The sequence below is a fragment of the Vicia villosa genome, linkage group LG2, assembly GCF_029867415.1.
Source record: "Vicia villosa cultivar HV-30 ecotype Madison, WI linkage group LG2, Vvil1.0, whole genome shotgun sequence".
Taxonomy (NCBI): Eukaryota; Viridiplantae; Streptophyta; class Magnoliopsida; order Fabales; family Fabaceae; genus Vicia; species Vicia villosa.
This window is the reverse complement of record NC_081181.1, coordinates 123,170,509-123,286,292: the sequence shown is the minus strand read 5'-3', so window position 1 is coordinate 123,286,292 and position 115,784 is coordinate 123,170,509. Positions and strand designations below refer to the sequence as shown.

At 35.5% G+C, this 115,784-nt stretch overlaps 2 protein-coding genes, 1 long non-coding RNA gene, 8 other non-coding genes and 2 pseudogenes across 24 annotated transcripts; 6 read left to right on the top strand and 7 right to left on the bottom strand.

Moving 5' to 3' along the window:
* The first annotated feature begins 31,562 nt into the window (after nt 1-31,562).
* On the top strand, nt 31,563-36,200 carry LOC131646721 (uncharacterized). Of its 4 annotated transcripts, XR_009297610.1 has the most exons (6): nt 31,563-31,697; nt 31,797-31,897; nt 32,003-32,071; nt 32,404-32,482; nt 33,476-33,586; nt 34,230-36,200. It is a non-coding gene; the product is annotated as an uncharacterized LOC131646721 (long non-coding RNA). The 4 variants fall into 4 exon arrangements; XR_009297609.1 differs by lacking the exon at nt 33,476-33,586 and having other exon boundaries at nt 34,230-36,198; XR_009297608.1 differs by lacking the exons at nt 33,476-33,586; nt 34,230-36,200 and having other exon boundaries at nt 32,404-33,462.
* LOC131654241 (U5 spliceosomal RNA) lies at nt 32,968-33,083 on the top strand. The gene has a single exon (XR_009299286.1). It is a non-coding gene; the product is annotated as a U5 spliceosomal RNA (small nuclear RNA).
* LOC131654243 (U5 spliceosomal RNA) lies at nt 34,533-34,648 on the top strand. Its single transcript, XR_009299288.1, has one exon. It is a non-coding gene; the product is annotated as a U5 spliceosomal RNA (small nuclear RNA).
* LOC131654230 (U4 spliceosomal RNA) lies at nt 35,629-35,767 on the top strand (annotated as a pseudogene).
* Nucleotides 36,201-36,574: 374 nt separating the features above from the next.
* Nucleotides 36,575-36,735, top strand: LOC131654210 (U1 spliceosomal RNA). Its single transcript, XR_009299259.1, has one exon. It is a non-coding gene; the product is annotated as a U1 spliceosomal RNA (small nuclear RNA).
* Nucleotides 36,736-54,574: 17,839 nt separating this feature from the next.
* Nucleotides 54,575-54,735, bottom strand: LOC131654209 (U1 spliceosomal RNA). Its single transcript, XR_009299258.1, has one exon. It is a non-coding gene; the product is annotated as a U1 spliceosomal RNA (small nuclear RNA).
* Nucleotides 54,736-55,105: 370 nt separating this feature from the next.
* Nucleotides 55,106-59,747, bottom strand: LOC131646719 (uncharacterized). Of its 11 annotated transcripts, XR_009297606.1 has the most exons (6): nt 59,614-59,747; nt 59,414-59,514; nt 59,240-59,308; nt 58,828-58,906; nt 57,724-57,834; nt 55,114-57,080 (listed from the first exon to the last, which is right to left on the bottom strand). XR_009297606.1 is itself a non-coding variant. In XM_058916689.1 (5 exons), exons 1-4 carry the CDS (start codon nt 59,579-59,581, stop codon nt 57,867-57,869), a joined length of 483 nt encoding a protein of 160 aa, XP_058772672.1. In that variant the 5' UTR covers nt 59,582-59,605; the 3' UTR covers nt 55,106-57,562; nt 57,724-57,866. The 11 variants fall into 11 exon arrangements, 4 of the variants coding, with proteins under 4 accessions (XP_058772672.1, XP_058772673.1, XP_058772674.1 ...); XM_058916689.1 differs by lacking the exon at nt 59,614-59,747 and having other exon boundaries at nt 55,106-57,562; nt 57,724-58,033; nt 59,414-59,605; XR_009297603.1 differs by having other exon boundaries at nt 55,111-57,080; nt 57,724-59,141.
* Nucleotides 55,543-55,681, bottom strand: LOC131654229 (U4 spliceosomal RNA; annotated as a pseudogene).
* Nucleotides 56,662-56,777, bottom strand: LOC131654242 (U5 spliceosomal RNA). The gene has a single exon (XR_009299287.1). It is a non-coding gene; the product is annotated as a U5 spliceosomal RNA (small nuclear RNA).
* LOC131654240 (U5 spliceosomal RNA) lies at nt 58,227-58,342 on the bottom strand. The gene has a single exon (XR_009299285.1). It is a non-coding gene; the product is annotated as a U5 spliceosomal RNA (small nuclear RNA).
* A 43,629-nt stretch (nt 59,748-103,376) lies between the features above and the next one.
* On the bottom strand, nt 103,377-103,493 carry LOC131654237 (U5 spliceosomal RNA). Its single transcript, XR_009299282.1, has one exon. It is a non-coding gene; the product is annotated as a U5 spliceosomal RNA (small nuclear RNA).
* A 1,728-nt stretch (nt 103,494-105,221) lies between these two features.
* On the top strand, nt 105,222-105,443 carry LOC131654515 (small nucleolar RNA U3). Its single transcript, XR_009299539.1, has one exon. It is a non-coding gene; the product is annotated as a small nucleolar RNA U3 (small nucleolar RNA).
* A 2,466-nt stretch (nt 105,444-107,909) lies between these two features.
* On the bottom strand, nt 107,910-108,624 carry LOC131649916 (protein MAIN-LIKE 2-like). Its single transcript, XM_058919654.1, has 2 exons — nt 108,128-108,624; nt 107,910-108,033 (listed from the first exon to the last, which is right to left on the bottom strand). The coding sequence occupies exons 1-2, from the start codon at nt 108,622-108,624 to the stop codon at nt 107,910-107,912; spliced, it is 621 nt and encodes a 206-aa protein (XP_058775637.1).
* Nucleotides 108,625-115,784: the final 7,160 nt, after the last annotated feature.

Below are 115,784 nucleotides of genomic sequence, written 5' to 3'. Positions count from 1 at the left end.
ATTCCTTTGTATGAAATCTTGTGACCCAATACCACGCCTTCTCTAACCATGAAATGGCATTTCTCCCAATTCAGGACCAAATTTGCTTGTTGACATCTTTCCAACACAAAAGATAAACTGTACAGACACTTTTCAAAAGAGGATCCGAATACAGAGAAATCATCCATAAATACCTCCATGTGTTTTTCGAGCATGTCTACAAATATGGATGTCATGCATCTCTGAAATGTCGCGGGTGCGTTACACAATCCAAAAGGCATTCTCCTGTATGCAAAGAGCCCATACAGACATGTAAAAGCAGTCTTTTCTTGGTCTTTAGGTGCCACAGCAATTTGGTTGTACCCTGAATATCCATCCAGAAAATAGTAGAAGTCATGACTAGCTAACCTTTCCAACATTTGGTCGATAAAAAGGTAATGGAAAATGGTCTTTTCTGGTTGCGGTGTTCAGTCTTCTGTAGTCAATGCAAACCCTTCAACCTGTGACTGTTCGAGTGGGAATCAATTCATTCTTTTCATTCTTTACCACAGTTGTTCCCCCTTTCTTAGGTACTACATGAACAGGACTTACCCAAGAACTATCAGATATTGGGTAGATTAAACCAACATCTAAGAGTTTAACAACCTCTTTTCGAACAACTTCTTTCATTGTTGGGTTAAGTCTTCGTTGAGGTTGAACAACTGGTTTCTGATCATCTTCCATCAATATCCTGTGCATGCAAAGTGTTGGGTTGATTCCTTTCAAGTCCCCCATCGCCCAACCTATGGCACCCTTGTATTTTTTTAGTACTTTGAGTAGCTCTTCTTCTTGGATTTCTCTCAAACCTGAATTAATGATGGCTGGACATTTTTCTTCCTTGTCCAGAAAAATGTACTTGAGGTGTTCTGGTAATTGTTTCAGCTTGATGCCCCTTTTGATGTCTTGCTTTACTTCAGAAGATACCTCGGGTTTCAGTTCCTCCCACCTCTGTGGGCGAGAGTGCGTCAACGGAGGTTGCACTTGCAACAAGGCTATAATTTCAGATTCTTCGTCATCTATTCCTTCAGAAGTATCAGAAATAGATAAGCTCAAAACTCTTTCTAAGGATAATTCGGGTGTTGTGATTTGCATAGACTTAGCAAACACAGTGTCAAGCACTTCAATATCTTTAACTTCTCCTTCATCTTCTTCTTTAAATTTCATAGAATTTCTCACATCAATTTTCAGCTTTTCATCATAGACTTTGAGAGTCATAGTTCCTTCCTCAATATCTATCATACACCTCCCTGTTTCAAGAAAAGGTCTCCCTAAAATGAGTGGAATTTCTTCGTCTTCTGGCATTTCGAGCACTACGAAATCTACCGAGAAAACGAGTTTATCAATCTTAACTAGAACATCTGTGGCAATGCCATAGGGTCGCTTCATCGAATGATCCGCAAATTGGAGTGTCATACGAGTATCTTGCACTTCTCCCAATTCCAATTTTTTATAAATCGATAAGGGCATTAGACTTACACTTGCTCCCAAATCAATTAGTGCCTTCTTGAATGACCTGTCTCCAATAGTGCATGGAATAGTGACAGCACCTCTATCCTTCTTCTTCATAGGAATCTTAAGACCCTGCAAAATAGCACTACAAGTTTCAGTGAGTAAAATCGGTTCAGCTTCAATCGATCTTTTCTTTGATATGATGTCTTTCATAAATTTTGCATATATTGGCATTTGTTCTAAAGCTTCAGCAAAAGGTATGTTGATCTCGAGCTTTTTGAATAACTCTAGGAACTTCTCAAAGCTTTTTTCATTGAGATTCTTCTTCTTGGTTCTTGTTGGGAATGGAAGAATAATCTTTGGTTTCTGTTTCTCCTGTTGGCTTACTGGTTTCATCATAACTTCTTCTTCCGATTGTTTTTGTTCCTCTCTAATCTCTAAATCTACTTCAAGAATCCCCTCTTCTACCACCTGTTCTTCGACCTGCTTTTCACTAGCTTTCCCTTTTCTAGTCACCACTGCTTTTATGTGATTTTGATCACGTGGGTTCACCACAGTTCCACTAGGATGAGTACCTGGTGCTGGAGAACTAGCGGCTAATTGTTGAGCTATTTGTCCCATCTGGATCTCAAGATTTTTAATAGATGTTGTAGTGTTCTTTTGATTATTTCGGGTTTCCTCCTGGAATTGAATGTTATGAGCTGCCATCTTTTTGATTGCAATCTCCCAATCTGCTTTCTTTGGTGCTTGTTGTTGCTGTTGCTGGTACTGATTTTGATACTGTCCTGGCACTTGCTGTTCAGTATTCCCTTTCTGATCTCTCCATGCAAAGTTGGGGTGGTTCTTCCATCCCGGATTGTATGTGTTGGAGTAGGGATTATTTTGCTTTAAAAAATTTATATCTTCAATCTGTTGTGGAGTTGCAAAGCAGTGAACAATGTTGTGCGGTCAACTACAGATTTCACACATTTCATTTGATGCTTGCTGTACCTGAGCTACTTTCTGAGCACCAATGTTTAGTGCTTTCAACCTTTTTCAACTTCTGCAGCGACTATTTCTTCAATTTTCACTTGCTTGTTGGTTTCCAACTTCAAATCAATAATCCATGCTGGTTTGCTTGATACTCTGTCATACAACTCGAGATGCTCGTTCAAAGCGATGGCTTCAATTATCTTCTTCATACCAGTGGCTGTTGCAAAGTTGGATGAACCACCGACTGCTGAATCAAGGATCTGCCTTGTCTGAATTCTTAGTCCATTGACAAACATTTGCATCTGCTTAGTGTCGCGGGGAAAAATCGTATCTTTTTTTCGGGATGAGACACCTGATGCCTTCTTTGGGCTCGAGTGCTCATAAAAATGATTTTTCTTTTGTTCCGACCAAACTTTTTATTATTTCCAAAGTAGGAAAAGGAAAAAAGCTGCAATAACCTAAAAGTGGGGGGAGAGATCTTTGGGTAAGAGGGTTGGTTATACGAAGGGAAGGTATTAGCACCCAACGTATCTATAGTACTCTATAGGTTTCTTTGTTATGTTTTTCATTCCATGTTATTGAGAGGTTCTGTTGTGAAATAGGTGGGACCTAAGGTGTTTGTTTGATTATGCTCGCAAAGATCATCGCGATCCTCTGCATACATATCCCTTAGAGGGAATCAGAGCATCTGTAGCTCGGGGTCTACGGGTGCTAAGGTTTGAGTGGTTTGAGAGAGAAGTTTTGCTCGCCAAGGATACGACCTTGTGCCTACGTATTCTCAAAGGGATGTTGAGAAAGTCAGAGCAATCGTAGTTCCCACTTATGCTAGTGGAAGCAAAGGAAAAGAGACAAATGTCATCTCAATGTTCGATGTATCTAATCTATATCATCACATACATCTGTTTGATTTTGTTTGAAAATCTTTTCATTATAAGCCCTGGGCCATGCCACTTATGGTGCTTAGAATGATAAAGATGTTTTTTTAGCCAGCCTTGTGGCAAAAACTTTCAATGAAGTCAGCCTTGTGACAAAAAGTTTTGATTAATCAGCCAGCCTTGTGGCAAAAGTTTCAATGAAGTCAGCCTTGTGACAAAAACTTTGATTAATCAGCCAGTATGGTGGCAAAAAGGTTTGATTGATTAGCCAGCCTTGTGGCAAAAAAGTTAAGTTGATTGATTGATTGTGATGATATAGAAGAGATACTCCTATCATAGAGATGATAAATGTCTAATCTCCTAGGGTATTTGATTTGGATATTGGGGATGCTTATAAGAAGCCCGTGGGTCCTTGTACGAAGCCCAAGAGGAGGCTATCCGAGGGTCCTTGCATTGTAAGCCCAAGAGGAGGCTATGGGAGGGACTATCGAGGGTCCTTGCATTGTAAGCCCAAGAGGAGGCTATGGGAGGGACAAGTCGTTTGTACGAAGCCCAAGAGGAGGCATGGTATAGTTGGTTTGAGCTCTTAGAGCGATTTCACCGGGAAACCATACTCTATGTCCTAACCTAAACTAAGGGAGATTCTTTGCACGAAGCCCAATAGGAGGCTATGGGGAACCTAGTGTTGTACTAAGTTGAACAAGTATAACACAACAAACACATGAACAAGTATGAACAAACATGGACAAACATGAACAAGTATGAACAATTACATATATATGTCAAGGTGTGTGTATACAATGGAGTTTATGAAGGAAATATACCTGTAAGCATGATCCGTTTGTAAACACGGGGGCTCGGGACTTATACTCGGGGAGAGACCCACTGAGTTTAATCAAAAGCTATGTAAACAAGTATTTACAAAAGGGCTCGGGACTTATACCTACATGGAGGCCCATGGTATTTTTGGGAAGATTTAAAGGAAACCTTCATTTTTTGATTTGTTGTTCGAAGTTAAAAAAACAAATTGAACAAGATATATACAAAAAGGTGTGTGTACAATGAAATACCTAATTTCATGTACAGGAATGGGACTTATACCTATGTGGAGGCCCATGTTTTATAAAACATGGTTGATTGTTTTGTTAAAGAACGCGAGGTTTCATCGTTTTGAAAACAGTTTGAAAGTTTTTGTTTTGAAAGAAGTTTTCTGTTTAAAGAAAAACTGTACAAAGAAAGAGGAAAGGGACTTATACTCTCTAATATTCGAGAGGCCCATGTTTGAAAATCAATTGATCAATCCAAAAAGATTTAATCAATAGTTTCTTTTGAAAAGAAAACCAAAAAAGAAAAGGTTTATCGTTTTGAAAAACTGTGATCGTTTGTTTTGAAACGGTTTGAAATTTTGAAAGAAATCAAATTAACTAAGATAAACACAAAGATTATACTTAATTAACACCTAAATGATTAGGGTTTGATCACAAAATATTTACAAATGATTAAGTTTGAAAAATCAAATGAAAAACAATATTTAAAGTATTTAAAAACACTTAAAAATATGTCATTTTAAACTTAATTAAAAATGTATTAAATAAATATTTTTTTTGTGATTTTTTTTTTATATTCATAAAATACATATATAAAATAAGAAGTGTGTAAAAAATGAATAAAAAATGAGTTAATTTGATAGGTTAAAATAATTGATGAAGTTGTGAAGAAAAATAAGAAAAATAGTGTTAAAAATTAGGTTTTGTCTTCCAAAGGGCTTGAACCCACGCCCTTGTGTTTACCATTCAAAAACATTGCCAACTGGACCACGCGCGTGGTCTGTTTAACATTTGCAGCGAATCAATTATATTTTTGAATCAATTTCTAATTTCAGTTTCAAAAATCTGGCGCCAAGAACACAACCCTAACTTGAATTTGAAAATTCTGAAAACTGAATTGTTTGGATCAAGTGAATAGCCTATCTTGCTCGATTTTTCACAAGGAACATGATGGTGATCTTTAATTTCATTTATTTTTGTTCTAAGATGGTTAATTTTCGCATGAACATGAAGAACCCTAATATGACAAATCATTGTGAAATCGTGTATGATCATGATATGATGCAATTGATTGAGGGTTATTATTCAGTGATGGTGCAGAAACAAGATGGTAACTCAATTTTTCATTTATGATGCATGTATGATAGAGTTTGAAGTTCATGAGCACTTACCTTAAAAACGGCACAACTGAGAATCGAATTCTACAAATGAGGGGTTCCAGATGTTGTTTCTTGATCTGAACACCTTCAGTGGACCTTATGGAACATGTTTGAACGCTTGGAGTGGATTGAAAACCTCTTGATCAGTTTGTGGTACTCGATCTACAGTAGGGCTCAAGTGAGGATCAAACTTAGTGATTTTGGAGTTACAGGTCAGGGATGATGTTTGAGATAGTTCATATATGGTACATGGATGGTGTTTGGATGATTAACTTGGACTGAAATGAGCTAGAACGAAAATTAGCATGATAAGGCTCACTTTGTGCAAGTTTGGAGGTTGAAGAGTGATTCTGAGTTTTGGGTGTTTTTGGGGTATGTGGATGGGTCAAACACATCACATATGATGTTTAGAAGTTGTTAGAACCATCACTTTGGCCATAACTTCAAGGATTTGGAGGTTGAGTTTTCTACCTCTTTGAAAACTATGAAACTTGCAATTCAAGAAAGAAGAGAGAAAACCTATAATTGTGAGGTTTTGGTGTGATTTTGGAAGTGATTTGAACCTCTATTTATAGGCCAAGGATTCTGAACTCAAAGCCTTTGCAAGTTGATCCAAGAATGATGATTTGGCTTAAGAGATAAAATGGAATCTTTCACATTAAATGCAAATGGTTAAAAGTGACTAAACCATGGTTAAATCTCAAGCTTCTTATCCTCTTCCATTATGATCTTTAAATCAGAAAATATCTTTCAATTATTGCTTCTATGCATCATTACTTGGATTATAGGTCATGTAGTGTAAGAACTTTGTGAAAATGGCTTGAAATTTCATGCATAATGACCTCTAATGACAAAATTCAAAACCATGGCTACACTCCATATTTTTTCATGCTCTTGGACATTTTGGAAAGCTCATATTACACACTTCAAAACCCTAGTTGAAAGTTTCTTCAAGACCTTTAGGGAAATGGGTGAAAAAGATCCATGAACTTTGAAGAAAATGAGATTTTAAGTGAATTTTTCAAAAGATACCAACTTTGAAGCTCCATATCTCTTAAATGGTTGATCTTTTGAAAAATCATTTTATGTGACAAAGTTGTTTATTGGATCAAAATCTACAACTTTCATGTTGGAAGTTTTTTTCAGTTTGTAGGTGAAGTTTTGAGTTATTCCCTTCCAAAGTTTGGAAAAAACCATTGAAAAACACTTAGAAAATTTTCTAAGTATGAAAGTCAAACTTTTGACTTTTTGATTCTTGATTGATTTTCTTGATTTTCCTTGATCAAATGACTTCATATATCATATATTGATGATTTGAAACTTCAAAAGTCATGGTTGACCAAAATTCCCCAAAAGTCAATGGTGATCTTGTACAGTTGACTTTTTCAGACGAATCGCGTTTCTGGAGATTTCAAATGAATCAATCTATCCTCATCAAATGAGTGGTATGAATGGATCATATTGAGGTATTGGAGGACCTTGAGCCATTGTTTAAGTTGTGGCACCATGTTCTGATTAAAAAGTCAATGGTTCAGGTGAATTAGGTCAAAAACCCTAATTGTCGACCTGATGAAATTGATGACTGTGGATCTTGAATTGAGATACAATTTCCATTGGATATTGCCATAGGGATTATTTGAAGATGATTGAAACCTTTGATTGACTTCCTGGGGATTTTTAGGGTTTCCCAAATGTGATCCCTGATTTCAGTCCCTGAGAATTCAAAACCCTAATCTGATGATTTGAACTTGCACTGTTGATCAATCCTTGTGTAGGAGATGTTCTGAGCCAATGGATTAAGTCAAAATGATGCACTTGGGGTCTTGAGGTCATGTCCCAAGTCATTAGGTCAAATCTTGAGCAAAAGTCAGGAGTATGCTATATTCAGTCAAAACCCTAATCTGGTTGATTCAAAGTCTCTGAGCTTGTTGAAATGGATTTTTGAGGACCAAATATTGATTGTTGATGAAGATAGTTCCTTTGAGATGAAGTGAGAACAAAACTCTAATTGATTGTTACTTGTACTGATGAGTGATTTCTTGTTTAAATCCTGCTGAGTCACAAATAACAAACACAAGCTATGTAATTTGTTAGTGATGCAAATGATGTATATGCAATGATATGAGGTGGTATCTTAGGTCAAAAATTGGGGTATGACAGATGCCCCTATTTAAGTTTCTTCAACCTGAGATATGAAGATTGAAAATCTTCGTTTTGATAGGGTGGAAGAGACTTAAATATCAGAAGATGCGAATTTTGGACCTAAGATACCAAAATTGCGAATGATGCAAGGATATGTTTACCGAGGGGATATCAAGAACTGACTCCACTGGGGACAAGAGATCGGGAAGGATTCCTCAATCCGTTTTAGGAAGAGGATTCGTTTTTTTCGTTTTCGGGAAAGCAAGTGTATGCTTCACCGGGGAATGATAGCTTTGTAAGAAAAGCTTACCTATCGACATTATCGACTATCAGCATGGGGATAGACTTGTTTAATAATGCGAAGGTGAAAGGTATGAAACTATATTACCGACTATCAGCATGGTGATAGCCTTGACATGGTAAAAAGAGTTTCAAAGGTTTGGTTAATATTACCGACTATCAGCATGGTGACAGACATGTTTAAATAATATAACCAGAACAAAAGGTTACCAACTACCAGCCTCGTGATAGCGGTTTTGAAGACATGATCAATTACCAGCCGAGGGATAAAATGATTCTGGAGACTTTGTTAGGGAAATTACTGGTTATTCAGCCTTGTGAACAGTAATAAGGCCCTGATTGTCAAATGGTCTTCATGATTGATTTCCTTGAGAGGAAAAATCTTTTGGAAGAGACATAAGCTGCTCAGATGATGAGGTTATTGCTTATTGTCTGTTTTTTCACGACTCTATTTTGAGGAATCGGAATTTGAATCTCTGGTAAAGACAGGGTTCTATCCATGAATGAATTGGAAAGAAACAGTCAAACAAGACTTTGTACCCAATGAGGAATGAACTCAACTGGGGATTTTCTCCTTCGTTTTGAGAGGAGAAAACTAAAGCAACCTTCTTCCACGAGGAACGATCTCAGTGGGGAACTGGAGAAAGGATATGTTCTTTTCTGCTTATGGGTGACAACCTACTTGGAGAGATGACACGCCCATACTTGTATTTTTTTTGTTGAGGATAGATATACCCTAAACAAGTGATTTTAAAGCAAACATTGAAAAATGCAAGAATGCATAAATGATGCAAATGTGTATGAATGATGAATGTCATGAATGTAGCATGCATGCTGACAATACTGACAGACAAAGAAGTATGTACTGGAGAAGGACCAACGTCGCAATACAACCAGATACTTGGTTAATGTTCTTCAACACGGTGTAGACAACACAGTTGATGAATGGTACTGCATGCTTTCAACTTCTCTGGGGAAGATGAGCATCTTTTCTTATTGAGATGGAAGAACTTCTTCACTGGAGATGAAAGATCTTCTTCACTGGGGATAAAAATCCTTCTTCACTGGGGATAAAAGAGCTTTTCCTATCATAATCTTTGATTCATCCTATGGAGATAGCTGTTGATGTTCCTTCTGTTGTTCACAACTCAAAGGAAGATTTCGCTTTTATTTTGAAAAGGAAAGTAAAGTAAATTCATTTAAAACTTATTTTTTCTTCTTTTTTTTTCAAAAGTGAATAACATAATTAAAGCGTCATTTTGCAAGCTGAAAGAAATTAAAGATTGCAAACAAATGGGCACAAGGCTCAAATTTATTTAATAGGATGGTAACCAGCTAAAGACGTGATTCCATGGAGTATTTACAAAAGTTGGAAATGGTAATTATGCGAAAAAGGCTACATTGAAAGCAATAACCACTATTCCTCCTAACAACTTTGAGTTCCAACTGTGCTTGTCTCTTCAGATTGGCGATGATTTGATCGAAGATCCTTTGATGAAAAAAACTCTTCAGGTGACGAAGTATGGACTGATGCAGTTAATTTGTCATAAATCCTTAATTTTTGCCTAGATTGCCCTTTCAGGTTTTCAATCTACCAGGATGAATTTTTTTCTGTTTATTGTCTCTAATTTTTGCCTGGACCGCCCTTTCGGGTTTTCAGTCCACCGAGACGCTCCTTTTTGCCTAAGTCGCCCTTTGCGGGTTTTCAACTTACCGAGCTGTTCTTTTGTATTTTTTTAGACAAAGTATTTCTTGACTGCATCAGCATTCACAGGATGCAGGAGTTCATCACCATCCATGGTTGCAAGAGTCATGGCGCCGCCAAAAAATGTTCTTTTGACAACATACGGGCCTTCGTAATTAGGAGACCATTTGCCCCTAGAATCTGGTTGAAAAGACAAGATCTTTTTAAGCACGAGGTCGCCTTCTTGAAATTCACGAGGTCGAACCTTTTTGTTGAAGGCTTGTTTCATCCTTGCTTGGTATAACTGTCCATGGCATAGAGCAGTCATACGTTTTTCTTCGATTAAGTTCAACTGATCGTATCTGCTTTGACACCATTCAGCCTCTGATAACTTAGTCTCCATGAGGACTCTCATTGATGGGATTTCAACTTCTACGGGGAGCACAGCTTCCATGCCGTATACTAGAGAAAAGGGAGTTGCCCCTGTTGAAGTACGCACTGAAGTACGATACCCATGTAAAGCAAATGACATCATTTCGTGCCAGTATTTGTAAGTGACGACCATTTTCTGGACAATCTTCTTAATGTTCTTGTTAGCAGCTTCAACAGCGCCGTTCATTTTTGGTCTGTAAGGAGAAGAGTTATGATGCTCAATCTTGAATTCCTCACATAGTTCTTTCATCATTTTGTTATTCAAGTTTGAACCATTATCAGTAATGATCTTGCTGGGAACACCATATCGGCAAATGATGTTATTCTTGATAAACCTTACAACCACTTGTCTTGTAACGTTGGCGTACGATGTTGCTTCGACCCATTTGGTGAAGTAATCAATAGCCACCAAGATGAAACGATGACCGTTTGAAGCTTTTGGTTCGATCATTCCAATCATGTCGATACCCCACATGGAAAAAGGCCATGGAGATGAGAGAACGTTGAGTAGAGTCGGTGGCACATGGATCTTATCTGCGTAAATCTGGCACTTGTGACATCTCTTCACGTGTTTATAACAGTCAGATTCCATTGTCAACCAATAGTATCCTGCTCTTAAGATCTTTTTGGACATTGCATGCCCATTTGAATGAGTTCCAAAGGACCCTTCATGCACTTCATGCATTAACATGTCTGCTTCGTGTCTATCCACGCATCTGAGCAAAACCATGTTGAAGTTTCTTTTGTATAGCACATCTCCGTTCAGGAAGAAACTGCCAGAAAGCCTCCTTAGAGTTTTCTTATCTTTGTTTGATGCCCCAAGTGGGTACTCTTGAGTTTGAAGGAAGCGTTTGATGTCGTGAAACCACGGTTTATCATCGATGACTGCTTCAGTTGCAAACACATAGGCGGGCCTTTCAAGGCGCATAATTCTGATTGTAGGCATATCATTCCAATGATTGACTTTGAACATGGAAGATAGAGTAGCCAAGGCGTCTGCCATTCGATTCTGATCTCGAGGTATATGATGCAATTCAACCTTGTTGAAGAAAGTCAACAGACGTCTTGCATAATCTCTGTAAGGAATCAGACCAAGGTGGTAAGTTTCCCACTTGTCTTTGATTTGGTTGATCACGAGGGCTGAATCTCCATATATGTCTAGGATCTTGATCCTTAAGTCAATGGCTTCTTTGAGACCCATGATACAAGCTTCATATTCTGCGATGTTGTTGGTGCAATCAAATAGCAGTTTGGCGGAGAACGGGATATGAGTACCCTTGGGAGTGATGATGATTGCCCCAATTCCATTGCCAAAAGCGTTTACTGCTCCATCAAAAATTAGGCCCCATCTTGATCCAGGATCAGGACCTTCTTCAGGTAACGGTTCGTCACAATCTTTCATCTTTAAGTACATGACATCTTCGTCAGGAAAGTCAAACTTGAGAGATTGATATTCATTAATTGGTTGATGCGCCAAGTGATCGGCGAGAATGCTTCCTTTGACCGCTTTTTGAGCACGGTACTTGATGTCATACTCAGATAACAGCATTTGCCATCGGGCAATCCTTCCTGTTAAAGCAGGCTTTTCAAAGACGTACTTGATCGGATCCATTTTGGAGATTAACCAAGTAGTATTGTTGATCATGTACTGGCGGAGACGTTTTGAAGCCCAAGCCAAAGCACAACATGTTTTTTCGAGCATGGAGTAACGAGACTCACAATCTGTGAATTTCTTACTCAAGTAATAGATGGCATGCTCCTTCTTACCGGTTTCATCTTGTTGTCCAAGCATACAACCCATGGATTCTTCCAATACGGTAAGGTACATGATTAGTGGTCTTCCTTCAACTGGAGGAATCAATATTGGTGGTTCTAACAGGTATTCCTTGATACTGTCAAACGCTTTCTGGCAATCTTCAGTCCATACAACCCCTTGATCTTTGCGGAGAAGCTTGAAAATTGGCCCACAAGTAGCAGTCATTTGAGAAATAAATCTGGAGATATAGTTCAATCGTCCGAGAAATCCTCTTACTTGCTTTTCAGTTTTTGGTGCAAGCATCTCTTGAATAACTCTGACTTTGTCGGGATCTACTTCAATACCTCTTTGGCTGACAATGAAACCCAAGAGTTTTCCAGATCTAACCCCAAAAGTACATTTGTTAGGATTCAAGCGAAGCTGATATTTCCTTAGTCGTTGAAACAACTTCAAAAGGTATTCAATATGTTCTTCTTCTGTGCTGGACTTGGCTATCATGTCGTCCACATAAACTTCAATTTCTTTATGCATCATGTCATGAAAGAGAGTAGTCATTGCCCTTTGGTAAGTTGCGCCCGCATTCTTTAATCCAAACGGCATCACTTTGTAGCAAAAGGTACCCCATGGGGCGATGAAAGATGTCTTCTCCATGTCTTCAGGAGCCATCTTGATCTGATTATAACCGGAGAACCCGTCCATGAAGGAAAAGACGTTGAATTTAGCGGTGTTATCAACCAGCATGTCGATATGTGGTAATGGAAAGTCATCTTTTGGACTGGCCTTGTTCAAATCACGGTAGTCAACACACATTCTGACTTTGCCATCTTTCTTTGGAACTGGCACTATGTTGGCCAACCATTGAGGATACTCAGAGGTGACTAGAAAACCTGCGTCGAGTTGCTTTTGAACTTCTGTTTTGATCTTGTTAGCCATATCAGGGTGAGTCCTTCGCAATTTCTCCTTAACTGGCGGACATTCTGGCTTCAATGGCAAGAAATGCTGAACAATATTGGTATCCAACCCAGGCATGTCTTGGTAGGACCAGGCAAACACGTCAACATATTCTTTGAGAAGGTCTGTCAACTTACTCTTGATATCAGTATCAAGCAGCGATCCAATGGTCACTTCTTTTTTGTTTTCTTCAAAACCCAAGTTGATCTTTTCTAAAGGCTCTTTGTGAGGCAGAATGGCTCTTTCCTCGTGCTTAAGTAATCGAGAGATCTCGTCCGGAATCTCTTCTTCTTCCTCTTCTTCGACTTCGAACACAGGAAACTCAAAGTTGGGAGAGGGCATAGGGTTATTGCATTCAATGGGTTTATCAATAGTAAATCTGCACATATGATTTATATTTGTTTCAGAAAATTTATGAATGCAAGAGTGTATGCAGATTTTTTTTGAAAAAGTTTTTTTTTTGGTTTTTTAGGATTACCATTTCCATAAAAAAGCAAAAATAAAACACATAGTGTAGGGAATTCAAAATGACACTTTATTTATGATTCATTTTTGAAACAAAGCCCTAAACACAAACTCATTTGTCTTGGGCGGGACAAAGAGGGAAACTTTTAAAACAAAGCCCTATACACAAAGTTATTTGGGCGGAACATTTAAAAGCAAAGCCCTATAAAACACCTCTCTGCTTTGGGCAAGGCAGGAGGTCAAAATAACAGCGAGGTGATTACTTTGAGCGGCGAACAACATTCGGAACGTCGACAGCTTTCCAGTAGCAACGAACTCCTCTGTGTATTATGTATTCAGGAAAATTCTCCTCAGAATTATCTTCAGTATTGACATTGACCGCTGGTCGAGCAGGATTTGAAGGTCCTGGTTTGTCAACCTTGTTCTTTGTAGAGTTAAAACGGTCATCTTCTACTTCTTGAAGAGCATAAGATGAGTCACAATCTTCAGAATTTTCAGGATGTAATTCCCAGTCTTCAGGATGAAGAGACTCATTGTCAGAGACACTTTCTGAGTCAACTGTGGGGCCATCTTCCCCTTCATCTTCAAAAATGGCATTTACGTGATAATAACCATCTTCAGGATTATAAATCTTGGTAGATGCGTTGAAGCTGAAATCTTCAGTAATTTCAGGCTGCTGTGAAAATTGAGAGGGCTGATAAACCTCTTCTGGTTGACTACTATATTCAAAGGAATCTCCCCATCCAGTCGGTTGGATGTCTTCAATCGCAATCTTTGAACTTTTAGGTGCAGTATATTTCACCATATAATCATATTTTCCACTTGGTTGTCCCAAGGTGTCCCAAACCTCTGCAGGAATAGGCGGAATTTCTTTAGCACTTGTTTTCTCTGAAGGAGGATATGGTTCTTCCTGAGATATGTATCCCGAGTCATTGAGATAACATTTCCATTCTTCTTCAGTATCGGAGAGACCTTCTTCGATGCATTCTTCAATAAGGACATTAACCTCTTGAGGAATTGGGTTAAGGAACCCTCCACTATGGAACGTTTCTTTGATTGGACGAAGGGTTTCAACCTTCTTGGTGCAGTTTGAGAACGTTGGTGAACATCTGAGTCCTGCTCTAGTTTCATTCTTGGTCGGGATCACAACTTGCCCCCAGCCAGTGGTAGTTCCATCTTTCACTACTTTCACTGCCTCTTTGTATGAAGAGATTGATGCTTTCTTTTTGGAAGATTCTTCTTCTAAAGAGAGACCTTGGAACTGTGTTCCTTCCACATCATCAGCACCAATGAAAGAGAAATTGGATAAATGGCTCACCATCAAGGCTTGCTCTCCACTTATTGTTACCAATTTTCCATTTGTTACAAATTTCAACTTTTGATGGAGCGTAGAAGTTACTGCCCCTGCTTCATGGATCCATGGTCTTCCTAACAGACAGCTATAAGCAGCTTGAATGTCCATGACCTGGAAGGTGATTTGAAATGTATGTGGACCAATTGTCATGGGAAGGTTGACTTCGCCGATAACAGATTTTCGCGATCCATCAAATGCTTTGACTACTACACCACTGAACTTCATAGGCATTCCTTGGTAAGACAAGCGAGCAAGAGTCGTCTTTGGCATCACATTTAAGGAAGATCCGGTATCTACCAGCACATTGGGCAAAGAGTCTGACTGACAGTTCATAGAAATGTGCAGAGCAAGATTGTGATTTCTGCCCTCCTCGGGGAGTTCTTCATCACAGAAGCTTAAATTGTTGCAAGCTGTTATGTTGGCTATTATCCCATCAAAATGGTCAATAGTCACATCATGATCTACAAAAGCTTGATCCAATACTCTCATCAGGGCTTCCCTATGGGCTTCTGAATTCAACAGCAATGAAAGTATTGAGATCTTTGAAGGAGTCTGCATAAGCTGATCCACAATCTTGTATTCACTTCTTTTGATAAGCTTCAAAATTTCATCAAAGTCAGGATTGACATTGGTTCCACTGGATTGGCCAACATCAGTGCTTGTATTATTGACAGGAGTTTCCTCAGGATTCCCTACTGGTGTATTAACAGGATTTTGCCAGGTTGCGGGAGCAATAGGCTGCTTTGGAGGTAGTGGAGTGTACACGCGTCCACTTCTTGTTACGCGACTCACATCAGCGATGTTTACGACAGATGAAAGAGTAGGTAAAGGAACTTCTTGTCCATCCTTTATCATTGTTGCATTGTAGTTGTATGGAACTGCCTTGTCAGAGTCATAAGGAACAGGTCCAGGTAGACAAATGATCAAAGGAGCAACAGGAACCCTTGGTTTGTTGTAAGTAACTTCTATGCGCTCAGGCATGTTGAAATGAGGAACGATGACGTTAACTTTAGGCATTTCCGAGTTGATATCTGAGACTAAAAGCTCATGCGGATAACATCCTATCATGTTAACTTCATCTTCATTCCTATTTCTGTAGATCTGATAGTACCATTATCTAGCAAGACTTGCAAATCTCTTCTCACAATAGAACATCCATGAGGATCTACACAACATATGCTACAGGAACCGTAGTGATGCTGGCGAAAATTCTGCCCTCGACAGAGAGTAGCGTGCATTTGTACCAAATCTGCTCTTGAGAAGTTGATATTATAGACTCGATATTGGGCAGGACATCCATACACCATGTTTACAAAATGCCCTCCATGATTGGGCAGCGGATTTGCTTGCATATTTGGATTCAAATTTCTGAAAGAGAGAAAATTAGATCTAACCAACCTCTGAACTTCATATTTCAAAGCTATGCAATGCTCAAGATCATGGCCAGGTGCTCCTTGATGATAAGGGCACGAGACCTTAGCTTTGTACCACCATGGAAGTTTCTCAGGTACTGGGGGCGGTGCTTTAGTTTGAACGAGACCTCTTTCAATCAAAGCAGGGTACAACTCTGTGTAGGTCATTGGAATCGGATCAAACTGTGGAGCTCTTTGTACACGATTCTGATTATTGTTAAACTATTGAGCTTGCTGTCGAGGCTGTTGTTGTTGAAACTGCAGGGTAAATCCCAGATTCGGTGTTGTATTAACGGCTGGCGCAATGGCAGCAATCTGTCGTTGACGATTGACATTTCCTCTTGGCCTCCCTTGGGATACCATGTCAACACTTTGTTCCTTCTTCTTTGGGAAACCACTTCCAAACTTTTTGGTTCCGCTTGAAGATCCACCTTCTTTAGTTAGACGTCCGGTTCGGACTCCTTCTTCTAGACGTATCCCCATGTTTACCATTTCGGTGAAATCACTTGGAGCACTAGCAATCATGCGTTCATAATAAAACGGGCCAAGAGTATTCAAGAAGATCTTTGTCATCTCTTTCTCTTTTAACGGTGGATTAATCTGAGCAGCAGTTTCTCTCCATCGTTGGGCATACTCTTTGAAAGCTTCATGGTCTTTCTGAGCCATGGATCGGAGCTGATCTCTGTCTGGAGCCATATCCGAGTTGTATTTGTATTGTCGGACAAAGGCCTCGCCTAGGTCATTGAAAGTCCGAATATTGGTGCTATCCAAACCTGTGTACCACTTCAGTGCGGCACCAGTCAAACTGTCTTGAAAGTAATGGATAAGCAACTGATGATTATCTGCATAAGTAGACATCTTCCTAGCATACATCACAAGATGGCTTTGTGGACAAGAACTACCTTTGTACTTCTCAAAGTTAGGGACCTTGAATTTAGCTGGTATTTGTACACTGGGAACCAAACATAGTTCCTGGGCATTCTTTCCAAACAAATCTTTGCCACGAATAGCTGTGACTTCCAGCTGAATCTTGTTAAACTGCTCTTGGAGATCTCCCACAAGATTACGCTGATTTATGCTATCATCCTGATCATGATAAATCTCATTGCCACCATAAGGAACTGTGTGAACCGTAGGGGTCGGAACTGTCATAGTGGGTTGAGAAAGTGCCATAGTGATCTGGGAAAAAGTTACCCCTGAATGTGGAATAAATGCCGAACCCTGTGTAGCAGGCGCTTCAGTTGTGGCTGTTTAAACCCCAGAGAAATTATGGCGGAAACCTGCACCAAAGCTGAAAGGCGTGCCCAAACCTTCTGGCATGGAGAAAGATGGAATGCTGAATGCAACTGTAGAGACTGGAGTAGTGACTTCAGATGTTACTGTTGTTTGACTGTTGGGTGGCGGCGGCTGATTCTGTGCGGCCATTAAGGAGTCAACCAGAGTAGTGAGACTTTCCAATTTTTCCTGAAGGGTGGTCACTGTACCACGAAGCTCAATATTCTCTTGTTCGGAGTGTTCCATTACTCTTCTTCTGCTTGAACGAGTATTGTATCTGTGATCTGATTGCGAGCGCGGTCGAGAAACTTTGAGACGCGACAGCTTGACGATCTATTGGAGAAAGATCCAAAAGATGAGACTCTATACAACGGACTCGATATGCAGAATGATGTATGCAAAAAGAAATTTATGATTTTTTCCAAATATTTTAAAGATTATTTCCTTGCAAACATTTGAACACAAACTATTCTTTTATTGAAATAATGGGAAATGTTACAACATTGGAGCATAGCTCCTTACAGAAGCAAATGATAAATAAAAGCTAAACAATCCTAAGCATCTTCATCAGACGAAGAACCAAATGCGTTGTGCAGCTTAAGCTTCAGGATCTCTTTCCCATAGTGAGCTTTCAATTCGGCCTTTTCGGTCCTTAGCTTGTTAACAACAGTCTTCCAATCGTCAGGAGTTGGAGCGTTGCTTGTTGAACCTTCAAGATTTTTCTTGCTTTCTTTGATGTACCTCTTGATTGCAGCGTCTTTCTGACGAATCTTCTCATCTTTGCTCATGAGCCATCCATCTTGATAATAGAGAGTTTCTTCGTGATCTTTCACTCTTTTCTTCAACTTTCTATTTTCCACATCAGTTTTACGAAACTTATCTTCCCAAGCATCTTTCTCTAACGTCATCTTGGCTAAAGTGTCTTGGTATTCCTCCATAGTGGGAATGTTGGGCCGTTGAGATACTACTGGAAACATGGGTTTTTCATAAGCATAAGGCATTTGGAACTCCTTTGCTCTTTTCTTTACCCAACAGGTGTAGGCGTCCATGGCAATGCAATTTCTTGCCTCACCTTTTTCTTTCCATCGGACGTCGTACCAAGCTCTCACCATTCTTGCTTTCAACCTTTGAGGATTATCTCCTTCTCGGTAGAAGTAGCCTTCCACTGTGGGACCAATGGGCTTAGTTGAATTTGCATACCCGAGTTGTCGTCGGGCTAGGACCGGATTGTAGTTAATTCCTCCTTGTGTACCAATGAGGGGTACGTTGGCGAACTCTCCGCAACTATCAATGGTTTTTGTACCACAGCGAGCCAAGGTATACCAACGAATATCATTATTAGTAAGAGACATAAGTCTTCGAGGCCAACGTAAGCCTTCTCGGTTTTCCGTGAAGATAGGAGACTCAGGTAAGTGTGAAACAATCCATTTGAACAACAAAGGTGCACAACATACAATGATTCCACCGCCTTGGCGATTCCTATGATGGACAGAGAAATACATGTCACCAAGCAAAGTCGGAACAGGATTTCCAATCAGAAAGATCTTTATGGCATTGATATCAACAAAATCGTTAACGTTGGGAAACAGAACCAACCCATAGATGAGCAAGGCTAGTATAGCTTCAAAAGCTATCATGCTAGCTACCAGTTTCGATGAAATCAAAGGCTTTCTTTATTAGGAAGTGTGAAGTTAAACCCGGGAGGTTTCCTTTGGTAGTCCAATTACTCTCTACTTCAGACTTCTTCAAGTGGATACTTGCTGCAATGACATGTGACTTAGGAATGGCTTCCAAACCATTGAAGGGTATTTTGTCAGACACGGGAATACTCAAAAGATTGGCATATTCTTCCAAGGTCGGTACCAACTGGTAGTCTGGAAAGGTGTAACATCGGTAGACGGGATCATAGAACTGAACCAGAGTTTTGAGAAGTCCTTCATCAACATGAGTGTTCAAGATAGGCAAAAGCTTTCCATAACTTTTCCTAAAATCGGGAGGATCTTGTACAAAAGATGCCAACTCTCTAAGTTTTTCCACATCAGGCGCTTTGAAACCGTACTTTTTGGTATACCTTTTTACCCCTTCCATAACTTAATCCTATAATGTTTGCAAAGAAAATCCTCTAAATCTTTGGAAAAATCATGTTTTTATGGAAAAAGATGAGTTTTCTAATGAATGTATGAATGCATGGATGCATGGATGCCACATATTCAAACATTGTAAAGCAAACATGGTAACGCAAACATGGTAACGCAAACATGGTAACGCAAACATGGTACTACAAACATGGTAATACAAACATGGTACACATAGGTTCAAAGGTCCAGCGTCACGAGCATGAGGTCAGAGAACCAAACATGGGATAGTACTAGGGTTAATCACCTGCACAACATGTTCTACTGATACGTCAGAGTCTACATTTTTCTTTCGGATATTACCGGCTTGCACAATTGAACTTGTGAGCTAGCAATATTCTCAAGAAAAACTCGTCTGAGTGTGGCTCTCCGCATGACAACTAATCCAAGTCTTCACCTGAATAGTTTCTGCGCCACAAACTATAGTGATTTTGGAGTTAAAGGTCAGGGATGATGATTGGGATAGTTCATATATGGTACATGGATGGTGTTTGGATGATTAACTTGGACTGAAATGAGCTAGAACGAAAATTAGCATGATAAGGCTCACTTTGTGCAAGTTTGGAGGTTGAAGAGTGATTCTGAGTTTTGGGTGTTTTTGGGGTATGTGGATGGGTCAAACACATCACATATGATGTTTAGAAGTTGTTAGAACCATCACTTTGGCCATAACTTCAAGGATTTGGAGGTTGAGTTTTCTACCTCTTTGAAAACTATGAAACTTGCAATTCAAGAAAGAAGAGAGAAAACCTATAATTGTGAGGTTTTGGCGTGATTTTGGAAGTGATTTGAACCTCTATTTATAGGCCAAGGATTCTGAACTCAAAGCCTTTGCAAGTTGATCCAAGAATGATGATTTGGCTTAAGAGATAAAATGGAATCTTTCACATTAAATGCAAATGGTTAAAAGTGACTAAACCATGGTTAAATCTCAAGCTTCTTATCCTCTTTCATTCTGATCTTTAAATCAGAAAATATCTTTCAATTATTGCTTCTATGCATCATTACTTGGATTATAGGTCATGTAGTGTAAGAACTTTGTGAAAATGGCTTGAAATTTTCATGCATAATGACCTCTAATGACAAAATTCAAAATCATGGCTACACTCCATATTTTTTCATGCTCTTGGACATTTTGGAAAGCTCATATTACACACTTCAAAACCCTAGTTGAAAGTTTCTTCAAGACCTTTAGGGAAATGGGTGAAAAAGATCCATGAACTTTGAAGAAAATGAGATTTTAAGTGAATTTTTCAAAAGATACCAACTTTGAAGCTCCATATCTCTTAAATGGTTGATCTTTTGGAAAATCATTTTATGTGAAAAAGTTGTTTGTTGGATCAAAATCAACAACTTTCATGTTGGAAGTTTTTTTCAGTTTGTAGGTGAAATTTTGAGTTATTCCCTTCCAAAGTTTGGAAAAAAACCATTGAAAAACACTTAGAAAATTTTCTAAGTATGAAAGTCAAACTTTTGACTTTTTGATTCTTGATTGATTTTCTTGATTTTCCTTGATCAAATGACTTCATATATCATATATTGATGATTTGAAACTTCAAAAGTCATGGTTGACCAAAATTCCCCAAAAGTCAATGGTGATCTTGTACAGTTGACTTTTTCAGACGAATCGCGTTTCTGGAGATTTCAAATGAATCAAGCTATCCTCATCAAATGAGTGGTATGAATGGATCATATTGAGGTATTGGAGGACCTTGAGCCATTGTTTAAGTTGTGGCACCATGTTCTGATTAAAAAGTCAATGGTTAAGGTGAATTAGGTCAAAAACCCTAATTGTCGACCTGATGAAATTGATGACTGTGGATCTTGAATTGAGATACAATTTCCATTGGATATTGCCATAGGGATTATTTGAAGATGATTGAAACCTTTGATTGACTTCCTGGGGATTTTTAGGGTTTCCCAAATGTGATCCCTGATTTCAGTCCCTGAGAATTCAAAACCCTAATCTGATGATTTGAACTTGCATTGTTGATCAATCCTTGTGTAGGAGATGTTCTGAGCCAATGGATTAAGTCAAAATGATGCACTTGGGGTCTTGAGGTCATGTCCCAAGTCATTAGGTCAAATCCTGAGCAAAAGTCAGGAGTATGCTATCTTCAGTCAAAACCCTAATCTGGTTGATTCAAAGTCTCTGAGCTTGTTGAAATGGATTTTTGAGGACCAAATGTTGATTGTTGATGAAGATAGTTCCTTTGAGATGAAGGGAGAACAAAACTCTAATTGATTGTTACTTGTACTGATGAGTGATTTCTTGTTTAAATCATGCTGAGTCACAAATAACAAACACAAGCTATGTAATTTGTTAGTGATGCAAATGATGTATATGCAATGATATGAGGTGGTATCTTAGGTCAAAAATTGGGGTATGACACTTAGTCTCATCCATATTATGAGTAGGACACACCACTAGGATCCTTTTGAACCTCTTGTATGCATCCCCTAGTGATTCACCCTCTTTCTGCTTGAAATTCAGTATTTCGTATATTTTCCTCAATGATACGGATGCGGGGAAATATTCTTGCAAAAATGCTTTCTCCATTTCAGCCCATGTAGTTATACTTCCTGCAGGTAAGGAGTAGAATCATTCTTCAGCTTCATCTGCCAATGTAAATGGGAACATACGAAGGCGTTTTGCTTCTTCCGTATGTCCCTCTATCTTCAGCGTTGAGCTCATAGTCAGAAATCTTTGAAGGTGTTTGTTTGCATCTTCATTCATTCTCCCAGAAAAGGATCGTCTCTCCAGCTGATTGATTGTACTTGGATGCAGCTGAAATTGTGCTACATTCACCGGTTGGTTTACTATCGTTAGGCGATCGCCTGGATTGTTGTTTCCACCATAGTCACCAAGTAGTCTCTCCGGTGGTGGTGGATCTGCCATGGTCTCAGGAAGTGTTTCTATTTCTGAGTCTAAACCTTCTGAATGTATTGAGACTACTTCCTCTTCTAGTTTTTCCAGTCTCTCTTGCTTGATTTGTCTCAATCTAGCTCGAAGCGTTCTTTCTGGTTCTGCGTCAAAAGAAAAATCCGCTGAGGCCTTACCTCGCATAAACAAGTTAGACTTTAGTAAAAATGTGGTAATAAAATTTTGGTCGACGAGCAACAAAATTTCAAATGAATTTATAGTTAAACTCTGTATTCTGGCACTCCCGGGCAACGGCGCCAAAAACTTGATCGGAAAAATAGCAAGTGTATTATTTTCACCGATGTAGTTATAATGGGTTTTATCCCAAGTATCAATCTCGAGGAGTGCGTTGCAACACTGAGTTTGATAATAAATTCAATTGAACAAAAACAATAGGTTTGTTCAGATTATGAGAATAATTGCAAAAATAAACACTTGAAATAAATAACTTTACTTATGGAGAATTTAAATATGCTAGGGGAGGTGGTCGTTTGGCTTGCAATGAATGAATTCCAATGATTATCAAAGAATTGTTTTTAAGTTCTCAATTATCAACTTGTAATAGTTTTTCCTAAGTCCTTAGCAAAAACCCTTAAAACCTCTATGTTTTATTTCATTACCCGTGAAAATATAACACTGGTTCAAGCAATCCTAAAATCCAGTTATTGATGATATTTATACGTTGCCCTAGTCCTAGGTACATCCACTATAAACCAATTGTGCACAAACCCTAACTCTTATATTCCTATAATTGTTAGCCATAAATAATTCTCAGTTTGACCAAAAGAGAAAGCATAGAAACATTGCACAATTGAATTGAAAACGTAGAAATCAAACATAGATAATCAGAGATGTTTCGAATTCATTACAAAAGCCAAGAAGGACCACCCCCCTAGCATTGAGGGGTTTAACCTCTCATACTAATATTCAAGAATGACAAATTAAAGAGTTTAGACATTACAAAGATGAATGGGAATTTTGATCTTCAATGGTGTCCACCGTTGAATCTCTTCATTTCCAAACAACCCTTGAGTTCGTCGTCTTCTCCCTTCTCTGAATTCTATAGTATTTTTTCAAAAGTAGTTCTCCTTTTTCACAAACTTCCTTTAATAGTGTCAGCTCAATCCTTGTTTCTACGAAACGTCCGAAGTACCCTTAGTGATCAAGCCCGATACAAATAACGCATTGGATTTTTCCTCCCTCGCGCTCAAAAACACGTGCCGTGTTGTTTCACACGGGTGCCCGTGTTTCTTCTCTGTTTCATGCTAAAAAATCACTTTCCCTTTGCTTTTTGACACGAGCCGTGTTGATTCACACGGGTGCCCGTGTTAACTCACTGTTTTGCTCCCTTTTTGCGCTTTCCCTTAGCTTTTCAACAAGGCCGTGTGGAATAAAACGGGTGGCCGTGTTGACTTCTGACTCCTTCAAAAACTCCACTTTTTCAGCTTTTTCTCGTCCATTTATACCGGCCATTAGTTCCTTGAATCGCATGAATCAACCTGGACAGTAACACTACCAAACAAAGCATAAAAAAGTCTTTTTGACATAATTTTCAATTGATAAACAAAATGATACTCAACACATGAAAACAAACAAACTTTATTAAAAACACAAGAAAATTGTCTCACAGTGTTAACAAAGTAATTAATATCTGTGGGATAATGTACAAAAACTTATTAGAAATGGTGACCGATCAGCAGGCGCCTCTCATCCTTTTTCTTTTTTTTCTCGTGTTTTCTTTTCCTTTTCTTTCTTACATGAAGGGGACGCCTTTTACAATTGTGGCCCTCGCCACTCACAATTTTCTTTGTTAATTAATTCTCCAGTTCACTCAGAGTCTCGTCGGTTCCTAATTTTTTTTCAATCAATCAACCTTAGACAACACATAATCATAGGGATACATTAACTATAATATTCTACAATAATTTCCACGGCCAAATTCATCAATTGAATACTACCAAGGTATTAGAAAATTGTAACAGTAATCACACAAATTCCAAAATTAACAACCCACAACGTCGTAACAATTAGATACGGAACACAAAGATTCGGTACAAATCTGAAAAAGAAATCAAACACACGACATCAATTTTCACAACCCAATTCCTACATACTACTCATCATATAACCCCATTATAGAGTCAGAACCCCGCCCTTACCTTGGATAGGAGATCTCTCCACAATTCTATGACCGAACCTAACTTTCGCCGTTTTTCCTCTTTTTCTGCAACTTTGCAACTTCTACGTCCTCTTAGAGTCTCCAAAACCTTGTTCTCTCTTACTGATAAAACCTAAAACTCCCCGACTGCTACTTCTAATTTTCTTTTTATTCTAATTAACCATATAATTTTCTATTTCTCTTATTTTGCCTAACTTCACACCCCCACTTTGTCACACACAACTATAAAATAAGCCCAACACAATAATCTCATATAACACTAATACTTATATTAATATTCTTTCTAATATTAATAATACTAAATGACATTATTAGAAATCGACCGACTAATCAACTAAATAATCAACTTAGCAACACAACTCAACATATAACAACTTAATAACAAATATTCCGGGAATAATTTAATTAAATAATTAATAAATTACATGCGTTATAACTCTCCCCCACTTAGAATATTTTCGTCCTCGAAAATCCACTCGATACTACAACTATTAATGCAAATTTAGCATCAACTCTCACGAGTCGTACGCATACCAATTGCACCACCTCACACTTCAGTTGCGCAACTCTGATCATCCATCTTAAGTCACCGTCCTCCTTAAAATTTTCGTAAACTATCTGGTTTATAAGTTTCAATATAGTTCCATACTTCTTTAATATACACCATAAAATCGTTATTCACTTTGATATCCTCAATTTTTCACTTTGCGACGTTAACTCACATATAAACTCGCTACTCTGAATGGTTCAATACGTCCAAACTCTTTCCTAGTTACTTCTTCATTAAACTGGTGAGCGACTATCTTCACGACAAGTCTATGAGAATTTTATGGAGGACAAGTCTATACCATCCATTAAGATAGTCTATACCATCCAACACGATCTCGTCTACTATCAACACGAGACTAAGGGTGATCAGCTCTTTAATTTATCAATAGACACACGACAACCATAACGGAGTATAAACCATCGTTACCACATTATAATAATGTTCCTTTAGAACTAGTATTCAAATCACCTAAAGCACTATAATCCAATAATCTCCTTTGTGGTTTACAATTCCTTCCACAATTTTCCTCCCATTCGATATTGTCGATGAGGCACCAATGCTCAACATATTACATAATCTATTTCACACTCACTTAGCATCATGCAAAAGTTAACCACCTTCCAACTCAAGAATGATAATATACCAAGCACATTATAATTTGTCTCGTTCCAATTGAAGTTTTTATCCATGTAGAGGACTTCAACAACATTCATAAATCCCTAGTTTTTTTCTTAAATCTCACAACATTGATGATCCATATTTTTTCACATTGTATCTCCTTTTAATCGCAATCTTGGTAACACCATCTCCACATCCGGTTGGTGATAGTACCTCTCCAAATTCTTCTATTACACATGCCGCCACTTTGGCATCATAAACACGACTTTAATTCCTCTTAAAAGCATTTTTCCTTAAAAGGACATTGTCATTCTAATCATTGTTAATTGGCACCAGCTGCACCTTTATGCGCTTCTCCAATACTTTCACATCCTTTTTAATACCGAACATCTCTTTCTCTCAAAGCAAAGGCCTTCGATAGAACATAAAGTCCAGATGTTACACATGTTACTCCAGATGCATGTTGTTCCACATGTTACTCTAGATGCAGTTGATAGAACATAAAGTCCAGCATATACATTCTGCAATTCGAACACTCTATCTAACACGTTACTGTCTAATCTGTTTTACTAAAATTAATGTCAACCATACAAACAGAGAATTAACAAGCTTTGTATACCACTTCTCATACTCTCTTCGAAATTTGATAAGGACCAATGAAACACGGTATGAGCTTTCGAGACTTCAAAGCTCGACCAATACCAGTTAGCTGAGTAACTCACAAAAATACATGATCTTCCTCATGGAACTCAAGTGTTTTCCTCCTTTTGTCACGGTAGCTCTTCTGGCAACTATGCGAATCTTTCATCTTCTCTTAGATAATTTTGATATTCTCAGAGGTCTGCTAAACAATCTCAGGTCCAAGCACAACACTCTCACCTGATTCATACCAATACAAAGGATTCTACACCTCCTACCATACAATGGCTCAAACGGTGCCATTCCAATACTTGAATGGAAGCTATTGTTGTAGGTGAACTCAATCAACGATACGTAGCTATACCAAACACCTCATTGTTTTAACACACATGCCCTTAGCTAATTCTCCAGATAGTGGATAGTCTTCTCTTTTTGACCTTCTGTCTGCAGGTGATAAGTAAGCGAAACAACTTCACTCCCAACAACATCCCCTCAAACTTCTCGCCTTAGCGAATCAGAGAGTTGTGAGTAGAGCTGTCAAAATGGGCCGAAGCCCATGGGCCGGCCCATCGAGCCCGAAAAAAGTTAGGGCCTGTGCCTTATTTTTTGAGCCCATTTACTTCCGGGCCTTTTTTAGCCCGGCCCGAAAAAGCCCTAAAAAATATGGGCTAGCCCGTATGGGCTTTGGGTAGCCCGCCAGCCCGATTTTTTTAAAATATAATTATAAATTCTAACTCATAAAAAAGTTAAACAAAATAAAAAATTTAATTGGGCCAAATTCCCAGCCCAGGTTAATATTATCAGCCCACGGCCTATACTTACTATCACTTTCAATCAAACCTAATAACCTAATTCATTCGTGAGAATTGAGAACAGAGAGGAAGCGGCTGCTCTGCTGTCTGGTGGTGTCGTCTTCTTTCGTCAAGTGAGTTATTTTCAACACTGGCTGGTGTGCATGTATTTTGTTTCTTCAAGTTAATTTTATTATGCTTTAAGATTATAAATTGTGTAGACAGTGTCTGTGTGTGTTCTATATACAGTGATTTAAGATTAACAATTGTGTAGAGTTGTTGCTACTTATCATAAACATTTTTTTCTTTTTTCTTTTTTCGGTAAAATGTCACAAACACTTGTTTTATAAGCTTATTAAAGCCAAAGAAATTAATTAATAAACTATACATAATCAAAGTAGCATTCACGAACTGTATTATATTCTATCACATGGGAACACAAAGGTAAGATTGAGATTTGAGACAAATAAACATCATAATCAATCCTTAATTTGAACATTGAGTTAAATGACACTCTAATTTTTCCTTACATGATAATTATCTTTTAAGTACAAATCAATACAAGACTAAAAACAAATAGTAAACACAACTGGCTGGTGTATGTATTTTAGATTTTTTTTAAAATTTTTTTTTGTAAGACATCACCAACCTGATTGCATTTGTTTTTTATTTTTTAATTTTATCCTATTTGCAAATTTTTCCATGTTTTCTATTGGTTAATAACAACTTGAGTATTTGATATGGGGATTCTGAATGTTGTTATTGTGTTAATCTGAATGTTGTTAGAAATGTTTTTGTATTGATCTGAAACTGATGTTTGTTGTTGTTTTTGTGTTGATTTACATGTAGGGATTATAGTTTGTGTATACTATAATCATGGAAATTAATAGTGATAGTGAGGTTAATGTTAGACAAGTTAAGGCAACTCCACCCGTACCATTATTTTCTCCGTCTAATGTAATTGATCTTGATGACACTGAGATTAACCAAGAAGAGTCTTCCGAACCAACTACCAAAAAACAAAAGGCCGTTACGTCTGAAGTGTGGAAACATTTTTTAAAGGTTGGGATTGTGGATGGTAAAGAGAAATGTAAATGTAAGGGTTGTGGAAGATTCTTGAGTTGTGCTGCTACTAATGGAACTTCTCATTTGACTCGTCATGTTAACAGTTGTAGGCTTATTTCAAAATTTCATGATGTGGGTGATATGATACTTGATGCCGAAGGAAGATTGAGAAAGAAGAAGTTTGATCCTAAGGTTAATCGTGATATCTTGGTTGAAATGATAATCACACACAATCTACCTTTTAACTTTGTTGAGTATAGTGTTTTTAGAAAATATCAAAAATGGTTGAATGATGATTGTACCTTTGTTACTAGAAATACTGTTTCACGCGATGTTATGAAATGTTATGAGGAAGAGAAACAAAAGCTTAAGTTACAGTTGACTCAAATTAGGGGGAGAGTTTGTTTGACTTCTGATTGTTGGACTGCATGCACTAATGAGGGTTATATTTCTTTAACTGCTCATTATATTGATGGGAATTGGAAGTTGCAAAATAAGATTTTAGCATTTGCTCACATGACACCTCCACGTACCGGTCGAGAATTAGCCTTGAAGGTGTTGGAAATGTTAAGTGATTGGGGTATAGAGAAGAAAGTTTTTTCCATCACTTTGGACAATGCCTCTGCAAATGATAGCATGCAAAGATTCCTGAAAGAACACTTAGAATTATCAAATAGCTTGTTATTTAAGGGAAAGTTCTTTCATACTCGTTGTTGTGCGCATATTTTGAATCTCATTGTTCAAGATGGATTGAAGGTAGTTGGTGATGCATTGCATAAAATTAGACAAAGTGTAGCTTATGTAAAGGTAACCGAAAGTAGAACACTACAATTTCATGAATGTGTTAGTAATGTTGGTGAGATCGATACTACAATTGGATTAAGATCCGATTGTGTTACTAGATGTAACTCCACTTTTATAATGCTCAAGAGTGCGATCAATTATCGTCGTGCCTTTTATAGCTTGAGTTTGCGAGATTCAAATTTCAAGTGTTGTCCTTCAAGTGAAGAGTGGGCAAGATCCGAAATAATGTGTGATCTTTTGAAGCCATTCTACAACATTACTAACTTGATCTTCGGATCTTCTTATCCTACTTCTAATTTGTACTTTGGAGAAATATGGAAGATTGAGTGTCTTTTGAATTCCTATTTGATAAGTAAAGATTCTTTGATTCAAGACATGGCTAAAAAGATGAGGGAAAAATTTGACAAGTATTGGAGTGAGTATAATATTATCTTGGCTTTTGGTGCTATTCTTGATCCAACAAAAAAATTCAACTTTTTGAATTTTGCATATACAAAAATTGATGAGAACACTAGTGAACTCAAATGCAAAAAGATTAAGGGTGAGTTGTATGAGCTTTATGCAGAATATGTCAAACACGGGAATCCTCCTAATCCTAACTTTTCACAAGTGGTACCTACTTTTGGAGGAGTAAAGGATTCTTTGGCATCCTCATTGTATATTTGTGAAGTAAGTGTAAACTATTATTGTTATTTCTTTTGATTGGGTTAATTTTAAAATTTAAATTTTTATCAATTTTATATGTTTAATTTATAGGAATTTGAAGAGCATGAGAGTCAAGCAAGTAACAATACTGGAAAATCTGAACTTGATGCTTATTTAGATGAACAAAGGTTGCCTCCATCGGTTGGTTTTGATATCTTGGCTTATTGGAGAGAAAAGAGTCGTAGATGTCCCAATCTTGCAAGATTGGCTTGTGATATATTGAGCATTCCAATAACTACAGTGGCTTCCGAATCTGCTTTTAGTATTGGCTCTCGAGTTTTAAACAAGTATAGAAGTTCAATGAAAGAGGAATCTGTTCAAGCTCTCATGTGCACACGAAGTTGGTTACATGGTTTTGAAGGTAAACTTGTTAATTTTGCCTCTATATTATTAGGATATATATATATATATATATATATATATATATATATAGAGAGAGAGAGAGTGTTCTTTTGTTCGGATATATGTTAGGATATGTTAGGATATAAATAGAGAAATTAATGTTAGACATCTCTTTTTCATATGAACTGCCACACAATATTATTCAATTTACATTTTAGACACATTTTCAACCTTGAGGGACCACAAGCTTTTGTTTACATGTTTCAAGAATCTATATATATATATATATATATATATATATATATATATATATATATATATATATATATATATATATATATATATATATATAGCAATCTGTAATTCAATACTTCCGTCTAAATTAAACTAAAACGAATGTGTTACATTTAAGGTACATAAGGGGGCCCTTACCTTAAGTAACCAATATGGAGGACGTTGCTCCCTGTTATTGTTAATTTACTTCTATCATGCCATTGGACCAAATTGTTCATATGTAAATAGTGTTCTTGTGACAGTAACAGTAACACTAACTTTTGAGAGTAACACTAACAAACATGTATCATTAAAGGTCCTCCTACAATATATGTTCTTGTTGATTTTATTTAACAAATTCTTTTATTGTTTTGTAGAATTTGATAACGACATTAATGTTAATCAAGATGTTGGATTTGGAAGTGGACAAGCATCAAACACATTTGAGCATTTGAATGCCGTTGAAGAAAACTCAAGTGACATTGCGAGTCGAGTCAAAATTTGAACAAAGTTATTTTGTGTTATCATGAATATGTTGTGTTATCATGAATATTTTGTTATCTTGAATATTTGAAACTTAAAACTTGTTGTATTTTGGATATTGTTGTATTTTAGATATTGTTGTATTTTGGATATTGTTGTATTTTGGATATTGTTTGAATTAAGTTAATGTGTTGTTTTATATTTTAATTGTTAACCATATGAATTATTTAGAAATCCATATATATATATATATATATATATATATATATATATATATATATATATATATATATATATATATATATATATATATATATATATATATGTATGGGACATATTAGGTATTATTTTTTAAAAGAATTTTTTTTATTTAAATAGGCCCGTTTAGGGCCTGGGCCCGGGTAGTCCGCAGCCCAGTCAGAGCTGGGCCTGGGTAGTAAAATGAGAGCCCATTTAAATATGAATATTTTCGGCCCGGTCCTGAAAAGCCCGAGGCCCACATGGGCCGACCCGTTTAGAGCCGGGTAACCCATATTGACAGCTCTAGTTGTGAGGGCTATTAGTTTTCCTCTGCCCTCCTTATAAACTATATTTTTCTTGATAAAAGAAAAATAATACACGATTAAAAAGAATTTAATTAAGAAATTATACCAGTAAATAGAAAATAAATAACTCATAGTAAATTAATATGAATAATAAACCTATCAAATTTAAAAAGTTTATTAAATTAATCTCTCTTAGCTTCTTTCTTTCTTTCACACTCGCCTATACTAGTATTTTTTTTGGCGGAAAAACGTGTCACACTGTTAAAGCGGTATCACCACGAACTGAAGTAAAGCCCTTCACCAAACAAAGCGGCATCTCCCAAACTGAAAAAAAAGGAAGAAGAAAAAAAAAAGGTAAAAAAGCACTTAATCATTTCGTTTTTCTAATGAAATTTGTAGTGCATTATGTTTTTGACATGGAGCATGAATCTCTTTGCTATGTTTCTGAACAAGGAAACCGATCAAGTTATTTATGGAGAGGGAATGGACTTAGGGTCCCTTTTAACATGCACAGTTTTTACAAACAACGCTCTGGTCTTTGGGAAGAAAACAAAGTAAGCAATAGTTACTTTCTTATAAAATCAACTTTTTTTCTTCTGTTTGGTTTGCTAGGTTTGTGATAAAAATTTGTACTTGATGATTTGATGGGTTTTGTTAAGGTTTGTGAGATGGAAGCAAAGGACACTAACAGCAAGAATCTTTCATATTCTCCCTCGGAAGCAATCAAGGTAAGCACTACAATGCCACTCTTTTTTTTTTTGTGGGTCAGTGGGTGTGTTTTGTCATAAAAACTTGTACTTGATATTCTATGTTTGTTGCAAAAAGAGGTTTTTTTGGAGTCTGTCGTGGGACCATCTCTGTCGGGAGAACCAACCGACAACGACCATCTTCGGCTGAAGATGATGCCCACAACACGGAGATCATCCTGGCCATTAATCACACGCTTCATGATTCATCGCCCAGACTTATGTTTTTGTAATATAGAACAGATCATGTTCAAGTAATATCATTGTGTTTTATGTAAAAAAAATGGTTCTAATAAGTCTTGTAATCCTTCCAGATTTTGTTACCAATCAAAGCAGCTCTGGTGGTGTTACCGTTTCAACAAGCTAGGGCCCACTTTGAGCTTTTCATGGTTGGTAAGATTTTAAAGCTTCCCACAAAAGCTGTAACTTTTTATACTCTAAATGAAATCTGATGTTTGGCTCTAGTATATACCCTATATGCTTAAACAAAATATAGTGTTCTTTTGTTGCAAGTTGAGTTCTTATTCCATGTTGTTTCATCTTCTATATCCGCGTTGAAATTCAATTGTTGCTAGATTGGATTTTTAGTTATTAAATTTAGTGAAGCCAGCCAATGTCTTTGTGCTGATTGCTGTCATCACAACAATATATGTTTTGGGTCAAGATCAAACTAATCTGTCCCTGTTATTTTCATGTCAATGTTGGATCTTATAAAGGTGTTAGTTTAGCTTTGGGTCAGGATTTATGTAGTGTCAGCTTATCCTTCACGATTCTATCAGCGCTGTCTTTGTTCCAAAGACTTTCCAGTGACAGGCTTTAGATGTTTATTCATTGTAGAGGTCAAGTAAGTATGTAACTAAAGTTCCACATCGTTACGGAGCCGTGTGATGATGACATAGCGAACTATTCTTTCGCCTTTTACTAAAGAATACCGTGTCAGCGTCACATTTAGCGGTATACGCTAGTTTTTGGAAGAGTCCTCAATTTGAGGGCTCTGCAAATTTAGTTAAAATTTGTGTCTGAGATATGTTGTGTAGAAGTCTCTTTCTGAGGCAACATATGCTCTTCCTTTTTATGTGTTGGACTTGAGCATTGGTATTAATCCTTAGTATTTATCTACAGTAAGATTTTTAATTTGTTTCTTAGTTATCTACTTTAACTCAATTACTTCATGTAAGCCGCTGCAGTGGGAAATTACGTTCCAGTGGGAATTGAAAGCCGCTGCTGCAGTGGGAAATTACGGTCCAGTTGGAACTTACACTCTAATAAGAACTCATATGCAACTGATGTTATATTTAGTCACAGATTGGAAAACATATTAAACTCATCATTGCAAAATTTGCAAAAGATATGACATTAAACTCATCATTGCAAAATTTGCAAAAGATATGACAGGTGTTGCATTATCAAGCTCCCCTTATCAGAGAACATATAATAGCAAGAAGAATCTGTTGCCAATTTTGTTACCGGAACCAAGTTGAAACTAAACAATGGCAGGTATAAAACATCAATTAAGATAATAGAGTCAATGAGATGCACTTTCATTAAAGAATTCTGCCATGGCCTATTATATGTTGAAAACATGTCTTAAGTAGAGCATATGTGGTCGTCAGTAGCACCATTATATAAAATTCTTAAATCTAATTTTCCGTTTGCAGAACAATACGAAACAGATTGATACCTTGTGTGGAGGTCAGTGTACAAGCCTGACTCACACCGTGTGAGGCAACATTTGCTCTTTCTTTAATTGTGTTGAGCTTAAGGGTTGCTATTAATCCTCAGTATTCCTCTACAGTAATATTTTCAATTTGTTTCTACTTCAACACAATTACTTCATGTAGAATTACTTCCAAGTTTGTCACATTATGAACACATCTTGGAATTTTCTCTACTTCTCTCAAAGAGACCGACCTTTAATGTCATCTAAACTATTTTGCCTCTCATCTTTAATGCATGTTGTTAAAGAAACTATAAGTGAAATATGATGTTTGGCAGTAGCTCAGTTTGATATATGTTAAGCCTTGCTGTGCAATGAAGAGTACTATAGTTTTTCATTGGTGTTTTTGAATGAAATATGTTAAGGCTAACTGTTTACAGTGCATGCATAAGACTAAGGTAAATCCTCTTTTGTCATCTACAGGATTCTTTGGTATGCTATAGCCATGGTAGTTTTTGATCATGCAAATGGTGAGGTTTGTAAAGATTTACTTAAAACAAAAGATGGAACAGATCATTGGCTCATATATAGCTCTTGTTTTGAAAGGTGAATCTGCTATTTTTTGTGTTGAAATTCAATTGTGCTAGATTGTGATACTTTATTAGTATTTAAAGATAGGGGCCAAGTGAGTGGGTGTCAGGCTGAAGTCCCACATCTTCTACTTCATAAAAGAAACTATACTGCTTACATATAAATTGAAAGGACCTCTATCTCAGTCATTTACGGAGCCGTGTGATGATGACATAGCGAACTATTCTTTCGCCTTTTACTAAAGAATACCGTGTCAGCGTCACATTTAGCGGCATACGCTAGTTTTTGGAAGAGTCCTCAATTTGAGGGCTCTGCAAATTTAGTTAAAGTTTTTTGTATGTTTACTTAACATTGAAGGCCCTGCAAGTTAAAGTTTGGTCTTTATTTATTTTCTTAGTTTGAAGTTTGGTCTTTATTTATTTTCTTAGTTTGACTATTTATAACATATTGGAATTAGATTACGGATTAACTATTGATATAGAAATATGTGATTGGTTCATCTTCAAAAATGTATCCTTTCAAATCCTAAGTGTTTGATCTCCATGACCCAAGAAAGACTCTTCACCACCCACAAAAGGTTGATCAGGGATTAGTTAGTGGATTGAGAAAAGAAACAACGAAACTGCTTTGATATCTTGTGTAGAGGGCTGATTTAAGCTTTGCTATTAAAGTATTAATCCTTAATATTCCTCTACAATGAGATTTGTAATTTGTTTCTGAGTTATTTACTTCAACACAATTACTTCCAGTACTAATAGATTTATTTTTACAAACCACAATATTATGTAATTTAATAATGGAGTGTACATCACAAGGAGTTCAAGAAAGTATCAAATTACTGTAGTATCCTCTCAAATTTAAGACAGATATTTTGTTAAGCAAGGACATATGCTCCTATTTTGTGGTCTTTTTACCCTCCTCTAAATCCTGTATTGAATGACAAATTGCAAACATAACCAAACTCACACCATCTAATATCCCATATGAACCCACTTGTCATTTTGTGGCTGGATTAGAAGGAAGTAAATTTCATGAACTTTGGTACTGGGTTCGTGACTGGGCCATTTACTACTATAATGTTATTTTCTTGTCTTAGTTTTTGAACAAGTTAGATCTCTTTCTCTCAACTTTATTCTTTGTGGTTTAATATTTGCTTGTCTTAGTTGTTTAAGGAAAAGAAGGATGAGTAGATGGACTTTGCAGCAAAATTTCTAAGTCCCACACTGCTAATGAGAGAAATTAGATGAATTTGAAGTTATATATAAAAGGAAGTTTATTTCATATTTTAACTATCTTTGCGCTTGGGGCAATGACGCAGCTAGTGAGGTTCTAACCGAGGCGCGTCTATTGCTGGTTGAAAACTATTTCCAAACCCCCTAATAGGCTTGGGTTCAACTCAAGCCTTTGAGAATTTCTGGAAGGGGACTCCCTTAGGGGTAAAGTCCTGCAAATTTAGTTCAATTTATATTTAATCTAGGAAGATCTCTTGTATCATTAATTCTCTAGTATTCACAGTTTGCCCAAATTCTAATGTTTTATTATTACCTATCATTGATTCTCTAATTTTCACAATTTGCCCAAATTCTAATGTTTAATTATTACATAAGATATAACTTGGTACTGGTGTTTTATATTGTTACTTAACATTACAATAGTAAAATAGCCCAGGTGCCAAACCTTGAAACAAAAGTTAAGATTGTCAGTTTTTGAATCAAAATAAAGATCCACATGATATGTAAGGTTTGATCTTAGTTAAATAACTGTTCTAAAACATAGGAAGGTTTGATCTTAGTTAAATAACTGTTCTAAAACATAGGAAGGTTTGATCTTAGTTAAATAACTGTTCTAAAAACAGGAAGAGGAAAAATGAGGAGATCATGGAACAAAAGATTGCATACCGTCAATTATGAGATTCTATGACTACAATCAATATATTGCAATGTGATTTGGTGTATAACATGTTGATCCATTAAGTGAATATAGACTATAAATACAACTCCAACACTAAGTTTGGGGAACAAATAAGTCATAGTTTAGATTATTATTATTATTATTATTATTATTATTATTATTATTATCTTTCACAAAAAGAATGATGAGAGACACTTTAATGGTTCTTTTTCCTTTTCCTCTTAAGAATAAATTAGTGTTATGCTATCTGAGACCCACATCGGAAATGTCTGAATGAATAGTATGCAACATGAGGTATAAAATAGAAGTGTGTGACACAATGCAACATACTTACCTGGATGGGGTCAATGGGTGATCAAGAAGGCCCATGGCCTAGGCAAGTGACCTCCATTGCACTTAGGAGGGGTGCTAGCCTAAGGTCTACCCAAGTGGTGGAGCCTACATCATAATTTGTTGCTGTGGGGGCTTGCGTTCGCGCAGCCCCCTCCCAATTGAGTTTCAAAGTTAAGTTTTTGTTTTGAAATATAAGAATATGGTCTCATGGTCCTTTCAAGTATTTCTCTTTGTTATCTACATCGTTTTTTCAATCAACAAGTGGAGATTTCCAGACTTGCAATGGTAACTCTTTGGATATTCTATGTTGGTGTTGAGTTGCAAATTGGGGACTTTGAAATCGTGCAAAGTATGTCAAAGAAGACTACTTGATGAAAATTGTAAGTTATATAAATAAAAATGTCATCAAATTGATGAAAATTTTGAAGAAAAATTATGTGTTGCATCTATGCTTTTATAAAGCCTTGCTAGATAAGTGCAAGATTGATAGATGAGTGCAAGATACTTACTGTTAGGGAAAATATCCGTTGGAAGCTATTTTCCCAACCACTTATGTTTTGGTAAGAAAATTCCTATGCAATTTTATTTCTCTGCCTTTTGAAGAAAAATTATGTGTTGCATCTACGCTTTATAAAGCCCTGCTAGATAAGTGCAAGATTGATAGATGAGATACTTACTGTTAGGGAAAATATCCGTTGGAAGCTATTTTCCCTACCACTTATGTTTTGGTAAGAAAATTCCTATGCAATTTATCAATGGTAACATGTTCCATGGAAAGAAACTGAACATAGTGGTTTCAAAAGGAAAGTTTAGACCAAATAACATAACCTTAGCACATTTTCATATTCTCTTGAGAAATTAAACAACAAACTTATCATCATATTCTCTTGAGAAATTAAACAACAAACTTTTAAGGGTTAAATATGTCGAGAGTTCATTAAATATCCTATAGTTCAATTTTAGCCTAAAATAATTCTTTCAAATACTGGATCTTTTCCGTTCATAATTTTGATCTCTTCTATTAACTACCTCTAATAGGAGTTGACGTGGAGGGACAACGGACAGATTTTGACACTTAGGCGGATAAATAATGGGCCTTGTTGGATTTTACTTGAATAAATATTTATTTTCTTATCATTTTTCTTAAATGTCATCTTCTCCAAATCATGACATAATCTAAGTGTTCTTCCCCCAAATTTTCTGCAAAAGTGCGTGCATAATTCAAAATAGTCGAGCCAAATATTTGCTTCATCTCAACTCCTCACCTTAATAATTTGAGTCAAATGTGTTTCAATGTCTTCGCGAACGAAACCTTTGTCCATGTATACCCTTGACATATTTATCACTTGATTCATTAGAGTGATCAACATCCTCATCACATTTTTTCCTTTATTTTATTTCTTATCCTATCCATAAATGTTGTCTCACATGTAGATGGTATGATCTTAGTGAATATTTCAACTTCACAATTATTTTTTCCAACAAAAATCAAACTCTGAGTCCATCCATCCCCTTGATTAAACCATATGTTTCAAAATAGGATCGAAAATCAGGATCTTGTCTAATATATGCATACAATTTTCCACCCTTGTACCTTAACTTAAGTTCTTTTAGGAAACAACCTTAGGTGATGTTTACCCAGATTTTTGGTAAATAACGCTAGTCTCTTATTAAATGTTACAAACAAGATCAACCAGAGAATCTTAGAACTAGTTGTGCTATGTTTGGTTTAAATGTAATGTTAACTCGTATTTAATGCATAAAGGATAAAACTTGAAAAAGGTGTAATTGCACAGAATTCAAGGGAAAGTGACAGAAAATGATAAAAGACAATAAAAATGCAGAAAGCAGTAAGAATTTAAAGGGATTAAAAGAAAATCATTGCATAATAATGTAAAATGGTACGCATACGTACATTTCATAAAGTTACACTCGTTTCTCACTAATTTGCACAGAGATTGAGTATTCTTTTGTAAATGTAAAATGCGGACCCCTAATTCTATGAACAAAGCAGTTTATATAGATTTATAAATAATAACTACCCTAACGGTCGACTAATAATCAGCCAACACGTGTCTCGACCATGCAATCCCCGTCCATTGATCTTCCACGTGTCCCAGAGAAACAACCGTCTGATCTTATTCATTCGCTATCGACTCATGGCATCACATGTTTGAACTAAACCAAAACCTCTAAGTCTTTTCCTTCGACCTCTTTTATATAAATCGTTATTTCGACTTTTTGTCGAGCAACTTCGACGAAAATTCCTTTTCGACTATAATAAAACTCCACTTTCCTAAATCCTTTCTTTGGATACTTTTAAGGTGTGATAGTGATCCAAAAATTCTAGTCAAAATCTTTGAGGTAACAAATTTCCCCCTCAAAAGGCCAATTTCGACTATATTGAGGAGAATTTTAGCGTTTTGAATTCAACTAGATTTCGAATTTTATACTAACTCTTAAACGCCATAATTATATTACGATTCCCAAGGCAATCATCATTACCTATTCCCTAGGTTATTGGGCTCTTAACTGCCACCATTACTTATTTTCAGTTTCCAAAGCATTTGCCATCATTTGAACTTCACACGTTCTTTTTTGCCAACGCACTGAGCAGTAACTCTTGGTAAACCCATCCCTACTATAAAAGCAACTCTTCACTTTTATTCTCTTTTTCACTTTTGCGTTACATCAATCTTTGCTACAAAACCTTCTTCTTACTCGTTTTCTTCTTCAACATTCTCTTAAAACAAAACCCATTTCTCAAGTTCCTAAAACTCTCTGTCTATAACTATGGCTGCTTCACTGTGTATGACACCAGTGCTAACCCCCTATCTACCATTATCTCTCTTGAAGAGGAAGAACAAGGGTTACAATTTACTCCTCAACCTGCAACAGACGATGCCAAACTCACCATTTGGAAAAACCAAATGCTGATCCCTTTTTAAGCTTCTGATAAACTTCTGGCATTCTCAGGGCCATGTCCGGATCATCGTTCTCATCCTAAAAAGGTGCAAACGTTTTTTCCTTCTTTCTCAGCCACCAGGCCCATTACTTTTGAGAAGAACCGTCAACTAGACCTGAAGTTCATGGATCCTGCCATGAGGGTTTTCCGTTCGACTCCACCACCAGGTAACAAAGACTTTATGGCTTGGCTCGACAAGGTTCAAGCAAAGAAACAACAAAGTGGGAAGAATTGGGGATTTTAGACGCCATCCAACTGTCGAGGACTGCTCACAAAATCAATTCCAGCATGCTGTTTGCCTTCTTCTTCTTCTGGGAAGGTTCGACTAATACTTTCCATTTCCCTTGTGGAATGATGACTCCTACACTTTTCGACATAGCAACTACCCCAGGGCTTTCGCCTTTAGGGGAAGTATTCGACCCTACAATTCCGACGGAAATGGAATTCAACTTCAACAACACCACCATCACCAAATACATCATGGATCACCATGTTAAAAACTCCACTGAAGTTTCTGACGAAGAGCACATGGCCTTCTTGACCTACTGGCAGTCGCACTATCTATTTTTCCCTGGATCTCTCCAGATAGCCAAAGCTTACATCCCCATGTTCATGAAGGTCGAAAGATCTCCATAGGTAAGCTTTTATTAGCCTATATTTATCAAAACTTAGGCTTAGCTTCTTTAAGATTGAAATACCTCCATGAAACTCCAAAACAACTCTCCCTATCAGGCCCTTACTAGCTACTGCAACACTGGCTTAATGCCACTTTTGAGTCACACATTGGTTTCACCATATCACCAGCCATTATGGAAGTCATGCACGACCGACGCGTCGAAGGCATCAAGCTTGCTTTGCAGACTCCCCAATGTGAGTCTAATAAGACGAACTTTATGAGGTTCATTAAACTATTCTCAGAATGTAAGGCCTTCCTTTCGTCCATGGCTCCTTTCTCCAATAGGTGCTTTGGACCTAGTTGGTTTAGGGCCATCTTTCCAGGCAAAACCCCAACAACACATGCTCACCTGAATGTTATTTGGGTGGCATTTTTAACTCCAACTCTTTGGTCATACCGAATCAAATCCACTGGAAAATGTAACGGGTTCACCGGTTATCAACCTAACTTGGTGTCTCGACTATTTGGCCTCAGCCAAATGTTACCCAAAAGTTTATACACCCATGAAACTGACATTTGTTGGTCGAGAAGACTATTCACCTCTCGAAACCATGTCGATTGTTTAAAGTTCCATAATAAACAATTTCTGGAACTTCCCAAGTTCACTTTTCAAACCTCCTACTTGACAACCTAAGAATTTGAGGACTGGTGGAGTCAATACTACCAGCTATTTGATGTCCCCTTCTTCGTCAAGAAGCTGAATGCTGCCTTTGATATTGTGGAAGATCGACTAAGCATAAGTAAGTCCTTTATAATCTTGACCTTTCATTTATGCAAGGGACCTTTTTAACTTTCAGCATTTTCAGGTCTTGCAGGCGACGATCCAGCTGTCGAAGTCGAAGGTCCTGCGACTAGACAGGTACCGCTATCTTAGTGTATGATTGCCTTTAGCTTTTATCCTGAATTTAACTTAACTCATTTTTCTCAGGGTCGAAAGCGTCTGGGTAGCTCAAACACACCACCATCATCAAAAAACTAAAAACAAATACTGTGAGAAAGGTAATTCATTTTTGTTCATCCTATTCGACTCTTAAGAAAACTTTATATAATATCATGCATGTAACCTTGTTTCTTAGTTAATTGTGAGTGATGACTCTGAAGAAACTACTTCACCGAAAGATGACGAAGGTTAAATCTTTTCTCGACCTTCTGCTCCGACTCCATCAAAGAAGAAAAACAACTCACCAAAAAACAACCTTCTCCCAAGAATGTTGTGGATAAACACCCGGAAGCATCATCATCAAATACCCAAATTGAGGTAAAGTTTTATTCCTGCTTTATCTTTTCTCAACTTAAGTTATCTTTCTAATAAGGTGTCGAATTCTTACTTGCAGAAGCCCCTGATAATTTTGGATTCTATCGATGAGATCCCCAAAAATACAGAGGCAACTGTCGAACCAAACCCAAAAATTACTAATCTCCCTAGTCCACAGAGGACAGATGGTTTTGAGAGTGCTGCTGATTCGACCAATACCCCTCCTGGTCAACCTCAAAAATCCAACATTGTCACTCCTCCAACTCAAAAACATCCTGAGAAGACTCACATGACTTCCACCAATGACAAACAATCAGCTCCTTCTCTAGGTCATAAAGAAAATAATCCTCAACCTTTTGTCGAGACAAGCATTCCTATAATGGAACCCCAAATCAACTCAAATTCGTGATTGAAGATAACAACTCTAACAACTCTGTTGATCAATCAGAAATCCTGAATCTGAAGAAGACTAACCCTTCAGATGCCTTGTTACACTTGCAAAAGCTTAGGGAGACTTCTCTTATAGAGAAAACTTCTACGCTGTCGAGGACTCTAGAAGATGAGATTGAAGTTCCCATTGTGTCTCTAATTTGTCAACTTCGTGACCATCTCCATGAACCTGACTTCCTACTGGTCCTTGAAGAATCAGATTCTCTTGGCGGAGAAATACAGAAAATGCTTGACCAAATCATCAAGGTGTCACTTCCTGCACCAATCGCCTAATATTTCTTCGACTTCGAGGCCTATTTCGACCAACTTTGGCGAGATTTAATTATGAGAAGGAACATTGACCTTCAAACGAAGAAAAAAGTTCTTGAAATGAATAGAGAATGGGACTTCAGTGCTGCTTTTGCTAAAAAGGTCAAAGAACTTCAAGATAAAGTTCAACAGTTCTGTGACAAAGAGACAACGATCAAGCAAGATTTTTAACTATCAAGCCCAAATCGTCGAGCTTAACAAGAAATTAGCCGAACTTGAGAAAGAAAAGACTGCTCTGGCCCATATTGAAGGACTTATTTCCTCTGAAGCCATCATACAAGAGGCTTAAAAAGGAATCGATCATGGCGAAAGAGCCCTTGAGCTATAAGAAAATATTCAAGATCTCAAGACTGGGTTAGCTCGACTTGAGTCCAAGCTTTCTTTTGAAAAGCCTAAGTTGATTGACTTTAAGAATAGATTTCCAGCTTTTTAGAATGATAACTATCTTTTGATGTATCTGGTGTTTTAAACAACACCTTTTTGTACTTCCTGGCCTTCTGGCCATTAACTAATATTATTTTGCTTATGTTCTTGCTATGTCAATTTCCTGAAGTATAGGCTTGTATTTTTTCAAATACTTTCCATTTACTTTCAAAATTTGACGGTTTGAAGCTAACTCTTTGATCTCGTAAGCATTGTTTGTAAATATTCACAATATTCTAAATGGTCCCTCCCAATTTGGTGACCATTTTCCCAATGACTTATCTTTTTGATCCATAGGCAAAATTACTTTCCACACGTAATCATTTACTGCAAACACTTTTGCCTTTACCCTTTTGTTATAGGCTTTAGCCACTCCTTGTTTTTACCTGACTAATATATCAAGAGCTGTTAACCTCTCTTCATCTAAATCGTCTAATTCATCAATCATCATATTCCAATAATGGTCTGATGGAATATCAACTTGTTTTTGCTTGTCGATTGTAAATATATTTCCACGGGTAATACAACATCATGCCCATAAGTTAGACCAAAAGGCATAGTGTTTGTAGCTTCCTTTGGGGAAGTTCTACGTGCCCATAAAATTTGATCGAGAGTCTGATGCCAATTTTTGGGTTTTCTTCCGACATGATTCTTAATTAAATTTATAATGACTTTATTAGCAGCTTCGACTTGGCCATTAGCCTGAGCATAATATGGCATTGATGTCAATAACTTAAATTCGGTTTCAAATGCAAATTCTTGTATCTTTCGACCAGTAAAAACTGATCCCTGATCGGTCGTAATAGTCTCAGGTATCCATACTTGTAAATTCTTGCATCTTTCAACACGAGGGACATGTGCTATATTGGCATAGTCGAAATTTTATAACAACCTAGTTACCAAAGCATAATAAGTAATTAAATGTTCCTTAATACACTTATATTCTTTCTTAATTTGCCTTATTACTAATTCAGAATCACCTCTGATCTCAACTTGGATTGCCCCCAAATCTATTAAGGCCTTTAAACCAGTGATTAAAGCTTCATATTCGACTTTATTATTTGAACAAGACTTACTCCATCGACGCTTGAAAGTCGTTGGAATTCCTTGGGGAGAAATTATTAAAACTCCAACCCATGCGCCGTCTTTGTGGCTAGAACCATCAAAGTACAAACGTCAAGGACGTGTTTCGGCCATATTAAGTGGCACATTAACTATACCATGATCGATTATAAAATCAGCAACAATTTGTCCTTTCATAGCTTTCAAAGGGACATATGTCAAAGAAAACTCAGTCAATGCTTAGGCCCATTTCCCAATTCGACTATGCAAAATTGGTTTGGATAACATATGTTTGATGACATCATAATGAGACGAAACATACACATCAACTGGCTTTATATATTGCTTTAATTTAGTACGTGAAACATACAAACATAGACATAACTTTTCTATATCACTATATCTAGTCTCTGCATCAACTAAAACTTGACTAAGATAATATATGACTCTTTCAACACCACTATCATCTTCTTGGGATAGCATACTCCCTATTGTCAAGTCCGACGCAGGCACACAGCTATATACAACTTCATACATTTGTTTCTGCTGGGTGGTAATAGTATGGGACGCTTTACTAAGTAATCTTTGATTTGATCGAACGCCTGTTGATGTGCCTCCTCCCAACGGAATTCACTATTCTTATTGAGTTTGAGTAGTAGTGAGAATATCTTCGTCTTGCCACTTAGATTTGATATGAATCTCCTCAAGAAGTTGATTTTTCCTAATAAATATTGAAGCTACTTTTTTGTTGTTGGCGCTTTTAGCTCCAATATGGCTTTTTTATTTTGATTAATCTCGATTCCTTTTTTGTGTACCACGAAACCAAGAAAATCACCTGCATGAACACCAAAATCACACTTCAAAGGATTCATTTTTAAACCATATTTCCTCATCCTTTCAAAGGATTGTCGAAGATGGTCTAAATGACCATTTTCTGAGGAAGATTTCACAACTATATCGTCAATATAAACTTGCATGAAATTTTCAATAAAATCATGAAATAAAGAATTCATAGTTCTTTGATACGTAGCCCCCGCATTCTTAAGACCAAAGGACATAACTACCCATTCATAAGTACCTAGGGCTCCTGGGCATCTAAATTTTGCTTAGGCACATCCTCAAGGGGGTCTTGAGCTTGCATTCTCTGAACCAGGCTATTCGGATCCTTTTCAAATCCTAATGGTTCGTCTTCATAGATGCAGTCGAACCTTTCTTGTGAATCTTTTTTCTGGCTAAGTGAGCCACCTTCAATGTTTTTGACAACGACTTCTAAAGCCATCTCTTGCTCCAACTCGACCTCTAAAGCCGTTTTCAATTTATTTTCGGCCAAATAGGCCAAAATTCGAGCCAAATACGTTGGCTCAACAGTCATTACTGTCGACTACTGTCCACCCCGAGGGTGGATTTTCTTCATTTAATGGCTCATTTGGATCTTCTTTGTTCCATATGAAACCATAATTGGGGTCCAAATTTAAATACTTAGACACACTTTCGTCTGAAGAGTAGACCTCTTATGCTTTATAACAAGGAACTACATTGGCCAAATACTGGTCAAAATGCTTCTGACTGACTTTATTCACATCAGCTTTATAATAGCTTTGATCAGCCTCGACACTCCATGTATCCACTCTCGACCTGACAACAGTTTGAAGTTAGCCTGAGAAGCAATTACCATAAAGATTATTGGCCTAGTAGTCGAACCAACAGCCAAATCTACTTGTATCACTCCAAGTATACAACTAGTCTTTCCTTCATAATTAGAAAGGATCATAATGTGTGGCCTCAAATCCTTGTCAGATTTACCTAACTTATGAAGTAAAGAATATTCACCGCAGCCCCATCATCGACAAATACTTTATTTATTGGGACACCATCAACCTTAGCCCTTATGAATAATGGCTTAAGGTGATACATCATCCCATGGCCTGGCTTCTCAAACACAACTTTTTGTTCTTCAACCACACCATTTCCCATCACATAATAACAAACAGGCTTTTCATCCGCCACTTTATCTTGAACGCAATCATCACCATTTACTAAAACTTCCAAAATTATATCATATTCCACAGGAAGCACAGAAGCAATGCCACAGTCGATCTGCAACTCATCCGACTCAACATCGAAATTATCATCATCTAGTACCTCATCTGACCCGTGGGTATACTCAGGTTCTTTCTCAGCATTATTCCTTGGAGTTCATCAGGAACATTTTTCTTACCCAGAACAACAACTGTCGACAACCGCTCATTTGCCACCCTCGTCTGCTCCTCAGTCAACTTCCTATAATAGGGTTTTGGCTGATACCTATCAAACTTTCCCTGAACTGGAGTCAAGTTTTCTATCTTGGACTTTTGGTTCCTCTGATAACGTCTCCACTGTGTTCTTGACATAGGATTTTTTCTCTTATAATTTGGAGACACATAATCATGTCTTTTCGGCCTACTACCACTCTTAGAACCCTCAGCACTTGCACCAGAATCTTGTACTCTCCATTCTGGACGCTTTCCGTCGCGAAAGTTAACAGGTTTCAACCATTTTTCTTGAGGTACATCAGAAGGAGGACGAAAAGTCTTAAGTCTCTCAAACTTTTTCCTGTAAACTTCATTACGACGAGGATCAAACCTTATTTTCTTGGCAGCATCCACGTCATACACAACATCACACCTAGGGCAGAGACCTACTTGAGAGTTATTTTGGCGACACCTCTTCAGGAACTTCAACAAACTTTCACTAGGCCAGGGATAAATCAGACTCAACACTTTTCCACCAGTAGCAAAACTTTTTCCTCCGTCAAAACCCTCAGTAGCTTCGACCATAATCGGCTTCTCCGACCAACAATGGATCAACGTCCACCTGCATCGACGACTTTGGTTTGTCTCCAAATTGCAGCATGCCTTCATTTAAAGCCTTTTGCACCAAATTCCTGAAAAGTACACATTGAGATGTTTTATGACCCAAGAAATTATGAAATTTACAAAAATCCCCCTTTTTTTCTTTTGTTCCAAAGGAGGGTTTTTTAATTCTAGGGGCACTATTATTTGACCATCAGATACTAACAGGTCGAAAATTTCGTCACATTTAGTAATGTCGAATGTATATGTTTTGTTGACAAATTTTTCATTCTTATTATTTTCTACGGGATTTTTCCCGTTTGAAGGTTTGAGTAATTTACACACATAAGGAGGTCCAAGCTTTAATTCTGCCACATTAACCTCACTCTCGTCAATAATACTATCGACATCAGAGTCAGTTTCATCAGCTGCGATATACGCAACTTTTTCTTTTCTGTGATATTTATTTGCTCTTGCCTTCTCAGCTTTCAAACGCTCGACTTGGCAAACCCTATCCACTAGTTGTGCCATATCCCTAAGGTATTGTGTGTCTAACTTTTTCCTAATAGGATAATCTAGACCTTCAGCATCCATTTCAACTAAATCGTGCTCAGGGACTTGTATAAAAACATCGTGCTTTCAATAATCTAAAACGATTTAGATATTCGTCAATTGGCTCATCCACTTTTCGTCTTACACTCGACAGTTCTTTGAGGCTAATTTTCGACTGGCCCATGTAAAACTGCTCATGAAATAATTTTTCTAATTGATTTCAAGAATGTAAAGAATGTGGTGGCAGAGTGGTGAACCAAGTAAAGGCGTATTTTGTCACAGAACTTGGAAAATATTTCATTTTCAAGTTCTCATTATTGGATATATCGCCTGCTTCAGTTTGAAACCTAGCAACGTGTTCCACCGTCGACTCACCAATCTCACCTGCAAACTTAGTAAATTTTGGTACTTTCCAATCCCTAGGTAACTCAGTTTGTCGAACATATTCTGACAAAGGAGATGCAAAATTTGGCCTATGGAGTCCTATGTTAAGACCATTTTGGACCAAAATTTGTTCGATCACATTTGAGATATTATTATGCCCTAAATATTCATTTTGTTGGACATGTCTAAGTATTTGGTCTGCATCTTGATGACGCTGGACCACCCTAGGATTTGTTTGATCAATATGTTCCTCTTAGTCCATATGTGGGACTTGGCTCTGGTTTTCTGGTATCGGCCGATTTTCTGGTATTTCGACAATCCTTACATTCGACGTCTGTGGGGTAGGTCTAGGTGGAACTTGTGGGGTTCCAAATAAATCTGCTATTTTGGCCATCTGACCGGCCAATAATTCGTAACTTTGATTGGTATTATTTATCATGGGAGTAAAAATAGTCCCAATTTGCTGAGTTAAAGCATTTACCATATCATGATTACTTTCGTCCATTTGTTGCCTTATCGACAGCATGGACTTGTGTTCAACGAAGGCGACGCCTGAGGGAAGTATCCCGTCCCTTGTGGTAGACCCCCTGGATTGGACTAAGTCCCAATATACCTCAAAGATTTCGACTAGAATTTTTGGATCACTGTCACACCCTAAAAGTATCCAAAGAAAGGATTTAGGAAAGTGGAGTTTTATTATAGTCGAAAAGGGATTTTCGTCAATGCTGCTCAACAGAAAGTCGAAATAATGATTTATATAAAAGAGGTCGAAGGAATAGACTTAGAGGTTTTGGTTTAGTTCGAACATGTGATGCCATGAGTCGATAACGGATGGATAAGATCAGACGGTTGTTTCTCTGGGACACGTGGAAGATCAATGGACGGGGATTGCATGGTCGAGACACGTGTTGGTTGATTATTAGTCGATCGTTAGCATAGTTATTGTTTGTAAATCTATATAAACTGCTTTGTTCATAGAATTAGGGGTCCGCATTTTACGTTTACAAAAGAATACTCAATCTCTGTGCAAATTAGTGAGAAACGAGTGTAACTTTCTAAAATGTAAGTATGCGTACCAGTTTACATTATTATGCAATGATTTCCTTTTAATCCCTTTAAATTCTTACTGCTTTCTGCACTTTTTATTGCCTTTTATCATTTTCTGTCACTTTCCTTTCAATTATGTGTAATTACACCTTTTTCAAGTTTTATCCTTTATGCATTAAATACGAGTCAACATTACATTTAAACCAAACATAGCACAATTAGTTATGATATTCTCTAGTTGATCTCGTTCGTAACCTTTAATAAGAGACTAGCGTTGTTTACCAAAAATCTGGGTAAACAGCACCTAAGGTTGTTTCCTAAAAGAACTTAAGTTAAGGTACAAGGGTGGAAAATTGTATGCATATATTAGACAAGATATTGATTTTCGATCCTATTTTGAAACATATGGTTTAATCAAGGGGAAATCTCAGAGTTTGATGTCGAGGATGTGAAAATGTGATGCAAACACTAGTTTAAAAGAAGATTTAAAATCCTTTAGAGATGACGGAGATGCAACTGAATTATTTGTTTTTGTTGAAAAAATAATTGTGAAGTTGAAATATTCACTAAGCTCATACCATCTACAGATGAGACAACATTTATGGATAGGGTAAGAAAGAAAATAAAGGAAAAAAATGTGATGAGGATCTGATTCTTCAAGGACCAGTAGGAAGTCAGGTTCATGGAGATGGTCACGAAGTTGACAAATTAGAGACACAATGGGAACTTCAATCTCATCTTCTAGAGTCCTCGACAGCGTAGAAGTTTTCTCTATAAGATAAGTCTCCCTAAGCTTTTGCAAGTGTAACAAGGCATCTGAAGGGTTAGTCTTCTTCAGATTAAGGATTTCTGATTGATCAAGAGAGCTGTTAGAGTTGTTATCTTCAATCACGAATTTGAGTTGATTTGGGGTTCCACTATAGGAATGCTTGTCTCGACAAAAGGTTGAGGATTATTTTCTTTATGAACTAGAGAAGGAGCTGATTGTTTGTCATTGGTGGAAGTCATGTGAGTCTTCTCAGGATGTTTTTGAGTTGGAGGAGTGACAATGTTGGATTTTTGAGGTTGACCAGGAGGGGTATTGGTCGAATCAACAACACTCCCAAAAGCATCTGTCCTCTGTGGACTAGGGAGATTAGTAGTTTTTGGGTTTGGTTCGACAGTTGCCTCTGTATTTTTGGGGATCTCATCGATAGAATCCAAAATTATCAAGGGCTTCTGCAAGTAAGAATTCGACACCTTATTAGAAAGATAACTTAAGTTGAGAAAAGATAAAGCAGGAATAAAACTTTACCTCAATTTGGGTTTTTGATGATGATGCTTCCGGGTGTTTATCCACAACATTCTTGGGAGAAGGTTGTTTTTTGGTGAGTTGTTTTTCTTCTTTGATGGAGTCGGAGCAGAAGGTCGAGAAAAGATTTAACCTTCGTCATCTTTCGGTGAAGTAGTTTCTTCAGAGTCATCACTCACAATTAACTAAGAAACAAGGTTACATGCATGATATCATATAAAGTTTTCTTAAGAGTCGAATAGGATGAACAAAAATGAATTACCTTTCTCACAGTATTTGTTTTTAGTTTTTTGATGATGGTGGTGTGTTTGAGCTACCCAGACGCTTTCGACCCTGAGAAAAATGAGTTAAGTTAAATTCAGGATAAAAGCTAAAGGCAATCATACACTAAGATAGCGGTACCTGTCTAGTCACAGGACCTTCGACTTCGACAGCTGGATCGTCGCCTGCAAGACCTGAAAATGCTGAAAGTTAAAAAGGTCCCTTGCATAAATGAAAGGTCAAGATTATAAAGGACTTACTTATGCTTAGTCGATCTTCCACAACATCAAAGGCAGCGTTCAGCTTCTTGACGAAGAAGGGGACATCAAATAGCTGGTAGTATTGACTCCACCAGTCCTCAAATTCTTAGGTTGTCAAGTAGGAGGTTTGAAAAGTGAACTTGGGAAGTTCCAGAAATTGTTTATTATGGAACTTTAAACAATCGACATGGTTTCGAGAGGTGAATAGTCTTCTCGACCAACAAATGTCAGTTTCATGGGTGTATAAACTTTTGGGTAACATTTGGCTGAGGCCAAATAGTCGAGACACCAAGTTAGGTTGATAACCGGTGAACCCGTTACATTTTCCAGTGGATTTGATTCGGTATGACCAAAGAGTTGGAGTTAAAAATGCCACCCAAATAACATTAAGGTGAGCATGTGTTGTTGGGGTTTTGCCTGGAAAGATGGCCCTAAACCAACTAGGTCCAAAGCACATATTGGAGAAAGGAGCCATGGACGAAAGGAAGGCCTTACATTCTGAGAATAGTTTAATGAACCTCATAAAGTTCGTCTTATTAGACTCACATTGGGGAGTCTGCAAAGCAAGCTTGATGCCTTCGACGCGTCGGTCGTGCATGACTTCCATAATGGCTGGTGATATGGTGAAACCAATGTGTGACTCAAAAGTGGCATTAAGCCAGTGTTGCAGTAGCTAGTAAGGGCCTGATAGGGAGAGTTGTTTTGGAGTTTCATGGAGGTATTTCAGTCTTAAAGAAGCTAAGCCTAAGTTTTGATAAATATAGGCTAATAAAAGCTTACCTATGGAGATCTTTCGACCTTCATGAACATGGGGATGTAAGCTTTGGCTATCTGGAGAGATCCAGGGAAAAATAGATAGTGCGACTGCCAGTAGGTCAAGAAGGCCATGTGCTCTTCGTCAGAAACTTCAGTGGAGTTTTTAACATGGTGATCCATGATGTATTTGGTGATGGTGGTGTTGTTGAAGTTGAATTCCATTTCCGTCGGAATTGTAGGGTCGAATACTTCCCCTAAAGGCGAAAGCCCTGGGGTAGTTGCTATGTCGAAAAGTGTAGCAGTCATCATTCCACAAGGGAAATGGAAAGTATTAGTCGAACCTTCCCAGAAGAAGAAGGAGGCAAGCAGCATGCTGGAATTGATTTTGTGAGCAGTCCTCGACAGTTGGATGGCGTCTAAAATCCCCAATTCTTCCCACTTTGTTGTTTCTTTGCTTGAACCTTGTCGAGCCAAGCCATAAAGTCTTTGTTACCTGGTGGTGGAGTCGAACGGAAAACCCTCATGGAAGGATCCATGAACTTCAGGTCTAGTTGACGGTTCTTCTCAAAAGTAATGGGCCTGGTGGCTGAGAAAGAAGGAAAAAATGTTTGCACCTTTTTAGGATGAGAACGATGATCCGGACATGGCCCTGAGAATGCCAGAAGTTTATCAGAAGCTTAAAAAGGGATCAGCATTTGGTTTTTCCAAATGGTGAGTTTGGCATCGTCTGTTGCAGGTTGAGGAGTAAATTGTAACCCTTGTTCTTCCTCTTCAAGAGAGATAATGGTAGATAGGGGGTTAGCACTGGTGTCATACACAGTGAAGCAGCCATAGTTATAGACAGAGAGTTTTAGGAACTTGAGAAATGGGTTTTGTTTTAAGAGAATGTTGAAGAAGAAAACGAGTAAGAAGAAGGTTTTGTAGCAAAGATTGATGTAACGCAAAAGTGAAAAAGAGAATAAAAGTGAAGAGTTGCTTTTATAGTAGGGATGGGTTTACCAAGAGTTACTGCTCAGTGCGTTGGCAAAAAAGAACGTGTGAAGTTCAAATGATGGCAAATGCTTTGGAAACTGAAAATAAGTAATGGTGGCAGTTAAGAGCCCAATAACCTAGGGAATAGGTAATGATGATTGCCTTGGGAATCGTAATATAATTATGGCGTTTAAGAGTTAGTATAAAATTCGAAATCTAGTTGAATTCAAAACGCTAAAATTCTCCTCAATATAGTCGAAATTGGCCTTTTGAGGGGGAAATTTGTTACCTCAAAGATTTTGACTAGAATTTTTGGATCACTATCACACCTTAAAAGTATCCAAAGAAAGGATTTAGGAAAGTGGAGTTTTATTATAGTCGAAAAGGAATTTTCGTCGAAGTTGCTCGACAAAAAGTCGAAATAACGATTTATATAAAAGAGGTCGAAGGAAAAGACTTAGAGGTTTTGGTTTAGTTCAAACATGTGATGCCATGAGTCGATAGCGAATGAATAAGATCAGACGGTTGTTTCTCTGGGACACGTGGAAGATCAATGGACGGGGATTGCATGGTCGAGACACGTGTTGGCTGATTATTAGTCGACCGTTAGGGTAGTTATTATTTATAAATCTATATAAACTGCTTTGTTCATAGAATTAGGGGTCCGCATTTTACATTTACAAAAGAATACTCAATCTCTGTGCAAATTAGTGAGAAACGAGTGTAACTTTATGAAATGTACGTATGCGTACCATTTTACATTATTATGCAATGATTTTCTTTTAATCCCTTTAAATTCTTACTGCTTTCTGCATTTTTATTGTCTTTTATCATTTTCTGTCACTTTCCCTTGAATTCTGTGCAATTACACCTTTTTCAAGTTTTATCCTTTATGCATTAAATACGAGTTAACATTACATTTAAACCAAACATAGCACAACTAGTTCTAAGATTCTCTGGTTGATCTTGTTTGTAACATTTAATAAGAGACTAGCGTTATTTACCAAAAATCTGGGTAAACATCACCTAAGGTTGTTTCCTAAAAGAACTTAAGTTAAGGTACAAGGGTGGAAAATTGTATGCATATATTAGACAAGATCCTGATTTTCGATCCTATTTTGAAACATATGGTTTAATCAAGGGGATGGATGGACTCAGAGTTTGATTTTTGTTGGAAAAAATAATTGTGAAGTTGAAATATTCACTAAGATCATACCATCTACATGTGAGACAACATTTATGGATAGGATAAGAAATAAAATAAAGGAAAAAATGTGATGAGGATGTTGATCACTCTAATGAATCAAGTGATAAATATGTCAAGGGTATACATGGACAAAGGTTTCGTTCGCGAAGACATTGAAACACATTTGACTCAAATTATTAAGGTGAGGAGTTGAGATGAAGCAAATATTTGGCTCGACTATTTTGAATTATGCACGCACTTTTGCAGAAAATTTGGGGGAAGAACACTTAGATTATGTCATGATTTGGAGAAGATGACATTTAAGAAAAATGATAAGAAAATAAATATTTATTCAAGTAAAATCCAACAAGGCCCATTATTTATCCGCCTAAGTGTCAAAATCTGTCCGTTGTCCCTCCACGTCAACTCCTATTAGAGGTAGTTAATAGAAGAGATCAAAATTATGAACGGAAAAGATCCAGTATTTGAAAGAATTATTTTAGGCTAAAATTGAACTATAGGATATTTAATGAACTCTCGACATATTTAACCCTTAAAAGTTTGTTGTTTAATTTCTCAAGAGAATATGATGATAAGTTTGTTGTTTAATTTCTCAAGAGAATATGAAAATGTGCTAAGGTTATGTTATTTGGTCTAAACTTTCCTTTTGAAACCACTATGTTCAGTTTCTTTCCATGGAACATGTTACCATTGATAAATTGCATAGGAATTTTCTTACCAAAACATAAGTGGTAGGGAAAATAGCTTCCAACGGATATTTTCCCTAACAGTAAGTATCTCATCTATCAATCTTGCACTTATCTAGCAGGGCTTTATAAAGCGTAGATGCAACACATAATTTTTCTTCAAAAGGCAGAGAAATAAAATTGCATAGGAATTTTCTTACCAAAACATAAGTGGTTGGGAAAATAGCTTCCAACGGATATTTTCCCTAACAGTAAGTATCTTGCACTCATCTATCAATCTTGCACTTATCTAGCAAGGCTTTATAAAAGCATAGATGCAACACATAATTTTTCTTCAAAATTTTCATCAATTTGATGACATTTTTATTTATATAACTTACAATTTTCATCAAGTAGTCTTCTTTGACATACTTTGCACGATTTCAAAGTCCCCAATTTGCAACTCAACACCAACATAGAATATCCAAAGAGTTACCATTGCAAGTCTGGAAATCTCCACTTGTTGATTGAAAAAACGATGTAGATAACAAAGAGAAATACTTGAAAGGACCATGAGACCATATTCTTATATTTCAAAACAAAAACTTAACTTTGAAACTCAATTGGGAGGGGGCTGCGCGAACGCAAGCCCCCACAGCAACAAATTATGATGTAGGCTCCACCACTTGGGTAGACCTTAGGCTAGCACCCCTCCTAAGTGCAATGGAGGTCACTTGCCTAGGCCATGGGCCTTCTTGATCACCCATTGACCCCATCCAGGTAAGTATGTTGCATTGTGTCACACACTTCTATTTTATACCTCATGTTGCATACTATTCATTCAGACATTTCCGATGTGGGTCTCAGATAGCATAACACTAATTTATTCTTAAGAGGAAAAGGAAAAAGAACCATTAAAGTGTCTCTCATCATTCTTTTTGTGAAAGATAATAATAATAATAATAATAATAATAATAATAATAATAATCTAAACTATGACTTATTTGTTCCCCAAACTTAGTGTTGGAGTTGTATTTATAGTCTATATTCACTTAATGGATCAACATGTTATACACCAAATCACATTGCAATATATTGATTGTAGTCATAGAATCTCATAATTGACGGTATGCAATCTTTTGTTCCATGATCTCCTCATTTTTCCTCTTCCTGTTTTTAGAACAGTTATTTAACTAAGATCAAACCTTCCTATGTTTTAGAACAGTTATTTAACTAAGATCAAACCTTCCTATGTTTTAGAACAGTTATTTAACTAAGATCAAACCTTACATATCATGTGGATCTTTATTTTGATTCAAAAACTGACAATCTTAACTTTTGTTTCAAGGTTTGGCACCTGGGCTATTTTACTATTGTAATGTTAAGTAACAATATAAAACACCAGTACCAAGTTATATCTTATGTAATAATTAAACATTAGAATTTGGGCAAATTGTGAAAATTAGAGAATCAATGATAGGTAATAATAAAACATTAGAATTTGGGCAAACTGTGAATACTAGAGAATTAATGATACAAGAGATCTTCCTAGATTAAATATAAATTGAACTAAATTTGCAGGACTTTACCCCTAAGGGAGTCCCCTTCCAGAAATTCTCAAAGGCTTGAGTTGAACCCAAGCCTATTAGGGGGTTTGGAAATAGTTTTCAACCAGCAATAGACGCGCCTCGGTTAGAACCTCACTAGCTGCGTCATTGCCCCAAGCGCAAAGATAGTTAAAATATGAAATAAACTTCCTTTTATATATAACTTCAAATTCATCTAATTTCTCTCATTAGCAGTGTGGGACTTAGAAATTTTGCTGCAAAGTCCATCTACTCATCCTTCTTTTCCTTAAACAACTAAGACAAGCAAATATTAAACCACAAAGAATAAAGTTGAGAGAAAGAGATCTAACTTGTTCAAAAACTAAGACAAGAAAATAACATTATAGTAGTAAATGGCCCAGTCACGAACCCAGTACCAAAGTTCATGAAATTTACTTCCTTCTAATCCAGCCACAAAATGACAAGTGGGTTCATATGGGATATTAGATGGTGTGAGTTTGGTTATGTTTGCAATTTGTCATTCAATACAGGATTTAGAGGAGGGTAAAAAGACCACAAAATAGGAGCATATGTCCTTGCTTAACAAAATATCTGTCTTAAATTTGAGAGGATACTACAGTAATTTGATACTTTCTTGAACTCCTTGTGATGTACACTCCATTATTAAATTACATAATATTGTGGTTTGTAAAAATAAATCTATTAGTACTGGAAGTAATTGTGTTGAAGTAAATAACTCAGAAACAAATTACAAATCTCATTGTAGAGGAATATTAAGGATTAATACTTTAATAGCAAAGCTTAAATCAGCCCTCTACACAAGATATCAAAGCAGTTTCGTTGTTTCTTTTCTCAATCCACTAACTAATCCCTGATCAACCTTTTGTGGGTGGTGAAGAGTCTTTCTTGGGTCATGGAGATCAAACACTTAGGATTTGAAAGGATACATTTTTGAAGATGAACCAATCACATATTTCTATATCAATAGTTAATCCGTAATCTAATTCCAATATGTTATAAATAGTCAAACTAAGAAAATAAATAAAGACCAAACTTCAAACTAAGAAAATAAATAAAGACCAAACTTTAACTTGCAGGGCCTTCAATGTTAAGTAAACATACAAAAAACTTTAACTAAATTTGCAGAGCCCTCAAATTGAGGACTCTTCCAAAAACTAGCGTATGCCGCTAAATGTGACGCTGACACGGTATTCTTTAGTAAAAGGCGAAAGAATAGTTCGCTATGTCATCATCACACGGCTCCGTAAATGACTGAGATAGAGGTCCTTTCAATTTATATGTAAGCAGTATAGTTTCTTTTATGAAGTAGAAGATGTGGGACTTCAGCCTGACACCCACTCACTTGGCCCCTATCTTTAAATACTAATAAAGTATCACAATCTAGCACAATTGAATTTCAACACAAAAAATAGCAGATTCACCTTTCAAAACAAGAGCTATATATGAGCCAATGATCTGTTCCATCTTTTGTTTTAAGTAAATCTTTACAAACCTCACCATTTGCATGATCAAAAACTACCATGGCTATAGCATACCAAAGAATCCTGTAGATGACAAAAGAGGATTTACCTTAGTCTTATGCATGCACTGTAAACAGTTAGCCTTAACATATTTCATTCAAAAACACCAATGAAAAACTATAGTACTCTTCATTGCACAGCAAGGCTTAACATATATCAAACTGAGCTACTGCCAAACATCATATTTCACTTATAGTTTCTTTAACAACATGCATTAAAGATGAGAGGCAAAATAGTTTAGATGACATTAAAGGTCGGTCTCTTTGAGAGAAGTAGAGAAAATTCCAAGATGTGTTCATAATGTGACAAACTTGGAAGTAATTCTACATGAAGTAATTGTGTTGAAGTAGAAACAAATTGAAAATATTACTGTAGAGGAATACTGAGGATTAATAGCAACCCTTAAGCTCAACACAATTAAAGAAAGAGCAAATGTTGCCTCACACGGTGTGAGTCAGGCTTGTACACTGACCTCCACACAAGGTATCAATCTGTTTCGTATTGTTCTGCAAACGGAAAATTAGATTTAAGAATTTTATATAATGGTGCTACTGACGACCACATATGCTCTACTTAAGACATGTTTTCAACATATAATAGGCCATGGCAGAATTCTTTAATGAAAGTGCATCTCATTGACTCTATTATCTTAATTGATGTTTTATACCTGCCATTGTTTAGTTTCAACTTGGTTTCGGTAACAAAATTGGCAACAGATTCTTCTTGCTATTATATGTTCTCTGATAAGGGGAGCTTGATAATGCAACACCTGTCATATCTTTTGCAAATTTTGCAATGATGAGTTTAATGTCATATCTTTTGCAAATTTTGCAATGATGAGTTTAATATGTTTTCCAATCTGTGACTAAATATAACATCAGTTGCATATGAGTTCTTATTAGAGTGTAAGTTCCAACTGGACCGTAATTTCCCACTGCAGCAGCGGCTTTCAATTCCCACTGGAACGTAATTTCCCACTGCAGCGGCTTACATGAAGTAATTGAGTTAAAGTAGATAACTAAGAAACAAATTAAAAATCTTACTGTAGATAAATACTAAGGATTAATACCAATGCTCAAGTCCAACACATAAAAAGGAAGAGCATATGTTGCCTCAGAAAGAGACTTCTACACAACATATCTCAGACACAAATTTTAACTAAATTTGCAGAGCCCTCAAATTGAGGACTCTTCCAAAAACTAGCGTATACCGCTAAATGTGACGCTGACACGGTATTCTTTAGTAAAAGGCGAAAGAATAGTTCGCTATGTCATCATCACACGGCTCCGTAACGATGTGGAACTTTAGTTACATACTTACTTGACCTCTACAATGAATAAACATCTAAAGCCTGTCACTGGAAAGTCTTTGGAACAAAGACAGCGCTGATAGAATCGTGAAGGATAAGCTGACACTACATAAATCCTGACCCAAAGCTAAACTAACACCTTTATAAGATCCAACATTGACATGAAAATAACAGGGACAGATTAGTTTGATCTTGACCCAAAACATATATTGTTGTGATGACAGCAATCAGCACAAAGACATTGGCTGGCTTCACTAAATTTAATAACTAAAAATCCAATCTAGCAACAATTGAATTTCAACGCGGATATAGAAGATGAAACAACATGGAATAAGAACTCAACTTGCAACAAAAGAACACTATATTTTGTTTAAGCATATAGGGTATATACTAGAGCCAAACATCAGATTTCATTTAGAGTATAAAAAGTTACAGCTTTTGTGGGAAGCTTTAAAATCTTACCAACCATGAAAAGCTCAAAGTGGGCCCTAGCTTGTTGAAACGGTAACACCACCAGAGCTGCTTTGATTGGTAACAAAATCTGGAAGGATTACAAGACTTATTAGAACCATTTTTTTTACATAAAACACAATGATATTACTTGAACATGATCTGTTCTATATTACAAAAACATAAGTCTGGGCGATGAATCATGAAGCGTGTGATTAATGGCCAGGATGATCTCCGTGTTGTGGGCATCATCTTCAGCCGAAGATGGTCGTTGTCGGTTGGTTCTCCCGACAGAGATGGTCCCACGACAGACTCCAAAAAAACCTCTTTTTGCAACAAACATAGAATATCAAGTACAAGTTTTTATGACAAAACACACCCACTGACCCACAAAAAAAAAAAAGAGTGGCATTGTAGTGCTTACCTTGATTGCTTCCGAGGGAGAATATGAAAGATTCTTGCTGTTAGTGTCCTTTGCTTCCATCTCACAAACCTTAACAAAACCCATCAAATCATCAAGTACAAATTTTTATCACAAACCTAGCAAACCAAACAGAAGAAAAAAAGTTGATTTTATAAGAAAGTAACTATTGCTTACTTTGTTTGCTTCCCAAAGACCAGAGCGTTGTTTGTAAAAACTGTGCATGTTAAAAGGGACCCTAAGTCCATTCCCTCTCCATAAATAACTTGATCGGTTTTCTTGTTCAGAAACATAGCAAAGAGATTCATGCTCCATGTCAAAAACATAATGCACTACAAATTTCATTAGAAAAACGAAATGATTAAGTGCTTTTTTACCTTTTTTTTTTCTTCTTCCGGTTTTTGGGGCTTTTTTTTCAGTTTGGGAGATGCCGCTTTGTTTGGTGAAGGGCTTTACTTCAGTTCGTGGTGATACCGCTTTAACAGTGTGACACGTTTTTCCGCCAAAAAGAATACTAGTATAGGCGAGTGTGAAAGAAAGAAAGAAGCTAAGAGAGATTAATTTAATAAACTTTTTAAATTTGATAGGTTTATTATTCATATTAATTTACTATGAGTTATTTATTTTCTATTTACTGGTATAATTTCTTAATTAAATTCTTTTTAAACGTGTATTATTTTTCTTTTATCAAGAAAAATATAGTTTATAAGGAGGGCAGAGGAAAACTAATAGCCCTCACAACTAGAGCTGTCAATATGGGCTACCCGGCCCTAAACGGGCCGGTCCATGTGGGTTTCGGGCTTTTCAGGGCCGGGTCCAAAATACTCATATTTAAATGGGCTCTCATTTTACTACCCAGGTCCAGTCCTGGCTGGGCTGCGGGCTACCCGGGCCCAGGCCCTAAACGGGCCTATTTAAATAAAAAAAAATCTTTTAAAAAATAATACCTAATATGTCCCATATATATATATATATATGGATTTCTAAATAATTCATATAGGTTAACAATTAAAATATAAAACAACACATTAACTTAATTCAAACAATATCCAAAATACAACAATATCCAAAATACAACAATATCTAAAATACAACAATATCCAAAATACAACAAGTTTTAAGTTTCAAATATTCAAGATAACAAAATATTTATGATAACACAACATATTCATGATAACACAAAATAACTTTGTTCAAATTTTGACTCGACTCGCAATGTCACTTGAGTTTTCTTCAACGGCATTCAAATGCTCAAATGTGTTGGATGCTTGTCCACTTCCAAATCCAACATCTTGATTAACATTAATGTCGTTATCAAATTCTACAAAACAATAAAAGAATTTGTTAAATAAAATCAACAAGAACATATATTGTAGGAGGACCTTTAATGATACATGTTTGTTAGTGTTACTCTCAAAAGTTAGTGTTACTGTTACTGTCACAAGAACACTATTTACATATGAACAATTTGGTCCAATGGCATGATAGAAGTAAATTAACAATAACAGGGAGCAACGTCCTCCATATTGGTTACTTAAGGTAAGGGCCCCCTTATGTACCTTAAATGTAACACATTCGTTTTAGTTTAATTTAGACGGGAGTATTGAATGACAGATTGCTATATATATATATATATAGATTCTTGAAACATGTAAACAAAAGCTTGTGGTCCCTCAAGGCTGAAAATGTGTCTAAAATGTAAATTGAATAATATTGTGTGGCAGTTCATATGGAAAAGAGATGTCTAACATTAATTTCTCTATTTATATCCTAACATATCCTAACATATATCCGAACAAAAGAACACTATATATATATATATATATATATATATATATATATATATATATATATATATATATATATATATATATATATATATATATATATATATATATATATATATATCCTAACAATATAGAGGCAAAATTAACAAGTTTACCTTCAAAACCATGTAACCAACTTCGTGTGCACATGAGAGCTTGAACAGATTCCTCTTTCATTGAACTTCTATACTTGTTTAAAACTCGAGAGCCAATACTAAAAGCAGATTCGGAAGCCACTGTAGTTATTGGAATGTTCAATATATCACAAGTCATTCTTGCAAGATTGGGACATCTACGACTCTTTTCTCTCCAATAAGCCAAGATATCAAAACCAACCGATGGAGGCAACCTTTGTTCATCTAAATAAGCATCAAGTTCAGATTTTCCAGTATTGTTACTTGCTTGACTCTCATGCTCTTCAAATTCCTATAAATTAAACATATAAAATTAATAAAATTTTAAATTTTAAAATTAACCCAATCAAAAGAAATAACAATAATAGTTTACACTTACTTCACAAATATACAATGAGGATGCCAAAGAATCCTTTACTCCTCCAAAAGTAGGTACCACTTGTGAAAAGTTAGGATTAGGAGAATTCCCGTGTTTGACATATTCTGCATAAAGCTCATACAACTCACCCTTAATCTTTTTGCATTTGAGTTCACTAGTGTTCTCATCAATTTTTGTATATGCAAAATTCAAAAAGTTGAATTTTTTTGTTGGATCAAGAATAGCACCAAAAGCGAAGATAATATTATACTCACTCCAATACTTGTCAAACTTTTCCCTCATCTTTTTAGCCATGTCTTGAATCAAAGAATCTTTACTTATCAAATAGGAATTCAAAAGACACTCAATCTTCCATATTTCTCCAAAGTACAAATTAGAAGTAGGATAAGAAGATCCGAAGATCAAGTTAGTAATGTTGTAGAATGGCTTCAAAAGATCACACATTATTTCGGATCTTGCCCACTCTTCACTTGAAGGACAACACTTGAAATTTGAATCTCGCAAACTCAAGCTATAAAAGGCACGACGATAATTGATCGCACTCTTGAGCATTATAAAAGTGGAGTTCCATCTAGTAACACAATCGGATCTTAATCCAATTGTAGTATCGATCTCACCAACATTACTAACACATTCATGAAATTGTAGTGTTCTACTTTCGGTTACCTTTACATAAGCTACACTTTGTTTAATTTTATGCAATGCATCACCAAATACCTTCAATCCATCTTGAACAATGAGATTCAAAATATGCGCACAACAACGAATATGAAAGAAATTTCCCTTAAATAACAAGCTATTTGATAATTCTAAGTGTTCTTTCAAGAATCTTTGCATGCTATCATTTGCAGAGGCATTGTCCAAAGTGATGGAAAAAACTTTCTTCTCTATACCCCAATCACTTAACATTTCCAACACCTTCAAGGCTAATTCTTGACCGGTATGTGGAGGTGTCATGTGAGCAAATGCTAAAATCTTATTTTGCAACTTCCAATTCCCATCAATATAATGAGCAGTTAAAGAAATATAACCCTCATTAGTGCATGCAGTCCAACAATCAGAAGTCAAACAAACTCTCCCCCTAATTTGAGTCAACTGTAACTTAAGCTTTTGTTTCTCTTCCTCATAACATTTCATAACATCGCGTGAAACAGTATTTCTAGTAACAAAGGTACAATCATCATTCAACCATTTTTGATATTTTCTAAAAACACTATACTCAACAAAGTTAAAAGGTAGATTGTGTGTGATTATCATTTCAACCAAGATATCACGATTAACCTTAGGATCAAACTTCTTCTTTCTCAATCTTCCTTCGGCATCAAGTATCATATCACCCACATCATGAAATTTTGAAATAAGCCTACAACTGTTAACATGACGAGTCAAATGAGAAGTTCCATTAGTAGCAGCACAACTCAAGAATCTTCCACAACCCTTACATTTACATTTCTCTTTACCATCCACAATCCCAACCTTTAAAAAATGTTTCCACACTTCAGACGTAACGGCCTTTTGTTTTTTGGTAGTTGGTTCGGAAGACTCTTCTTGGTTAATCTCAGTGTCATCAAGATCAATTACATTAGACGGAGAAAATAATGGTACGGGTGGAGTTGCCTTAACTTGTCTAACATTAACCTCACTATCACTATTAATTTCCATGATTATAGTATACACAAACTATAATCCCTACATGTAAATCAACACAAAAACAACAACAAACATCAGTTTCAGCTCAATACAAAAACATTTCTAACAACATTCAGATTAACACAATAACAACATTCAGAATCCCCATATCAAATACTCAAGTTGTTATTAACCAATAGAAAACATGGCAAAATTTGCAAATAGGATAAAATTAAAAAATAAAAAACAAATTCAATCAGGTTGGTGATGTCTTACAAAAAAAAATTTAAAAAAAATCTAAAATACATACACCAGCCAGTTGTGTTTACTATTTGTTTTTAGTCTTGTATTGATTTGTACTTAAAAGATAATTATCATGTAAGGAAAAATTAGAGTGTCATTTAACTCAATGTTCAAATTAAGGATTGATTATGATGTTTATTTGTCTCAAATCTCAATCTTACCTTTGTGTTCCCATGTGATAGAATATAATACAGTCCGTGAATGCTACTTTGATTATGTATAGTTTATTAATTAATTTCTTTGGCTTTAATAAGCTTATAAAACAAGTGTTTGTGAAATTTTACCGAAAAAAGAAAAAAGAAAAAAATGTTTATGATAAGTAGCAACAACTCTACACAATTGTTAATCTTAAATCACTGTATATAGAACACACACAGACACTGTCTACACAATTTATAATCTTAAAGCATAATAAAATTAACTTGAAGAAACAAAATACATGCACACCAGCCAGTGTTGAAATTAACTCACTTGACGAAAGAAGACGACACCACCAGACAGCAGAGCAGCCGCTTCCTCTCTGTTCTCAATTCTCACGAATGAATTAGGTTATTAGGTTTGATTGAAAGTGATAGTAAGTATAGGCCGTGGGATGATAATATTAACCTGGGCTGGGAATTTGGCCCAATTAAATTTTTTATTTTGTTTAACTTTTTTATGAGTTAGAATTTATAATTATATTTTAAAAAAAATCGGGCTGGCGGGCTACCCAAAGCCCATACGGGCTAGCCCATATTTTTTAGGGCTTTTTCGGGCCAGGCTAAAAAAGGCCCGGAAGTAAATGGGCTCAAAAAATAAGGCCCAGGCCTAACTTTTTTCGGGCTCGATGGGCCGGCCCATGGGCTTCGGCCCATTTTGACAGCTCTACTCACAACTCTCTGATTCGCTAAGGCGAGAAGTTTGAGGGGATGTTGTTGGGAGTGAAGTTGTTTCGCTTACTTATCACCTGCAGACGGAAGGTCAAAAAGAGAAGACTATCCACTATCTGGAGAATTCGCTAAGGGCATGTGTGTTAAAACAATGAGGTGTTTGGTATAGCTACGTATCGTTGATTGAGTTCACCTACAACAATAGCTTCCATTCAAGTATTGGAATGGCACCGTTTGAGCCATTGTATGGTAGGAGGTGTAGAATCCTTTGTATTGGTATGAATCAGGTGAGAGTGTTGTGCTTGGACCTGAGATTGTTTAGCAGGCCTCTGAGAATATCAAAATTATCTAAGAGAAGATGAAAGATTCGCATAGTTGCCAGAAGAGCTACCGTGACAAAAGGAGGAAAGCACTTGAGTTCCATGAGGAAGATCATGTATTTTTGTGAGTTACTCAGCTAACTGGTATTGGTCGAGCTTTGAAGTCTCGAAAGCTCATACCGTGTTTCATTGGTCCTTATCAAATTTCGAATAGAGTATGAGAAGTGGTATACAAAGCTTGTTAATTCTCTGTTTGTATGGTTGACATTAATTTTAGTAAAACAGATTAGACAGTAACGTGTTAGATAGAGTGTTCGAACTGCAGAATGTATATGCTGGACTTTATGTTCTATCAACTGCATCTAGAGTAACATGTGGAACAACATGCATCTGGAGTAACATGTGTAACATCTGGACTTTATGTTCTATCGAAGGCCTTTGCTTTGAGAGAAAGAGATGTTCGGTATTAAAAAGGATGTGAAAGTATCGGAGAAGCGCATAAAGGTGCAGCTGGTGCCAATTAACAATGATTAGAATGACAATGTCCTTTTAAGGAAAAATGCTTTTAAGAGGAATTAAAGTCGTGTTTATGATGCCAAAGTGGCGGCATGTGTAATAGAAGAATTTGGAGAGGTACTATCACCAACCGGATGTGGAGATGGTGTTACCAAGATTGCGATTAAAAGGAGATACAAGAAAAAATATGGATCATCAATGTTGTGAGATTTAAGAAAAAAACTAGGGATTTATGAATGTTGTTGAAGTCCTCTACATGGATAAAAACTTCAATTGGAACGAGACGAATTATAATGTGCTTGGTATATTATCATTCTTGAGTTGGAAGGTGGTTAACTTTTGCATGATGCTAAGTGAGTGTGAAATAGATTATGTAATATGTTGAGCATTGGTGCCTCATCGACAATATCGAATGGGAGGAAAATTGTGGAAGGAATTGTAAACCACAAAGGAGATTATTGGATTATAGTGCTTTAGGTGATTTGAATACTAGTTCTAAAGGAACATTATTATAATGTGGTAACGATGGTTTATACTCCGTTATGGTTGTCGTGTGTCTATTGATAAATTAAAGAGTTGATCACCCTTAGTCTCGTGTTGATAGTAGACGAGATCGTGTTGGATGGTATAGACTATCTTAATGGATGGTATAGACTTATCCTCCATAAAATTCTCATAGACTTGTCGTGAAGATAGTCGCTCACCAGTTTAATGAAGAAGTAAGTAGGAAAGAGTTTGGACGTATTGAACCATTCAAAGTAGCGAGTTTATATGTGAGTTAACGTCGCAAAGTGAAAAATTGAGGATATCAAAGTGAATAACGATTTTATGGTGTATATTAAAGAAGTATGGAACTATATTGAAACTTGTAAACCAGGTAGCTTGGACCTGAGATTGTTCAGCAGACCTTTAAGAATATCAAAATGATCTAAGAGAAGATGAAAGATTTGCATAGTCGTCAGAAGAGCTAACGTGACAAAAGGAGGAAAGCACTTGAGTTCCAGGAGGAAGATTATGTATTTTTGTGAGTTACTCTGCTAACCCGCGTTGGTCAAACTTTGAAGTCTCGAAAGCTCACACCGTGTTTCATTGGTCCTTATCAGATTTCGAAGAGAGTATGAGAAATGGTATACAAAGCTGCCATACCACTGTTTCTTTCGAATCTTCACGATGTCTTTCGTGTGTCTTAATTGAGGAAGTACATCCCAAATCCGATTCATGTGGTTCAAATGGATGATGTGCAAGTTAGAGAGAACTTGATTGTTGAGTAATCTCCCTTAAGAGTATTGGATAGAAGTTGAAACACTTAGGAGGCAAGGAGATAATGTTGGTGAAGGTGGTGTGGGGAGGACCTGCTTATGGGAGCGTGATTTGGGAGCTAGAGAGTCAGGTAAGGGAGTTGTATCCGACTTTGTTTTCTTCAGGTAATTTTCGAAGGCAAAATTTTTGTAAGTGGGGGAGAGTTATAACACCCCTGTTTTTGTTAAATTATTTTACTTTGATTATTTATGATTTATTTGTGATTGTTGATGTTTTATTTAATTATTGGATAATATTAATTAAATAATAAGAATTGAAGGGTGTATGTTCTAGAGATAGAGGTGTAGAGAGTAAGTTAGAAGTAGTATAATGGATTAGAACTATCTATAATTTATTTAGAATTTTAAATAATTAAAATAATAATAATTTTAGTTGGTTTATTTAATTAAAATGAGAAACTAGAAGTAGTAGAAGAATAAGGGTAACAAAGAGATTATGAGAATAAGTTAGGGGTAGTAAGGGAATAACCTAAATAGGGAGATTATGCTTTTCTTATAAATAGAGGAGTTGGAGAAATTGAGAGAGTTTACAGTAATGTGAATTAGAAGTAGAAGAAAAGAAAGGAAGAGTGAAGAACAAAGTTTTGGTGAGAAAAAGGTAACCATATCCAAGGGCTTAAGACTTGCAATGCTGCTAGGAGAATCAGGTGAGGGGGAGAACTGCTTCTCTAATGGATATACGCATGACGGGTGGAATGAGGAGTCATTAACTTCAAATAGGAATGTTGAGTTTTGATTGAATTTATGAAATTGGTGTTTGTTATTTTGATGTATGTTATTTGTGATGATTATTTGGTTGAGCTTAGAAGTCTCGAAACTCATGATGTGTTTCATTGGTCCTTATCATTGGTATAATAACGATTACTCAGTCAATGAAGCATACTTATCAATCTTAAATAGTTTAGCTTTAGGTAATAACAAAAAGAAGGCATGTGCAACTAGTTGGAGTAAATTGTCACCTCTAAAAGTTTTGCTATTTGTGTGGAAGATTGTACAAAATAAAATTCTTACTAGAGATAATCTAATCAAAATAGGCATCTTGTTCGAATCTCAAAATTCATGTTCTTTTGGCTATAGGAAGGAAGAGAATGCCGTAAACATTTTCTTCGAATGCCTGATAGCCTCATCGATATGGAGTGAGATCCTAAGATGGGTAAATATTTCTACTGTCTTTGATAATGTTGTTTTGCAAAATCTATACCATTTGTGGTTTAATTATTAGTGGAAAGGCATTTACAGAGATGTTCAGCGTCATCTTCTTTGCATGTGCTTGGGCTCGATGGAGGAAATGAAACGAGAGAAAAATTTCAAAAATATTGAAGGAGAAAATTCAACAATCATTGAGATATCCAATGGCTATCTTGGTAGTGGATCAAGGGAAAGGTGACCGGATTTAGCTATGATCTCGATCTCTAGACAACAAATCCAAATGAGTGCTTGGGAATCACTAGATGATTGTTCGGGGGAAGCCGAGCAGTCCGTCATCTCAGTGGGAGTGGCCGGATGCTCATCTCAGAATATATGCGCTACTCAGTTCCATGCAATTGAGGCAGAATTTGCGTTTGAGTCTATCTTTAGTTTTTTGTTATCTGCGAGTCTGGAAAATTTTATTGCTACTTTGGCGCCCGTCAGGTTTTACTGGTGTTTTGGTGTTTTTCTTAATGGGTTGATGTTTTTCTGGATCAAGTGATTTTTTCTGGAATTTTTTGTGCCCGTGCTTAACAGGTTTTCCCATGTTGTTTAGGGTGTTTTCTAGCGGTTTGCGGTTTGTTTCCTGAGGGTCTATTTTGTAAACATGGATGGAATATATGCTTTTTTGGCCTTCCAATAAAAAATTAATTAGCCTATTACAATTTTGTCCTCCAAATTCTCACTTTCATTAACCATTTTGTATTCCTTACATCAACCATAAAAGAAATAGGTCACCTAGTTGAAAATAACAAAGTTATTTTAGAAGGATTTGATGATGAGGAACAACATTCTAATAATTCTCCTAAGAGGACTTATGTTACCAATTCTCAAGATGTATCATTGATAAGTGTTAAATTATAGTTATTTGTATTAGTATTTTGTGGCACTTCTTGACTTGATTCTCTGTATTAATCAGCTAAAATCAACTTTATTGTAAATGTTAGCTTTATAGTTTGAATCTTAGTGGCACATACAATGATACTCGCCAACATTTTAAAGATGTTACATACAGTCTTCTTTATTCCATTGTTGTCAAGGAACCATTACACCCTTGATGACATTTATAATGTCCACATCTTCATTAGACCTATAAGAAAAACCATATTCTCCTAGACCTATAAAAAACCATCATATCATTTGTTTTATCATCAACAAGATGATAAAAAAATCTAAAACTACATGACTTGAATGTAGTGAACCTTTTCAGGTGCAACGTTATTTTGTAAGAACAACCATAGTCACGAATCACACTTTTATACATTTTCTAGATGAAACACTTTGTATCTCTTTTGATGCATGGGTTATAATTTTTAGCCAGGTTTGCAGAACGTGATAAGTCATGATTTATGTTTGAATAATCATTCATTCAATGTCTGATTTGCTTACAACTAAAGCACTTTATTATTTTTCTGTTCTTAGATTTAGACCTATTTGTTGCTCCTGTAATGGTGGCTTTCCTTCACAGACGAACCTTCTGTATGAGTTACTTCCTTTATAGTCCATCTCCTTTGAAAATGAGACAAAAGTGTAATAGCAATTACATTAAGATCAATAGTGTATTTCCACTAGGTAAGAGTAGTCAACAAATGATCATAGTTGATAGTGAGCACATCAAAATTAATAGTGTCTTTCCTCTAAGTAAGAGTAGTCAATAAAGCCTTACCAAATCAATGATTAGTTCTTCAAGTTGTATAGTCATTGCTTTTCGAACAATTTTTTTGTTAACATCTTGAACCTAAATTGACTCTTTAAGTCATCACAAACCTTTATCGAAGTATTTAAATTCAAAATATGATACACCACCTCGTCTAAAACGCATAAATGTATCAATCTTGTGGAACTATATTTCATCTCTAACTAATCAATTTCGCCTCACGCAACGTCTTGTCTTATGTAACTAAAGTTTAAAAATCATTTAATCATTGTTTCAACCTTCAAAACAAACAATTATTGGGATGACCAACATTCTATTTCACTCCCTTTAAAATTGTGAGTGTTGGTTCATAAAAAAACAAATAACTTTTTATTTAAAAAAATTGATAATAGAAAATTTCAATTTAAAAAATATTAAAAAACAATACTATTGTTGATAATTTTGAGTTATAAGTACAAAGTATAAATAGACCTAAATGATACTTAAAAGAGCTTTAATAGTCTAAACTAATTTGAGTTTTTATAGTATGATTATATTCGGTTACTATAATTTGTTAAAATTATTGGTTTATGATGAGTAAAATTATAAGGAATAAAAGTGTAGTTATTTTTTTTTAACAACTTGTTATCCTTATACTATTTTCTTACATCAATACCTACACCGTATATATTGTTCATCATATTTATACGGTGAACAATGTTTTTTAATAAAATAATATTATTTTAAAAAAATATATTTAATTTTAAAAAATAATAATATTTAAATTAAAATTTATTTTATAATACAAATATAAGAATATAAGATTATGTCATTAACCAACTTCACAACTATATTAACCACAAAAATGTAAGTTATTAACCAATTATTTTACTTATAATTCATTAATCATTTTCACTACTTCTTTAATTAATAAAATACATACTATTAATCATATTTTGACACTAAATTATAAATATGTTAGTCAACATTTACACTCCATTAACTAACTTTATTTTACTATTTAATATTTTTTTTTATGTTTGAGAACTCATTAACCAAGTTATAAATTGTATTAATCAATTTTATAAATATGATTAACCAAATTTTGTACCCTGCATATTAATTTTTTATGTTAAAATATATATTAACCAAACTTCAAACAGAATTAACCAAGTTTTAATATTTCATTAATCAAAGTAGTTTTAGAAAAATATATACTAAAAGTAAAAAATTAAATAAATGAAAACATTGTTCACGTATTTGTGAACAGTGTTTAATGTGTAGGTGTAGGATTTAGTGTAAGAATAACTTTTTTTTTTAAAGAGTTGTTAGATAGGTTACAAACAAACTCTTGAATCTAAGGACTTAGACCGCACAACTCACTATTTAATGGTGCGCCCCACACGAACCAAAATTTACATAAAACCTAAAAATAAATGGTAAAACTCGGTCAGACAACAAGTTAAACGAGATGATTCGCTAACCTCGGTCCATATATCCATCTCTATAAGACTAGTCACATATAGTACTCTGACCACTTAACTTGCAAATGAATAAAGTTTATTAAAGAGATAATTTTTTCGAAATGAGAAAGAAAAAAAGTTTAGTAACTCGGAAGTAGGAATGACAACAAAACCCGTACTTGCGGGTATCCACTCGAACTCGCTCTGAAGTTGACGCGGAAAACTACCTTTGACTGAGTTTGAGTTCTGTCCGATTACAAAATATGGGGACAGGTTGGGTAATGGGGACACTAGTACCCGCCCCCGAACCCGCCCCGTTTATTTCATTTTGTATATTATTCTTTATTTTTGATAAATTAAAATATTAAATAAGTGGTCAATATTTTGATATTTTGATTTGTATTTATTATTTAACATATTCTAAATGTATGTATAAAATTGTTTTATTTTATTATTTATAATGTAATTTAATTTTGGAAAAGTAACTATTTTTATTTAAAAAATGAATTTTCACTAAATGGATGGTGGCGGACGGAGATACCCGAACCCAACCGAAATATTTGGGTCGAGTTTGAGTTTTAATTCTCCATTTCCGTTTGGGTTTAAGACGGGGCACGGAGATTATTTAGAGATTCGGATTTGAGTTTGGGGGAGAAAATAACCGTCCCCGACCCGCGTATTGTCATCCCAACTCGAAAGTACGTCGAACAGAGGAGGAAAAGATAATTCAAACGGGCGTTAATGTGTTAAGAAAACACATCGTGGATTGAAATTAAAATTTTCTACTAATAATAATTAAAGGTTTTCGTTTCTTGAAAAATTAATACACAAACAAAATTAAAAATTTCAAATAATAATGTTTAAAGTCAAAGCTATCGGCTAATTTAAAGGAAACAATTTCACCATCCACTTGCGAGGGACGTGTTTAAAGGCGGAATTTTACAGACTTAGTCTAATACAGAAATTATTTGCACCTAACATAATTCGAACCTGAAATTTTGAGAAAAATAAATTCTCCTGACATAAACCTTCACCACTAGATCAACCCTTGAAGTTAGATTAGTCACATTTTAAATATAATAACAAAACAAATAAGGGTGTCTTATTTTGTCGAGATTTAACCATGACAAATTTTTTATGAAATTTTGTTTAACCAAAATTTAACTATATCAAATTTTAAATTTTGTGCGGTAATGCGCCTCCGGCCACGTTGCTTTCTTCCAAATACAAACCTAGATACCTTGGAGCACACTCCAACTATCATAAAATATCTCCTACGTAGAACTTCGAACTTTTTTCTCTATTATGTGAAGTCTTTAGATAAGACTATACTCTTATAATTATAATGTTTCTCTATCAAATTTTCAGCCAAACTTCTTTTCTACTAATTCACGTATATCACATTCATACTAAATAAGCCACATTACTCTCGGAAAATTAACTCATTCAAAAATACATACCCTTACTTTACCATATATATATATATATATATATATATATATATATATATATATATATATATATATATATATATATATATATATATATATACATATATATATACATATATATATATACATACATATATATATATATATATATATATATATATATATATATATATATATATATATATATATATATATATATATATATATATAAACAAGAATACAATTTATACAAGAGAAAAAGAGATATACACGGACAGTGTAAAACATTTTACAATTTACATTGTCAACCAATCACAATCATGTATCTAGTTAAAACACAATTTTAATTTAAAAAAAATAATATAACATAGCAAGTGTAAATATTTTGATTGGTTGTAGGTGTAAAATTAGTTTACACTGTCAGCGCACTACCTTTTAACTCATTGGAGGTGTAGTAGTGAGTACATTTATATGTTTTGAAGAGATAATCTAATCAAAATAGGCATCTTGTTCGAATCTCAAAATTCATGTTCTTTTGGCTATAGGAAGGAAGAGAATGCCGTAAACATTTTCTTCGAATGCCTGATAGCCTCATCGATATGGAGTGAGATCCTAAGATGGGTAAATATTTCTACTGTCTTTGATAATGTTGTTTTGCAAAATCTATACCATTTGTGGTTTAATTATTAGTGGAAAGGCATTTACAGAGATGTTCAGCGTCATCTTCTTTGCATGTGCTTGGGCTCGGTGGAGGAAATGAAACGAGAGAAAAATTTCAAAAATATTGAAGGAGAAAATTCAACAATCATTGAGATATCCAATGGCTATCTTGGTAGTGGATCAAGGGAAAGGTGACCGGATTTAGCTATGATCTCGATCTCTAGACAACAAATCCAAATGAGTGCTTGGGAATCACTAGATGATTGTTCGGGGGAAGCCGAGCAGTCCGTCATCTCAGTGGGAGTGGCCGGATGCTCATCTCAGAATATATGCGCTACTCAGTTCCATGCAATTGAGGCAGAATTTGCGTTTGAGTCTATCTTTAGTTTTTTGTTATCTGCGAGTCTGGAAAATTTTATTGCTACTTTGGTGTCCGTCAGGTTTTACTGGTGTTTTGGTGTTTTTCTTAATGGGTTGATGTTTTTCTGGATCAAGTGATTTTTTCTGGAATTTTTTGTGCCCGTGCTTAACAGGTTTTCCCATGTTGCTTAGGGTGTTGTCTAGCGGTTTGCGGTTTGTTTCCTGAGGGTCTATTTTGTAAACATGGATGGAATATATGCTTTTTTGGCCTTCCAATAAAAAATTAATTAGCCTATTACAATTTTGTCCTCCAAATTCTCACTTTCATTAACCATTTTGTATTCCTTACATCAACCATAAAAGAAATAGGTCACCTAGTTGAAAATAACAAAGTTATTTTAGAAGGATTTGATGATGAGGAACAACATTCTAATAATTCTCCTAAGAGGACTTATGTTACCAATTCTCAAGATGTATCATTGATAAGTGTTAAATTATAGTTATTTGTATTAGTATTTTGTGGCACTTCTTGACTTGATTCTCTGTATTAATCAGCTAAAATCAACTTTATTGTAAATGTTAGCTTTATAGTTTGAATCTTAGTGGCACATACAATGATACTCGCCAACATTTTAAAGATGTTACATACAGTCTTCTTTATTCCATTGTTGTCAAGGAACCATTACACCCTTGATGACATTTATAATGTCCACATCTTCATTAGACCTATAAGAAAAACCATATTCTCCTAGACCTATAAAAAACCATCATATCATTTGTTTTATCATCAACAAGATGATAAAAAAATCTAAAACTACATGACTTGAATGTAGTGAACCTTTTCAGGTGCAACGTTATTTTGTAAGAACAACCATAGTCACGAATCACACTTTTATACATTTTCTAGATGAAACACTTTGTATCTCTTTTGATGCATGGGTTATAATTTTTAGCCAGGTTTGCAGAACGTGATAAGTCATGATTTATGTTTGAATAATCATTCATTCAATGTCTGATTTGCTTACAACTAAAGCACTTTATTATTTTTCTGTTCTTAGATTTAGACCTATTTGTTGCTCCTGTAATGGTGGCTTTCCTTCACAGACGAACCTTCTGTATGAGTTACTTCCTTTATAGTCCATCTCCTTTGAAAATGAGACAAAAGTGTAATAGCAATTACATTAAGATCAATAGTGTATTTCCACTAGGTAAGAGTAGTCAATAAATGATCATAGTTGATAGTGAGCACATCAAAATTAATAGTGTCTTTCCTCTAAGTAAGAGTAGTCAATAAAGCCTTACCAAATCAATGATTAGTTCTTCAAGTTGTATAGTCATTGCTTTTCGAACAATTTTTTTGTTAACATCTTGAACTTAAATTGACTCTTTAAGTCATCACAAACCTTTATCGAAGTATTTAAATTCAAAATATGATACACCACCTCGTCTAAAACGCATAAATGTATCAATCTTGTGGAACTATATTTCATCTCTAACTAATCAATTTCGCCTCACGCAACGTCTTGTCTTATGTAACTAAAGTTTAAAAATCATTTAATCATTGTTTCAACCTTCAAAACAAACAATTATTGGGATGACCAACATTCTATTTCACTCCCTTTAAAATTGTGAGTGTTGGTTCATAAAAAAACAAATAACTTTTTATTTAAAAAAATTGATAATAGAAAATTTCAATTTAAAAAATATTAAAAAACAATACTATTGTTGATAATTTTGAGTTATAAGTACAAAGTATAAATAGACCTAAATGATACTTAAAAGAGCTTTAATAGTCTAAACTAATTTGAGTTTTTATAGTATGATTATATTCGGTTACTATAATTTGTTAAAATTATTGGTTTATGATGAGTAAAATTATAAGGAATAAAAGTGTAGTTATTTTTTTTTAACAACTTGTTATCCTTATACTATTTTCTTACATCAATACCTACACCGTATATATTGTTCATCATATTTATACGGTGAACAATGTTTTTTAATAAAATAATATTATTTTAAAAAAATATATTTAATTTTAAAAAATAATAATATTTAAATTAAAATTTATTTTATAATACAAATATAAGAATATAAGATTATGTCATTAACCAACTTCACAACTATATTAACTACAAAAATTTAAGTTATTAACCAATTATTTTACTTATAATTCATTAATCATTTTCACTACTTCTTTAATTAATAAAATACATACTATTAATCATATTTTGACACTAAATTATAAATATGTTAGTCAACATTTACACTCCATTAACTAACTTTATTTTACTATTTAATATTTTTTTTTTATGTTTGAGAACTCATTAACCAAGTTATAAATTGTATTAATCAATTTTATAAGGGTTAAATATACAAACCCCCCTGTAATGTTAGCGAGATTTGATTTTAACCCCTGTTAAAATTTTTTTGTAAAACCTCCCTCGTAATATTTAGATTCCATCGTTATAGACCCTGAATCCAGCTGGTTTTTTATTTTTTATTTTAATAATTTTTATTAATTTTTGTAAAGCTACGTGGAATTCTTTAATTTTTTATTTTATCATTAACTTTTTTGTATTAATTTTTTATTATTATTATTTTTACGTTTTCTTAAATTATTTTTTAGAAATTATTTTTTTAAATTGACAAAATATTGGGCCTAAGCCCATTTACAATTCATTAACTGCATAGTTGTCCAATTACACTCACATTACTTTCAATTCACAAGACAATATGTTTCATTGGTATATAAACAGTCATTTTGGTTTTATTTCAAACGATGTGGGACTACACAATAACAAGCTTTACACAATATTTCCATTTTTTAATGTTAGCTTTGTGTTTGCTCAACTGGAAGTAGATTCTTCCAATGGTGTTTACCCTACAATTGGAAGTAGATCCTTGCTTGCATGGCCAACTAACTCCACCACCTCTGCAGTTAAATACTACAGGATAGCAGCAAAATAAACCGCAGTTGTTGCCCCGACTCTTCCGTGCGCCATTGTTCTTGACTTCAGAAGACGATGGATACGGCCAACAGAGAAGACATGCCCATTATCTTTTTGACAACGGAAGCTACGAGGAGTCAATGGAACATTTCCTAGCATCTCAAGTAGATATAAATCATGTGCTTTACTCTATACAACTTATTTCATTTATGTCATATTATTTGTTACTATCAAATTTTATTTTTCTGCAACACTTAAGTATATAGCCCTGCACCACTTGTGGAAAGAAGATATTTTCCTTCTCAGTATGAACAAGGTACGAAAAATAAAAGTGATCTTACCCATGTAAGTTTCCCAAGGATAAATGATTCCATTACCATCTTGATCAAAAAAAGCACAATGTTGTTGAAGAACAGACAGGTTGTGGTGCTTGTGGTTTGGTGTTCCATTTGGGTGGCTTGTATCAGGAGCTGTCAATGCTCTAGGCATGTCTGAGAGAAAGTCAGAAGCATGAAAAATAGATATAAATAGTTTGTGTTAGATATAAATAGTATGAATAAAAGAATTGAAACTTACATGGCTTTGGAAGAGTAGTTTCCAAATCGGTTCTAACCCTTCTCTCAGTAGTAACAGGTGCATTAGGAGCATCAGTTATCATTGATTCTCTCTCAATCTCCACAGCCGTTGTTTAAATTGCATGATTCTATTTTTAGGGCATGTTCTTTGGTGGAGGTGCAGTTATGGGAGGAGAACAAAACATTCCTATTTCAATGAACAGCATTAGCTCAGGTCTATATCTTCCCTCACAATGCATGTTTAACTAATCTAATCTCTTATATAATAAAATGTTAATTTTGTAATTTTATGAATTCTTTAGAGGCCGCGATGTTTGACGTGGAATATGCGAGGTGGATAGAGGAGCACCACCGTATAGTATGCGAACTATATACAGATTGACAGATAACTATATAATCTATATAGAATTGAATTATAACAACTCTAGGGCTTTTTGTCTTAAATTGTTTGGAAATGAAGGAAGCTTGTATTGAACTCAGTAGTTTATTTGGTTTTGAAAGGTTGATGCCATGCATGTTGATAGGGAGAATGGGAGAAAAATAGCCATACCATGCATGGATTATTCTTGCTGTTGATGCATGTTGAATGGGAGAAAAATAGCAGCATGCATGCATATATACTACCTGTTATAGTCGTAAGAAACCATCTATTTGTCTTTAAAATAATGCAGAAGTTTATGGTTCTTCAGCCAAAGTAGATATGATTTTATTAGAAAGTCCCACATCGAATTTTTACTAACAAGTGAAAGTGTTTATAAAGCTTTTTTAAACAACCCTTGATAAGTGTTAAGTTATTGGGCTGCTGGGTTAGATACATTGGACTTAAGGTCCTGATAAGTGCCAAAATGTACTAATTTTGTGTATGTAAATAGTGGCACTTATCGATACTTTTGTTAATACCGTTTGAATAATTCCCCGTTTTGTGTATAAATACGTATACTTTGTGAATAGTTGTATTTTCATATACTTTTATACCATTTGATAGTTTTTCCTTTGTTTTTATAGGTATTCATGCTTATTGGAGCCTTGAGGAATAAAGTGTCAAAGGCACGGCTTCGATTTCACAATTTTGGTGAAAGCCCGCTTAGCCACCATCAAGCGGACTTCCAAAGACTCAAAATAAGGATGACCAAAATCATCATTTTGGTTTCCATTCATTCATTATTGGATAGAGCATTGATTAAGCTTTCCAACGCTTTGAACCGGGCGCAATTCGGAGTTACGGTTCTCGAGTTATGGCGAAAACAAAATCTGATTTTTAGCAGACTCCGCTAAGCGGAGGGGGTCCGCTGAGCGGAGCTCCAGCGGAGCAAATCAGCGTCTGGATGCAATTTTGAGTCCGCTGAGCGGAGGGGGTCCGCTGAGCGGACCTGCTATGACAGCAGCTCGTTAAAAGGGGCCAAAATCGCATTTTTAGGTCATGGGTTGGTATTTTTGAGTCCCAACACCATCAACTTCATTCTTAGATCAAAATTAGCTTAGAAAACAACTTCGGAGGTTGCATAAGGATGATCGGGGGTGGATTGAGCGTCGAACGGAGCTGACAAACCGGGAGATTTTCGATTCATTTCTCTTCTTCTTTGTGTATTTCTCTTTGGTTGGGTTTGTTTGTATATTTACTTGAATCTTATGTATATTTACCGATTATAATGTTATATTTAACTTGCTTTACGAATCTGTGTTGATGTTATCCTGGATTTTTGCTCTATGCTGGGGATTTGGGGTGCTTTAGAGATAAACTTCTTGAATCCTTATCTAGGATGATAATCTGTTGGTTCTGAACTCTAGAGATAGATTTAGAGCTAGCATTCACTGTTTGTATCTGTTCTTAATGCTTTCTTGTTTGAGCGGCGCGCGAGAGATCGCCGACGCGAGAATACGGATGTTCTCGCGACTTCGCGTTAGAGATAACCTTAGTTGTGAGATGATCTCGTTTGTGCTCCAGAGATGGACGCTTATGTGAGAGATACGTGATGACATAGATGAGTATCGTAGGTTGAGTATAACGGGTTGGTAAGTGTATGTTTGTGAAGAGTGGATATATTTACATTCCTGATAAGTTCTTTCTCTTCTAAGAATGTGTTTATTCTTACCTGTCTATATATTTGTTTACTTTTTGCTCATTCAATCCCGAGCTCGAAACCGTAGAAACTGTTGAATGGCATCTCTCCATCTCTGAGGACGATAATTCCCGGATCAATATTTCCAAATCTTTCTTTTGTTGCTTGCCCTATACTGCATTCAACAAAATGGCGATGTTGCCGGGGATGGTTGTGGATTGCATCGCAATAGTTTTCGTGGTCTTGAGCTTTGTATATATCGTATATATTGTATAGTTTCACTTGTATATATATTTACTTGTACATGTTTACTTGTTTATGTTCACCATATAAGTTTACTTGTATATGTTACATATAAGTATACTTTTATTGGTTAATGTTGGTGAAACATGTTGATCTCGGATGAGCTCTTTAATAAAAATCTTCACTTTTCAACTTGTGCATCCAAAATTCACCAACTTTCTCTTTGTGTATGTTAATAGTTATATGTGTTTCATGTTTGTATATATATATGTGTTTGTTCATGTACATATTTGTATACTTGTGTTTTCCTTTATGTTCGTATAATCGTTGTATATATTTGTACCTGTAACGTTTGTTGAGTGTTTTGGTTAGGAAACTTTCTTTAGACTTGTGCGGTGAGACGTCACCATGGCATGACGAGATGAGGCTACTTTCCAAACACCGAAATAATAAAGGCGTCGAGCTAACGACGTAAAACAAGCGCTTGTTGGGAGGCACCCCAACGATTGTAGATTTTTGTCTATATGTCAGTATTTGAGGTATTTAGGTGAAGTGGATAGAGCTGGAACACCAGATTATGTTCTAATTTTTTTGGTTTTTTCTGTGTCCGCTAAGCGGAGCAGAGCTCGCTAAGCGAGCATAGCAGAATTTTATTTTTCTGATCTGTACCAGTGGGGCTCCCATTCCACTTGGTTCACTCATTTTTCCCACTTTCACCAAGGCTAATTAGTAGTGTATAATAGTTTTGTTTTTCTAATTCTTTTATTGGTTGTTTGTACTCGAATTTTATCGGTAATTCAAAGATTTTTGAGGTGATTTTCCAAAGCTTGAGTGTTTCAACTTGCGGATGTATGGTAGGACATTGTTTTTGAAGTTGTATCATTCAAGGTACTCATTTATCGCTTTCTATAGCATAACATGTTTAGGAAACTTTTCATTTGTACAATTACCATACAATTCATTCTTTTGCATTAATTGCTTATTGATTGAATCACTTTAGTTCCCAAACCATAAATGTGAGGAAGCTTTCCATTGTTCATATATGCTGGAGGCCATAATCTTTGTTTTAACTAGATTTTATTATGCTTAATCTTTTTTTTATGTTGATTTTATGAAAGCATGAAAAGGATCAAGGCATTTTGTTTCATTTTGAGCACAACTACCAAAACCAAATAGTCAATTCACCTTGTGAGTGTGTGATCATTTGTTACCCCTTTTGAGCCTTTTTGTCAATGTCCATGTTGTTTTTGCTAAATGCTTATCTTTGAGTGTTTAGTTCTCATTTTTGCATGGATGATTGATTCTTTATTTTCTTGAACCCTCAACCATGATTTTTGTTATGAATTTTTACCTTGCCTTAGAAAGTAGGGAGTATTCACATGATGGTGTGGTTGAATTCAAGTTGGGGAGAGAAATGGTTGCTACTTATTTGGTTGTTTCTATGAGGTTGAAAAGAAAGAAAAAAAAAGAAAAGAAAAAAATGTGAAAAGAAAAGAAAAGAAAAAAAAAGAGAAAAAGTTTTGAAAAAGAAAAAGAAAAGAGAAGTGAATAATTGTGCTAATAAGTATTGTGATTGGTTTGAGAAACTTGTGATTATGGAAGAAGTTTAATCGAGGTTTTGTTGTTTGAATCTTTGGTGGATTGATCACTCCCTTAGGTTTAGGCAAGTTTTTGTTTCGATTAGCCTTAGGACATATCCCTTGTTTGTTAACCAAGCCACATTACAACCTTGAAAAGTCCTTGTGATTCTTGCTTTTGTATCTTCAATGTGATTTTTGGATGAATGCATAATTTAATCTTTTGTTTGCAAGATTGTTGGATGAGTGTTAAAAGTCTTTCACCTTTGTGTGTTCTTCATCCATTGATGAAATTTTGCTAGGTGTGATTCAGGATGTGAGCATGTATTGTGTTAGAATGTTTTGTATGCTTTTTGTGCTTAAAATTCGTTTCATTTACATGTTGTCGTTGTAGGATAGTGGTAAGTATTTACTTTGTTTATACGTTTTTGTATTGAGCCATACATTTGTTTTTGGTTTTCAAAACTTGTTTATTCACAATTCTTTGGTTTATTACTTTCAATTCTTTGATTTATTTGACATTGTTTGAGGACAAACAAAGTTTCAAGTTGGGGAGAGTTTGATAAGTGCCAAAATGTACTAATTTTGTGTATGTAAATAGTGGCACTTATCGATACTTTTGTTAATACCGTTTGAATAATTCCCCGTTTTGTGTATAAATACGTATACTTTGTGAATAGTTGTATTTTCATATACTTTTATACCATTTGATAGTTTTTCCTTTGTTTTTATAGGTATTCATGCTTATTGGAGCCTTGAGGAATAAAGTGTCAAAGGCACGGCTTCGATTTCACAATTTTGGTGAAAGCCCGCTTAGCCACCATCAAGCGGACTTCCAAAGACTCAAAATAAGGATGACCAAAATCATCATTTTGGTTTCCATTCATTCATTATTGGATAGAGCATTGATTAAGCTTTCCAACGCTTCGAACCGGGCGCAATTCGGAGTTACGGTTCTCGAGTTATGGCGAAAACAAAATCTGATTTTTAGCAGACTCCGCTAAGCGGAGGGGGTCCGCTGAGCGGAGCTCCAGCGGAGCAAATCAGCGTCTGGATGCAATTTTGAGTCCGCTGAGCGGAGGGGGTCCGCTGAGCGGACCTGCTATGACAGCAGCTCGTTAAAAGGGGCCAAAATCGCATTTTTAGGTCATGGGTTGGTATTTTTGAGTCCCAACACCATCAACTTCATTCTTAGATCAAAATTAGCTTAGAAAACAACTTCGGAGGTTGCATAAGGATGATCGGGGGTGGATTGAGCGTCGAACGGAGCTGACAAACCGGGAGATTTTCGATTCATTTCTCTTCTTCTTTGTGTATTTCTCTTTGGTTGGGTTTGTTTGTATATTTACTTGAATCTTATGTATATTTACCGATTATAATGTTATATTTAACTTGCTTTACGAATCTGTGTTGATGTTATCCTGGATTTTTGCTCTATGCTGGGGATTTGGGGTGCTTTAGAGATAAACTTCTTGAATCCTTATCTAGGATGATAATCTGTTGGTTCTGAACTCTAGAGATAGATTTAGAGCTAGCATTCACTGTTTGTATCTGTTCTTAATGCTTTCTTGTTTGAGCGGCGCGCGAGAGATCGCCGACGCGAGAATACGGATGTTCTCGCGACTTCGCGTTAGAGATAACCTTAGTTGTGAGATGATCTCGTTTGTGCTCCAGAGATGGACGCTTATGTGAGAGATACGTGATGACATAGATGAGTATCGTAGGTTGAGTATAACGGGTTGGTAAGTGTATGTTTGTGAAGAGTGGATATATTTACATTCCTGATAAGTTCTTTCTCTTCTAAGAATGTGTTTATTCTTACCTGTCTATATATTTGTTTACTTTTTGCTCATTCAATCCCGAGCTCGAAACCGTAGAAACTGTTGAATGGCATCTCTCCATCTCTGAGGACGATAATTCCCGGATCAATATTTCCAAATCTTTCTTTTGTTGCTTGCCCTATACTGCATTCAACAGGTCCAATATAATATTTTGATACTTTAAAATAATAAAACACAAAAATATATTAATAATAATAAAAATAATATTTCTGAAAAAAAATTAATTGTAAGAAAATATAATATGTGATTAAAAAAATTAATTAAGAAAATAATAATAAAAAATTCCACATAGGCTTAAAAAAATTAATTAAAAATTTAATAATGCCACAGTGGACTGCCACGTAGGAAAAATGAAAGAATCTTTGATGCAATCTGGCAATCGGGGGCTTATTTGACAGAATCTGGCAATTACGAGGGGGATTTTAAAAAAAAAAATTTACAGGGGTTTAAACCGAATCTCGCTAATATTACAGGGGGGGTTTGTATATTTAACCCATTTTATAAATATGATTAACCAAATTTTGTACCGTGCATATTAATTTTTTATGTTAAAATATATATTAACCAAACTTCAAACAGAATTAACCAAGTTTTAATATTTCATTAATCAAAGTAGTTTTAGAAAAATATATACTAAAAGTAAAAAATTAAATAAATGAAAACATTGTTCACGTATTTGTGAACAGTGTTTAATGTGTAGGTGTAGGATTTAGTGTAAGAATAACATTTTTTTTAAAGAGTTGTTAGATAGGTTACAAACAAACTCTTGAATCTAAGGATTTAGACCGCACAACTCACTATTTAATGGTGCGCCCCACACGAACCAAAATTTACATAAAACCTAAAAATAAATGGTAAAACTCGGTCAGACAACAAGTTAAACGAGATGATTCGCTAACCTCGGTCCATATATCCATCTCTATAAGACTAGTCACATATAGTACTCTGACCACTTAACTTGCAAATGAATAAAGTTTATTAAAGAGATAATTTTTTCGAAATGAGAAAGAAAAAAAGTTTAGTAACTCGGAAGTAGGCATGACAACAAAACCCGTACTTGCGGGTATCCACGCGAACTCGCTCTGAAGTTGACGCGGAAAACTACCTTTGACTGAGTTTGAGTTCTGTCCGATTACAAAATATGGGGACAGGTTGGGTAATGGGGACACTAGTACCCGCCCCCGAACCCGCCCCGTTTATTTCATTTTGTATATTATTCTTTATTTTTGATAAATTAAAATATTAAATAAGTGGTCAATATTTTGATATTTTGATTTGTATTTATTATTTAACATATTCTAAATGTATGTATGAAATTGTTTTATTTTATTATTTATAATGTAATTTAATTTTGGAAAAGTAACTATTTTTATTTAAAAAATGAATTTTCACTAAATGGATGGTGGCGGACGGAGATACCCGAACCCAACCGAAATGTTTGGGTCGAGTTTGAGTTTTAATTCTCCATTTCCGTTTGGGTTTAGGACGGGGCACAGAGATTATTTAGAGATTCGGATTTGAGTTTGGGGGAGAAAATAACCGTCCCCGACCCGCGTATTGTCATCCCAACTCGAAAGTACGTCGAACAGAGGAGGAAAAGATAATTCAAACGGGCGTTAATGTGTTAAGAAAACACATCGTGGATTGAAATTAAAATTTTAAACTAATAATAATTAAAGGTTTTCGTTTCTTGAAAAATTAATACTCAAACAAAATTAAAAATTTCAAATAATAATGTTTAAAGTCAAAGCTATCGGCTAATTTAAAGGAAACGATTTCACCATCCACTTGCGAGGGACGTGTTTAAAGGCGGAATTTTACAGACTTAGTCTAATACAGAAATTATTTGCACCTAACATAATTCGAACCTGAAATTTTGAGAAAAATAAATTCTCCTGACATAAACCTTCACCACTAGATCAACCCTTGAAGTTAGATTAGTCACATTTTAAATATAATAACAAAACAAATAAGGGTGTCTTATTTTGTCGAGATTTAACCATGACAAATTTTTTATGAAATTTTGTTTAACCAAAATTTAACTATATCAAATTTTAAATTTTGTGCGGTAATGCGCCTCCGGCCACGTTGCTTTCTTCCAAATACAAACCTAGATACCTTGGAGCACACTCCAACTATCATAAAATATCTCCTACGTAGAACTTCGAACTTTTTTCTCTATTATGTGAAGTCTTTAGATAAGACTATACTCTTATAATTATAATGTTTCTCTATCAAATTTTCAGCCAAACTTCTTTTCTACTAATTCACGTATATCACATTCATACTAAATAAGCCACATTACTCTCGGAAAATTAACTCATTCAAAAATACATACCCTTACTTTACCATATATATATATATACATATATATATATATATATATATATATATATATATACATATATATATATATATATATATATACATATATATATATATATATATATATACATATATATATATATATATATATATATATATATATATATATATATATATATATATATATATATAAAACAAGAATACAATTTATACAAGAGAAAAAGAGATATACACGGACAGTGTAAAACATTTTACAATTTACACTGTCAACCAATCACAATCATGTATCTAGTTAAAACACAATTTTAATTTAAAAAAAATAATATAACATAGCAAGTGTAAATATTTTGATTGGTTGTAGGTGTAAAATTAGTTTACACTGTCAGCGCACTACCTTTTAACTCATTGGAGGTGTAGTAGTGAGTACATTTATATGTTTTGAAGAGATAATCTAATCAAAATAGGCATCTTGTTCGAATCTCAAAATTCATGTTCTTTTGGCTATAGGAAGGAAGAGAATGCCGTAAACATTTTCTTCGAATGCCTGATAGCCTCATCGATATGGAGTGAGATCCTAAGATGGGTAAATATTTCTACTGTCTTTGATAATGTTGTTTTGCAAAATCTATACCATTTGTGGTTTAATTATTAGTGGAAAGGCATTTACAGAGATGTTCAGCGTCATCTTCTTTGCATGTGCTTGGGCTCGGTGGAGGAAATGAAACGAGAGAAAAATTTCAAAAATATTGAAGGAGAAAATTCAACAATCATTGAGATATCCAATGGCTATCTTGGTAGTGGATCAAGGGAAAGGTGACCGGATTTAGCTATGATCTCGATCTCTAGACAACAAATCCAAATGAGTGCTTGGGAATCACTAGATGATTGTTCGGGGGAAGCCGAGCAGTCCGTCATCTCAGTGGGAGTGGCCGGATGCTCATCTCAGAATATATGCGCTACTCAGTTCCATGCAATTGAGGCAGAATTTGCGTTTGAGTCTATCTTTAGTTTTTTGTTATCTGCGAGTCTGGAAAATTTTATTGCTACTTTGGTGTCCGTCAGGTTTTACTGGTGTTTTGGTGTTTTTCTTAATGGGTTGATGTTTTTCTGGATCAAGTGATTTTTTCTGGAATTTTTTGTGCCCGTGCTTAACAGGTTTTCCCATGTTGCTTAGGGTGTTGTCTAGCGGTTTGCGGTTTGTTTCCTGAGGGTCTATTTTGTAAACATGGATGGAATATATGCTTTTTTTGCCTTCCAATAAAAAATTAATTAGCCTATTACAATTTTGTCCTCCAAATTCTCACTTTCATTAACCATTTTGTATTCCTTACATCAACCATAAAAGAAATAGGTCACCTAGTTGAAAATAACAAAGTTATTTTAGAAGGATTTGATGATGAGGAACAGCATTCTAATAATTCTCCTAAGAGGACTTATGTTACCAATTCTCAAGATGTATCATTGATAAGTGTTAAATTATAGTTATTTGTATTAGTATTTTGTGGCACTTCTTGACTTGATTCTCTGTATTAATCAGCTAAAATCAACTTTATTGTAAATGTTAGCTTTATAGTTTGAATCTTAGTGGCACATACAATGATACTCGCCAACATTTTAAAGATGTTACATACAGTCTTCTTTATTCCATTGTTGTCAAGGAACCATTACACCCTTGATGACATTTATAATGTCCACATCTTCATTAGACCTATAAGAAAAACCATATTCTCCTAGACCTATAAAAAACCATCATATCATTTGTTTTATCATCAACAAGATGATAAAAAAATCTAAAACTACATGACTTGAATGTAGTGAACCTTTTCAGGTGCAACGTTATTTTGTAAGAACAACCATAGTCTCGAATCACACTTTTATACATTTTCTAGATGAAACACTTTGTATCTCTTTTGATGCATGGGTTATAATTTTTAGCCAGGTTTGTAGAACGTGATTAGTCATGATTTATGTTTGAATAATCATTCATTCAATGTCTGATTTGCTTACAACTAAAGCACTTTATTATTTTTCTGTTCTTAGATTTAGACCTATTTGTTGCTCCTGTAATGGTGGCTTTCCTTCACAGACGAACCTTCTGTATGAGTTACTTCCTTTATAGTCCATTGATAAGTGCCAAAATGTACTTATTTTGTGTATGTAAATAGTGGCACTTATCGATACTTTTGTTAATACCGTTTGAATAATTCTCCGTTTTGTGTATAAATACGTATACTTTGTGAATAGTTGTATTTTCATATAATTTTATACCATTTGATAGTTTTTCCTTTGTTTTTATAGGTATTCATGCTTATTGGAGTCTTGAGGAATAAAGTGTCAAAGGCACGACTTCGATTTCGCAGTTTTGGTGCAAGCCCGCTTAGCCACCATCAAGCGGACTTCCATAGGCTCAAAATAAGGATGGCCAAAATCATCATTTTGGTTTCCATTCATTCATTATCGGATAGAGCATTGAATAAGCTTTCCAACGCTTCGAACCGGGCGCAATTCGGAGTTACGATTCTCAACTTATGGCGAAAACAAGATTTCACTTTTGCTGTCAGCCGCTAAGCGGGAGTACCTCCGCTGAGCGACCATGACAGATATCAGCTCGTTAAATAGGGGTAAAAATCACATTTTTAGGTTATGTTTTGGGGTAATTGTTCACAAATCATCAAACCTTCATTCTTAGGGTAGATTAGTTTAGAAAACAACTTCGGAGGTTGCATTTGGATGATCGGAGGTGGATTGAGCGTCGAACGGAGCTGACAAACCGAGAGATTTTCGGTTCATTTCTCTTCTTCTTTGTGTATTTCTCTTTGGTTGGGTTTTGTTTGTATATTTACTTGAATCTTATGTATATTTACCGATTATAATGTTATATTTAACTTGCTTTACAAATCTGTGTTGATGTTGTTCTGGATTTTTGCTCTGTGCTGGAGATTTGAGTTGCTTTAGAGATAAACTGCTTGGATCTTTATCTAGGATGATAATCTGTTGGTTCTGAACTCTAGAGATAGATTTAGAGCTAGCATTCACTGTTTGTATCTGTTCTTAATGCGTTCGTGTTTGAGCGGCGCGCGAGAGATCGCCGACGCGAGAATACGGATGTTCTCGTGACTTTGCGTTAGAGATAACCTTAGTTGTGAGATGATCTCGTTTGTGCTCCAGAGATGGAAGCTTATGTGAGAGATACGTGATGACATAGATGAGTATCGTAGGTTGAGTATAGCGGGTTGGTAAGTGTATGTTTGTGAAGAGTGAATATATTTACATTCCTGATAAGTTATTTCTCTTCTGAGAATGTGTTTATTCTTTTCCTGTCTATATCTTTGTTTATCTTTTGTTCATTCAAACCCGAGCTCGAAACCATAGAAACTATTGAATGGCATCTCTCCATCTCTGTGGACGATAATTCCCGGATCAATATTTCCAAATCTTTTGTTGCTTGCCGCTATACTACATTCAACAAAATGGCGCCGTTGCCGGGGATGGTTCTTTGAATTGCATCGCAATAGTTTCCGTGGTCTTGAGCTTTGTATATATCGTATATATTGTATAGTTTCACTTGTATATATATTTACTTGTACATGTTTACTTGTTTATGTTCACCATATAAGTTTACTTGTATATGTTACGTATAAGTATACTTTTACTGGTGAATGTTGGTGAAACATGTTGATCTCGAATGAGCTCTTTAATAACAAATCTTCATTTTTCAACTTGAAAATCCAACATTCACTAACTTTTCTCTTTTTGTATGATAATAATTGTATTTGTTCCATACTTGTACATATGTGTTTGTTTGTGTATATAGTTGTACACTTTCATTTTTATGTTCGTTTAATCATTGTACATATTGTACTCGTAATGTTTGTTGAGTGTTTTGGTTAGGAAACTTTCTTTAGGCTTGTGCTGTGAGATGTCACCATGGCATGACGGGAGGAAGCTACTTTCCAAACACCTAAACAATAAAGGCGTCGAGCTAACGATGTAAAACAAGCGCTTGTTGGGAGGCACCCCAACGGTTGTAAAGTTTGTTTATTTTTATGTTTAAGAGGTATTTAGGTGAAGTAGAAGAAAATTAGAACAGCTGTTGCTGTTATGATTTTTCTGGTTTTTCTGTCATCCGCTAAGCGAGCCTAGCTCCGCTAAGCGATGACGGTAAAATTTTGTATTCTTGCTTTGTACCAGTGGGGTTCCCATTCCACTTGGTTCACTCATTTTTCCCACTTTCACCAAGGCTAATTAGTAGTATATATTAGTTTTCTTTTTCTAATTCTTTCGTTGGTTGTTTGTACTCAAATTTTGTTCGGTAATTCGAAGATTTTTTAGGTGATTTTCCAAAGCTTGAGTGTTTCAACTTGCGAATGTATGGTAGGATATTGTTTTTGAAGTCGTATCATTCAAGGTACTCATTTATCGCTTTCTGTAGCATAGCATGTTTAGGAAACTTTTCATTTGTACAATTACCATACAATTCATTCTTTTGCATTACTTGCTTGTTGATTGAATCACTTTAGTTCCCAAACCATAAATGTGAGGAAGCTTTCCATTGTTCATATATGCTGGAGGCCACAATCTTTGTTTTAACTGGATTTTATTATGCTTAGTCTTTTGTTTATGTTGATTTTATGAAAGCATGAAAAGGATCAAGGCATTTTGTTTCATTTTGAGCACAACCACCATAACCAAATAGTCAATTCACCTTGTGAGTGTGTGATCATTTGTTAATCCTTTCGAGCCTTTTTGTCAATGTCCATGTTGTTTTTGCTAAATGCTTATCTTTGAGTGTTTAGTTCTCATTTTTGCATGCATGATTGATTCTTTGTTTTCTTGAACCCTCAACCATGATTTTTTGTATGAATTTTTACCTTGCCTTAGAAAGTGGGGAGTATTCACATGATGATGTGGTTGAATTCAAGTTGGGGAGAGAAATGGTTGCTACTTATTTGGTTGTTGCTATGAGGTTGAAGAAAGAGAAAGAAAAAAAAGTGAAAAGGAAAGAAAAGAAAAAGAAAGAAAAAAAATGTGAAAAAGTTTTGAAAAACAAAAAGAAAAGAGAAGAGAATAATTGTGCTAATAAGTATTGTGATTGGTTTGAGAAACTTGTGGTTAAGGAAGAAGTTTAATCGAGATTTTGTTGCTTAGAAATTTGTGGATTGATCACTCCCTTAGGTTTAGGCAAGTTTTTGTTTCGATTAGCCTTAGGACATATCCCTTGTTTGTTAACCAAGCCACATTACAACCTTGAAAAGCCCTTGTGATCTTGCTTTTGTATCTTCAATGTGATTTTTGGATGAATGCATAATCAAATCTTTTGTTTGCAAGATTGTTGGATGCGTGTTAAAAGTCCTTCACTTTTGTGTGTTCTTCATCTATTGATGAATTTTTGCTAGGTGTGATTCATGATGTGAGCATGTATTGTGTTAGAATGTTTTGTATGCTTTTTGTACTTAGGATTTGTTTCGTTTACATGTTGTCGTTGTAGGATAGTGGTAAGTATTTACTTTGTTTATACGTTTTTATATTAAACCATACATTTGTTTTTGGTTTTCAAAACTTGTTGATTCACAATTCTTTGGTTTATTACTTTCAATTCTTTGATTTATTGGACATTGTTTGAGGACAAACAAAGTTTCAAGTTGGGGAGAGTTTGATAAGTGCCAAAATGTACTTATTTTGTGTATGTAAATAGTGGCACTTATCGATACTTTTGTTAATACCGTTTGAATAATTCTCCGTTTTGTGTATAAATACGTATACTTTGTGAATAGTTGTATTTTCATATAATTTTATACCATTTGATAGTTTTTCCTTTGTTTTTATAGGTATTCATGCTTATTGGAGTCTTGAGGAATAAAGTGTCAAAGGCACGACTTCGATTTCGCAGTTTTGGTGCAAGCCCGCTTAGCCACCATCAAGCGGACTTCCATAGGCTCAAAATAAGGATGGCCAAAATCATCATTTTGGTTTCCATTCATTCATTATCGGATAGAGCATTGAATAAGCTTTCCAACGCTTCGAACCGGGCGCAATTCGGAGTTACGGTTCTCAACTTATGGCGAAAACAAGATTTCACTTTTGCTGTCAGCCGCTAAGCGGGAGTACCTCCGCTGAGCGACCATGACAGATATCAGCTCGTTAAATAGGGGTAAAAATCACATTTTTAGGTTATGTTTTGGGGTAATTGTTCCCAAATCATCAAACCTTCATTCTTAGGGTAGATTAGCTTAGAAAACAACTTCGGAGGTTGCATTTGGATGATCGGAGGTGGATTGAGCGTCGAACGGAGCTGACAAACCGAGAGATTTTCGGTTCATTTCTCTTCTTCTTTGTGTATTTCTCTTTGGTTGGGTTTTGTTTGTATATTTACTTGAATCTTATGTATATTTACCGATTATAATGTTATATTTAACTTGCTTTACAAATCTGTGTTGATGTTGTTCTGGATTTTTGCTCTGTGCTGGAGATTTGAGTTGCTTTAGAGATAAACTGCTTGGATCTTTATCTAGGATGATAATATGTTGGTTCTGAACTCTAGAGATAGATTTAGAGCTAGCATTTGTTAGAACAAGATTTGTTCTGATCAATTATCTTAGTTTTGATGATAACAATAATATGAATTTTGCTTAAGATAATATGGTACTCTAATCCAATGAAATTTCCCTTTCAGGAAATATATAAAGAGTACGCATAATTCAGCGCTCAGAAGCTTTGTCTCAAGGGTTCAGCATGCAACATCAGAACATGGTCTGGCAAGACATCAAAAGATGGTCGAAGCAGAATCAGAACATGGGTCTATGGAAGCATCAGAAGAACATGAGATCAGAAGCACTGAAGCTCAGAAGATGGTATCACGCTCAGAAGCACTTCAAGGTCAGAAGATCAGAAGATGCTATGCACCAAGCTGTTTGACTCTGATGATATTCAAACATTGTATTCACAAACATCAGATCAGAAGGAAGTACAAGTGGCAAGCTACGCTGACTGACAAAAGGAACGTTAAAAGCTATTAAAGGCTACGTCAGTAGACACAGCGTGAACAAGGCTCGAGGTAGTTGACAAAAGCGTATAACATTAAATGCGATGCTGTACGGAACACGCAAAGCATTAAATGCATTCAACGGTCATCTTCTCAACGCCTATAAATATGAAGTTCTGATGAGAAGCAAGGTTAACCATTTCTGAACAAGATTATTCAAAAACACTTGCTGAAACGCTGTTCAAATCTAAACTCAGAATCTTCATCTTCATCAAAGCTCACTACATTGCTTTTGTAATATATTAGTGAGATTAAGCTTAAACGTTAAGAGAAATATCACAGTTGTGATTATCGCTTTTAAGAAGCATTTGTAAACTCTTAGAATTGATTACATTAAGTTGTAAGGAACTAGAGTGATCGTGTTGATCAGAATACTCTAGGAAGTCTTAGGAGTGAACTAAGCAGATTGTAACTAGAGTGATCGTGTTGATCAGTAGACTCTAGAAAAGTCTTAGAGGGTATCTAAGCAGTTGTTCCTGGAGTGATCAGTGTGTGATCAGAAGACTCTGGAAGACTTAGTTGCGGACTAAGTGGAAAACCATTGTAATCCGTGCGATTAGTGGATTAAATCCTCAGTTGAGGTAAATCATCTCTGCGGGGGTGGACTGGAGTAGTTTAGTTAACAACGAACCAGGATAAAAATAACTGTGCAATTTATTTTTATCTGTCTAGTTTTTAAAGCTACACTTATTCAAACCCCCCCTTTCTAAGTGTTTTTCTATCCTTCAGCATTCACTGTTTGTATCTGTTCTTAATGCGTTCGTGTTTGAGCGGCGCGCGAGAGATCGCCGACGCGAGAATACGGATGTTCTCGTGACTTTGCGTTAGAGATAACCTTAGTTGTGAGATGATCTCGTTTGTGCTCCAGAGATGGAAGCTTATGTGAGAGATACGTGATGACATAGATGAGTATCGTAGGTTGAGTATAGCGGGTTGGTAAGTGTATGTTTGTGAAGAGTGAATATATTTACATTCCTGATAAGTTATTTCTCTTCTGAGAATGTGTTTATTCTTTTCCTGTCTATATCTTTGTTTATCTTTTGTTCATTCAAACCCGAGCTCGAAACCATAGAAACTATTGAATGGCATCTCTCCATCTCTGTGGACGATAATTCCCGGATCAATATTTCCAAATCTTTTGTTGCTTGCCGCTATACTACATTCAACAAAATGGCGCCGTTGCCGGGGATGGTTCTTTGAATTGCATCGCAATAGTTTCCGTGGTCTTGAGCTTTGTATATATCGTATATATTGTATAGTTTCACTTGTATATATATTTACTTGTACATGTTTACTTGTTTATGTTCACCATATAAGTTTACTTGTATATGTAACACCCTTCTAAACCCCGCGGAAATTTATAAAATAATTCAGAGTAAAACATGAAAACAAGGGTGCCACAATTCCAATTAAAACAAATTATCATAAATCAAATGTCATGCTTTCACTAAGGAACAATTCATCATAATACATAAACATCCCATGTTAACACAGCGGAAATTCACCATACGGATAAGCATAACATCATCTATGCAATATCCCACAGAATTACTCCAATAACAACAACATAGAGTATCATCATCAAATCTAAGCTAGCGTTCCCCCAGTGTTACAATATCAGAGCATGACACCGACGCTATACTAAACAAACTGGCTCATGAGCTAATCCTCACCGAGCCAAAAGCCGCTACTCGCCAATCTGAAATCATCAAAGTAAGGGTGAGTCTCATTCACAATTAACAAATGTTATCGAATCATAAACAATAACACATCATAGTCACATTATTCATCCAATTTCATTATATTCAGATTGTCAGGAAGTACTCATCAACACACAACAACAGATAGAATACATTACCAAGAGGCAACACCATAATTCATCCAAACAAATCATAACCATTACACCACCATCACATATTATAACATTGGACAATCTTCCATTCATGTTATAATAACACAAGTAACCTAATGCAAATGCAACTATATGCATGTGGTACCAAAATCTGGGATAACCCAACTCACCGATCCACCATCGTCAAGGATACGGCAACACCCACTCACTAATTCCACACAATGGGAATTAGCTACCACTGATCCACCATCGTCAAGGATCAGCCACATAATGATTATGAATGCATGTATCAACCATAACATGCTTATCACCCACATAAATCAACCAAATGTCATAATCATCAACCACCACAATAATCAATAGCCATACACAGTTATGCTATTTCTCAACCACAATAAAATACATATTTTACATCAACAATATATGTATAACAAACACCAATTACAACCACAACATCATAACAGGTAAATCATTCATTATACAGTGCAACAAAGCAACTCATCAACGACAGAGTATTTACCTCATCATTTCTCAAAACACATGATAACCATATTTACCATGAACAACACCCATTTGCACAATTAACAGAAGCAACCACATTATTACAACATACATCATTGCACATATTCAATTATGCACACAACAACCATTGCACCTCATCAGCTATGCAAAACCAGAATAAACCACATTTGAAGAAAATGATACTTTTTAAAATAAAATCAAGTTGTTATTGTTTTATTCGTTTCATATGGTAGAACATTCAATTTAAGGAACAACGTCCAAAACGGCGTCTAAAACGGACTTACGGTTTGAAAGTTACACATCTTTAACCTTTTTACAAGAAAACAGTTATCGCTACAGCACGCGGCGCAACCAAAGCTCGCGGCGCGACCTGAAGCATACAAACACGTTCGCGGCGCCAACCTATGCACGCGGCGCGATGCGAGGAAACAAGTACGCCTTCGCGGCGCGCACCTACCTTCGCGGCGCGAACTGGCAAAAACCAGAGATCTCACATCGATTGACAGCATTACGGGATTCATCCCAAAATCCCCAAAACCCAAATCAAGTTATGTTATGAACCTCAAATATCACCATATCAGCCACATACATGTTATAACACAAATATAACACACAAAAGGATCATTCAATCATCATAACAGTCACATAATCATACGATTCATCACATCATACAATTCCCCTCAAAATCATCCCAAAACCCCAATCCATCATACAACCAATTGACACAAACAATGCATCTAAATCAGTCCTATTATCTATAATACGATAAAAGATATTAACCGGAAGAGTCCCCCCTTACCTTAGCCAAAGATCTTGATTAGTCCTCTTCCTCTTCTGTTCCTCTTTCACGTATCGGCTTTCCAATCTCTCATCTCCTCTGCTCTGCTTTTCACGTTCCTTTTTCCTTCTTCCCAATTTTCCTTATTTCCTTTATTTTATGAAAACATAAAATAATTAGTAATGGGCTTACTCCCTTAGCACCCCCATACTACTAATCTCACCATTCTAGCCCAATGGCCCTTAATCCATAATTTTCCAATAATTCAACAAAATACCAAATAATTCTAAATAATAATTTAATTTCCGATTAAATTAAAATTAGAAAATATGGGGTGTTACAGTATATGTTACGTATAAGTATACTTTTACTGGTGAATGTTGGTGAAACATGTTGATCTCGAATGAGCTCTTTAATAACAAATCTTCATTTTTCAACTTGAAAATCCAACATTCACTAACTTTTCTCTTTTTGTATGATAATAATTGTATTTGTTCCATACTTGTACATATGTGTTTGTTTGTGTATATAGTTGTACACTTTCATTTTTATGTTCGTTTAATCATTGTATATATTGTACTCGTAATATTTGTTGAGTGTTTTGGTTAGGAAACTTTCTTTAGGCTTGTGCTGTGAGATGTCACCATGGCATGACGGGAGGAAGCTACTTTCCAAACACCTAAACAATAAAGGCGTCGAGCTAACGACGTAAAACAAGCGCTTGTTGGGAGGCACCCCAACGGTTGTAAAGTTTTGTTTATTTTTATGTTTAAGAGATATTTAGGTGAAGTAGAAGAAAATTAGAACAGCTGTTGCTGTTATGATTTTTCTGGTTTTTCTGTCATCCGCTAAGCGAGCCTAGCTCCGCTAAGCGATGACGGTAAAATTTTGTTTTCTTGCTTTGTACCAGTGGGGTTCCCATTCCACTTGGTTCACTCATTTTTCCCACTTTCACCAAGGCTAATTAGTAGTATATATTAGTTTTCTTTTTCTAACTCTTTCGTTGGTTGTTTGTACTCAAATTTTGTTCGGTAATTCGAAGATTTTTTAGGTGATTTTCCAAAGCTTGAGTGTTTCAACTTGCGGATGTATGGTAGGATATTGTTTTTGAAGTCGTATCATTCAAGGTACTCATTTATCGCTTTCTGTAGCATAGCATGTTTAGGAAACTTTTCATTTGTACAATTACCATACAATTCATTCTTTTGCATTACTTGCTTGTTGATTGAATCACTTTAGTTCCCAAACCATAAATGTGAGGAAGCTTTCCATTGTTCATATATGATGGAGGCCACAATCTTTGTTTTAACTGGATTTTATTATGCTTAGTCTTTTGTTTATGTTGATTTTATGAAAGCATGAAAAGGATCAAGGCATTTTGTTTCATTTTGAGCACAACCACCATAACCAAATAGTCAATTCACCTTGTGAGTGTGTGATCATTTGTTAATCCTTTTGAGCCTTTTTGTCAATGTCCATGTTGTTTTTGCTAAATGCTTATCTTTGAGTGTTTAGTTCTCATTTTTGCATTGATGATTGATTCTTTGTTTTCTTGAACCCTCAACCATGATTTTTTGTATGAATTTTTACCTTGCCTTAGAAAGTGGGGAGTATTCACATGATGATGTGGTTGAATTCAAGTTGGGGAGAGAAATGGTTGCTACTTATTTGGTTGTTGCTATGAGGTTGAAGAAAGAGAAAGAAAAAAAAAGTGAAAAGGAAAGAAAAGAAAAAGAAAGAAAAAAAATGTGAAAAAGTTTTGAAAAACAAAAAGAAAAGAGAAGAGAATAATTGTGCTAATAAGTATTGTGATTGGTTTGAGAAACTTGTGGTTAAGGAAGAAGTTTAATCGAGATTTTGTTGCTTAGAAATTTGTGGATTGATCACTCCCTTAGGTTTAGGCAAGTTTTTGTTTCGATTAGCCTTAGGACATATCCCTTGTTTGTTAACCAAGCCACATTACAACCTTGAAAAGCCCTTGTGATCTTGCTTTTGTATCTTCAATGTGATTTTTGGATGAATGCATAATCAAATCTTTTGTTTGCAAGATTGTTGGATGCGTGTTAAAAGTCCTTCACTTTTGTGTGTTCTTCATCTATTGATGAATTTTTGCTAGGTGTGATTCATGATGTGAGCATGTATTGTGTTAGAATGTTTTGTATGCTTTTTGTACTTAGGATTTGTTTCGTTTACATGTTGTCGTTGTAGGATAGTGGTAAGTATTTACTTTGTTTATACGTTTTTATATTAAACCATACATTTGTTTTTGGTTTTCAAAACTTGTTGATTCACAATTCTTTGGTTTATTACTTTCAATTCTTTGATTTATTTGACATTGTTTGAGGACAAACAAAGTTTCAAGTTGGGGAGAGTTTGATAAGTGCCAAAATGTACTTATTTTGTGTATGTAAATAGTAGCACTTATCGATACTTTTGCTAATACCGTTTGAATAATTCTCCGTTTTGTGTATAAATACGTATACTTTGTGAATAGTTGTATTTTCATATAATTTTATACCATTTGATAGTTTTTCCTTTGTTTTTATAGGTATTCATGCTTATTGGAGTCTTGAGGAATAAAGTGTCAAAGGCACGACTTCGATTTCGCAGTTTTGGTGCAAGCCCGCTTAGCCACCATCAAGCGGACTTCCATAGGCTCAAAATAAGGATGGCCAAAATCATCATTTTGGTTTCCATTCATTCATTATCGGATAGAGCATTGAATAAGCTTTCGAACGCTTCGAACCGGGCGCAATTCGGAGTTACGGTTCTCAACTTATGGCGAAAACAAGATTTCACTTTTGCTGTCAGCCGCTAAGCGGGAGTACCTCCGCTGAGCGACCATGACAGATATCAGCTCGTTAAATAGGGGTAAAAATCACATTTTTAGGTTATGTTTTGGGGTAATTGTTCCCAAATCATCAAACCTTCATTCTTAGGGTAGATTAGCTTAGAAAACAACTTCGGAGGTTGCATTTGGATGATCGGAGGTGGATTGAGCGTCGAACGGAGCTGACAAACCGAGAGATTTTCGGTTCATTTCTCTTCTTCTTTGTGTATTTCTCTTTGGTTGGGTTTTGTTTGTATATTTACTTGAATCTTATGTATATTTACCGATTATAATGTTATATTTAACTTGCTTTACAAATCTGTGTTGATGTTGTTCTGGATTTTTGCTCTGTGCTGGAGATTTGAGTTGCTTTAGAGATAAACTGCTTGGATCTTTATCTAGGATGATAATCTGTTGGTTCTGAACTCTAGAGATAGATTTAGAGCTAGCATTCACTGTTTGTATCTGTTCTTAATGCGTTCGTGTTTGAGCGGCGCGCGAGAGATCGCCGACGCGAGAATACGGATGTTCTCGTGACTTTGCGTTAGAGATAACCTTAGTTGTGAGAGGATCTCGTTTGTGCTCCAGAGATGGAAGCTTATGTGAGAGATACGTGATGACATAGATGAGTATCGTAGGTTGAGTATAGCGGGTTGGTAAGTGTATGTTTGTGAAGAGTGAATATATTTACATTCCTGATAAGTTATTTCTCTTCTGAGAATGTGTTTATTCTTTTCCTGTCTATATCTTTGTTTATCTTTTGTTCATTCAAACCCGAGCTCAAAACCATAGAAACTATTGAATGGCATCTCTCCATCTCTGTGGACGATAATTCCCGGATCAATATTTCCAAATCTTTTGTTGCTTGCCGCTATACTACATTCAACATCCATCTCCTTTGAAAATGAGACAAAATTGTAATAGCAATTACATTAAGATCAATAGTGTATTTCCACTAGGTAAGAGTAGTCAACAAATGATCATAGTTGATAGTGAGCACATCAAAATTAATAGTGTCTTTCCTCTAAGTAAGAGTAGTCAATAAAGCCTTACCAAATCAATGATTAGTTCTTCAAGTTGTATAGTCATTGCTTTTCGAACAATTTTTTTGTTAACATCTTGAACCTAAATTGACTCTTTAAGTCATCACAAACCTTTATCGAAGTATTTAAATTCAAAATATGATACACCACCTCGTTTAAAACGCATAAATGTATCAATCTTAAGGAACTATATTTCATCTCTAACTAATCAATTTCGCCTCACGCAACGTCTTGTCTTATGTAACTAAAGTTTAAAAATCATTTAATCATTGTTTCAACCTTCAAAACAAACAATTATTGGGATGACCAACATTCTATTTCACTCCCTTTAAAATTGTGAGTGTTGGTTCATAAAAAAACAAATAACTTTTTATTTAAAAAAATTGATAATAGAAAATTTCAATTTAAAAATATTAAAAAACAATACTATTGTTGATAATTTTGAGTTATAAGTACAAAGTATAAATAGACCTAAATGATACTTAAAAGAGCTTTAATAGTCTAAACTAATTTGAGTTTTTATAGTATGATTATATTCGGTTACTATAATTTGTTAAAATTATTGGTTTATGATGAGTAAAATTATAAGGAATAAAAGTGTAGTTATTTTTTTTTAACAACTTGTTATCCTTATACTATTTTCTTACATCAATACCTACATCGTATATATTGTTCATCATATTTATACGGTGAACAATGTTTTTTAATAAAATAACATTATTTTAAAAAAATATATTTAATTTTAAAAAATAATAATATTTAAATTAAAATTTATTTTATAATACAAATATAAGAATATAAGATTATGTCATTAACCAACTTCACAACTATATTAACCACAAAAATTTAAGTTATTAACCAATTATTTTACTTATAATTCATTAATCATTTTCACTACTTCTTTAATTAATAAAATACATACTATTAATCATATTTTGACACTAAATTATAAATATGTTAGTCAACATTTACACTCCATTAACTAACTTTATTTCACTATTTAAATTTTTTTTTTATGTTTGAGAACTCATTAACCAAGTTATAAATTGTATTAATTAATTTTATAAATATGATTAACCAAATTTTGTACCGTGCATATTAATTTTTTATGTTAAAATATATATTAACCAAACTTCAAACAGAATTAACCAAGTTTTAATATTTCATTAATCAAAGTAGTTTTAGAAAAATATATACTAAAAGTAAAAATTTAAATAAATGAAAACATTGTTCACGTATTTGTGAACAGTGTTTAATGTGTAGGTGTAGGATTTAGTGTAAGAATAACTTTTTTTTAAAGAGTTGTTAGATAGGTTACAAACAAACTCTTGAATCTAAGGATTTAGACCGCACAACTCACTATTTAATGGTGCGCCCCACACGAACCAAAATTTACATAAAACCTACAAATAAATGGTAAAACTCGGTCAGACAACAAGTTAAACGAGATGATTCGCTAACCTCGGTCCATATATCCATCTCTATAAGACTAGTCACATATAGTACTCTGACCACTTAACTTGCAAATGAATAAAGTTTATTAAAGAGATAATTTTTTCGAAATGAGAAAGAAAAAAAGTTTAGTAACTCGGAAGTAGGCATGACAACAAAATCCGTACTTGCGGGTATCCACGCGAACTCGCTCTGAAGTTGACGCGGAAAACTACCTTTGACTGAGTTTGAGTTCTGTCCGATTACAAAATATGGGGACAGGTTGGGTAATGGGGACACTAGTACCCGCCCCCGAACCCGCCCTGTTTATTTCATTTTGTATATTATTCTTTATTTTTGATAAATTAAAATATTAAATAAGTGGTCAATATTTTGATATTTTGATTTGTATTTATTATTTAACATATTCTAAATGTATGTATGAAATTGTTTTATTTTATTATTTATAATGTAATTTAATTTTGGAAAAGTAACTATTTTTATTTAAAAAATGAATTTTCACTAAATGGATGGTGGCAGACGGAGATACCCGAACCCAACCGAAATGTTTGGGTCGAGTTTGAGTTTTAATTCTCCATTTCCGTTTGGGTTTAGGACGGGGCACGGGGATTATTTAGAGATTCGGATTTGAGTTTGGGGGAGAAAATAACCGTCCCCGACCCGCGTATTGTCATCCCAACTCGAAAGTACGTCGAACAGAGGAGGAAAAGATAATTCAAACGGGCGTTAATGTGTTAAGAAAACACATCGTGGATTGAAATTAAAATTTTAAACTAATAATAATTAAAGGTTTTCGTTTCTTGAAAAATTAATACACAAACAAAATTAAAAATTTCAAATAATAATGTTTAAAGTCAAAGCTATCGGCTAATTTAAAGGAAACAATTTCACCATCCACTTGCGAGGGACGTGTTTAAAGGCGGAATTTTACAGACTTAGTCTAATACAGAAATTATTTGCACCTAACATAATTCGAACCTGAAATTTTGAGAAAAATAAATTCTCCTGACATAAACCTTCACCACTAGATCAACCCTTGAAGTTAGATTAGTCACATTTTAAATATAATAACAAAACAAATAAGGGTGTCTTATTTTGTCGAGATTTAACCATGACAAATTTTTTATGAAATTTTGTTTAACCAAAATTTAACTATATCAAATTTTAAATTTTGTGCGGTAATGCGCCTCCGGCCACGTTGCTTTCTTCCAAATACAAACCTAGATACCTTGGAGCACACTCCAACTATCATAAAATATCTCCTACATAGAACTTCGAACTTTTTTCTCTATTATGTGAAGTCTTTAGATAAGACTATACTCTTATAATTATAATGTTTCTCTATCAAATTTTCAGCCAAACTTCTTTTCTACTAATTCACGTATATCACATTCATACTAAATAAGCCACATTACTCTCGGAAAATTAACTCATTCAAAAATACATACCCTTACTTTACCAAATATATATATATATATATATATATATATATATATATATATATATATATATATATATATATATATATATATATATATATATATATATATATATATATATATATATATATATATATATATATAAACAAGAATACAATTTACATTTGATTGAAAAACGGCTCTCTAATAGATTTATAAATACAATTTATACAAGAGAAAAAGAGATATACACGGACAGTGTACAATATTTTACAATTTACACTGTCAACCAATCACAATCATGTATCTAGTTAAAACACAATTTTAATTTAAAAAAACTAATATAACATAGCAAGTGTAAATATTTTGATTGGTTGTAGGTGTAAAATTAGTTTACACTGTCAGCGCACTACCTTTAAACTCTTTTCACAGATAGTATGGTTACAGGGTGCAAAGATTCTACAGATTTCTAAAGAGCAATCTAGCATACTGCAATAATACGTATATATAGATTATAAAAGCTTCCAAGAGAAAGAAAGCTTATATAGACATCAAGATGGACATAGCTAAAGCTATGATAGACTGGAATGAGACTTCATAAATAATACCCTTTTGACTATAGGATTTCCAAACTGCTTGTGAACAATCATGGGGGAAACTGTAACTATGTGAAGTCTACAAACGAAATACATTGCAGAATGTAAGAATGATAAGAAAAATAAGTCTGGGAATTCATAATTAGAACCAAAACAAATTAACAAAAATTTGAATGACAGCTAAATATTTTTAAATGTTAGTTCTCAAGAATACGTTGACAGCAATACTGAGTTTAGCTCCTTGTTACCATCTTCTGTTATTGAAATTATGAGTCTATTTCAGGAGAAATGGTATGTTAAGGGATTACAGAGTTTAGTGGTTAGGATGTTGGTGTAGGTTATATTCTTATTAGTGTTTAATATACAAATATCAAGGAATCTTCTATTCAAGATTTGAACTCCAAAGATAACTTTATGGTACAGATGACAAAAGAGATACATAATACAATAACATTAACACATATATAACCAGCTTTTCTTAAAACTCAATTATGAGGAGCAACCTCAAGAACCAGCAAAATCTTAAAACTCAATTGGGAGACCTTAGGCCAGCACCCCTCCTAAGTGCAATGGAGGTCACTTAATAGGCCTTCTTGATCACCTATTGACTCCATCCAGGTAAGTATCTTGTAGAAGACAGAGAGGCTTTATCTTAGTGTAATGACGCAAGGCAACAGGTTATGCATGCACTATAATGAGTCATAACACACAGTACTCTTCATTGCACAAGGTGATCAATTTAACTATTTCAAAGAAAAATAGAAACTGACATCCACCAGAATGATTAAGCATCCATAGTATATAAATACTTTATTCAGTTGTAATATGCATTCTGAAAAGTTAAATACACAATTGATCATACAGTTTCATTCACAATTATGGTATAAGAGATCAAACACTGAGCTACCCCTTCTTCCACATGCTGAAATTAATACTGATATTATTGAGCCACTCCTATCATGCTGAAATGCAGAAAGAATTGGCAAAGTTTCAACTGATATTGCAGAACCCTCAACAAGGAGGACTCTTCCAAAAACTAGCGTATGCCGCTAAATGTGACGCTGACACGGTATTCTTTAGTAAAAGGCGAAAGAATAGTTCGCTATGTCATCATCACACGGCTCTGTGAGTATTATTAGAAGAGGTTCTTTCAATTTATATGTGATCAGCTTAGTTTTGTATTGCATAAGACAATGTGGGACTTAAGTCAGATATCCACTCATTCGACCTCTACCTTTTCTACCCTCTACCATGAATAAACGTATCAAACTTTCATCGTAAAGTCTTTGAAAGACAAAGGCAGTTTGATAGAATCGTGAAGGACAGGTCTAGGATAAACTGACGACTATATAAATCCTGGCCCGCAGCTAATCTAGCACCTTTATATGATCCAATGTCTTACAACATTCATCCAAACATTGACATTGACATGAAAATAACAGGGAGAAATTAGTTTCATCTTGACCCAAAAAGATATATTGTTCTGATGACAATATCAGAACAAGGACAATGGCTTCACTAAACTTAATAACTACAAATTCAAACCTAGCAACAATTGAATTACAATGCAAATATAGAAGAGGAAAAAACATGAATATGAACTCACCTTGCAACAAAAGAACTGTATTGAGTTACGCAATCTATTCCATCTTTGTTTAAGCATATGAGGTGTACAGACCGAGCTACTGGCAAATATCAGATTTCACAGAGAATATAAAAGGCAACAGCTTCTGTGGGAAGGAGACAAATCAATAAAGATAACTTTGCATTCGATTATTGGAACTGATAGTGCAATATCAGTATGTCAAACTGCTTGTAAACAACATACACTTAAATCATCCTTGTTTGGAAATGCACAATCAGTAGACAACTTAAAATTGATTAAGGAAATGAATTAGCTACTGCTAACTACAATCAGAGAGTTAGGGTTAGAGCCATTGAAGGTTACTTTTGGCTCAACAGTTTGTACATCATAAGATTTAGTGTTATGCACAGTCTAAATAAATATAAAAGTTGAACTAAAATAGACTGATGTGGGCAGTAGTTGACAGCTAAATTAGCTCACTCATCAGCTATTCACAGCTCAATTGAAAGATAATTTTGTATTCATTTGTTGGAATTGAAAGTACAGGTATCATTGAATCAAAATTCTTGAAACCCGTCAGTAGAGCTAGTAGAGCCTAACACATATCATCAGTTAATTTAATTTTGCGTAAACAATATATCTATCCAAGGCAGAACTAGTTCATATTGTTGCACTTTTCATATTATTTTTTCAAAGAGTGAGCATACACAGGTGCGACAATTCTAAGAGTCAGATCCAAACCTAGCCTGCAAGAAAAGAATTCTTGTCAATTGTGTAACATTTTGCTTATAATGTGTTCTTGAATGTGATCAGACAATGTGCAGATATCAGTGTGTCAACCTGCTTGTAAGCAACATACATTTGAATCAGCATTGTTTAGATATGCACTATCAGTAGAGCTAGAACCTAATACATTATCTGTTAATTTAACAATACGTAAACCGTATATCAATCTAAATCAGAACTGAGTTCTGAGGTGAAAAGTCTTCTAAAAAAAGCATCCAATTTTTAATGAATTACGAGACTACCAATAAATATAAGAGTGCTTTAGAAACATATTTACAATGTCACCTATACAATCTTACTAGAGTTCTTTGTTTTGTTACAAAATCTGCGAAGATTACGAGACTTATCAGAAACTTTTTTTTTGCATAAATAAATCCCAAAGCGAGAGCCACGGTAATAGAAACCATTATATTACTCCCATATCGTTCACGCGCGACAGATCTTGATTGTTTATATCCCTCCGTCTAAGCAGGTTAAAGCACGACCTTACTTGAACAGGATCTGTTCTATAGGCTCGTACTACTGTGTCCTTGATTTCAAAGGAGACAGGAACATACGTCTGGTGGATGAACTAAGACCGTGTGATCAGAGCGTGAATAACGGCCAGGATGATCTACATGTGTGGTCATCATCTAAGCTGTAGATGATCGTTCCTGGTTGGGTTCTACCAACTGGGGTGGTCACACGGTGCTCTGACAGACTCAAAAACTTTTATTTTCTTCCTCTTCCTTGCGATAAGAAACATTAACCCAAAAGAATCAACTATAACTTTGCATTTTTTTTTATGTAAATAAGACAGCCGAGACAAGGAAAGGTTGAGTTTTTGAGAAATGAGTGATATATTGTATTGCTTACCTTGCTTGCTTCCCAAAGCGAAAATGAAAGATACTTTAGTTGTTTGTCCCTTCCCTCTCACAAACATAACTTGCTTCCTTCCTCAAATTTTACAGGGAGATATACGTTTTTGCGAACTTGCTTTTGCCTTCTTTTTTCTTCCTTTCTTCTCTTTGTTTAGTTTCCCAAAGTGCTTTATTTTGATTTGTAGAGTTGCCACGGAACTATCTAAAGATATACTACTAGTAATGGATTTCAACATTGTGTCACGTTTTGGACCTCGGTGCATGTTGAAGTAATAAGATTTTTTGTTTTTAAAATAAATTTATATGTTTTTTTTTTTTTACAAAAGAAATTTATATGTTCGAATAATATAGGATTTTTTCTTTACCCATTTTGGTTATTCTTTATAAATAGGTCCTTCATTATCTCAATTTAATCATCTCATCACATATGTATCTTTCTGAATTAACAAAAAATGACTATCAATGGTTAGTATTTAAAATATATTATCATTATACTGTATTTTTTTATTTTTTATATGAGTAAATTTATGCGAAAAAAAAATCCAAATAACCATGTTTAATAATTTATTTACATCAAAAACCATGTTTTCGGCAAAATTACGCATATGACCAGGTTTCAGAGGTGGTCTCCACATAGGAGCCACCTCAGGTGGCGCCAAAGACCAAAACTTCTTAACCTATGCGCCACCCAGGGTGGCATCAATGCATATTTTTCCCTTTTTAGCCACCTAGGGTGGCGCCTATGTATATATATATATATATATATTTTTTTTTTTTTTTTAATTGTTTATATACTATTTTTTTTTAAATTTTTTTTATTTATTAACAAAATTGTTTTAACAATTAAATAAATAATGAAACACCACATGTCATTCATTCCAAACATTACAAATACAAGAAATGCAGAAACAACATTAGAAATACGGTCATACAGTTCAAACATTACAAATACGGTACACAAAAGATAAATAATAAAACATGGATATTATGCTATTCACGAACCCTCCGACCATGACCCCTCCGACCCGGCGCCGGACCATGACCCCTCTCACCGCCAGTTCCGCAATCTGGAACTACTCGAATCCGGTTGGAAGGATCTCGACGACCGACTTCTCCACGACCCCCCCTATTCCTTGGTTGTTCTTGTTGTGTCTGGGTAGGCGGTCCTCGGATTAGCCCCTCCATGCGCTCATTGGACATGTATTCTTGTATGTTGCTGTCAAATAGTCGGGTCCCCATGCCCTCAAAGATTTGTCTTGGCGGTGGAGTTGCGTCACATGGTCGGTAAAACCCAGCGCTTGATTGACCTTGAAAAAATGGCATTGTTTGCTGGGGTGTGGTGTACCCATATTATTGGTGTTGTGGAAATTCGTACTGTGACGATTGAGTGGTCATTTGCTCGTTTGGGTCGTAATTGTCATCTAGACCCATGTCGGGGCTGAGTTGCCTATTGTAGCTGGAGGGGCCGGCGTCGCCGTGTTGTTGGGTGAAGGCCCATGATTGTTGCTGGATGGGTTGCCTAGTGGAGGAGGAGGGGCCGGCGTCGTAGTGTTGTTGGGTGAAGCCCCACGATTGTTGTTGGATGGGTAGCCTAGTGGAGGGGTCGGCGTCACGGAGTTGTTGGGTGAAGCCCCATGATTGTTGTTGGAAGGGTTGACTTTGGTAGGGCGTTGTTGGTGTTGTTTGAAATTCCTCATGGTCAGGTTGTTCGGATGTTTGGCGTTGTCGGCGTTGTTGGCGTTGTTGTCGTTGTTGGGGTGGTTGTTGGGGTGGTTGTTGGGGTGGTTGTTGTGCGTATTGTCGGGGTGGTTGTTGTGCGTATTGTTGGGGTGGTTGTTGTGCGTGTTGTTGTTGGCGGGGGTCGTGTAGGTAGTAGGGGTCTGACACATACATATCGGGGGTTGTGACTGTTCTATACCAAGCAAGGTATCCCGCGGTTGGAAACATGGGGAGTTGGGCAACAGGGAATTGTAACAGACGGCTGCGACGCTGCCTCCACATCTCACAAAATTCAGGTGCGAATGTACGATAATCTGCGTGGTCCCATTGATTGTTAACTCTTTTAATATGCCAGCGACCCAAATCAGTGGGGGGATCCGGGATCGGTTGATGCATGCCAAACTGCAGTCTCACACGGTCAGATTGGTGCATCTCAATGATGTTGAACCTTATTATCGGTACTACTGCAGTCCAAACTTCCCGGTCACTCTCGTTTGGCTCATGGTCTAGCAACAAGTATGGTCTCCAATTAAACTGCGTGGGAGAAAAAATAACATATTATTAAAAAGCATGATGAATTGTAATACATCTATATGATCATATAAAAGTTTAGGGATAATACATCTTCAGATCGGAGGTGATCAATTAGGTCCCGATATAAAACAACACTCCCCCTCGGATTCTTACTGTAATCCAATTTAGGACCACAGAACCTAAAAAATAAAGAGCAAAAATGTTATTTCAGATTTTTATGAAAAAGATAGTTAGCATTCAAGGAATAGCGTTGAAAAAGAGAAAAAGACGTACCTTGTTGCATAAGGGAACGTGTAGTTGTTCCTGCCTACCGGGGACAGCGTCGGCATTCTCCACCAACCCCATACTTGTAGGAGGAACGCACATCCATAGAAGGTGCACTTCTCGGCAACCGCGTTCTTACAAAGAGACTGGTATAACATCGCCAAAACGGCGGACCCCCAACTATATTTCCTAATCTTGCTAATACTGTCAAATTTACTTAAATAGAAAAAGTTGACAGTGTTACCTGTCGACTCCGGGAATAAAAGTTTACCAAACATCAACATTATATAAACCTTAGTCATTAACCAAACATGCTCCTCAGTAAAGTTGTCCATCAAGACGAGTTCATCATAGTAATCTCTAAGGGAGACCAGACTGATACCCTGGCCTCTTGAACCTTGAGTAGGCACAACTAGATCTCTTCCCAACACTCTCTCACACATTGAATTAGCATGTTGAACAGATCCATTAACAGCCTTACCATCAATGGGCAGACCAAGTAACATATAAACATCCTCTAGAGTAATAGTACACTCACCTATTGGAAGATGAAACGTGTGGGTTTCAGGCCTCCATCGCTCTTGTAAGGCAAGGATGAATTTTCTGTCTATGGTGTTGTTGTTAACTTTTATGATATGTCCGAAGCCACATGCTTGGAGATTCGGAATAATCCTCTCGTCGGGTTCAACGTAAGCGTGAGAACGTGTACGGAATCGGTCAACAGCCTAAGAACCACAAATAAATCGATTAAACTGGATATCATATACGCATAGATGTTTAGAAATAAATAAGTATAAACTTACAAAGGTCGCCAAATTCGCTCTAGTTCCTCTGTGTGTTTCACCCATGGTAAGAAGTTGTTGAGCCATTTTCAAGAACTCTTTAAGTTTTCTGCGGAATTGAAAATGCAAAGTGGTTTTTTGAAGAAGAAGAATATATGTTGGTGAAAAGAAAGCAAGTATATGAGAGTATTTATAGAGGGTTGGTGGTTGTTGATGTTAAGTGCATGAGGGCCAAGTGGTGAGCATGCATGTGATACAGATATCAAAGTGATAAAGATGGGTTCACATGCATTCTGTGTTGAAATGACCATGCATTCCCGTGTTTTGTGCTGACTTTGTCTAGGCATGCATTACACATCTGATTACATATTTGAAATAAAACTCTCTACCCACTCAACAATGGCCCCTCCGCAATACATTATCAACGCTCATATTTTTGGCGAGACCTATGACAACGAAGAAGTTGGTTTTCTGTTTAGAAACACTGAGGTTAAACGATTTTGTTTAAGCAGAAAAGCAAATTTCAGTTACTTCAAAGGGAGATTAGAGACGAAGCTTGCAATGGGTGGTGTATCCCAGATATTTTACCAATATCGATTTCTTCGTGGAGACAACCCGGTCAAGTTTATCCAAGTTGAGATCAAAGACGATGAAGACATGCAGAATATGTTTACCAATCATGAGTATTCTGGTTACGAATGCATAGAACTGTATGTTACTCTACCAGAAGTTCAAACCACACAAATGGTTGAGTCACAAGTCATTGATGCACTTGGAGACGAGCAAGCAGAGGTCGACGTTGTAGATGAAGAAGAAGAAGCACCGGAAATAGAAGTTGATAACCTGGTAAACGAGGAAAGTGAAGATGAACCGGAAGTTGTTGTACCACGATATCAAGTGCATATGCCTCCAGTGCACATGAGGAACCTGAATTTTGATGGGGATGACGAACCATCGATTGATATTTTCTATGATCCATACACCCAAACAGATCAACGGTTAAAAGTAGGAGACAGATTTCGTTCTAAGGAGGCATGTATCATGGCCATAAAAAGATTTCATATGGCAAACAATGTTGATTTTAGAGTTGATCGCGCCAATGTCGAAAGGTACAAAATTTACTGTAGTAACACTGATTGTGGATTCAGGTTGCATGCATCATACAGGAAGAGAAGTGACTCATGGGTTATAGGATATATTTCCCAAGATCACACATGTATTAACACAAATGTTTCACAAGATCACCGTAAGCTCAGTTATGACATCATTTGTCAAGAAATCTTGCCTCTATTTGAAAAAGATCCATCGTTAAAGGTGAAAACGATAATCTCTCATATTGTTGCAACGTACAACTACACTCCGTCTTATAGAAAGGCGTGGCTGGCGAAGACCAAGGCGATCGAAGTTGTGTATGGAAATTGGGAGGATTCGTATAAACGACTCCCACATTTCTTATATGCGCTTCAAATTTATGCTCCTGGAACTGTTACTATTTTAGAGACCCTTCCGGCGCAATCTCCAGACGGAACATCACTTCAAGGAAATGTGATATTCCACAGGCTCTTCTGGGCTTTCCGCCCATGTGTACAAGGATTTTCATATTGCAAACCAATTCTTCAAATAGATGGAACTTGGTTGTACGGAAAATATAAAGGCACCATGTTGATGGCTGTGGCTCAAGACGGAAATAGTAACATCTTTCCTGTTGCTTTCGCTCTTGTGGAAGGAGAAACTGCTGGAGGTTGGGGTTTCTTTCTCAGAAATCTTCGGACACACGTTGCCCCCCAACCTGGACTTTGCTTGATTTCAGACAGACATGCTGCCATCGAGAGTGCGTACAACAATCCAGCAAACGGGTGGCAAAACCCTACATCAACGCATGTTTATTGTATTCGACACATCGCACAAAATTTCATGCGGGAGATAAAGGACAGGGCTCTTCGGAAGACTCTTGTAAATGCCGGATATGCGTTGACGCAACCGACGTTCCAATATTATCGACAAGAAATTGTAGCGGCAAATCCAGATGCAGGCAGATGGGTTGACAGTCTTGCTAGAGAGAAATGGACCAGATCATACGACAACGGGAAGCGATGGGGGCACATGACTACGAATCTTGTGGAGTCTATGAACGGGGTGTTTAAGGGCATCAGACACCTTCCGATTACTGCCTTGGTGGAAGCAACATACTATAGGATGGCTTCTCTTTTCGCAAGAAGAGGTGAGCGTTGGAATGCAGTTATAGAATCCGGACAATTATGGAGCGAAACATGCGTCAAATTCATGAAAGAGCAATCTGCCAAAGCCAACAGCCACATTGTGACATCTTTCGATCGATTCAACCGGACCTTCAGTGTTAAGGAAACGATTGACCATAACGAGGGCCTTCCGAGACAACAATACAGGGTTCTTATAGATGAAGGGTGGTGCGATTGTGGAAAGTTTCAAGCCTTTCGGATGCCATGCTCTCATGTAATTGCAGCATGTTCGTATGCGCATCAAGATCCGTTAGCACTTTTATCTCCCATTTACAAGGCAGATACCTTGCTCGGGGTGTACAACAACTCATTTCAAGTGATGGCAAAGGAGGATTATTGGCCTACGTATGAAGGGGACGTGGTTTGGCATAATGATAACATGCGGAGAAAGAAAAGAGGCCGCCCGAACAGCACCCGGATCACAACCGAGATGGATCATGAGAAAATGGTACGAAAGTGTAGCATATGTCGTGAAGTCGGGCACAATAGAAATACCTGTCCTAACCGTGGATCAAATTCCACCAACAATTAGTTGTATGTCATCTGTATTTTTATTGACAATGTTTTTGTATTTGTATTAGTATTCGTAAATGTATTTGTATTTGTATTTCTATTTGTTATGTATTTGTATTATCCTTTATTAAATCAACTAGTTATGTCTTTGTCTCGTAGTGAAATTGTCTTCATGGCCCATACTGCCACTCTTTATTTTGGACAGTCAGTCAAATACGCATGCTTTCGTCTAGTCCCATCAAGTCAGTCATTGATCAGTGTGTCTGCATTTATCATACATGTTAGGCGTGCTTGTAAACAGTACGCAACATCATTAATTTTTTCTACCCACTACTATTATAAATTAGGGGCTCCTATGGTTGAGTATACACACAGATACACAAAATCCAAATACCAAACAATCACACAAACACAACCATGCCTCGCCGGACAACCACTAGGCCAGATGGATGTCACCGGACAACAGAGTTGCCGCCCCGGAGATCAACATGGCGTGCCGAACCTGAGCCGGAGTATCGCAGAAGGAACGGACATGTCATATTCTCCGCCGTCAAACCTCCCATGCCGGTTATGTTTTGGAATATCTCTTCCGTCGAGCAACTCAAGAGGACTCTCCTGAGATTTTTAGAGGGGGAGTACGAGGCCGGCGAACAGATAAGAAGCATCAAGAGGCTTAAAACAAGGGCCGATCCTGTGACTGGAGCAACGATAAGTTTCTGGCATAAGGTGGAATACGACATTGATGTCATTCAAATGATGCATGGACCTAATGACATTGTTTTAACCGTGGTGATTTCTTAGATGTTTTACTTTATCTTTTCTGTTGGTTATTTTCTATGTACCTTTTAATTAATCAATGAACTACTCTTTTCCGTGGACGCTCGACTTAACTGATTCACTGAACTTATTTATTTATGTTAAAAACCATTTTATTAATAAATAAAAAAAATTAAAAAAAAATAGTATATAAACAACAAAAAAAAAACAAATAAAAAAATAAAAAAAAAAGGAAATGGGAGTAGGCGCCACCCTAGGTGGCTAAAAACCAAAAAATCAACATTGATGCCACCCTGGGTGGCGCATATGTTGTGTCAATTTAGTGGTTGGCGCCACCTGAGGTGGCTCCTATGTGGAGACCACCTCTGAAACCTGGTCATATGCGTAATTTTGCCGAAAACATGGTTTTTGGTGTAAATAAATTATTAAACATGGTTATTTGGATTTTTTTTTCTATTTATGCTTGGTTGATTGTGGGTATTCCTTCCATGATAACTCCTGTATATGAGATTTTGGGTGACAAAATTGAAATTAACTTAAAGGTTAGAGTAATACGTCTATGAATTATACATGATCGCACAAATCCAACCGAGAATGGAAGTCTCCATATGCTTTTGCTTGATGAAAATGTATTATTTATATTATTGCTTGATGAAAATATATCCAGACCAGGCTATCAGTCCACGCGCGCTTCCTCGTCCTTGTCTTTAAAATTTTGACCTTCGCCCAAAGAATGGTTCGATGGTTGGAATGCCAAAATTTGATAGGATTTTGCGGACAATTGCAGCGTCCGTACGTTCGCTCAACCAAGTGCGCACATCTGTTTGGCCCATCCCAGACACCGCAAAACACTATCAAATTTTAACCTTTCGACCATAAAACTATTCATATCGCCCCAAGAACGGTTCGATGGTTGGAATGCCAAAATTTTATAGGGTTTTGCGGATGATTGCGGCGTCCGTACGTTCGCTCAACCAATTGCGCACATATATATATATATATATATATATATATATATATATATATATATATATATATATATATATATATATATATATATTCATAAATAAAAGGAAATCCTTTTATTTATGAATAGTGTGGAAAATTCATACAACAATTCGGAAAAAATCTGATACCGGAAAAAAAATTATTAGCTTATGCGTATGTTTTTGAAAAGTTTTTGGTTGCTCTGAATGATGTTTCATTTAGAACAACAAACCATAAGTGCAAGCTCAATTTGATGGGATCTACAAACTTATTTAAAGTGAATGCTCCTGAGATACATCTTCATCATTTTGAATTTATGCCATTTCTTAATATTCTATTTTCAACAAAAGAGAATAAGTTACTTGATGAGATTTATTATGATTTGTATGATATAATATATTCATAACTTTAAATTATAACTTATATTAATTTTTAAAAAATTTGTTTATTAGATATTATTGGTCATGTGGTCGAGAAAGATGGTATCAAAGAAATAGAAAAAAAAAAATGGTAGAAGGGGCAAAGTTATGGATATCACACTTGAGGATTTGGAGTGAGTTTTTTTTATTGAGAATGACTATTTAATTTTTTTATCATGATGTATTACTACCATGTAAAATAAAATAATTTCATTCTATATATTGTAGAAACAATAGAGTTTACTGTACTTTGTGGAGTGAATTTGCTGAAATGATGGAACAATTTTTGGAAAAACACGACTCTTCACATAGTGTCATCATCATACTTTAACTCTGTAAGTTGAAGAAATATTATGGTTAGATTATAAAATTAATTTACTATTTGTTGCATTTCATAAGCATAAGCATTGTTTTGAAGCTGTTGATCGCACTTTAAGGGGTATTCTTCGATCTTATAATAATGGAAGTTTATATATCTCATTTGGTGAAAAAGATTGTTTTTAGTGGAGATTTTCGCCAAATCCTTCCTATCATGCCTAAAGGAACTAGACAAGACGTTGTTCATGCTACGATAAATTCTTCTTATCTTTGGAATTTTTTTGAAGTTCTTACATTAACTACAAACATGAGACTTCTAACTGGAAGTTCAACGTCTGACATTAAAAGAACGAAATTTTCTCAATAGATTTTGAGTTGGAGAAATTAATGATGTAGATATCATAATCAATATACCAAAAAATATTATCATTCCAAGTTTTGGCGATGCACTTGCCGCTATTGTTCAAAACACATATCCAAATCTTTTTCAAAATATGACAGACCAGATATTTTTTTAAGATTGGGCTATATTGGCTCCTAAAAATACCATTGTTGACTCAATTAATGATTATATGGTAGATTTAATAAGTGGAAAAGAAATAATATATTTGAGTTTTGATTCTCCGTATTATAAAAACTCAAATGTTGATATTCCAGATGATGTATGCACTCTTGAAATTTAAACACAATTGTTTCTTATGGACTTCTAAATCATATGTTAAGATTAAAAATTGGAGTACCAGTAATGTTATTGAGAAATATTGACCAATCTTTAGGTTTGTGTAATGGAACACAATTCATACTTACAAAAATGAGAAAATACGTCGTTGAAACAAAGGTCATTTCGGAAAGCAATATTGGTCAAAAAGTTTATATCCCAAGGTTATTATTGACTCCTTCTGATAAAAGATCTCTTTCAAATATCAACGACACCAATTTCTTTTAGATGTTTCATTTGCAATGACTATCAATAAAAGTCAACGGCAGTCACTCAAACATGATGGAGTATATCTACCACAACCAATTTTTTCTAATGGACAACTATATGTTGTCATATCAAGGGTTACTTCAAAAAAATGGTTGAAAATATTTGTGACTAATGATGAATGTGAATATATAGATACAACATCAAATATAGTTTACAAAGAAATATTTAATGATATTCTTTAGTTACTTCATTTTTCTTTCTTCAAATTTATACATTTTAAATTATCATACTTTTTCCAATTTATTGACTTTCACATTAAATAATTAATAGTATAATTGCAAATATAATTTATATGACCTAAAAAAATTTATATGCAAATAACAAATTAAATATCAACTATTATTAAAAAAAAAAATTATTTCTAATATACCCCCGTGCGAATCCCATGTTGATAATCTAGTATATATTGTAAATTTAATCAAAATTAGGTAGGGTCTCTTTTGGTGAAAAAGATGTATAAATGTGACTTGAGACTATGCCCTTTAATCAATCTAAAACCTTACAATGAAGGGCTTGGATCCTCTCCTTTCATGTTTTTTCTCCAATTCTCTCCTTCATTTATTCCTCTCTATCTCTCTCATATATTTTATCTCTCTTATTTAATTTATAATTTTTTTTCATTTT

Coding starts and splice junctions, on each gene's coding strand:
- LOC131646719 (XM_058916689.1), bottom strand. CDS start 59,581: ATGAAATTTGTAGTGCATTATGTTTTTGACATGGAGCATGAATCTCTT. Junction 59,309..59,413: donor GTCTTTGGGAAGCAAACAAA/GTAAGCAATAGT, acceptor GGTTTTGTTAAG/GTTTGTGAGATGGAAGCAAA. Junction 58,034..58,827: donor CTTTGAGCTTTTCATGGTTG/GTAAGATTTTAA, acceptor AAGCCGCTGCAG/TGGGAAATTACGTTCCAGTG.
- LOC131649916 (XM_058919654.1), bottom strand. CDS start 108,624: ATGTTACTTGGTCTGCCCATTGATGGTAAGGCTGTTAATGGATCTGTT. Junction 108,034..108,127: donor ACGTTCCCTTATGCAACAAG/GTACGTCTTTTT, acceptor TTTATTTTTTAG/GTTCTGTGGTCCTAAATTGG.